Source organism: Galleria mellonella, unplaced genomic scaffold (genome assembly GCF_026898425.1).
Source record: "Galleria mellonella isolate WM207_F2 unplaced genomic scaffold, CSIRO_AGI_GalMel_v1 utg38, whole genome shotgun sequence".
NCBI lineage: Eukaryota > Metazoa > Arthropoda > Insecta > Lepidoptera > Pyralidae > Galleria > Galleria mellonella.
The window spans coordinates 7586860-7690382 of NW_026442090.1; the positions used below are offsets into that span (position 1 = coordinate 7586860).

Consider the following 103523-nt stretch of genomic DNA (forward strand, 5'->3'; position numbering starts at 1 on the left):
TTTCCAAATCAATTTAAAATTGACGGAGTTATTAAGTAACAAACGTAAAAGAAGTAAGAATCTTCTTTTTTAAGTCGGTCGAAACTATTGAAACCTTTTGTTAAATATTGTCTATATTTTATTACTGCGCCAAATTTATTTATTAGCAGTTAAATAAAAATATATATACAAACGTGACTACATTATGATTACAAGTTTCAATATATACAATTACGATTTACTTTTTTTATTTTTAAAGCTTATGTGATTCGATATTAAATTTAAAATTATAGAATAGGCAATGGAAATCTTAGATATAGAATAATAAATACTGAAATAAAAACTATTTAAAAAAAAATATTTTTATATATTTTAGATATTTAAATTTCAGTTTCTATAGTCAGCTATAGACACCACTTCAATAGTCGAGGAAGTTCAAATAATTCTTTGAAGGAATTACTACTGGGTATTTCCTATATTTACAATCACAATTGAATATAAATACATACGAGTACAAAATGCGTAAAGAATTACTACAAGGAATAGTAAAGTTGAGTAAACAATACCACATTGTGTAGTGTTTTTGTTAGACACTGATTACGGTAATTTCCATTGACGGAAAAGGGATGATCAAATAAAATAACATCGTTATGACCAGTAATACCTAGGGTTGCCATCATTGTCTTTTAATGTATTAAATATTTCTTTTTTGACATCTGAGTATTACATCCATAATAAAAAATGTAAATATAGTGCTATATTTAACAGATTAAAAAAAAATGATTTTTTTTTAATCTGTTAAATATAAAATATATTTTCCATGAATATTTACTAATTTTCCTTGTTCAAAGTTAATACTTACAAATATTTATTTTAAAAAAGTTGGTAACCGTACCAGACATTTCAATTCTACATGTATTTATTTTCTATGTGGACTACCGTAGTGTTTGATGTAAGAATAAATCAAATTTAAGGAAATAACATTTATTATAAAACGGAATAAAAAATACAGAAGTATAATTGACAATTGTATAATAATTACAAAATTGAAATTAAAAAATATTATGTCAGTGGACCGCTACAGCGGAATAACGTTTTATAACAAGTTTACCACATTACATTATTATGTTAATATAAATCAACAATCAAATTAAGCATTGATAAAAGAACAAAGAGTATACAAATATAAATTGTACTTAAAAGTAGGAATGCTTCCCGTACATAATGTATTATGCATTTACGAGTATTTTGTCTTCAGTTCACTTGGGTAGCTTACTAACCTCGTACAAATAGGCGGCAAAGAGTTTTATCTGTAACCAATGACATTATTAATAAATAAATTGTAATGTATATGTTTTAAATAGAATATTATTTTCATAAGTAGAATCAAACTTAAGCCCATATCACAAAAAAGACAATGTATCACATTTTCAGCAACAAGCTAGCTAGCTAGTTTCCTAGTAATTTTTCATTTAAAGAACTCTAAAAGTTATCATCTCAACTCATTTAAAATCCTACTACCATGAAATCAATTAGTGAAACGAGATGGAAGACAAAGGAAAAGGAAAAATACGCAAAACACGCGGGGTTTCTGTTGAAATAAAATTTATATATATTCATATTAATTTATGGAGTCACATATTACTAGGATACATTTTATAGTATATTGAATGGCAACTATGTACCATGGACATAACAGAATGTACTGTATCGCCCACGATACCCCTAACTTTTCAAACCGAAATTTTTTTGACCGACTTCAAAAAAGGAGGAGGTTCTATGTTCCATTTATGTTTATATTATCTTTCTGTCAAATGTTAAACAAAAAATATATTATGATTGTTTGGAGTAATCTTTATTATTTTAATAGACAAATTGCTACTATAAGCGATTACGCTATATGGATTCATTGATTTTTATCAGTTTAATTATACTATAACATAATAATAATAATAAATGCCATACAATCACACCAGTCGAATGGTCCTCAATCTAAGATACTTGTATTATTAAGAACAAGGCAACGAACATCTGGAATGCATGAATACGTAGATCTAAGACAATTTCAAAAGTTCGTTTTCTGAATTGGCAAACCGACAATCGAACCCGGAACCTCATTTGCACAAAACAACGTGAGCACTATTGCATCACTGTTTTTTTTTTAATTGGGTGAAAATAGAATGGTAACCCCACTTGCGCTAACGGGATACGCTGGCGGAGCACCAGTGAAAGGTGATCGCTGAGAATGAAAATAGGTTAGTTAGCCCATCATGAATTCATCTGAAATCCCATGATAGTTTCTAGGGGGAACCACGAGGAGGTCGACCTGGTTGGGTATATTGCTAGCAATGAGATTCTTAGTCTTCATTACTAACAATCCCTTTCTCCCAGCATCACTGAGGTTAAATCTAATTTTATATTGTATCTATTACTTTTACTTTATTATTAATGAAATTACCCAATAATTTTGACAGATATTTTTACTATTTATATTTTATTCGAGAATGTCAATTAACAACATCGACTTACCCCTTCAATATAGTTCCGCACGTTGATCTTTTCATTCTGCGAGTGCGCCATGTCGTCACCTGCGCCCATGGGCAACAACAATACATTACGACCACTTGCCTCTTGGAGCGTGATCGTTACCGGAATCGACCCACCTTCACGGGACATGTCAGGATCAGTCTGTAACAATAATAATAATTCAAACAACAATTACTAACAGCCGCGTGGTCCCGGCATAGAATAGGCCACTCCTTTCTTTCGCATGGGTAACGTAGAAGGCGACTGAGGGAATTTAAAGGCCAAAGTCTTTAAACATCTCCAAAGCCTAACTACGGTTGCCAACCCACTTGAAACCCACCTTATGGGGGAGGCCTATGTTCAGCAGTGGACAGTTAATGACTAATATAATTTACTAATAATAAATATTATTAATATTTGTTTAAAAGTGCAGTTCAGTAAGGCTTGAATAGTAATGTCTTAATAAAGAATTTGCGATTAATAAATCTTTGAATAATTACCTGATAAATAAGTTTAGTAGCACGAGCGGCGGCTTGGTAATGGGGATGATCAGGATTCTCGGTCCACGCTCGGCCGCTCTGTGCTGTTATGCGCATTTTGTTAGGCGAACCACGTTCCGCCCACTATAACAGAAACAATCAATAAAATCAAATAAATAAAGTTTTCAATGTGCTTAATTTTAATTTTAAACATTTATATTTATTTTTTATCAGGAATATCAAACATACTCCTATACTATATTATGTAACGGTGGTTTTGTGGATATACATATATCATACAATACAACGAATAACTTACTTTACTTATTACTACATTACTTATTTGAAATTTTAATAGATGCAAATTACAATGACTGATACTATGGTGAAGGTTTGTTAATTGAGAAAAAATGCCATCAAATAAGCAGTATAGGTATATTGCTAGGTCGACCTCTTCTCTCCTTGGAAACCATTGTGCTGGATTAGGTGTATTTATCACGATGGGCAACTTGACCTGCTTTCATTCTCACCTGTCATCCCTCACTGGTGCTCCGTCAACGTATACCGTTAGCACAAGTGGGGTTACCATTCCATTGTCATCCATTAAAAAAACTGGAGTATAATATACATTTCTTTGACTGTCGGTGCAATTGAAATAGAATTACGTGGAATGGAACTACTGCTTCGCTCTTATTAATCAGGTTTGTTAATGGCGTATAATGTCAGTGAAAGTTGTAGGCCCGTATTGAACTTACGACCTTAATGTGAAGTATTAGGAAACTGTTAGGCCTTGACACCTCTACTCATATGGATCAGTAAGAAAAATAATATGGGCTTTGACATGTTTATCGGGACTTATTGCAGTCAGGTTTCAGATAGACTTTTATTTAATAAAAAGTTTGTTACGTAAATATTTACCTTCTTATTAATATATTCAAACACTAACTTTTCTACTTCTTCTGGTTCTTGATTTGGCACAAGACGTATAGAAAATTTACCGATCACTTTTCCCGGTATGACAGTCTTTGCTCCAGGTTGAAAAGCGGCACCTAAAATTTTAAATTACAATACCTTTAATTTCAAAGAACATAATATTCTAATATGGATATATAAATGCACTGAGGTCCTACAGTCTGGGTTTTGTGTAATCCGAGCAGTCAGTCATGCTACTCTTTGATATATTCAGTTAAGAATGTCGCGGCGAATGATAATAGTACGACATCGCATCACTACACACCACCCGTTTTCACAACATGTAGTGGCTTACTTGACCATAAGGGTCGCTAAAGAAGAGCGTTGGACTCCCGCTTATTAGAGGAAAAACTGAGGTTGAAAATACTACGCCTACATACTACTGGGGGAGAAAAGTTTATTAGTTATGCGGACTACCAGCCCCAATGCTCGCGATATATGTCAGGTCAACCTCTACATGGTAGCGGCTGGTAACCATTGTGCTAAATTTCAGATGTATTCATCACAATAGGTTAACGACCTTTTCATTCTCACCTATCATCCATCACTAATGCCCCGCCAGTGTATACCGTTAGCGCAGGCAGGGTTACCATTCCATTATCATCCATTAAATAATACCATGCTACTGGAAACTGCCTATTTGCAATGCTATTTACTAGTATGTTACGGGTGCAAACCCCTTCCAAACCATACTACAACATACCAATACATATTGCACAATAGCTGTTCCCACACACAAATTCCCAGAAAGAATGAAGACATACTTTACAAAGAAATTTGATAAAAGGGAATACGACAAGGCTTCGAGAAGCCAGTATGTTTTAAGTCGCGAACGTACGGTGTATATTTTAGGAATCAATCACGATTCATAGATATAATTAATATTATATAATTACTAATTTTAAATAAAGACTCTGTATTAAATTGTATTAAAAGACATTGTGAACTTAAATAATATTCGTTTTTAAAAAACCTATCACTGACCGTCAGAAAGTAATTAGTATCACTTGTTATGTTTATTTACCTTCAATACCATGCAAGGATAGGCTAGGATACCTCCACCTATGCATCAGCAATTGTTCCTTTACACCATTATGTGCCAACTTCGGGGCCTCAATTGATTTTCTGAAAGTAATATAACAAGGTATGTAAACTTAAAGTAATTAATACTCCCGTGTTTTTTATTACTTATGATTCCGTCTGTGTAGACGTCAAATAAGATGTTAATTAGAGCGAAATTATTTTACAGTTGTAGCAGTTTCTATTATACCGTGTATAAATTCAATTATCTTTTTTGTTTATGAACCGATTAGAGTGATATAAACTCACGTGTTAAGCATAACGCTTGCAATTAATTAAATCGATTGTACTGTTTCAGAGATTACAATGTTGACAAACAAACAGATAAATAAAAATTATAACAATTATATTTTCGACTTCGGTAAATACAATACGTATATTTTTTTTTTTATATTTAATGTACAAATATGACTTGATTACGATTTTATTATATGTATACATATAAATTACTTACCTATATGCCTCGGGGTCAAAATCTATATTTGTGTAAAGAGATTTTTCACTTTCCGTTAACGGTGCTACCGATTTGTAGATGTCCGTAATTAGTATCTTGCCGTCCTTGTCTACTAGTTGACCCATTAAATAAATCAAATCAGACATGGCTGTAATAGAACGAGCGTCATTTAGTTTTTAAGCACCAATTGTCTTACAAATTATTTCCTTATCCATATGACTGGCAGTTTTGTATTGCCCATGTCATGATTAACAAATAATTTAAACAGTGTAGTACACATGAAAATAATATGGATAAAAAAAAACTATCCTTGGGAATCGTAACATATGAGAGGTACTATCCGCGTATTTTGTTTGAAATGATGCCCACAACCACCTTTTATCATCATACCAGTCGCCATCAACAGGGAATTCATCCTCACACGGTTGAACCTAAATCGTTACACACAGTGCAGTTTCAAAGGAACTTTCTCCCACGAACATCTCAGACTGTGAAATGAGCATTAAAAAGCTTATTCCACAGCCTGAGACGTTCGTAAAATGTCTCCATACCGTAAAAACCGTATCCGGCAAACCAAGTTTTTCTTTAGACTACAGCATGGGGTTCTTCAAAAAATGTATATTAAGGTTTCTTCAGGGTCGGCAACGCGCGCGTAATACCTCTAGTGCTGCAGACGTTCATAGGCTACGGTAACCGCTTACCATCAGGTGGGCCGTATGCTTGTTTGCCACCTCAGTGGTATAAAAAAAAAAAATCTTTGTGGTATAAAAAAATAAATAAAAATCACAGTGCATTTAGCGATGTGTATGCTGTGTCTATAAGCGACGGTTACCACTTTACATCAGTGGGTCGGATCATGCCTACTCCAGAATTATCTAGTGCACACCGCAATATGCAAATAAAGTTTCATAAAATCATGTCTGAGTGTATACATACGCCTGTTTTAAAGAGTCACAAGCCAACCTTGAAAAATAATCTTAAATGTGCCAAAGATATAAAAAAAAATCTATTTGTCTAATAAAACAGTACACTTAGTAATAAAAAGATCTTTGTCTATAATTATATCTCTGCTTTACATATGTAGTTAAATAAGAAAAAAATTACTTAATGCTTATCAACATATTTGTTAATGATAAAGTAAAGAACTTGATTTTCATAATTGCTAATATATAATATAAATACCTTCATGTACTGTGCCACCATATACACCACTGTGTAAATCCATTTTTGCACATTCCACTTCCAAGAAATAGTAGCTTATCCCACGAAGTCCATAAGTAATACAAGGCTTTGTTGTTCCCAACCAATAATTGTCAGATATGCATACATAGTCAACATCATTAAAAAATCCAGCCGGTTTCAATTGTTCTATTAGAAGAGCATCAAGTCCTTCGGACCCAGACTCTTCCATACATTCAAAGACAAACTTCAAATTCACAGGCAACTGTAAGTTTGAAACAATATAAATGACATTATTGACATAGATAGATATTAAAAAAAAATAAAGGTATCTAAAATATACGAGAACCCTACACCCATTAATATGAGATCAGTTATGTAATTTCTCTCAAAATCCAACAGGCATTTAACAAGAATTAAAAAGGTTTTTTGGTTCTTTAAGATTAGAAATTTTCCCCTGCCTATTTCATTGTACAAGTTTTATAATATTTTATAATGTTGTATACTTGATTATCATTAAATATCAATAACTCAGTAAATTTGTATATCTAATAGTTATTTAATAACATAGCTATGATTCCACTTACAGCACATGTATGTGAATCATATCAGGACAATGTTGATAACACCGCCCACATATGGGTATGTATTATTAACAAAACTTATTCTATATTATAGGTAGGTTTGTATAGTTGTGAATAGGATACATTAAAATGTTATTCATGTATCTACATGGTTCTTATGTATAATATTTGCTTGTATATATAATGGATGATAATTGTAACTAAACAGGTCCATAACATAGTCTTATCTCCCTATTGTAAATATATCAATGATATTATCTAAAACCTTTAGTTATTATATGATATATTTTATTTTTAGTTAGATACATACAGCTGAATATAGAAAATTCAAAATAAGAATTCATAATAAATATGCATGACAAATGTATATATATAATAAACTCTTTGTTACATAAGACAATTTCTAATATTTTTGTTTTTTAAATGTTTTTGTTTAAATTGTTTTATGAGTTTTCTCATTTGCAATTAATATTATTAAATTTAATAAATTAATATTACAAACAAATTCCAAGCAAAATAAACACTTACCTCTACTCCAACTCCTTTATAGGCATTTATAGCATGAAGCCACCCAAGGACAGGACCTTTGTCATCAGTAGAACCACGGCCATATAGCTTATTGTCTCTTTCAACCAACTCAAATGGTTCTGTGAGCCACCCATCAGATTTCAGGGCTGGTTGCACATCTAAATGACCATATACACATATTGTGTTCTTCTTCTTATCCTTAAAATAAAATAAAAAATGTTTGCTGAGGACTGTAATTTCAGATAAAGCAATTAGATGCATTTGTTAATTTCTGCCTTTGTGGATATGATTGATGATGTTTGTTTATCAAGATTAATAAGGCTAGCAATAAATGTATAAATATCCTTAGTAGCTTAATGTAGAAACACTGTATTATATAGTCTATTACTATAGAACTTATTGAACAGTTAACATAATTTGATTAAAATTATTACAGAAATAACTTCCTAAATAAAAAATAATAAATTAAAGCATTCAATCAATTAATCAATTTTGAACTTGTTGTTCTATTTGGCATCTGTAGACTGTCTTATGTTCTGGTAAATTGTTCATTAGTTTACATTTTTATCAAGTTCTAATAAAACAGACTATAATAGCTTTTTCAATTTATTTTATTTTAGTAGTATGTTTTTTTTATAATATCTTTTAGACATTTATTATTTCCATTAGGTAATAAGTAAAAAAAAACTGTTAATTACAAACAGTTTAAACTTGGAGTCTTAATGTTGATAATGAAGGTAAAAAGCTAAAATGTGAAATAAATGAATCAAAACTTCATTTCTAGGCAAACAAATAAAGACAGTTCTAGACTAATCTAACAAAGGGAAGGGATTGTTTGTAATGCAGACTACCAGTCTCAATATACCCTGTGACATTAACCTCCCTGTGGTCTCCCCAGCAAATCATTGTGCTGAATTCCAGTATTCATCACGATGGGCTAACTGACTATAGCCTTTTCATTCTCACCTATCACCCCTCCTTGGTGACTCGTCAGCGTGTACTATATACTATTAGTGCAGACAAGTAACCATTCCATTAAAAAGCTATTTAAAAAAGCTAACCTACCTAGGCACATACAATTACGTATCAATTTAAAAACTTACATTTCCTAGAGTGCCTATTAATACTGGAGGCAGTTTAACTTCCTTTCCGTCTATAGTCTGGAAACCAACATCTCGTAATTCTGTAGTAGCACCAACTTCCTTTAGTTTGTCTTGCATCCACTTAACCATTCGTACACAGTCATCGCGGTACTTCACATCACATGACACAGATGGAATTGCGACAGCTTCCTTCAGGAGACTCTTGTAGGAATTTATATTCTTGTCTACAAATTGAAATATGTTTGGCAGTATTTTCTCTGAAGCCATTGTTTGGGGTAAATCTACAGCTGTTGAAATATTTTTGTGAAAAATATTATAATAATTAATAGCTAATGACGTTCGAGTAGATGCCGGCAATCTGAAATCATAGCAAAGTCGTATCGCTTTTAATATTACAGACATTTTTTATTTTGTTTATGGTTCATACTTAGTGAGGTACCGAGTCAGGTTGACACGAATATCTAAATACGCGAGTAGTCAATATAGAATTTCAGTTCTCGAAATTTGAATACAGAACTCAAAAACTTGCGGTATTCGAAGTCGAGTGTTAATAGAATGTACATTTTTATGTTTCTACCCCATAGTTTTATTAATTTCTTTCTTAATTACTAAAGAGAAAAATATTAAATAATTAAATATTGACTGTATCCCACGGCTTTACCGTAAGTTAGAGTATAAACTGCCCGTGTACCTAATTTTATTCAAGTCTGTTCAGAAGTTTTTGCATGAAGGAATAATACACATTTATTTATTAATTCACCTTATAAACTTTCGCATTCATTACATTAATAGGATTTACTATAATTCAAAAATAACCTTTAGAAATCAGTTAAAAAATAATCGAGTCTGTCTCCGATTAGTTCTCAAGTGACGTTCACGATATCAATTTCAATTCATGTTCGACTTTTTTATTGTGGACAAAATTATTCGAATAGTTTACAATAACCAATTATCACTATTAATAATTCTACCACAGATAAACTAATAAACTTTCATGTCAAATTTATAACATAGTTATTACTTTATCTGTGATCAAATTGTCACAAAAGAGAGACAAACAGTAAAATAACGGTATATACTGGCGGAGTACCAGTGAGGGATGATAAATTAGGATGGAAAAGTAGGTCAGTTAGCTAACTGACCTAGTACGATGACCACATTTTATGCACATTATTTTTTTTATGAATTCGTTATTATGAGCCAACTAATGTATTTCATGCTGCACCCCGCTAACGTGGGGGAAAGGGATTGTTAGTAATGGGGTCTAATAGCCCCATTACTGGCAATATACCCTCTCAGGTTGACCTCCACGCGGTTCCCTCTGGAAACCATCATGTTTCATTCTTGTCGAATTCATCATGGTGGGCCAACTAACCTGCATTCATTCTCACCTATCATCTTCCACTGGTGCCTCGTCGGTGTATACCAATAGCACGGGCGGGGTTACCAATCCATTTTCACCCATTAAAAAAAAACCCGCTAACGTATATCGATAGCGAAGGTGGGATTATCATTCTATTACGACCTGTTAAAAAAAAGTGTTAACTTCGATGTTTTGAGTGAAAATGGAATGGTAACCCTACGTACACCATTGGTATATACCTAAGAACAAGTACATACCGGCAAAGTACCAATGAGTTATCATACCATAGGTGAAGATGAAAGGAAGTCAATTTTGTCTGAAGACCTTACTTTTAGAATGCGTATTGCCGAACTGTTATAAATGCCTGAGTATAACCATTCAGAACTGTTGTATTTATATTGTGATAAGCGCAACAATCGAATTGCATACAAGCTATTAAAATACTATACACTGTTTTTATTTACAGTAAATTAGAAAGTAATGCAATTATTGTAAATCCCTATGAGTCAATATATGTGTGTGTGTGTGTGCATGTGCGTGTGCGTGCGTGCGTGCGTCCGTGCGTGCGTGTGTGTGTGTACTTATAATGGAAAAAATATCAAAGAAATTCGTAAGGTGACTGTACTAAAAATAGTACGGTTTTAAAGTGTCTTTTCCTTATACATATCTATGTCCTTTTTGGGGATAGTAGGGTATAATATATTTATACCCTACCATTCCTTGAAGTGAGATGGAAACTCACGTCAATTGAATATGTACTAAAATTTTGAAGGTTTTCCAAGACACTACGGCATAGGTTTCTCCAAAAAAGGTATATGGTTTTTTCAGGGTCTGCAACGCGTGCGTAATGCTCCAGATATTGCAGGCGTTAAAACGTTACGGTATTCGCTTATTATTAGGTGGGCCGTATGCTTGTTTATCTTCTCAATGGTATAAAAATATTAATATGGGCCGTAAAATGTAACCAAACGGCACTGGTAATCTATAGAAGAGTTACTTACTCTATGAGAGCGCTTTATAACTATGTACAAGCATGTACTTGGTACATGGCACTTATATGATATTCCCTCAAGATGAACCGAGTTGGCCAAGCAAGCTCCTCTCTCTCTCTCTTGCATTGAGACTACTTAATGATTTTATGAGGCAGTATCCACAACTAGACGTATTTACCTCCAATTTGCTGGAGTTTCGTCGGATGGCCATTGAGTGTTTGTGTTCAGTTACTTGAAATATATTTTTTTATATTATTGTTATACATTTATACAGTATACCGTCATAGTTGTAGAATAGTGACGGATCTTTATATGTAATCTTCATCAGATCCGTCAGTATTCTTCGACTATGTGATGAAATACATGTGTGCAAACTATAATAAATCTGTATATAAAAAACTATTACGCATAATTATTTTATAAGAGTTTCCTCAAATCGTTAGGGCTACTATACTATTGTATAGATTAGTGATTCTCAACCTTTTTTTTTTTTGTTGCGGCACATATTTAACGATTTCAAAATTTGGCGGCACACAAAGAAAAAGATAAAAATTATTTACTTACTACAACACACTGCATAAATAGTTTATGACAAAAATTTTAAATATTTGCAAAATTTGGCGGCACACTTTTAAAATTTGGCGGCACACAAAAGTGCCGCGGCACAGTGGTTGAGAATCACTGGTATAGATAAATAAATAATCATTCTAAGATCGGAATTAATTTATTAAGAGTATAAATAAAAAGTAACAATGAACAATGGGACTATTAATTATTATTAATATAACAAATTATATCGGCATGTAATATTAAAGAAAAATAATGTTAATTGAAATTAGTTTCTGCTAATGTTACAGACACACACATTCCTTCATGTCAACAAGATGTTATCAAACTTATACTAAATATACTAACAGCCTTGAAATAATTTTATATACATAATATAGGATCACTTTTGTTTTTAAATAATACTGTAACATAAGTTCTATAACATAACTAAAAATTTTCAAAATAGAACAAAATTTCTCTTGTTTGATTAAAGGGGACAATTGCCTATCGATATGCGATGCGACAATATTTTTATGTATTCAAGTACATATGCGCTACACTCTACTGCTACGCATTACTCTATGGAAATCCAGACTGCAACTAAGCAGAATGCGGTGTTGTATATACAAATACCTAATTAAAAAAAGTTTTGAAAGAAAACAATTATCATCTTGCAATCTATAGTCATGGAATGGTATATTTTATATTATTTATTACTATTGCCACACGGCGTCATAGAAATGTTTCCGCTTTAACAGTTGACCGTCCTTAGGATGCTGAAATAAAAAAAAAATTGTTACCATAATTATATGCAGTAAAAATACAATAGGTATTATGCCGTCAATATGTCTATAGGATGTAAAAGGAATAAAGAGGGAATAATAAAATAATAATAAAGTCCCTAGATAATAAACTAAAATGTTAATCTTATAATATATTGCATATAAATTCTCTATTAAAACTTCACATTTTCAATGATAGATAATGCTTCATTTTGCTAGTAAAATACTTTTAAAATAATAAAAAAACATTGATAATTGTTCAATTGCTTTTATATTAATTAATTTTATGAATTATGTTGTGACATTTATATGCATGTAATCTGTAGTCAATATTGTGTACGCCTGCTATAGGTATGCACATCAGCATGCTCTATAAAACATGTTGTGTGCCTAATTCGAAATCAATATAAAAGAAAGAAAGAAATAAAATAAATTGACAGATAATTGCTATGTTGCCACACTTCGTAGGTAATGATGTAGGGGTGCGGTACTAACCCGGCGGCGGAGGACGCATCGTGGAGGACTTGTGTGGACGGCGCGGAGAATACGGCGGCGGCGTGGCGGCGCAGCCAGGCGGTGAGCGCGGCCGCCAGCAGCGTGGCCGCCGCGCCGCCCGCCGCCGCCGCACGCGCGCCGCCGCCGCCCGCCGACACGAACACGCGCGCCCACATCGACAGCCACACCGACTCCGTCCACGTAGAGTACGTGCCCGACGTGAAATCGTAATCTGCGGACAGGGTGGAGACAATTGTTAGTAATGAGAGTACAATAACTGCATTGTCAGGAATACACTCCATAAGAAAGGTCGACATCCACACAGTCCCCCACAATGAGCTAACTTCATCTTCATCTTCGCCAGTGTATACTGATAGCGCAGGTGAGAGGTTACCATATTATTATCATGCCATAAAAAAATTGTACACATTCACTCCACTTGTTTATCCTTCCTTGTTGTATGAAAAGAAAATTGGATCACAGCACGATTTCATTGCATTTTATCACCACAATATAATAGAGTAGAACTACGTGATTATATAGACGTTCTTTTATATTTCTGGATGTCAAAATTTAAATCCCTTCATATAATAAATCATATGCATGTCAGAGTTAGTGGATGCAGATGTCTCAGGACCGTTCTTTATAGCAGTCTATGGAGGAAGCCTATGTTCAGCTGTTGACGGATAACGGCTGAGATTATAATAATGATGTCATATTTTATTCATATTAGTTGCCGTTATGATATAAATTTATAATGGCACTTAAGTTTCTTGAACAATTAAGAAACTTAAGTGATAAAGGAATTGTATGTCTTACAATATATGTATACGTTTGAAAAAACTGAAGCTTTACAATCGTGAACAATCTGGCTGCACCTCTCCCCCTCAACCTCCGGCCAGAAGCCTGGGTACACCCATATAAATATTTATATGCTCTGCTTGTTCGTCAAAATAAACATATCGTTCGTAAAATTAATAAAAATTGTATCGTAGTTTTATAATACGTATTAATAAATGTAATGAGAAATTAAACATACCTGGTGTTATAAATGCGGGACTTACAGCTTGACTAAAATTCATAGTTGTTTGGATACAGACACCCGTGTGGTTCCAGCCTTTTAGCCAGTAGTATGAATAGTTCTGAAATAATTAGTTGCATCAATTACAAGCACATCCTTATTATTTCTAATTGTCAAAGATATTACGTACTTTAAAGAAATTTTTTAAGTAACTAGCTGACTTGGGTCCATATTTTTTATCGATATATTAAATATCCTATCTCTCGAATTAAAGTGGTAATAAATGCATGGTTACAAATATTTATAAAAATCGTTAGAGCAGATTTCGAGATTAGCGTGAACGAATGTCGTGAAATAGAATTGTTACATATCTATTAACATTAGTAACAATTTGACCTGATTCTTAATAACAACATTTAACATGTACATGAAAAATACAGGTGAATCGTGGGATTTAAGTTAAATGAATGACAAATAAAAAATGTAATAAAAACAGACAACATACAGGATCGGTGAGCGCATCGCACTTGGTGCGGTTGACGGCGAGGTGATCGCCGGTGAGCAAGGCGAGCAGGTGTCCGGCGAAGACGGGCGCGGTGCCGCTCCACGCCGCCACGCCCACGTACAGCGGCGCCGGCTGCTCGGGCAGCCGCTCGTCGCGACCGCCGGACCCGCTCGATCCGTAGTCCGCCGCCAGTAGCAGCCGGCATGCCTGGCTCCTCAGGAAGCAATACAGCATTTCGTCCACCTATAGTTTTACATATGACAACGTTTTACCCGCAACTTTGCGTAACCGAGATATATTGATTGAGTAGGTTTTTTTTTTGATGGGTGAAAATGGTATTGTAACCCCGCCTGCGCTAACGGGATACGCTGGCGGAGCACCAGTGAAGGGTGATAGATGAGAATGAAAACAGGCCAGTTAGCCCATCATGATAAATTCATCAGGAATTAACCATGATAGTTTCCAGGGGGAACCGCGAGGAGGTCGACCTGGTTGGGTATATTGCTAGCAATGGGATTCTCAGTCTCTATTACTAACAATCCTTTTTTCCCCGATTGACTAGGTTATATCCATCTCCACACCAAATAGTACGTGTATACCAAATTTCATAACAAATAAACAAATTTTCATGTTCATAATTTCAGTAAGAATTCTTTCCATTAATAAGTATTCATTGAGATAATTTATACTAAATAATGAAATTAATCAAGAATGTAAAAGGTTAAGGAGGCATAAGACCGTAGTCCTCAGGAATAGTATTGCATGAGGGTATCATGGGCATCACAGAAAACCCTATCATATCCGTGGTACTGTTAATTTCTTTACTTGACGATTATCACCTTCTATCAAGCTCGTCGGCTTGTTTACCATTACAAGTTGTATCAAAAACTAATGATAGTGAAATACTGTTAGTAGAAATCACGCGAAACGCCAAAGTTGTTAAGATAACCGCGAAGCGAGTTAAGATCTACAGTTAGATTTATATCAGTGTGTATAAACATACCAGATGGGCCGATGCTGTAACACTGCCTGCATATGGGTTCCCGACGACTTCTTTGTAAAGAGTACGCGCCACCGCGGTCGCGAACTGTGCAATCTTCACTTGAATTTCAGTTTTTTTCATGGTACCATTTAATATAAGCTCATCCGTTGGTATAACTGAAATCATATTGAGTCAGATTGGTTTAGGTTTTCTAAATTATAGTTGATTTCTACTATTTACGTGTTGAAACTTCAATTTTAAACATATACACTATACTACAACATAGTAAAATATAAGATACTGGGTCAAAATGCGACATGAAATGATTGATGGGAATGGTTACGTTACGATCACTATAAATCCAAGATACTGAAACCAATTTACTAGGTAACAAATGCATACCAAGTAACATAATAATAATGACGCGGATCTTATATTTCCAAAAGAAGATTCTAGGTTCGTATGATTTTTTTTAACAACTATGTTACGCGATTGCATTGCCAATTCTGAATAGATTTTCAGTTTTTCCGCGATTTCTTTTTGCATTCAATAAGGTTTACTTTCGTATCGGTCTGACTTTAATTTTATGAGGATTTGAGATGTTTTTCTTAGAAAACTTAGCTACTTAAAATTTATATGTAAACACGAATAATATTTACAACGTAGGGATATTTACTGAACCTACCATTGTAGGGTACCTACAAAACTTCTCGTCATTTATTGGTGCATTCACGATTTAGGTGACTTTTTGCAAACAATATTTGCAATAATAAACTCGTTTATTTAACAATGCTAAACGCATTACGCCGCGCAATGTATGGCAATTTATATATTAGCATATTATAAAATATTGAAGTATTTTCTACAAACTTACATTTTCCATCACTGCCTATACTTATGTTGTGATACAGAAATCCGATATTATGATAATCATCTAATGCAGAATTGTAAAACATGTTAGTGAATTTTTCATTAAAATCTGTCAACAGCACTTCAGTCAAAGATCCACTCTCAGTGACATTCTTGAGAATACGTCTAAAAGAATGTAGCGAGGATGGTGGTAGGTTATCTGTGAAGACTGGGCTCAGTGTCATTTTGTGTACACCGAGATTTGAATTTAGTTCTTCTAATATTTGTGTTACCTGGAATATAAACTTTGCTACAATAAGTATAATATTCGGTACATACAGTACAACTCTTTTTCATTCTTAGGTCATTTAAGCCGTTAGATAGGTAAGGTAACTTGGGGAACACATTACAGTATAAAAATACCAGTGTAAAATTTTTTTTAACAAAATTGCCTAGTCTATCTATTGTTGTTACAACAACAATTTTATTTCATCTTAATAACACAGTAAATATACATATCGAAAACCTATATGAGCAAGAAGGTAGTCGGAGATTGATGGCTAAATTGAAGTTTATGAAACTTCTGGTGGTGGTCAATCTTTAAGTGTTGTCAGTCACACACATACTAATGGTAGCTGAATTAAACAAAATAATTATAATCAAATAACCAGTGATATGTACTTTTGCAAGTTAACATTTAGAAAAATAAATCTATGAACATTTTTAAGAATATGTTTATATACGTGTTTGGAAAAATAATACAAGAAAAGTAATAAAAAATAATATTAAAATTTTACTTACCTTACTTATATCATCCGGTGTGTAAGCATAAAATGGCCAAGACTCATTATCTTTGTTTAACATGAGAGAACCTCCAATTTGTCCTAGTTCTATGTGCAATGGTATATCAGACGGTGATAACGGAGCAGAAGGAGGCCATGCACCGCGGCTGATGTCATATGCGACACGTTGAGATCCGATGTAGTCGAACGTCTCGCCATTAAATAAAGTCCATAACACATTGCGATCTGTAAACAAATATATATTCTCTATACACGAAGTACGACTACTGAATACTACTCACTACCATTGTCAATACGTAGCAACGAGTATTTAACCACATTCAAGAACCTAATTAAATCCCACTACCTGTCATTAAAAGTACTTTTTTTTTCTTCCTCTTTCTAATTTTTTTATGATTTCATGCATAACGCTACAGCTATGCTCATACTTATAAAACTGTTTTTCATTCTAAATCGACATCAACCACATATATTAAAAGGATATCATACCATATAAATTGGCATCTTTTAAGGGAATCATTTGTGCAAGACTTGTGGCTGCTGTTATTAATGTCACCATCCCCACTACTGAACTAGCTGCTCCAGGGGAAACACCTGTAAGGTTTAAGTTTTTCACGTATTATTATTATGTTTCCAATATCACATTAGTAATCAATATCCAAAATAATTATTTACCATCAAAAAGTGAAGCAGAATCAATCCTGGCAGTAACTAAAATCACCGGTTTTGTTTTTGATTCCAACCCCTAAAATAATTACTACAATTTTAATAAAGCAAGAAAGAATTTATTCATAGAATTATGTGACTCAGTATCATACTAGTACATACTAGTACAGTATCATAAATAAAGAAAGTAAGTATAACAATATTAATTATAAACCAAAACAAACAATAGAATACAATTTAAGAACCATCTACTATTCCCCGATGTCGATATTCTGCGCGACTATACTATGTATACATATATAAAATAATGCAAACATAAATATAATAACTTTAACAGTTATAATAGTAAATATATAAAAAATAAAAATAATTTTCAAGTACAGCAATACAGTGGTAGTATAAAATGGTAATACTTTACGTTATCCTTTCTTACAATCTAGCTATCCTATTAATATTCAATTATTATCAGAGTAATAATGATTTTTCCAAAGATTATATGAGGTATTATTTAGATTAATAAAGCTATTATAGTATTATATAGATAGCAACATGTTTATTTTACAGATATGATTACAAGCTGGAAATTATAACCGGTCTCTCTTGTTTCTATAAAAATATACACAGTGCTGGAAAACTTTTTACTACTATAAAAAGTATGTATAAATTAATGTAGATATGCTCCTATATATGTATTATAATATAATAAACACCAAAACCTACCTTTCCTCGAGGAAAAAGAGAGTAGTATACATTATTATCACCCAAGGGATCACACACTTTAGTAGGAGTTAAGAGTACTGTTGTTGCAGATCTAAAAATAAAACATAATTTAATTTGAGTGCAAACTAAGCTCCTCAAAAGCACTGTAAAAAACATCTAATATTCATGCTAATATTAGTACAAATATCAATAGATTTTTTTTAGTAATATTACTAACCTCCTTAAACAGACTGCACTGTTAACTGCTGCAAACATGAAAGAATGCAGTTGAATTGAACATAATGGCATATTTTTCTGATTACTTCTGTCAAGATTGTACCTGTAATATCAGATTAGAATAACATTATAATTTACTAATGTCTCACCCTGACTTTGCATGGGTTAAAATATTGCTTTTATTACAAAAATCTGTAAAAATACCTTTCATAGCATCCTTCTATTTTTGTAATCTCCTCATATCTTGACTCTGGTAAGAAAAATATAGGAAACGGAATATTTTTTCTTAACAGATCAGTACCTTTCTCATTCCATACTTTGTTGTCTTTTGATATAGAAGAACATTGGCTTCCAGGACCTGATGAATATTCATTTGGGCATTTTGAATCTTGTGTGAATGAACTGGTACTGAAATACAGAGAATTATAGATTCATTTAAAAATAATATAAAGAGATAAGAAAGATATGTAAAGGTTTCTTTGAGAGCAGCAGAACTAATGTGACACTACTGTATGGTGGATTATTTACTTATTTACTAACTTAATATATAAACAAAATAAATACTATTAATATTAGTTTGTAATATTATGAGTATCGTTCTCATTTATATATTTTTATATAACTGAGAAGTATGTTTTTATGAAATTAACTCAGTTAACCACCAATTACTTAAAACTTTAACTCACCCTAATGTTGCATTATCAAATACTAAGACACCGGCCACATTTTGAGGTTGGTCCAGTAACAAGTCCATAACATCATAGAATAATGAAGTACCAACTACTGCCATATATGGACCAGCTGTTGCATTTTGTGTTAACCATTGGGCATCACTCACATCACGTATTAAGGCCACCACACCAACAGCACCTTTATCTGAAGCTAAAACATAATTATTATTATTTCTAGCTAATAAAAATAGTATAAGTATCTGTTTACACCTTTATTTTCCTATAATTATACTCATTATAGTACCTGTATAGATTAGAATACAAGATGTTTAAAAATAATGTACATGATTTTTAGACATAACACACTTCAGGGATAGTATTTGTATATGGTATGAATGATTTAGAAAAGAATTTCTAAATCATTCATACCAAATAGATCATTTTAATGAAGGATGACTTTTTTTATTTTAATGTTTAAAATTCTTTTTGTTATTCATTAGTAGCATTATAGATAAAGTATTATTACATCACATAAACATATGGGTTATTCTTTCTACACAAAATATGGAGGCTCAATAAATGATAGAAGATTCCATAATAGCTTGCATGTGAATACCACTAACATGCAAATTTTATAGCAGTTCTACATTAGCAATTAAAATACTGTTTGCTGCTACAAAACAAAAATTTTTGAAGGCTTGTAATTGTATTAGGGATAATGGCAAATCACTGTACATACTTATATTATGAATATTGGCATCAGATGACTGTAGCATAACATAAATACTCACAGGAACATCCTACTTGATGTGTTCCATTTAATCTTCTAAAACATGCTGCACCACCTTCTATAGATGAGTATATTTGTTTATGGAGTCTTTCACAGGATACATCTACATAAATAACATTATTTTTATTCATATAACCAACAAGAGTATATTTACGAATGTCTTGATGTGTCTTTCATGAAAAAAATACTAGACAAAATGAAAAAAAAATAATATGTGGCGAGATTATTATACTATCATAACATTTAGGATAATTTTAATACTGGGCACATTTTACATGAGCAAGACTGTGGAATATAGCTAGTAGCCAATATTATAAATTTGAAAGTGAATGTTTGTTGCTGCCTTAACAGCTTAGCCAAACTACATATTTGAGATGGAAAAGAACATAGGTTACTATTTTTTCCTGTCATGTGGTTAAAGTTGCAGGTAAAAGCTAGTAATTTAAAAATATTGAAAATATAAATTACAAAACTTAATAATAACACAAATACTTTACAAGTACATGTAATTTTTTTTATATAAAGTTTCTATTTAATCAACCAATTTCAAAAAGAAAGATGTTTTCAATTTGCTTATATTTTTTTATTTGAAATTTATAAATTGCAAGGTATTAGTTAAATGAATCTCTATTGGCAGAGATTACAAAGGGGAAATTGTAACAACATAAAAACTGTCATAAATTAACCTTCAGCTACTTTTATACTTATAAATGAGGTCCTTCAGTTATAAGAGCTACTCCACACCAAACTCCTTATGAATTTGTCATGATAAAACTAATTTGAAGAATAAAAGTTACTGACGGTAAATTTGTGATGAGTCCATGTTGATTTTCAAAGGACAATGACGTTTGAAACCTATGTGCAAATATCATAAAATCCAAGTATTTTGCCGTGCAATGATAGATCAATTTGAGCAATTCGTCCTATATATACTAGTTATTTATATCCACTAAACCTATATCAATATCTGAACAAGACTAGTAAAATAATAACTTTGTTGTTTTTAACTTTACTATTTCTTTATAACTTTGTATTATAATTTATAAACAATACTTACAACTGAGAATGTCAATAATAAAGAATAGTAGCGAATAGTTAAAATTCATTTTAACATATCAATATTAAAAAACTTATAACTTATTACAAAAGCTGTTTTAATGTATTTTAGTATTTTAAATTATTTATTTATTATATTTACAATACGAAAACACAAATCACGAACACTGGTAGAAATCTCGGTATTTCAACATAGTTTGACGTAGTAATATTTCAAATGAAAGTTATGTCAAATGTCAACAATCAACTTGATAATGACATTTGATGCCATAGACGATCAGAATCATATAATCTTAATATAAAAGTTCCTTCAAAATTTCAGAAGCGAACCAAATGCGAATTTGTTGTAAAAATCACATTATAATTGTTGTATAAAAACGTTAAAAATGTTAAAGTATCGACCTTTTGGGCTTTTATGATAGGATTTATGACGACGATTTATATATTTATGAAATGTTATGCTACATTTACGGGTCAATTTCGATATAATTGAAATCATGAATTGCATCTAAAACTTTGGATTTTCACTTTATAGAAAACCATCTGATTCGTAATTGTATTTTTTTTTAGTTAAATATCATAGAATAATTTTTTAAAAGTTGCCATAAAGCGTTTTATACAAGTAATGTCAACAGAGCCAGTAATCACTGTCGTATGAAAGATGTCAAGCAGCACGAGTTGATAATTTAGGGATTGATAGCTTCGACATTAATATACAACTCGATATCGATATACCTTAGGTACCATCATCCGTTTAATTATAATGACCACAAAATTCGGGAAGAAAAGGAATTATTAGTAATAGAGTCTAAAGACAAAAGCTTTACTTAAAAAAATTTAATAAGTAAATTTTTTTATTTTAGGCAAATAACATTAATTTAATCGATTTTACTTGTGCGGTCTGCAATTTGTTCTTGAAAAATTATGTTCTAAAGATCGATCTTACGAAAACGAATCTCGCTATCATGTGTAAATTAATATTAAAAAACAAGTAAATCAATGTTGAGTGAATGAATAGTTTTCTATACGAAAATACCATGTTAAGGTTAATATATAATATACGGTGCGGAGGGGGGAGCGAGAGGGTATTGTTAGTAATGCAGACTACTAGTTACATTGCTAACAATATACCCCGTTAGGCCTCCACATGCCTCCCCCCTGAAATCATCGTGCTGAATCCCAAGTATTTTTGGGATTCACCACGATGGGCTAACTGATCTAACTTTTCATTCTCATCTATGATCCCTCACTGATGCCCTGCTAGACTATATCGTTAGACGGGCGGGGTAGCCATTCTATGATCATTCCTTAAAAAAATAATGTAGTAATTGTTTGAAATAGGTTAATTTTCATAAAACTATAAACTATTAACCGGTTGTAATTAAAAAAGATATGGTTTTAAACTGAATTGATACACATCTATAACAATCGTTCTTTTCTGTATTTGTTCTTAAATTAAATATTATCGTACTTTTATACTGTGTTTGTCCTGTTCTCTTCTAGTACGAAAACATAAACTGATATTTCAAGCTGAATACCAACAAATTAATATACACGGTGGAAGTAACAGGTTGGCCAAAACGAAAACAGCTGATTCAAATCATTTATCTGAATTAGATTGCGGAATATTTTCCTACCGGAAATGCACCACAGACATATAATTAACAATTCTTAGTTTTGACGCCGCGCAGTGTATTTGAAATTTTACGATCCATACGTCACGAGATAGCTACACCGCGCGCTCGATGGCGCCTCTTCGTAGGTAGTTTTCATACGCTTGTAACGTTGACCCCACACAGCTCATTACGCGCGTCGCGGTAGCATTTTAATACGAATATTACATTGCTGTTTTTTGGTATTTCATAATATATCACTATAAAATATTATAATTTCTTTATATTATGACATAATATCATAGAGTACATGAATTTGAATGAGAAAAATCGGGGAAAAATTAAAAATTTTTTAAATGAAATGATCTGAATTCACTGTTTCAGTTTTTGTGAACCTGTCGATTACACCCTGTATAGCGAAACTTATTGATATTGATCTGTACATTCTTATTTATATATCATACATATCTATTTTCAACCGCCATCAAAAAAGGAATAGGTTCTTAACTCGATCGTGTAATTTTTTTTGTTGCTTCATAACTCCGTCAGTTCTAAACTGATTTAGAACATTCTTTTTTATCTAAAGCTATACTTACAGATTAATAAAATAATTAGTAAAGTAATTAGAAATTTTATCAAAATCGGTTTAGTTTAATTTTTAAAACAAAAGAACTGGTTTTTCCAGGATTGAGGTCAATGTTTTTTTGTGAAATAAATCTTTTATAATAAAAATATAAAAAAGTATCCTAAGGTCGAGGTCCAAAATAATTAAATAATATATTAAAATAAAAAATAAATTTCTAAGTTTAGATCCAAAATATCGACATTCAGTAATATCGAATCGGTATCGGAAACCCTAGACGAAGAATAGAAACCTAGAAACGATAGGTAACGAAAATACGAAATAACGAGACTCACGACGCCATTTGTTTAAGAGACAGCTGGTGGCGTCTTAGCTTTAATTTTTTGTTTTTGTTTCTGCGTATCTTATAAATAGTTGCATTATTGATATACACTATTATTTTAAATATATTTTGCCATTTTTAACAGTGGCGTCATCATGATGGCAGGAAACGCGGAAATCAAGGTCTGTTTTATAAAAGTATTATTTCTTCGTAACTTCCATTTCATTGTTCATTTTGTCGGTTGGTCGATATTATTAGCGATTTACTGAATTAGGCACGAGCTTACCATATTTTAATATTTTTACTATTACATTTTCAATTTGTAAAAAATATAATCATAATTGTTCAACAAAATGATGACATATCTATCCTTGATTTAAATTATGTTATAGACTTGTACCTCCATTTTATTATAGCTATTTGTTTTTTTTTATTTACACTCACTTTGTTAAATACTGATACATTTAATCAGTAATAGTAATTACTGCGGAGCAGAAATAAAATATCGTACCTATTCAGTAATTTTTTTCATATGAATAATATAAATAATGGGCTTGCCTTTTGCCAGGTAGTTTTTTTTGTTTGTTAGGATTGTATTTGGCACGCGTGAAACCTTAATATTTATTTGGGTGTTAAATAATATATATAATAAATTCATGTATCATTTTTAATTTTAGTTTGTTTTATTTTTAATAAAATTAAATCATGAGGGTATATTTTTATTTCAGTTTTTCATTTTAATTTTTTTTAACAAATTGAAAACAACAAATTCACTTGTATTTTTTTGTATGAATATTATTTAGTATGTTTACCAGTTTTAATCTGATTCAGATAATTCTTTGAGTATTTATTTCTGTCATTGTTGGAGTATTAAAAGTCAGTATTATTTTTTGTGGAACCAAATCTAAATTAATTAAAAGTTAAATAAGATTGACAATGCTTGGTATTGGTCCTGGTATAAAATGGGCTACCCAATCCTTTTCCATCTGTGTTATAAGAGGTAACTAGAGGAATTTCATGGTAGAGGGATTGATAGCTGCACCTTTCTTATAACATCACCAAAAACCTAATTGTGGTTGCCGATTTGCCTGCCAAGAGTGGCAACTACTGGCAAAACCCTCCCTTATGGGGGTGCCTATGTTCAATGGACATTTAATGCCTGATATGATGAAGACTCTGAAAGTTGATATTTTATTATACAATAACTGTTTGTATGTTTAGTATTTTATATATTTCAAAAACCAATAAGTATATCTTTTTCTTAAAACAATATTGTTATATGTATGTAATAATGGCAAACAAACTGATGGACCACTTCATGAAGATACATTACTGTGTTGTGTGATTTAAACCATAGTGGCAATAGCAATTTGGCCCTGTTGTATAAGTTTCAAGTTATTTCTTACTTATATAATATTTTTACATATATTTATTTGTTTGTTTGTATAATCATTATTATGCATTAATATTTAAAACAAATGACAATATAAAAAGAAAAAAATAATTAAATGTTGTAAACATGATCCACTAAAAAGTAATATTAATAATCTATTTTTTTTATAAATAGATTTTTGTCACTTATTTATTGTGCTGTATTCATATAAAGGCATATAAGACAAATTAATTCTGTATAAAATTAACATGCCAGTATAATATGTAATTAAGGTAAATTTACATTGGTGCTGAAAATTAACTGGTACTGAAATGTACCTATAATATTATAAACTTGTAATTTCTATATAAAACAGTTATATTAAACTATATTTTTTTTATAAATATTTCACCCATTCACATTATAGTAATTTGCACTAGCAGTATTGTAATGCTGTTCTGTGTGTAAACTGTTCAGCTTGTCATTCCAATATTGAAAATCTTTAAAAATCAGTTTATTCTGAATTAGTTTGTATTTTTGTCTGAATGTTATGAAGTATCTTAATGCCAATTATGAAATTTCATTCTTAACAAGTGTGGGACTATCTTGGTAGTAATCCCCATCAATTACAAAAAATAGTCATCAAAACAGAAATACTTTTCCTCTTTTTTAAATTTGATTGAGAAAAATAAATTAACTGTCTTATATATTAAAATCTTTTTTTTCAGCCTGAGGCTTTGCCAGATTTAGACGATCTATTGCAGTGTCCTGTGTGCTATGAAATTCCTTCCGGTCAGATCTTTCAATGTAACGAAGGACATCATGTTTGTGGACGGTGTAAAGTGCGCTTGGATATGTGTCCGGTTTGCCGAGCCCTTTTTTTTGGTACACGCAATTATGCTATGGAGGAACTCATAGCAAATGTTAGAAAATTGCGAGCTTTTGTAAGTTGAAACTATTAAAATATTTCTAAAATATGTTTGTAGATTCTATTATTTCATAATGAATAAATGTAATGACTTATTACAGAAATTAGGTGGAAAAATAACAACAGGAGCAGAACTTGTGGAGAGTTCGGCGCCTGTTGATGCGCCTGACGTAGAAACCGAGAGTAGTCCTGTTGAAAATGATGAAAACAATTCTGAGGTTTCAAGTGTAAGTTATAAATTTATATATTATGTATCCAATAAAATTTGTTCATTGTACATGTCATAAAACCATTTATAGCCATTAAAAACAGGGTTAAGACTGTTGAAAAAAAAATTAAATACTGAATTATTCCCCATGTTTTTACAATTTCTTATTGTCCATAAATAGTTTTTGTTCTTTAATATATTGTTATGTTTAATAAAATTAAACTATGATTATGATTAAATTATTTCAGCGTTCATCACTTAGAGCTCCCCAGGCATGCAAGGGTTTATTCCGTTGTCTATGCTGCAAGAATGGAAATGGAGAGCGCCTGCCAGCTGCTCGTTTGCTCAATCACCTACGTTATTTCCACTCTCCTGATCTTATTGAGGTAAATGTATTAGTTAAATATTCCTAGTGGATAAGTATCTATTATATTTACTATTTTATATACTTTTTTTAACTATTCAATATACATAGCAATACTATCTAATCAATTAAGATAAGCCAATCAGTAACAATAAAATTAAATGTCTTGGCAGAATTTAATCCAAAAGCAACTTTGTCTGCAGGTATCATAACTAATTCTTAAAAATAATGTGATATTGCGATATTAACAGCCTTTTATTATTGTTATAGTTAGGTACACTATGTCACTGACATCATCACTCTAGTTACAAACATAATTAACTAATTTATAAAGACCTGTACATTTTATGCAACATACACCAGTTCTAAGAGCTTTCAAACTGAAGTATAGTAATGTCTGTTTTGTCAGAATTTTTAAATATGAACAATTTTCCATGTTCCTGAATAAATATTTAAAAAGTTATATCATAGAACATTATACTCATCCATAGAAATCTATAATGGCTCATTTTTTATGATACTTAAATGGCAAACAAACTAATGACCTGATAAAAAGTGATATCTATTGCCTATAGACGTGCACAGCTCTATGGCCATCACAGAATACATACCCACAGTATTCCTAATGTGTTGTCATTTCTAAGGGCTATGGTGTTATGCCTCTTTACTCTGAAATTTTACTGCCATAAGCCTTTCAAACTGAAAAATAGCCATGTAAGCACAGTTACAGAGAAACAGGTGAGACAGATATACACATACTGATAATTTTTATTCGGTATCTTCCTTTAGTGGAATGTAGCCATATCCAATTATTATGAATCTTGTAGTTTTTAAACCCCCTCCAAAATACTCTAATTTCCTCTGGAAATACTAATCACTCCACTTCTCCTTTTATCATTACCAAATAAACAATTTCTGAACAACAATGTATTATGTGCAGGGTCAGTCAGAAGATGGAGAATATGTTCAACTTTGGCAATTTTCCACTGCACCAGGCAGGATTGTGACTGCAGTGAGAGTGTCAGATATGGGCATATTCTTTCTTATTATTGAAATAAGTGGTAAGTATTTATCAAAATTTATTGTTATAAATTTTAAATTCGCAATTATTTGCTTGATATAAATTCATGGGATCTCAGAAATGTATTGGATATAGTTCAGTAACTTGTGTATTGGTCTTAGGTATATAGCATGACTCTATTCACCATATTTAATACAATGTACCTATTTATGTTCTTATACATATTTTTATCTTTATACTGTAGTGTTCTATTCATAGCTAGATTTTACTTTATATATACACAAAATATTATAAAAATACTAGCTGACCTTGCAAACGTTGTTTTGCCATATACATTATTTTTAGAAAATATTTTTTTAGGTTCAATCAAAAATAGCTAACACTATATATAACTGTGTTAGGATGTAATTATAATTGAAAGAGGAATGAAGTGTTGTAGGCAATTAAAATATACTTTGTTAATAATTTTTCAAAACAACAAATACATATTAAATTACAATTCTTGATAGCTATCTATACATCGATGATATATTTTTTTTTTTATATTTTTACTAATAATTAACTGAGAGATTAAACAAAGATTAATCTCTCAGCGCAATGCATTGTACAATATTTTTGGTCAGTCCGTCTTTAGCCAATACAAATAATCTGGATGGTTTCCTCACGCGAGATCATGCCACATGTAGTTGTGGGAAAAGCATAGTGTACCCAAATCTAAGTCACAAACAGACAACGTTTGGCCTTGTGATTTGGCCCGAATGCCAATCTAATTGGGAATTAAATGCGTTTGAATTCAATTGGCACATCTGTAGTAATTATAGGGAGTCGTGGTAGCAATACATTTCCGCTTCTGAATTTCGATAACGTTTTTTATTATCTGCATGTTTTGTTGAATTTATGCAATGAGCCCACTTTGTGATAAACTTGGTCTTTGATTTTGAACGTAGAATTAATTTTTTGGCTGTTTGCAGCAATATTTTGAACTATTTCTGTTACTCCAAAAAAATGCCATTTGGAAACATGAATTGAATGTGAGAATTGACTTTAGGAACAGGATAGAATGGATCCGTACGGATAAGTAAGCCGTGCAATGGTTCTGGTGATGTTTCAATTATCGTTAGTTGCACTTTTCTGATGCTTAACACATCCGAGCTGGCTGATTTTTAAATTTAAATGTATGACAATGCGGCCATGCCTTGTCCAAAGTACCAATGATCACTTAATAGCAGCTTAAAAATAATCATAAATTCACTATGAGAATAAAATTAATATGTAAGTTGCACTAAAAAGTTAAAATGATATGATGACGTATAACAGTCACTGCTATGATCGTGACAGAAGTAAAACATAAAAAAAAAAAAATTGACGTAAACTGTATAGAGTGAGAGAAAGGAGGTCGGTTTCGTTCTCATCCTAACTCCGTAATGTAACTGATCGATTAATGGTTGATCAGTTATCAATCGGTAAAGGTTTACGATTAATTTAAATAGAGAAAAAAGATATAATTAAAGAAAATTATAGACTATACATGAAAATTTCTCGTACTACAATTATTATTTTCGTTTGCCATCTTGCAACCCTTTTTCGGAAGATAAAAATCGCTATTAAAAAACAGGAGTTGATCGTAAAAGGGTAAAAATTTGAAGCTGTGTGTATTTTTCGATGCTTAGTCATAATATAATAAAAATAAAAAAAATTGACAAAAAAATTTAAAAATATATTTAGGGGTGGGTCACCCTTATCATTGAGGGGTATGAAAAATAGATGTTGGCCGATTCTCAGACCTACCCAATATGCACACAAAATTTTATAAAAATCGGTAAAGCCGTTTCGGAGGAGTTTGGTAACAAACACCGTGACACATGAATTTTATATATTAGATATATAAAGGGTGTAAGGCACAGGTTGGGCACAAACTGAAGCACTGAATTCTTTCTGGATGTTTTTTTTTTCCCGTTATTTATATTTAGTCATTTCATCTACGATACCGCGATGCATAGAATCAGCTGTGTAAGGTCGACGTCACAAGCGTACGAAAACTACCTACGAGGAAGCACCATTGGCCACGCGGTGTAAATATCTTTCTTCGTGTGGGTAGTAAAATTTCACATACATCAAAACTAAGAATCGTTAATTATTTGGCTGTGTTGCATTTCCGGTGTGAAAATTATCTGCGATCTGATTCAGACCATTCATCTGTATTAGCAGTTTTCATTTTGGTCAACCTGTTCCTTCCATCTTGATTACTATTTTTATTTATATGTATTTACATTTTTTTAAGTATAACATTATTTACAAGTAAAACAATATTTTTTTAGACGATTCAATTTGTGCGTGGTTGTCAATGGCGGCATCGCCTTGGGTGGCACATGTGTTTTCTTACACCGTTACGATATCAGGAAACGACAGAGAAGCAATTTTTTCTGACTGTGTAAGTATTTTATTTTCTAAGTATATGTGAGTATATATATTGTTGAGTGAAAAGTAATTATTAGATATTGAATGTCTCAGTCCTTATGATTTATTGTTTTATGCCAAATTTCGTCCAAATCAGCGGAAGAATAAGCAGACAGATTTTATTATCCTACTGTATCATTACCTTATAATTGTCATTAGAAATAAAATTTCTACAATGACGACACAATCATCAAATTTCTCTTTGAGTTTCGGAATAGCGTGGATCGCAAGTTTTGTCTTCTCTTTTAATAAACAGAAAGTTATGGGAAAAGTAGTAGTGAACCGCTTAAAAATTTATTTATACAAAACAGTTTTTTTTTTTTTTTGTATGTAGTATACCCGTATTTAACCTTATTTATTTATTCATTAGTGCATGTATGTGTACATGGCAGACTTAATACTAAAGGCATTCTCTCTCAGTTAACCTCAGGAAAGAGACAGAATACTCTATAAAACCGTATATATTTGGTTTTATAGGTCTGGTCTGTTAGATCGTGCGAAGGCTCACTGAAGAAACGTGGTCACTGCCTGATGATGACCGGATTAGATGCTCGCGCTTTGATCGCGCCAGCTGCAATTAGCGGCAAGCTATCTGTCCGTCGTACGCCTACGGACCAACTAGCGCACCAGACCCAGCCGCGGGCCGTTCTTCGGGTGGCCAGTCGAGGCAACGATCGTGACAATGGTCGTGCTCCTGTATCTCATAATCTAGAACCATTCCTGCAGGACTTGCAGAATGACGTGGCTAGGTTATCACGTGCATTCGCTACTCTCGGCCGCGAAGCTAACGCTCTGGTACGTTCAGAAGCAGAAATGAGGTCTAGAATTGAGAACAGCTCTAGAGGCAGCCAAACCACTAATGCTGAACGTACAGCAGTAGCAACAGCTGCTGTGGAGCCGCCACCCACCATCAATAATCAATCCGACGGTCCTGACCGCGCACACTTGTCGCGCAATGCACGTAGACGTATGCGACAGAGACTAAGGGCGGCGCTCAACGCAACCCAACCTCCAGCGGATCGAACTAATGCACTAGCTCATGTACAAAATAGCCAAGTTGCGACGTCGCAAAGACGCAATGGTCCTGTAACAAATACACCTACTGTGCATATGATGGGTTTAGCTATTGTTCAACAACCACCCGCGCCTCCAGTCCCGCCACCATCAGCCAGTGGGCCGTCACATGGCCACTCTCAAAATGGAAATCACGTTCGCACGAACAGGAAACGTCGTCAACGTAGATAAATAATTTCAATTTTATTTAGTGTGTAAGTAGTATTGAGGGGAAAATTAATTTGGCAAATGTTATTGACTGCTCTTTTCAGAGTCTCCATGTATCCTCTGGGGGTTTCAACTGTGTTAATTACATGAGTTGTAAATATTTTCGTCTTTTGACAATCGCAATTTTTACAAGTGCTGTGATAAATGTAATGTATGGCAGAGTCGTGCTATGAATAATACTTAAAGGATTACTTAAAATATCCCCAGAGTGACTAATCATTTTGTGATTTTAGATAGATTGTTATCATTATAACTTTATTTCAGTTGATAAAATGCATTTTAATGTAATATTTTTGATTATGATATTGACATTATATTATTATAATATCAATTTGACTAGTGAATAGAATTAAATGAATGTGCTTGATTTTTATCCTTGTAATCGTGAATTCTGTTGTAGAGATACTACCATGTTTAAATATCTGTTAATGGACTTGAAAAAACACCTAGTTGTACATTATAATTATAAGGAATCTCTAACAGCGATTTTTTTTTTTATTTAAACAAAGTTCCCAGTAAGTGTAGTAGAAATGTCGCTAATTTATTAAAATTAATAGCTAAAATATAAGAATAAATCTGGGTAGAGTGACATTATAGTAGTTTCCTTTCTGAGTACATCAATGCCGATAAAATATATCTCACTTCTTACTTAAATAGGGATGTCACAAATGTATACTCACATATGTATATATAATTGTTTATAATGGATAAACTAGAAAATTAATAAACCGATTTAAAAAATTATTTCACCTAAGGGATAAGCTACATAATTATTCAACTACCTTGGGTTACAATCTAAAGTATTTAAAAATTGCCTATTAAACATAATACGTTTGTCGCGTGTGTGAACCTGTGCGAATTCAGGGCAAATCGCCAGTAAATAAAAAGCAATGCATTACCATATTTAAAAAGTAGAAAAGCGAACTTCTACTTATAAACTTAGTATAACCATAGATAATAAAATACTATACTAGTAGTACGTACTTGTATACTTCACAATCTAAGTTTCTACCATTGCGACGGTTTTCAGCGTACCCGGACATAAATAAGGATTCCAATGGAGTTCTACCACAAACTATATAGAGAAACTAGTTCCTTCGTTCCTACTAGTTCCTAAGTTATCAATAGTCGAACCCCTTTATTCGTAAATATTAAACATACAAACCTATTTGAATTATTACACTGCTTTGTAACTTTCAAATTGGGAATTTGACACAAAAAAGAAAATATAAATAGGTTTATAAGAGGTTTGTCGTTTTGTTAAATAATATATTAGGTTTCTCTGGACATTCTTGGACGGAAAATTAGTTTATCACCCATTTTGGTACCACCTATGTACTCATTGCTTTAGGGTTTTTCATTTCAATACTAATTAATATTATGTATAAATATTAAAGTGAGTTTGTTTGTTACGCTTTCACGCCTAAACAGCTGAAGTTAATGATGTTAATGATAAAAGTTATGATGAATTTTAGTATAAATTTGATCTTGGAGACGGTTATAAGATTTTCTTACGAATAGCTTATAGGGGGTGAGGTAAGATAGGGCTAACTTTTGTATGAAACTTTTTATTGCGTTGTCCGATTTGCTTCAAAATTTTTTCAAAACATTTATCAAACCTTTCATTAAAGGGGGTGGCTTCCTTTTTATAATTATTTTATCTATACCAACAACCAGAATTGTTGAACAAAATATAAGTTCGGGCGAGGCCGCGGGTAAGAGCTACTATTATATATTGGATAACCGATATCTAATATGTCTGTTATTGTCCCAATGACGAGATGCCTGTGGCTCAGCAAAATCGTTTGAACTCTACTCCGTTACTTATTTTTAGCAAGCATCAATGATATCTATATCATGAAATCTATAAATCAATAAAACAAAATAATAATCATGATATTTAATCATCATTAATAACTGCTCAGATAAATCGACACAGTTAATCATCATCAAGCTAATTATTCTCTTTAACATTTTTATTACGTATTTTATTTTTATTGTATATTATCAGTTTACGCTTATAACAAAATTAAGAAATTATAAATGTATATTATTCAACAAATTCCGATAAATGAGCAATAATGAAAAAGCAAAATATTTTATGCAATATAATTTTGATGCATCTCATGTAAATCACAGATTTAGAAATAGGGTATTACACCATAAGGTGTAATACCCTAAATAAATATAAATTTACATCTTAATTTTACATAATTAGCAATATACTCGTAGCATCATTACATATTTCTTATCAATAGCGCGTGTCAAATGACAGAGAAAGTTTACTACGACATTTATTAAAGTGCAGCTTGCAAATTAGATATCAGGATCAAGTTACCTTCCATGTAACAAGTAACCAGAGTCAGCATTATAATACAACATAAATATACTATATTTTCGTTTGTATATATCTTTGTTATTTCCATAAAATTAGAAACGAAGTGAATATTGAGTCGGTGATCTTTGCACTAGAGATTGTGCGATTAATAATAATACAGTAAATATATATCGATCAACGGAATAAATCCAATAAAAGAAAATAATAAACAGTTACTGTTATAATGGGTTTTGAATACAAGAAATCTTCTACGAAGACATTACTACGCCTCTATTTTCCTAGCGACGGTAGGACTGTTAGCAGCTGCAATCACGTGCTTGCATATGAGACGTCTCAAACTTTCTTCATGTAGCAATCGGTGTAACAGTAGTGCAGTGGGGAAGGAATTGTTAGTGATAAGGACAAGTGGTCTCATTGCTAGCAATATACCCTATCAGGTCGACCTTCACGCGGCTCCCCCTGTAAACCATTGTGTTTAATTCTTGTTAAAATCATCATGATGGTCTGACTTGCTTTCATTTACATCTTTATCATCTTTCACTGGTGCCCCACCAGTGTACACTGATAGCTCAGGCGGGGTTACTATTTCATTATTTCACTTTATCTCACGACAACTCAAATAAAAAAAAAACAGTAGTGTTCAGCGCGTAAGTGTTAAAGCAGAGCAAAATGTGTAAGCGTAAAATAATGAGTATACCAAACCATGACATTAGTGGACTGCTCGACATTAGTGACTGTAATATGAGATATAAGAGCGTGCATGATGATGCTATTATCATCTACTTTACTGTTTTTTTTTAATGGATGATAATTATAACCCTGCTTACGCTAACGGTATACACTGGCGGGGCATCAGTGATGGATGATAATTGAGATGAAAAGGCAGATCAGTTCTCCCATTGTGATGAATACACTTGAATTCAGTTCGATGATTTCCAGGGGTATCACGTAGAAGTCGACCTGACAGGGTATATTGCAAGGGAGCTGGTAGTGCGCATTACTAATCCCTTCCCTCCCTCTACTCTACTGTTTAAACTTTGACCTTTGCTGTTACCAATTGGACATCCCGCGTGTCTTTTAACGACACATATATTTGACAGAATTAGGTCGATCGTCATATTCGATGATTCGACGTTTGATGATACGGCAAAGGTTACGTATGTCGAAGTATGTTGATTCACATTACTCTTATGACACAGTGACAGTTTTTTGTTGAAAAATAATCATTACTCCTGTGATTATAAAGACAATTTTGGCAAAACCATAGATAAAAATAAAAATTGTTTTCTGCTTCATATTTCGTTCTTAGACTAAGAATGTTACGTAATGTGATATAGCATGATCATTGCAATAAGCTACATGATTTTATACAACAAAAATGCCCCGTTTGCAATAAAGATCATACGTTTTATAACTGTTACTTGATTGAGATAAATTATTCTGATTGCTGTGCGAAAGATTTAAATTTTAAACAAGATGGTTTTTTTATGGATAATAATGGAATGGTAGCCCCGCCTGCGCTGTTGGTATACGTTGACGGAGCACCAGTGAGGGATGATCTCTCAATCTCACTTGGATTGAAAGGAGGTCAGTTGGCCGATCGTGACGAATTCAACTCACTTGTCACAATTCACTCGTTGATGGTGTCATGAATTTTCTTTATAGCTGCTGCGGACTGCTGTTGTATGCTTGGTTTAGCAGGATCAGCTCATATGAGAGTTTTTTTTTTATGTTTTTGATGGGTGAAAATGGTATGGTTACGATAACTCCACCCGCGCTAACGGGGTACGCTGACGGAACACCAGTGAAGGGTGATAGATGAGAATGAAAACAGGCCAGTTAGCCCATCATGATAAATTCATCAGGAATTAACTATGATAGTTTTCAGGGGAAACCGCGAGGAGGTCGACCTGGTTGGGTATATTGCTAGCAATGGGATTCTCACTCTCCATTACTAACAATCCCTTTCCCCCCGCTCATATGAGAGTTGAAAATTAATTTATTATTGTAGTGTTGATTTACCTAAGAGGTTAACTTGTTTGATAGTTATCTGAGTTTATATTATCGTATTGCTGTTCGTGCCTGCTGAAGATTTTTTCATATTCATTGTCTATTTCCCATTGAAGAGAATCGATTATTATTGGTCTGGACTAAAATTTCAGTATTTTTTTTATATTCCCGTCTTTCAGTAATGCTCTCTAGGTTAATATTGTTAATAGTTCACTGAATCGCTTTAAAACTGCTTTTCTGTTGCCTCAAGATTTCCTCTAGTCAATTGCTGACAAGTTCGGTTTGTGGAATAGAACCTTCAGAACGGACAGGTGAAATTTTCCAGCTGTTACAAACTACTGCTGTTCGTTGCCAAATGGTTGTGCTATAAACTCCCACTTTTGTATTGCGGTGGATAGTTCAATAATTTTTTATTCTAAAAGATCAGTTTGTAAATATTTTCAAATATTCAAAAGAATTTTCTCTCGCGAACGTTCAGGCTATGGACTGAGCTCCCTGTTGAGGATTTTCCTAGAGACTACGGTATAGATATGCGGAAAGATCGGAAAAATAGGGTTCTAGGTGCATTTGATGATAAAAATTTGTGATACAAAAACTATTGGAGTAAGCAGAAAACTGACAAAGACAAGATAATGTTCATTAAATTTTCTACAACACTGACATATAGATTATTTTAATAGGACAAATAAGTTGAGAGGTATCCGAAATGCATGAAAATACTTTTTTTTTTTTACAAAAACATTGCTTCTCCTCTTATTTTACGAAAAATGGTCATTGCTGTAATAAAACATCTAAGTAATTAGTTAGTCCAGATGCATTTACCTATAATATAAGAACTTATTTGTTTTTTAATGACAATCTGTCCATAGTATAAAAGTTTACCACGCAAATGCCGTTGAAAGCTCCAGTACTAATACTCGACACATGGTAAAGTTATGCATGTAATAGCTCCATTATAGAACATCGTAATTAGCACATCTAATTACCCTAAAAAGTATAAGTGCCAAAAAATTTCATCATTTTAGGAGAGTGAATTTGAGATTTTAGTCTATTATTCAGGGTCAGCAACGCACACGTAATATATTCTAGTGTCGTAGGCGTTCACTGGCTATAGTGACCGTTTACCATTCGACAGACAGTATGCTTATTTGCCACCTTCGTGTTATAAAAAAATTTAGGTGCGTATTTCATTGTAAAAATCGGTTGTTTTTTTATAATATTCTCCAGAATAATATTCCTGAGATCGTTCTTTAAATTCGCAAAGCTAGATTATGATTAATTTGAAATCTATATACCCTTACATTATAAAGTATAAGTACGTTATACGAAGTATATGCTTTTGCCAGTAACTTTTAAAGTTCTTAATCGTTTTTATAATATCGTCACCGTCTATTTGAAAATTGATCAGGAACTAATCCGTGGCCCCCATCAATTGATTTGGTTTGCTAAAATACCATTCACCAATTCCATTATGAACAAGATATGATATTCGATAGGAAAGATAAATAAGATTCTGTAGACTCACCAATGATACTGCTAGCTAAATTACGTTAGCGATTTCCAATGCACTTGTAATCTATTTTGTTGCCAGATAAATTTACTCGCGTTACGTTAAGCCCGAGGGACCAAAAGATGTATAGTTTATACACTATGCATGCTGCTGCTGATAAAATATTTTAATTAAAAGATGGCATTAATGTAAAATAATAGATTATAATAAACTACTAATAACTCAAATGTTGATAATGTGTGAGTACACGGGCGCGATACTTGCCTTAATTACGTGCACTGATTGTACTGTAAATGTATACTGACCAAAATGCTGAGATCAGAAAAACACGAGATCTTACAACTGCATTGCGGGACGACATTTTTATACTTATTATGTTTTCGATAGGATTTTATCATTACCTATTTATTAAAATGTGAAAGTGCGCCTAAACTTTTAAATTTATATAAATGTAATTTGGTAATATGACGTATAAGTTTCGGTTTCTTCAGTAATTATCAATTTCTCCAGGTTATTAGGATTTTTCAGTAATGTGGCGGTCGTATTCCAGATTTTTCCAGTCTGACTTTATTAGAGGGAGACTTTGTACAAAAGTCGTTTGCTTGAGTACCTCTGTCCCATTCGTGTTTCAACCGTAATGTTTGTTGTGTTTGCATGGCTGTGTTTCGGTTTGAAGGGTGGGATATGGCGTGAATTTACAGGGTACAGAGGAATAACACATGAGTTCTCAGGAATGGCAACGCATGGGGGGTATCATGACCGAAACAGTATATATAGTCTGTTATGTCTATGGTACTGCTCATGTCTATAGGCGACGGTTACCACTTTCCATCAGGTGGGCCGTCAGCTTGTTTGCCATTCTAGGTTATATAAAAAAAAATAGGACTAATAAAAAAGACACGTTAGTGCGATCTGCTGTTCATGGAATAAGTAATATTTTCTATTAGAATCACATCTTACATGCATCTACGTGTTCTCAGTCGAAAAAATATATAGAATATCATACGTATGAAATTTGATTATGGATTTATCCTCCCTATTATAAATATCAATTTTTTAGATCAACAGACGCAAGTTACATTTGTCGATGGATGCCAATAATTTTTAACTTACTGTCTATCAATTGACTTCAAAGAGAAGGAAGTCCTCAATCCCTTTCTATTTTTTTATGTTTGTTACCTCATAACTATTAATGTTGAATAGCACTAATATAAAGTCTATAAGTGGTTTTTAGAGCTACCATTTGTTATTATCCGGATCTCACATGTGTAAAACTAAATAAACGCGTGTGTCAACATAAACTATTGTGTTTTGTAAATCGTGTAATAATAAGTGTATATCTGTCTGTTCACCCGGTACTCTAGTGTATAATATTTATTTACTTCCATTTTACTTCTCATCATCAGTCTGGTAAGCCACTCTGTTCTCCATTATGAGAGGTGAAATAGTAGTAGATAAATATTATACACTGGAGTACCGAGTGAACTTTAAGTGATGTGTGGTTAGTATTTCCTCTAACGAAAAATCTTTTTTCAACATTAGCAGTACAAGACAAGAATACAATCTAGAATTCCAAGGTGTAACTAGAGTTGTAGACAAGAGAGTTCCACATGGTGGACTCTACAAACTGGACATAAAGACCATCATGCCAAACAAGCGTACATCAGTAGAGATGAATGCTGTAACTCCAATATGCTACACCTATACCACGTACGCTTTGCTTATCAGGACAAGAAGCATATCATTCGCGTGGTTACATGTGAATTAGGCATAAACGTAAGTCCAAACAAAGTAAAGTGTGAAGATTGCATATATGGGCCGTCACATAGGAAATCGTCGTTATGTTCGTCGAATCGAACTAGGGAAAGAGCAACAGCTGTTGGTGAGCTTGTTCTCGTCGACGTCTACGGTCCCTTTACATCCGACAGCATTTCAAAATACAGATACTTTGTATTATTCAAGAACAATTATTCAAGCTATCGGCTAATCTTCTTCATTAGAGAAAAGTCAGAAGTTAAAAAAATATTTTACATATACTGAAAGAAACTATAATAGCTTCTTCGGGGTTCTTCAAAAGGGGGGTATTGCAGGCGTTCATAAGCTACAGTAACCACTTACCATCAGATAAGCCGTATGCTTGATTACTACCTCAGTGATATAAAAAAAAAACTGGGCATAGTATAAAAAGCGGTCTGCCGAATACTATAGAGATATGGTATTCAGCATCGACTAACAATGCCTTACACGCCGGAGCAAAATGGTTGTAGTAGAAGCTGCGGGATCGATAATGTACGCGAGAGTAAAATTACCGCAAGTGCTATGGTTTGAGTTAATAAACACTGTTACGTATGTGCTCAATACGCAGGTCCCATGAGAGTGGCAGGTAAGGTACTTTACGAGCTATTAGATGCTATGCGTATGTTTAAAAACAATATCGCAATAAAATGGATAAGAAGGCCATTAAAGGCATATTTATAGGCTATGAGAATGATGATGTTTATCGTGTATATAATGAGAAACATACAATAAGGTGAAGAAATAACCTTCAAACATGCAAACCCATATGCTCCGGGGAAAGCATATGGGTACTACCGGACTCCTACCAGCTAAAACCACCACGGCATCCCTCGCCGCGTCCGCCCGTTGGGGACCCCCCAACACTATGGTTGGAGACCCGGGTTCCTTTTCGAAGTCCACCGAGCCCCAACGGGATTGGCCCTTACCGGCTTGCGGGCCCCGACTCAAAATATAGAGCGGGCACCTAATGTTAAGCGCCCGTCCACTGTTCAATGGGAAACGCACGGGGATACGCGCGCGACTTCCTAGGGCTTTATTGATTGGGGTGGAACTGCCCCCGCGGTCGTCACGCCGGTCCTTTGGCGAACGGCGGCTAGCCGCTCTGGTCGCCGGAGTGGAATGGACCTTGGTCCGTGTCCATCTCCTCTCTCCCGTGGCTTATAGAGGGGGCCTGAATGGCTGGCCGCTTCGGCTGCTTCTTTTTGGATTGGGTGCAAGTCTTTGCACCCACCCAGTGATTCGCCGGAAAACCCGCCGCGGCGCAGATTACACATCGCGGGATGGCGGCACATTCCGCAGCTTTGTGTCCATTAATACCGCAGCGGAAACATGCACCACTGTGGTCCTCCTTATGAGAGCACTTCACTCTGTGAGCATGTACTCGCTCTCCAGGCACGGGAAGCAACGCAGCTGCCTTTGCCGCAGCAGTCCCGTCCGTGCCGATACCTTTTTTTTTTTGTTTAACGTGTGGAAAATCTTCACCAAGACCGTGCCCTCTGCCGGAGGGAGGGCAGCTGGGGTGTGTGGGATTCGTACCCACTAAAAACCACACGACGTACCTCGAGGCGCTTATGTTGGATCCCGGGTTCCCGTTTGTACGACTACTGAGTATCCAACGCGACGGCCCGCCCTGTAGGTGGTTAGGATGGGGAATGTCCCCCCACCCTACCATCACAAGAGGGCACGGATACGTGCGCACACCTGTTAGGGTCATATGTAGGGTGTGCCTCCCTCAAGGCAACACCCCGACCCTAGAGAGGGGGGGGGGGAGGGGAAGGAAGAGGCGGAGTTGGGCGCGCCCCTTCTCCTTTGTCTGGCTCGGCGGCGGCGCATGACGGAAGTGGTGGGGGCACTCTCCCGCTCCCGCTCGGCCGCCTCCTTCTGCGATATCACCGCGTCACAGAAGGTGAGCATTGCGTTCCATGACCTCTCGCTACTGACCATTCTCCGAACTTCATTCGGCAGCGAGAGGTCATCCCCCACTTCCGCAACCAAGACGCGGCGCTCCGCACTGAACGCTGGGCATTCTTCTAGAACATGTTGCGCCGTGTTTTGGTCGCAACCACACTCATGGCACTCAGTTGTCGGCTCTCTTCTCGCAATCTGACACAGGTACTGACCGAAACAACCGTGACCGGTCAGTATCTGTGTCAGCCGAAAGGTCAGTGGACCTTTGCGCCGCCTGCTCAACTAGTGTTTCAGCACTGGGCAGACAGCCTCGACGGTTCTCAGCCCGGCCCCTTGGTCGGCCAACCTCTCATCCCACTTCTCCAGAAGGATCCGCCGAGCGCAGGACTTCCGTAAACTCATTTCCCTCTCGGTGGAGAACTCGCCCCGGGAACGTCGCTCCGCGCGCCATTTGTAGATCGACGCGCGAGCTTCTGCCTCTAGGTCCCAGGGCGGGGACCCCGCCAGTACACATACCGCCTCGCGGGAGATGGTGCGATATCCCATCAGGACTCGGATGGCCATGGCCCTCTGTAGTCTGTTGAGGCAGGCCACATTCATCCTATATAACGCTCCCGCCCAGATGGGAGGCCCATATAGGGCCATGGACTGCACCACCCCCATGTATAGGCAGCAGCCAGCTGAGTGCACCAGCCGCCGTCATAAGGCGGGGTGCCAGATTTCTGAAATGAGTACGAAAGTTTCACCTGCTGTCGAGCTGCGGTCCAGCCCGAGGTAACGAATGTGAGACTTGACCTCGATTCTGTGTCCACTGACCATCATGTGGACTCCTGGGGGTGGCGCTCGCCGGGGACCATGAAAATAGATCGCCTTTGACTTTTCGAGTGCCACCTTGAGTCCTAACCGACGTATACGACCGACAACTAGTGCCACGCTCGCTGTGGCACGACGGACAACCTGCATGAAGCCCGTCCCCGGGCAGTAGCCAATGTGTCCTCAACATAGCAGAAGACACTTGTGCCCGCGAGCAGTGCGCCCAAGACCACACCCTGTGGAACGCCGCGTTGTACGTCCCTCTGTACTGCCATACCGTTCCGCCCGACACAGAAAATTTCCCGGTCTTCGAGATAGGCCCCGATTATGTCCCGAAGGTAAGGAGGCACTTTATGATATTCGAGTGCCTTCCTGATGACGGCAAAGGGCAGGGTGTTAAAGGCATTCTTGATGTTCAAAGAGACAGCCAACAACACCCCGCCCTGGAAAACCACCTCTTCCAAGAGGGTGCGAACACGTGCCTGCGCGTCTATGGTCGAGCGATCCTCCCGGAAACCATATTGGTTCGGGGACAAATCAGGGCCATCCCGGGTCAAGTGCTGGACGAGTCGGCGCACTATTATCCGCTCAAAGAGCTTACCGACCTCATCCAGCAGCACGATCGGGCGAAATAGCGAGGGCAGAGAGAGGCAGGGCGACCCTCCTTTTGGAGCAGGACAACCCTGCCAAGGACATCCAGAGCCAAGGCCAAGACCCGGCCGGGGACACCATCTGGCCCGGGGGCGGTACCCTTCCCCCGGAGCTTGTCCACGGCCAGTGAGAACTCCACTGAAGTGATCGGCGGAGCCCCAGCGCATTCGGTGTCGCCGCCCTCTTCCTGTCTTTGGTTCCGCGGTATCATAGAAGGAGGCTGATATTCTGGTTGTTCCGGAAACAAACCTGTTAGCACCTCCTCCAGTTGCTGTGGCTGGAGACCCTCCGCCGCAGGTGTCGCCCCGGAGCAGAGCTTGCTCCTGACTCCTATAGGGGCGCTCCCATGGGTCTTCGTTGCGAGTTCTCAGAAGTTCCTCTCTGGCCTTAACCTTGGCCCTGCTGATGGCCAGTTCTAGGGTCTTCTTATTCTCCTTGAAGACCGCGTACAACTGCGCTTCCGTCTCGGCGTCGCGACTCTGCCTTCGACGGTGGTGTCTGAGATACTGGCGTCTGGCGGCATTGCTCTCTGAGCGTAAAGGCGCAATTTCATCGGACCACCAGTACACTTGACGTCGAGGGCCGGCCCGGGGCATCACTGTGTCGCAGATCTGCGACATTGCGTCGCCAAACCGACGTGCCTCCTCCTCGACCTCCACAGGCCCAGATCTAGATCCTGACTCAGATCCAGGCCTGCACGATGGAAGCTTCCACCAGAACGCCTTTATCAAGACGCTTCGATGCTCATCTAGGGAGCGTCGGAGCATTGCTTCTCCCCCGGCGATCCGGGTGCAGAAGCATCAGAGAGGGGAGCAGGTCCAACCTAATATATCTATGGTCGGACAGAGACTCCACCTCATCCATGACTTTCCAGTTCTGCACCCTACGTGCGATGGCCGGACTGGCGAGCGATATGTCCACAATAGACTCGCCCTGCCAGCGCACGCATGTGGCGACTGACCCCCGGTTGAGTATAACAATCGCCCATTCTTTAAGAACCTTGCCGCGAGCGTTGGCAACTACGGCCGTTCATGCAGCGTCTGGAGACCACAACAGTCGCGCCTCTTTTTTGTTTTTTGGGTGGGGCACATTCTTTTGCGCCCACCCAATGGTCCGCCGGGAGCCCTAGGGGGGCGCTGACTGATCCGTGCCGATACCTAACAGATGCGAATGTGCACCGCGGTGGTGACTTTTTTAATGGGCCACGGACCTAGCAGGCCCCCAGACCGAAGAAATTACGGCGGATTTCCTCCACTTGGACGTCCCCCGCAACACAGTCATACCTTTACATGCAAAGACAGTGGCGACTTTTTTGGGCGTGATAGAGTCATCCAAGCCCGTTACGCACATTTCTGCGGTCTTAGTAGGCCTGGTGACCTTCGCCATTTCCTCCAAAATGCGCTCCCGGAGCTTGGATGCTAAAACATTCGCCTTCTAGCCACTGTCGGCTACGGGGATCTCAATGATCCGACCGCCTGTTATCACCGTCCACATCCTCACCCCCTTGATTCTGAGGTTACGAAAATCGATCCTTTTCTTGGCCTCGGTCAGGATGTTGGCATAAGTAACGCCTTCCATCTCAGCCGCTGGGTCGATAGTTATAACTACCGCAGCTGAGTGCGGCAGCCGTAACTTTGACGGTGAGGGCTTTTTGGGCTTCTTCTTGGGTTTAGGCTTTACAGTTTGGCGGCTTGAGGTAGCCCCAATTTGCCCCTCCTGAACATGAACCAGCCTTCCTCGTTACCCCTCACAACCATCGCCCATAAGCCCACGGCCGGTTGAGCCGCCGGGGAAGTCGGTTCGAAGGCTGGCCGGCTATTTTCTGGCCAGGACGCCGCCATTTTGTGACGTCTCCTACCACCTATTTTTTGGGCCTTTAGGACTGAAGCCCGGCCCCGAACAACTTCGTCTTCCGCTCGAGCTTCAGAAGCCGAACTCCGACTCTGGACGCCCGATAGTTCCGCCGGAATCTGGGCGAAAGAACCACCACCCCCCACCGAAATGGCTGGCAAATCCTCTCCTCTGTGACGTCCAATGCCTGAGCTGACAGCGCCGTGGCCACCCACCTGAGGGCGGTCAGGAGGGGCATCACCTCCCTGACCTCCCTCATGAAGAATGTCAACTGCGACCACATGATGCCGCCGACGTTTCTAGTAATTTGTGCCCACCACGCATTCAGCTCACTCCCTACGATGAGCTCCGACGCATTGTCCGAGACTATAGTAGGCGGAGCAGCCATCCAAGCAGCCCGCAACTTAGCCACCTCTTTGCACAGCTCACGCAACTTCTTCTGAAGCTTCGCACGGATTCTGAAGAAACCTTAATACAACGTTTTTGAAAAACTTCATACTGAAGTTTCTAAGGAAAGTCTCGGTAGGAAGCTCATTCCACAGCCTGAGATTTTGCAGGAGAAATTTCTTTTGAAAACTTTTTTCTTTTAAAATCAAAATTTTCTGTGACAGATTTCTAAAATTGTTTTTGCATTATTAATATTTTAGTTCGCTAACAGAGAGCGTTCAATTTTAACTTGACGAAGTGTAGCAACGTCGCAAACATCTGTCAATTTTCAAAAATAATTATTTTATGTGTTTCTAGTTGATGAAAAATATTCTATTAGCGAACTAAAACGTTAAAGATGCAATAATATACTTATTATATTGTTTCTGAAAATTTTGCTTTTGGTAACAAAAAAGTATTTGAAAAGTTTTAAAGCAAAGTATTCTACGATACTCGTATTAACGTTTTAGTTCGTATGTAGAGCACTTTCTAATGATCGATCAGGAACATTGAAAATTATCCAATTGTTTTTGAAAATTGACAAATAATTGCGACGTTGTCAAAGCTTTCGACATAAAACTGTCAATATCAGAATTTTAAAACAATTATAATTTGTTATTATGTCGATAGATGCCAGGACTATACGCAAATAAAAGAAAACTTAATAATTAAACTTCATTTCGCTAGATGACGTTTGGAATATCTACAAATATTAAACCGTGCTGTCAGCTGCATGTTTATTATGAAGAACAGTTGTAATGTGATTAATTCTGTAGTAAGTACCTGTATACCTAAAATAAATACATTTTATTTTTCTATTTTATTATTCTAAATTGAGAATTAAAATTCTTACATCCCTATGATTGGGAAACCGCTATGGTTAATTCTTATCGCTATCGTCAAGACGGGGAGAAAAAGATTTTAGGTGTAAGTCTCTAATATAGAAGAACAAAATCGTCAGTTGGTTTAACTTTTTTTTTTCTGAATGTGCTGTTGGCCGTGGGTGGCCTTAACAGCTTTACCGGACGCGTATGCAGGGGCGAGTGCAGACGGCACTCTAAGCTCGCGAGAGAGGAGCGACAGAGGTGTCGATTCTTACTTATGTACTGCGAGAAATAGGGTTTAACAGCATCATTGCTATTAATATACTTTATTAGATCGACCTTCACGCCCCCCCCTCCCCTCACCCCTTAGAAACCTTCAAGGTTAATTTTTGTGAAATTTGTTACCACGGGCTTACTGAACTGTTTTCATCCTCACCTGTCATGTCTCATTGATGAATCGTGCATTGGATAAAGCTTGAATGTCAACAACAACAACAGGGTCTTCTATTTGCCCGCCAGATGATGTGTAGGCGGGCGAGGTAGGGGCCCCGTGGCGTATCCCATTACCCCGGCTTCTACTCCGGAGGCGACAACCTCCGGGTTGCTGGATTTGCAGCCGGTATACACTATTAGTCTGTCTATGCCAGCGTGGTAGGTTGAATGTTGTAATAAAAGAATTGATTTTATTTGTCGTTAGATGGCAGGCTAAGTATAAAATCAACTAATAGTTCAGTTGATTTCACTAGATGGCAGAAGTGTAGTACATATTATATAACTAAAAAGTCCAGGGAAATATCATTAGATGGCGCTTAAATTAATATTTAAATAAAATTGACAGATAGCCGAAATAGAGTTGTTTTTTTAACTGACTGGCTGCCATTTGCTCTTTTATTATATTTGTGTTAAATAATTATTTCAGTATTTGATTTGATGTAGAAAGTTTAAAATTGTTTGCAACTTTAATGATAAAAATAAATGTTTTTTTTAAATTCAACAAAACTTAGGTCATTGAATCTTGTATTTAGATGTAGTGTTAAAAGTAACCTATTCATTTACCAACTAAAATTGGTGTAATTTTAACCTGTAAGTATTTTAGTTTATTGTGTATGGTATTGTTTACGATAGTATCCGTCTTGCGGTAAATCTCTTCATTAAATTTTGGCGGGAGATTATATTGCATTAAGTGGTGTAGATATACATTTTACTTTTCGTTTAGATTATATATTTACTCAAGTAGGTAACTATATTTATTGTAACGTTATAGCCCTTCGCTTTTGGTTTAAAGTAAGTTAAGTGACATCTTTTTGCCTATAGTTTGGTTGCAACTAAATCCTTGTATTAAGGGGTAACAGGAAAACAAATGGATTTAAAATAATCAATTTCAATCAAAAATTAATTCAGGCCGCCCATAAGAGTACCCACTACCCAGCTTTTTTAATAATAAGTAGATATTTGCAAATGTGATAAGTAGTATCAAGTTTTTTCAATATAATATATTATTTTTAGCTATGGTCAAACCAGAATGGTTATTGCTTAAAGAATTTATAGTTGTATAGTAACACTATAATTAAGCCTTAAATAATTTCTAGATGTAGTTTGTACATAAGTACCCAAAGTAAAAAATTATAATTATATTGTTGTAAATGTGAAAGTGAGTTTGTTTGTGACCACTTAGTGTTTAAAAGGCTTAATTAATTACTATGAACTTTGGTATATAAATAATGTAAGAGATGGAAAGGAAGGCTTCTTTTTGTTCCAGTCAGTTAATATATCTCAATCATGTGGATGAAGCTCTGGGAAAAAGCTAGTATTTAATATTTGATAATAGTGACAACTATTATCAATTAATAAAAAATTGTTTCTGAACAAAAATATAAATTGTAATTTTTTTCTAATGTATGTTTAATATTTACAGAAAAAGTAATAGATACAGATTATAACAATGGATAAAGTAGCAGTTGATCCGAAATTGTTTATTACCTGTCGTTTATGTTTAGAGGATATGGGGCTTTACCAAATAGTTCCAGCGGTTCAAAAACAGATAAAATTTTGCTTTGATATTGAGGTGAGTTTTGAGTTTGTAAGTAGTACTTACATACATTTTTGTCTGCTGTTAGTTTTATTCCTAATTACAACATTTATTAATTAAAATACTTTATGAGCTTGCTTAAACCTTTGGAAAAGAATTCACAGTTTAAAAATAGTAATACAGATAATGGACAGTTCATAATAAAAATATAAAATTATAATTAATTTAAACAGGAAAAATAATAATATAATTAAATGTGTCTACAACAATTAAAGCTATTATTATTGTTAATTGTGGATGAATTAATTATCTGTGATATTTATTAATTTTCTCTACATGAACCACAATAAATACCTACAAGACAAATAATATGTAACTTGATGAGTATCCTATTCAGTAGTAAATTTAAAAAAAACTGTTGACACACAGAACTATAGCTAAATAAGGCCATTGACTTTTTTCTTGCTATAAGAGGCTTAGGTGGAAAGGGGAAAGTTTCAATAAAGTAAAGAGTAATTTGTGATATCTCTTTGAGTGTTGCATTTTGTGTTAAATCACTTCAGGATTAATTGGCATTTTACCATATAATATCAGCTATTAATTGTCCACTGCTGAACATAGGCCTCCCCCTATGAGGGTTTTGCCAGTAGTTGCCTTGCTTGGCAGGCAGGTTGTCAACTGTACTCAGGTTTTGGTGATATTTTTAGAGGGACTCTGCTGCCTTCCTCAACCATTATGTTGGCATATTGTTAGTAGGCATCTTATTAGTATAAAAATAAGGTGATTAATATAATATGCTTTTTATTAATAGTACTATCTATATATAGCTGTTCTAACCACTGAAGTATTTATGCATAACCTTTCAGGACAGAAGAAATATATATATATTAATACTTATTATAAAAACTGAGTTTTTTTTTATACAATTTAGAATGGCAAGCAAACTGACGGCCCACCTGATGGAAAGTGGTAACCGTCGCCTATAGATATGAGCATATGGACATAACAGAGTATACTGTTTGGCCCATGATACCTCTAATGCGTTGCCATTCTTGACGACTTAGGTATTATTCCTCTGTATCCAGTAAATTCACGCCATATACCACCCTTCAAATCGAAACACAACCTTGCAAACACAACTGTTTCACGGTTGAAACACGAATGGGACAGAGGTACCCAAGCAATCGACATTTGTACAAAGTCTCCTTCTGGTAAAAGTAGTAATTATTTATGTATTTATGTGTAGTTTTTTGCAATACTCTGGACATATATTTATCTTAACTATATGTATAGATGGTAAATGTCAAGAGTTCCACCACTATACCCTGGAGTAAATAGGGCTTTCGACAATAATCAAGAATCTTAAAATGTAACATCATACAGGATTATAATTTTTGCTAAGATAAACAAGCTTCAAACATGACGGATTAATTGACGGTAGTTTTTGAGTTTTTATGGGTACATTCTATCTTCATCAACAGACCAACTCATTAGCGTATTATTATTGTATTGCCACCATATTTACATAAGCGCAAGCAAGACCATTAAGTGGAAAAAATTGTTCGTGTTTTATACCATAAAAATACGTACAATTAATTTCTTTTTTAATGTATGACGTAGAATCTTAATGATATATTATAGATATATATTATTTATTTCTTTTTAATTTTATTAATTTTTGGCTATATAAAATACTGTTTCAGGTGGCACCATTTGATGGATTACCGCAATTAATATGCAAAAAATGTGAAGCTATTTTGAGTGAATATTATAAAGTAAAAAATTCCTTTTTAGAAAAACAAAATTGCTTAAAAGTTAAGCTAAGCTTGGAAAATGTAAGTAAAATAAATAAAGCAGTGAGGTTGCGTGTACTTACATATTTTAATCTATAATACTTTTTTATTTATACCGTAACATTTCTTTTAGGAAAATTTGACGTCTTTACAAGAGTCTTGTTCAAAAAGTCAAGAAGAAATGTGTTCATTACGTGCAGGTATTAATTTAAAAACTATAAAGCAAGGAGAAAATAGAGTCCAATCAAAAGCCAAGAAAAGGAAAAGAAGTTCTATAGGTTCTATATCCTCCACTACTACTTCAGTAGCAGATATAGATAGTGATGACTCTCTTACAAAGATTTGTAAAAACCCACGAAAAGAGGGTACAAGCATTATGAACAAAAACTACAAAAAAATATTTATATGTAAATTTTGTTCTCAATTTTTCCCCAATAAATTCTTTTTATTAGAACATTCATTAACACATCATTCAAAAATTAAAAGAAAGTTTTCAGACGTATTTAAGTATTTTTGTGTAGTTAAAATGAACAAGATTGATGACCACAAAGGTTGCTCCTTCAAGAATGAAGTACAATATAGTCAAAGCCAATTTATACAACATGTAAACGATATAAATTATTATATTATATATACAGCTAAAAATAAAAAGACTGTTTCTAATCGCATTGAAAGTTCGGATTCTGATAATGAAGTTCTTATAAAACGTGAAAATAGAAAACCACTTCGATTACTGTCCAGAAGCGAATCAAATGAAACAGTAGTAATACCTAATAAATGTGATAATAATAATTCATCATCTGATTTTGAGGAAGAGAAAAATAAGACTGTTGATTCTAAATCTAAAAATCAAGTATGTATTAATATCGATTCTGAATCATCAGAAAGTAATTCAGAAGCGAGTAACGTTGTTTCCAACACTATAGATGATGCAAAAGATACCAATGATGATCATAAAACAATTCAGAATATTATTGAAATATGTTATAATAAATATACAAAAAGAGTTACAGATTATAGTAAAAAGTCCGACCTAAAATCTCATATACAACACAAATTTTTAAGTATAGGACGAAAAATAATAAATAAACAAGGCTTTAATTGTACTGGATTACTAAGATTTATGGAACATCAAAATCTAGATATTACTTGGCAGCCAAAAGGTTCAACGTCGACTTACGTTAGAATTTTAACAAAAATAAAAGACTGTCAAAAGGAAAATGGTATTGATTTTGTTTGGATAAACGAGACCGGTGTATTTCCTGAACAAGAAACAACACCACATACAATTATCCCAATATCTTCTTCAAACAGTTCAATAAACCATTCTCAAGAACAAATTAGTATTACAATGCCAGTTGGAAACCAAGCTGTGTTATATACAACAAGTGCTGATTTAGAAGCAAATTCAACTAGTAAGTTACTTAATGCTAGTCCAGTTGCTAATCCAAAACAATTGCCGAAAAAAAATACTGTTGCTGAAATTAAACCAAATAATAATGTAACAGACAACAATGTACGAAATGAAGACAATGATGATACTATTTTTATTGAATTAGATGATGAAGTACCTGATGGCAATTTATGTATGCCAGTCATTACTTCTACGACATCATTAGCTTGTCAAGGGGATAATCAAATTAACGATCCTGCAGCAAACAATCCAGTATCTACAAATTTACAATCAAATAAAAATGTTAATGAAGTATCAACACCAACACCTGCACCTAGAATAAAAGTAAAGCCAGTATCAGAATTGATGCCTGTAAATGTAACGCGTAATGTAACTCAACAAAATACAATAGGAAATAAGTCTTGGCATTTGAATCAAAATTTACAAAATTGTGTCAACCAGAATGTTAATGTACCTTATGAAAATATGAATAATGTTTATGTTTTAAATACAGCTGAAATACAAAACTTAAATAAGGCTCCAAATGTTTCGATGTTACAAATAGCAAATGCAAGTACACCGTCGGTAGAAAGTAACATTGATGAAAGACCAAAAATCGTTAATGATTATATTATTTTAGATACAGTTGAAATGCCCAACACAAAAACTTACTCTCCATTTAAGTATTTTAAAACTTTACTTCAAATGCACAATATTTTATTATTAGATTCAAGGAATGAAATAAATCAACATTTTTATTGTTTAATAAAATTTAAAGTAGTTTTTAAACAAGACAATGTTAAACCTGTAATTCTTTGTTTATCGTTACATTGTTTACAAAATATTTTTTATATTGACATAAAAGATGGAGGGCGAATGCATATTGATATGGTTAAAATATCTGCTAATTGGCAATGGGAAATAATTAAGATATATCAAGGAGATGTAGTTAACAAAATTTTATTTAACTCGCAAAAAATTAGTGCTGAAGTGCATGAAATAACTAAAAGATTTTTATGCCTCTTAAAATCTATTAATTATAAAAAAGATGTATCATAAGGCTTTTTATTATTATTTTAGAAACATACAATGACGTATATTTTGTTTTATCTTAAAGCGCTGCTTTCATCTTTGATTAATATCGACCACCGAGATGTGTATTTATGATTGAAATAGGGCGCTGTAATTGTTATTAAAATAAGACAAAAGTGAGATTCTGGAAAAATAATTATATAGCAAATCAGCCTTACTTATAATTTGTAATTATATTTTAATTTTATGAAATATGCATTAAAATGTTACTAGTCACAAGCATTAATAACAGTCTTACCACAAAAAATATTTAAGACACTATTTATCTAAACAGTGTTTATCAAAATTCTATGTAATTAAGTATTCCTTAGTCAGTTAGTAGTTATGTTTATTTGTAATTTTATGTGTCAATATCAATAGATTATTATAATAAAATTTATTACTTTAATTAAGACATAAGATTAGAAGCACTTGTAAGTCATCTAAACCTATTTTGAACATCTGTCTATCACAAGTGTATTTTTTTATTGTAAGACTGTAAGGAGCTCTTACTCAGTCAACTACATAGTGTACTCTGTAATGTGCATAGTACTGTTCATGTCTATAGGCGACGGTTAGTTTGTTTGCCATTCCAAGTTGCACAAAAAAATGTTAAGTGAATTAACAGACGCCGTACAACGCTTAATACATGCAAAGTGCAAGTTTTTACATAAATATCTATGTCGAAATTAGACAACTAGTAGATTTTTGTTCTGCAAAAAAAAAAAAGAACTTTAAAAAGTAGCATAAATCGTGACAAATATAGAATTAATACGAATGCTGCCATCTTTTATCTTTTATTATATCCATTAACACAATCAGTGGGGTGTGTCATCATTCTGATTACACGTAATCCTTCCATTCTCAACTTCTGTAGATTGCAATAAGAATTATCGACATCAGTTGAGAATTGGCGACTTTTCGAAATATAGCTCCATATAAAATACCAATTTTTTTTAAACTGCATTAGAAAGTTGCTTTTCAGATGATGTTAGTTTGAAAGGTACTTTTATAACATCAAGTTGTTTAATAGTGATACATTTAGTTTTCATATAAGTTGAGGTACTGGCGGTGTCTAGTCTGTAGTCTCGACCGTATTTAAAACAATAATGAAAAATAAAATCAGTGATTAGTTAGTTACTTTAACATCGCTTATTTTTAATGATTTTGTCATTGATTAGTATTGGTTTATTAACTAAGCAGGTTGTTGTATCAACTGACTTCAAGAAAGAAGAAGATTCTCAATTCAGTTATATTTTTTTGTTTGTTATTTTAGAACTTTGTCACTTATAAATCGATTTGGAAAATTATTTTATCTAAATGAATATCAGTATATTCTTTTAACAAACATAGTCGCATAGAAATTTTATCAAAATCGGTTCAGTAGTCTAGTTTTTAAATGAAAATACTGTTTTTGCCATGATTAAAGGTTTTGTGGAGCAAAATATTAAATTATAAGTAAGACTGTAAGTTATATTAACAGTAGTTATTGTTTACAGTATAGGATAAAATTATATATTTAAACTGTCTGTTATTGATCAGGATAAAATATCAATAATTATTTGTTGTAAATAAACACTACCCTTTGTCCTATACATAATTTACCTGTGTAATTTTTAAGTTTCGTTTTATTCAGATCTTACAAATTTGTTTTTTTTTTACATGTTAAAATAGTTTATAGTACCAAAATATTTATTATATACTAGTTATAAGTTTTTCTTTTATTCACATAATATAATTATAACAAAATTTGGTAGTTATGCTTTTTATTTATTCTAACACTTAAATTTATTTAATCACAAATTTATGTTATCCAAGTTTCCATATCGTTTCAACATCAGACAATACATCTTCTGGTGGTGAATGCTTATGGAACATGAAGTAGCCTTGTATCTGTGCTGGACTGACGTCTTTCTTCTGTTCAAGGACCCTGTATAATAAATTAGTGATATAAAATAATTATTTTCATGTTTTGTGGATATAAAGATGCTTACACTAAAGAACAATCAAGTATTTTAATAAGACCTTTTAGACTTTATCAGTAACTTCTATTTGAAGAAAGAACCAATTATACTTACATTTTAGCGAAAGTTTTAGCATGTTCTGCAGCTTGTTCTCCTTTGTAAAATCTCAAGAACATAAGTTCCACCTGTTCTTGGTCACAGTATCCTACATATTCCTTCATGTCTACTCTTCCTGGGCGAATTAAGGCAGGGTCTAATCTAAAAGAGAAAAAAATCATTTCACAGATGTTAAAATGGAAAACAAAATTAAATATACTACAAACAGTATTCTAGAAGTGATTTATATCTAAAATGTCTTATTGTTTCCCGAATGTTCATATTCCTATTCCTGTAACTTCAAAAAAAGGTTTCCAATTCAACTATTTTGTATTTCGCGATGCCTTTGCCAATACTTGATTGATTTTGATAATTTTTTTAAATTTTATAACCATTTGTCATGAATTCTTATTCGCAAAATCGTGCTAACACTTTTTTATATTTAGGCTTCCTTTTTTATCTATCACACTAAACACAAAATGCGATACGTTCGGATTTCATACAAGCTCACCCATGTGCATTATTCTGTACAATTATAAAATTGTAAACATGAGACCAACATATTATTAAGATGATCGGTTGCAGGATTAATCTGAAAATACTGCCACTATTTTCTTAGCAACAATATTACTAACAATAATGATAATATTAACAATAATACTACTAGGTATGTATAGAACAGTACTTCTCTCTAAATCCTTTATCTATAAGTAACAAACCTTTCTAAGTAGTTGGTAGTCATAAATACTATTCGCGCTTCAGTGGATGCGACACCATCGAGGCAATTCAATAATCCACTGAATGTGACGCGATTAAGACCTTCGTATGCTGCTTTCTGTTGTGGGGTGTCTTCTCGTGATACGAATGCTGCGTCTATGTCTTCAAGAAGTATGATCGACTGTTGAGGAGCTACACTGCAATAAATTATTTTTTTATTTTTTAACAAACAATCTTTATAGTCTTCACTTTGTGTCTCATATGCAATTTCTGTAGAGTTAGCAGATACTGTAGAATGAGGCTAATCAATTATTAATAAATGTATCACCAGGGATGTTACGTCACTGCATCAAATTACAATTTACTGTGTTTCTCTCGATCATATTGCGCGGAAGATAAGCTTCCGCGCAATATGATCGACATAACGTTTTTACGTCGACATAACGTTGAATTTACATCGACCATTTTTTCTCACTTTTCTTCAGCTGGTGCCATCAAATGGCATAGGCTTGGTTTCCTTAATTTAATTTAATCCATTATTTATTATTATTTTCCTAGGTCGGTAAACCCTCGAAAAATGCTCAGGCAAACAACTCAGGCTTCAGGTCCGTACCTGTACCCCTCGCAGTCAGGGGATAGCAGTGTGTGCGGACGAGGTAACAGACACCGGGCGTTGAGGTTTTGTGGGATATTGTTAATGTAATGATTGTTCTTTGGTGCAATGTGATCGAGGGTATAATTCTCTGTACTTTAATGTTAGCATTATTAATTAGCATTTCGTTGTGTATAATTATGTATCGTATATGAGTCGTCAACTACGCTTATTTGCACAGGATGCAGCATGCATTCGCGTCGTATTATATGAGATGATTAGGTGACGACAAACTATGTTTTTAGTTTTTTAACAGCTATTTCATTTGTGTGACCAAGATATATTGGTTGATTAGGATAAAAAAAAGCAGCTAACGTTCGTTTTCATCATAAATATGGAAACGAACATCGTTACATGGTAGTTACATATTAACATGTTAAGAAAAAAGATAGAAATGAATAATAGAACTATGTTGTGTCTACATAAATGCATATTGCAAATCCACAGTGATAATAATATAATTCGGTATATATGTCGTTTCTCTTGTATTTCACAGGAATGACAATCCACTAAGGATAACATGCATATTACAGTAACATTAAGATGTTAGCACCATTAAGATCACAACATATGTGATCTTAATGGTGCTTTTTATATCTACAAGCAATGATTACCATTTTCTATTAGGTGAACCATCAGCTTGATTGCTAAGTTGCCTAAAAAAATGTCACAGCTATTGAATATATTTGTTTCTTACTTTTTACCTGAGTAGATGGTTCAGTCTATCGTCCGTAAGACCTCTTTCAGATAAGTTTAGAACACAAATGTTGTATTCTAATGCACCGGCTAGCGCCATTATATAAGATGACTTGCCACAGCCTGGAGGTCCATACAATAAGTAACCTGAAAGTTTAATTTCATGATTAGGTGGGCTAGTTAACTATAGGCTTCAAAAATAGAGAATTTAGGGAACAGAATAAAAAAATCTAATAATTTTTACATACATACATACATATCTGTCACGCCAGTCTCCCATTAGGGTAGGCAGAAACAATGGAAATAATTTTTACATACATACATACATATCTGTCACGCCAGTCTCCCATTAGGGTAGGCAGAAACAATGGAAATAATTTTTACACTAATTATTTAAAAACCATGCAAGTATAGACAACAACTTAGGTTTAATAAATTTTCATTAAATTTCCTTCCTACCTCTTCTGTAGGGAATGCCACGATCTGTATACCACTGAGGGTTGTTGATAAAGTCTAAACAATCTGCTAAGATGTGTTCTGCCAGGCCAGAGCGAAGCACGACGCTGTGGAGCGGACGACGCCGCCGTGGGTGTCCAAATGGTCGCCATTCAGAACCCATTGCAGTATACATTACCGTCATACCCTCATGCTGTTTTAAAGCCATAGTACGTGCTGGAATGTTTATTATGAGACAAATTTCATTTATAGATACTATATTAGGATATTCATTATAATCAAGATTGTTAGGTGCTAATTGTAACTGTAATTGAATGAATTTGTTACTTCCAGCATCATACACAAACTGTTACACAAAATTAGATGCAGTTTTCACAGTTGTATTTCTGAAGGTGTAACTAAACTGGTGTATGTTTTATTATGATATGTTATCTGGAAGTATATATTTATATAGTAATATATTATTATATAGTAATATATTTAATTGATTTTAGCAAGCAAAAAACTAGTATTCCTTAGCAAAATTAATTTATATTGCTAGTTCTTCAGTATTGTTTTTAATTTTTTAGTTAGGTTTACTGACTAAATACAAAATGTTACAATTATAGTTAATCTGAATGGTGTTTTAAATATGCATTTAAATTATAGATAGGGACATTATTTATTCATATATTACCTTCTTCAAGTATATCATAGTAAAGTTGTTTATTACGCCCAAAAGCAGTCAAAGTGACTGTTTCCCATGGTATACCCATATGCAAGTCAAGTGTTTGTTGTTCCCGAGTTCTGTCTACTTTGATCCATGTTCCAGCATACCTGAAATGTTAAAGAAGCATATAATATACATTGGGAAGTATTGTTAAAGTTATCTTTATTTTAAAATAAAAAATATTAGTACATGGTCAAAATAATTATTCCTTTTGACCATGCACTGATATTTTTCATTAGGTGTTAAATTGTATTTAAAAATATTTTGGTTTCTCTAAAAATACATCCACAGCCACTTTAAGTAACACTTTTATTTAATGTGAATTTATGTAATATGTAATGTAGGTTTGTATCTTAGAAACTGCTTAACTAATTTAAATTATATGTGTATTATTTGCTGCAACATAAAAGACAGAAAAGTTATATAAAACAATCTTTATTGGCTCAACTACTTTATTATAGAATTGTAATTTGCAAACAATTACTGCATTTGGTAGTATTATATCAAAATTTTCTTGTGTTTATAATATGTATACCAAACTATATAAAGAGATGAACATAATAATAATACATAAACCACCCAATAAATTCTAATATAGGGTTTATATATTTTAAAGAAGTTTAATATGTAGAAATTTTCTTCTATGTACAACAAAATATGAAAGCAACTTTAAGCAGCTGTATTTCTGATCAGATATGACATTAAAACCTTAAAAAATAGTATATTCTTTCTTAAAAGGCTAGCAACATAATTGCAATAAAGATTTACCATCAGGGAAGCGGCACATTCATTTGCCCTTTATGTTATAAAAAAAATTTTCAATACATCCTAACTTACAATCGTAAAGTAGGGCGGCATGGAGGGTCGCTTGTTATATATATAAATTATGTAATTTTATGATAAAAATATTTTACCTATATAGCTTAAAAATAAATCTTGCCTGAAAAAATGTTGTCCAACACTGGGTATAAAGTCATATTTAGTTTTTATTTGTCCAGTATCTTTTTGTAAGAATGAGGTTTCCACGCTCAAATGTTGAGTTTGTCTGGCGCCTTTTTGAGTGATCCACTGCAGTAACCACTGGTACGACTTGTCTCGACACGGTACTTCTAGTGTTATCATACAATGTCGTCGGAATAGAAGCATAGAAGTCTGAAAACCTTTGCGTAATATTGCTGCACTGGCGCCAACTCCAAATAAACCAAATCCGGCACCGAAATAAGGATTTTGGGCCAACGATGACATATATTCGACAATAGTCATATTGATAGTTTTATAAGAAAAGGAAAATAGTAAGAAGTATTTTGGAGTAAATTCTTTAAAATATTTGATTAAAACATGAGAATCCACACTGGTAGACCCTTAATGTAATTTTTGACAATCAGCTGTTTTCAACAGTGTTGCCTTCTATAAAAAAGTTTGTGTGAGTGTTGCTATTTCTGCAGGTATTGTGTCTGTGCCACAAATAGAACAAGTATCGGGGCTAATTTTTTTACTCAGACATAAAGGTATTAAGTGTTCCCTTGCAACAAACGTAAACTGCACGAAATTTGCGATTAAATATTATTTTTTATTTTTTTTATGTCTCAGTACCGTTAGAATATTTACTTACTATCATAGATTAGTTCTGTTTTTTGTCACTTGATTGCAGTGGCGCTGTTTGTTATAGAAAAGTACTATCTACGTGTGGTCTACTACTCTAACTTATAGTTCTTAAGGACTACTATTCTAAATAAATGTTTGCGAAATTATTGGATCTTTTATGTTATTATCGCTAGGAATCTCAATGGTATTTGCGCTTTCGGTATACACTAGTGGAGTATTGGTGAGAGATGAAAGCAGGTCTGTTGGTCCATCGTAATGAATTTAATGATTATTAACCAAGATGGTTTCCAGGGGGAAACACGCGGAAGTCGACTTGATGGGGTATATTGCTTGCAATGACCTTGTGATAATGGGGGAAAGGGATTACTTTAGCTCTACATAGCGCTGCATAGTGGTTGATCTGGTGGTTGGTAGCAGTAGGCCTTATCCCTGTTTCTACAATCTCTTCTCTCAATTCATATCACCTAAATTGGTATGTATATAATGGTATATATAGAGACATTCCCTAGCATTCAGTAGGTAATAAAAAGCTTGATGTGCGGGTCACGCGACCCCTATGTTTTGTCCCGTTCCTGAGTGCTGCCGTCACGCCAGTCTATCCTTGCTTTGTTTAATAATTCTATAGTGTTTGCTATCGATATAAGGGTGATATATCTTGTGTAATCGGGGTCTCGCATTAAATTTTCGATCCAGTCAAAGAAATAACATCAACAGAAATAACACAACTAAATTGATATCAAAAAGAAAATCGTAAACTACACATAAGAAAATTAATTTATCTATGGTTTTGGTTTTTATCACTTCGAATATTATTTCATTAATATTTACTTTCACGTCTTTCATTTAAAAAAATATCTTTTCATTTACAGAGGGTAGTAGTAGAGGTATTAGTAACTAAATAATTAGTAACAAACGTAGGAACAAATTGTTTATCGAAAAGTTCTTATGAAGATTTCAAGCAATTGATTTTTATTAAAACAGTACGGTCATGACAAACAATAGGCAACATGTCGGCGCTAATAAAAATGTTGATGACATTGTTGGTTTTCGTGGTGAAGTCTGAATCGACGATGGCAGTCCATAAGTTCGTGTATCAGAAGGACATGTCGGAGTATTGTCGCCGTCGTGTGGTGCCATCTGTGTTCCTCGGCAGGCATGTTGTCGATGCTTACTCCCAGATACTCCATTTTTCTAAGATGGAGCTACCTTATAGCTGTTCTATAAGCATAAGGTATGATAATAATATTTGTGAAATAAATCTTATCCTATCTTTAATTTTATCTATTTAATACTATAGTAAAAATTTAGAAAATAATAGCAAGTAGGTACAGGCAAAAAGAAGTAGGTATGACATGATGTGTTTGTGTAATGATGATGATGTCAGCTGTTCACTGCTCAACATAAGGTTTCCCGACAAGGGGAGTATTGCTAGTAGTTGCCACACTTGGCAGGCGGGATGGTAAACGCAGCAAGGCCTTTAGTGATTTTAAGAGGCAGGTTGCTGCTCATCCCTTTACTATTAAGTTCTCTTATTTGCCTCTTATGACACTCACGAGAAAGGAAGGGGTGGCCTATTCTATACCGGGACTGCATGACCACATTATCACAATCATCAATTAAATCATCAATCAAGTTTCTTTCCTTTCGCTTATAGATTTTTCACATACTATAAAACAGGAGTATTACACTACATCGAGTACAGTAATTTTCTAATTCCTGGGGATTAAGTTAAGATGTTTTTGTCAGTAATTAAGTTGGTTCATTTTACCCTTCATATCAAGACACGATTACATACGTGTTGTTGTGTGTATGTTTGTGCTTAGGTTAAATCAGATTAACTTGGATTTTTACCCAGAGGAGTCATACAAGATTCAATTTATTACCTATTTATTATTATAGCTAGGGACTAATATAATTATTAAAGGTATATAATAAAAAATGGTGGTACGAAATGAGTATCTCGAATTGCCATTTTTTATTACTCCCCATGCATTGCTATTCCTGAGAAATAAGGTGTTATATCTCTGTACCCTGTAAATTTACTGCCATATCCCACCTTTCAAATCGAAACACAGCTATGAAAACATAACTGCTTTACGGTAGAAACATTAATGGAACAAAGGTACTTTGTACAAACAACTTTTATACAAAGTCTTCCTCTGGTATAAAATATCCATCTGAGCCATCCGAAACATACGACAACAGTTACCTAATTAGATAACTTAAGACAAATAATTTTTGCAGAACAGAATCCGGCAGCAACATAATTTTGGTGGTTCAACTCTTATCCGATGACAGCTTAATAAATTCGTGTGCTGAAAATTCTAATCAATTTTTGGTATATGAAATGGGCGAAACATATAGCGGTTATTGGGGCCCATTACCTGAAACAATTATGAACCCAAAGCCTGCTGGAATTAAGTTATATACTTTAAAAACTACTCAAGCAACAGTTACAGAACCGAGGTATTTTATGAAATGAATTGTAATGTTAATACAATTCAAATTAATATTTGATCTGTACTTTTATAAAATTTGATTTAATTTATATCATAGCACAGAGGAGGATACAACTTCAGAAAAGACTTATGACATGCCATCCAAGGTGCCAAGTGATAACACAAATGATGAGTTGCAATACATCACAGTAGAGATTCCTTTGGTGAATGTTTCTGGTCAATTAGTGCCTGGCGATCCGCCGGTGCAGAAGGTTTCGAATGAAGACGAAGATTTCGATCTCATATTAGACGTGACGCCCCGGTATATTTTATAGTTTCAACTAACATATAAAAAAGATGTTCTCAGTACAGTTGTATTTTTTATGTTTGTTATCTCATAACTCGGTCAATAAACCGATATAGATTTTTTTGTCAGTAAGAGTATAGATTAGAGATTGGTCTTATAGAAATTTTATCAAAATCGGTTCACTATTTAGTATTTAAAACAAAATAACTGATTTTGCTAATTTAATTTAATTTAATAATACTATGTTATTTTATCTTTTATGTTATATCTATAATATTTATAAACTAGCTAATGAGATACCTAAATATATAAATAGGTGTAAACAGGCAATTATATAATATATGATCTATACAAATGGTACAGTGTAGTTACTAAGCACAAAAATAAAAAATAACATAATATAATATTCAATTATATTATATTATTTATATTTCATATATTCTCTCTAACAAGTTTAGGTCAGGCGTTCGATATGAAACAAGCATACTGCCGTTGGTGCAATTTGCGATAAAAAAGCAGAAAAGTGGTCGGCGAGGAGACGTACAAGATTCAGTTCCTCCTTACCAGCTGGAATACGGTGTCTTCACGCCTGACTATAGGTAAATCTATTCTATTAATATTTTGTACTGATAAATAAAATTTTATAGAGTTTTATATATAATAATATGTTGTATTTGCGTAAATACAACAACATATTAACAACAAATACGCATTACTGTTTCATAATGCGTGTATGTTGTGTTTTGGTCTGAAAGGTTAACTGGCAAGAGTAAACTCTGACACTAGAGCAGGAGCATACACTTAGTAGTTAGCCCATAATAAGTGTACCACAGATCGGGACCAGCGTTCTGTTTATATACTTACATAGTAATGTCCTTAGCGTTAATTATAAATAAAACAATATTAACGTATAATTCAGATTTTTATTTGTAATAATAAAATACATGAAAAAAATTCATTTATTATACAGATTGACATATCCCTACTGGAGTGGTAAATCAACAAAAAGAAGATACGCTACAAAATTTAAGTACAATTCAAATAGACGGTTAAAATTTGACAGAAACAAAACACTTTTCACGAAGATAAAAAATAATACAAAGAAAAAGTAATAAACCTTTATTAACATGTGTTATGTAAAATTAAGTAAGTAATATCGTAAGAAAACTCATAATATTTTACAGAAAAAAATTTACTAGTCGAATAACGGACATCACAAGACTATTTACTAAAGTTGTTCCTGTCGTTCAACATTCAGATTTTGTTCATTACTCAACTGAACAATTAGACATTACCATTAATGACAGGATATTGGGTAATCAAAATGTTGAAAATGATATGGAAGCATGGAAGAACATAGTAGATATACTATCTAGTCATAAAAAACACGAAGAAACTACCAAAGAAAATCATGATTCGGAATTTAAAAAATTTATGTCCGAGATATCTAGCAGCAAGTACAATTACAGTGGTCAGTTGTATTAATTTGCGATGAATAAGTATTTAAAATAATTAAGGATAAGCAAGTTAAAGTGGCAATGGGCTGGTCACCTAGTTCGTAGAACAGACAATCGACGGGGAAGAAAGGTTCTTGAGTGGCGATTCCGCACGGGCAAACGCAGTGTAGGATGACCCTCCACTAGATGGAGTGACGACCTAAAATACATTGCAGGGAGTCAGTGAATGCAGGTGGCTCAGGATCGTTCTTTATGGCAGTCCATGGGGAAGGCTTATGTCCAGCAGTGGACGAATAATGGCTGAAATGATGATGAAGTATTTAATAAAAATTATCTATTCCTTATTGGACGAGGAGAATATATTTTAACCAATAGCATACTATTATTTAAGTTATATAGGTACATAATTTGTGTGCTATATCGTTATTAATTTTATAGTTACGAGTACTAGTATTCTGTCAGCTATTTTGTATGCGTGTATTTCAGAAGTAGAAAAACCAATGCAATAGGTCACTTTTAAATAGCGTATCAAAATAAAACTTACATCAGTTTTTAAAAATGACCTTTAGGAATATATCTGTGACAACTACATTCAATTTGGTGTAGTAGTTAATGCTTTATGAACGAAAATTTTAAAAAAATATATATTTAAAAAAAATATAGTTTTTGTATCTTTATAGTTTTTATTGTATCTTTTAGTCTTATTAAAACACCACATAATTATTTCTTAAATAGCTTCCATGATTAAAATAGTCAAATATTAACTTGTTATTTAGTTACAACATTATTATATTAGTCAGATTAGGTAAATAATATAATAAGTGATTGGAAATTCTAAATAAGTCAACAATTTGGTTATTATAAAATTGCATGAGTGAATTTTTTTTATGCAAATTCGAATGCCAAATAAGTCAAGGCCTATCTAATGGAAAGTGGTGACCGTCTCCTAAAAACATGAACAATATCATGGATATAACAGAGTGTTAACAGTTATATTTATTAGCATTAATATTAGTAATTTACAACATATACCTATTTTTGAGTTTTTGTTTCAGTAATTTAATAGAAATTACCTAATATATTATGGCTTATCTAGGCTATAATCAATGGCCAGTAAACATAAAAGAACTAACTATTATATAAATATTCATATAATTAATTATAATATTCATATGTATTTCAGCATACTTATATCCAAAATTAGATTTAAATAAAAAAATTATAGGTTTACCTAAAAATTTAAACATAAATGTAGATCCGTCTACCGTTTACTTTAATGGAAGATATACGAGCACAATAGATAACAGGTTGGTATTATTTTAATTACAAGTTATTACTGCATATAGTGTTTAATATGATTAATGTAATTCATAGTACTCATTATTATTTCAGTAAAAATCTCCAAGTCATTAAAACGAACTTAATCTCGAGCACAGTTCCATTGCCCGTCTTAAAGATGCAAATTGAAAATATAACGACATCAGATACATTAAAAATTACACAACTATCTAGTAAAAACTTGCCTACTAATGTTACAGAAGCTTCTTATACTAATGTTACAGAAGATTCTGTTACTGCTACGGGTAAAAACATAAAATAAGAAAATTTTATTAAAATAAAAACAACTAGACGATTTATTTAAATACAACGATTGTTGCGTTTGTTTACAGCAGAAAATATTTCAAATGTAACAAATATTGAAAACGGAAATGTAATTTCAGAATCAACAAAAGAAGTAAATTATTTTAATACTGTCTCTAAAAATAATACGTAAGTTTGGTTTTATGCAGCACAGTACTTATATTATGTATCTACGAGTATAGTCATATAGTCATTATCTATACGCCTGAAATCGTTGGTCATGATTGACTACCAATACACAGCTAAAATTACTTGGTCTTGAAAGTTGAAATTTGGAACATTGGTTTAATTTATAACTTAAGCATTAACTAAGGAAGGGTTTTTGAAAATTTCTACTTAAAATGGAAACCCAATACCACGCGTGCAACAACTAGTACTACAATCAGTTTTAATGAAAGTTATAGTTTGGCGATGATGAAAGCCAAAATTTTAATTTTAATTCGAGCTGAATAGCAATATGCTGATTTTTATATCCGTTTTTCGACGAATATGCAATTCATAAACTAGTTAACTAGGCATAGACTCCTAATTTTTATATTTTTATAAAATATTTAATACCAGCCTATTAACTGGATCAATGGTGGATCACCAATCATGGGAGAATGTGGTGCAAGCAGCTCCAGTGATGGCCGTCCGTCTCAATCAAACAGTATTAAATGAAACTATTAAAGATGTTGGTATTAAAAGCATAGAAGCTGTAGTGTCTACTACCGAGTAAGTGATCTTAATAAAAATAAATTATTTAAACTTGTAACTTCACTGACTCGGAATCTGTCGTTCTGTTGTCCTGAATTAAAAAAATCTTTTTCATTCAACTGCAAATATTAAATAACTTCTTTTTAAAATAATTCTAATCAATTAACCAGTGATATGGACTTTTATAAAATAACATCTAATTCAATAATATAGTAACTACTTGTTTTTATTAAATCCATTTTAGCAGAAATATAATAATATTTTTTTCAATATCGCTCTGTAGGCAAACTGTTTCTAAGAAGAAACGTATTTTGTCAAGCCCGTTTATGTCATTGAATTTGTCATCTTAGTAACTGGAAGATTGCGAGACAGAAGTGTTTTTAATGATTAGAACTTATAAGTTCCTCCTATGTGGAGGAACTTATAAGTTTCTCCACATAGTTATAGGTATATCATTATCACCATTTCAGCCATCATCCGTCCACTGCTGGATATAGGCCTAAAGAACGGTCCTGAGCCACCTGCATCCACTGACTTCCTGCAATGCATTTAAGATCGTCACTCTATTTAGTGGGGGGGGGGGGTCTTTCTATACTGCATTTGTCCATACTAGGTCGTCACTCAAGAACCTTTCGTCCCCATCGGTTATATATGCTACCGAATATTATACATACATAACTAAGTATATAACTTTTATAACTATTTTTATTGTTCTAATATAATGATAATTAAGATGATATTTTAGTTCGCTGATTTAATTAATAAATTAATCATAAAAACAATATAAAAAAGTAGGTATATATGTGCATGATTTTTGTAACTGATAAAATACAATGGTCTTTTTAGTATCAAACTGCGTAAAAAGAGATATATCGAGGCTATTGCTATAGAGCAGGCGCGTCCTCATAAGCGGGCCACGCAAGCTCATACTCTCTCCACCGCGTCTACTCAGTTTCAACTCTCCGATGCGCAGGAATTCGCCCAACTGGTGGAACTACAGGATGACGAAGTATGTTAGTAGTACCTAGTTGTTTTTATTATGTGAAAGTGTATTACGTATTTTCTTTTCTTATCAAATATTGATAAATAACTTTTAGTACTCATTAAATTATGGTCGTGAGCATTCTTTTTTTTAATTGTTTTTGCTGCTTATTATTCACATTGTAATGTTGTACTTCTACCTGTCTGTACTTGTTTTTTAGTGTTATAATTTAATGCATAATAATTAAATGTTATTTAGGGATCATATATTGTTAATAAATTGTTTGTCCTTGAAGTGTGCTCGTATTTTGTATATTGGACAAAAATATAGTAAGAAATAAAAAAAATATATTAAAGTAAAACATATTTTTTATTAATGTGCTGTAAGCAGAAGAAATTAAAAAAATATCGAAATCCCAGTAGACTATAATTTAGTATTTAATAGTAATTGGTCTCGAAAACGCTCAAGGCCCGGCAGCACACTTGCAATGTTTCTAATGTTGCGGGTAATCATGGGCGGCGGTAGTCACTTACCATAAGGTGAGCCGCATGCTCATTTATCCCACGTGTTATAAAAAAAAAAAAACTTTTTATTTTCTACCAGTGAGTCTAGAAGCATTACATTTTGCACAAGAGTTCTTCATAAGCTATCACTTACAAGTAAAGGATAATCCACATTTTGCGACGCGCTAAAGCGCTATGCGGTCATGTACGGTGTGCATGATATACTCGTACCTTAAATTATAAAGATAGAGCATCGAGTCTCAAAAACGGGTCAACTTTCTGTTAGCTAATTATCAAATTAGTTGATTCGTTTTTTTTACCAGTATTCTGTATACTTACGCATACAATGTATCTTTACGTATTATTTAATAAATAAAATGAGTATTTACGCATTAAAAAGATGTAGAAATTATAGAAGGTATAAAGGGATCGTTCATAACTATTTGTCACTCAAAATTGTATGAAAAAGTTGATCCGCTTTTCTCGAGGTATTTGTATGGAGGCACTCTATCTATATAATCTAAGGCTTGTACGTACAACGTAGTGTAAGGATTGTATGTTTCAGAGTTCATTTATATATGTAAGTTTCTTTATTCCACCATAACTTCTAAATGTCTGAACATGTATGGAGTAACTTTTTTGGACTGACTAACTGGATTCTATACATGATCCCGAGTGACACTGACTATATACTTTTTAAATACTCGTAGTTCGAGTCGCAGTCATGTTTTTTAACTTGCGATGCAAAATATAATTGCTTGAAAATTGATTTCTAAGAAGGCGAAAAAGAAGTTACAATTTTGATTGCAATTTATTAAAGAGTAACCTCATCAAACACAAGTCTAGAAAAAAAAAGTAATGCAAATATTTTACATCCGGCACGTATATAACGTATATAACTTGCGATACAAAGTATTATATAATTGTTAAAAAAATTATTTCTAAGAAGGCGAAAAAGAAGTTGCAATTTTGTCTGCAAGTTATTGATGTAACCTCATCAGATACAAGTCTAGTAAAAAAGATAAATTCATATATACATTTATAATAAGTTTACTATTGTAATCTTTTGGAAGAAACAATAAAGTATCTATCTATAAATTTTTATCCCGCACGTAGATCCACGACCGCGTGGCGCTACGATACATGCGGCACTATGTGGGGCGAATGCTGTTCAACATATGCGACTACCAAGAGCTAAAGGCACGACATGTATACCTCTTCAATTCTTCCAGGATTGTGTTAGCTATCAGGAATTTCACGGTTAGTTCAAATTTAATTTGACTAATATTATTTTAATTGCAACATTAACAAAGAACTATGACGGTTGACTTGATAAGATAAAGTGGCAATACATTAAAGGAACAATTACAGCCTTCTACAAATTTTTAGTAACCTAAGATAATCAATAAACTACGATAATAATGATAACCTTATTATATACTATTTTAAATGCTCTACTTCTATCGAGATGTTAAATCTATGGAGTAAAACTCTTCATGAAGTTCGGATAGAATAGACCCTACATTCTAAATACTTATAATTGTTTCATTGGCTCTGGTACGAGAGGATTGTCTTCTTACAAATCCACTGGCTAAGCTGGGTAATGCTTTTCATGGATATAGGGTTCCTATTCTTTACTTTTTTATGATTAAAATGGGCACTAAAATGGTTACATTGTTTTTAGTTGGAACGCATGACAGTGGTGATGACGCCAGCTTACTCGATGCTGAATGGAGAGTTGAGGTGTTCTGAGGCTCTCCTTGAATGCCAAGTATCTGGTACTCGGGTATGCATCGATTCAATGACTGCCTGTGATGGTGTGCCTAACTGCGGTGCTTATGGTATGTTGTTTGTAGTAGGAAATATAAAAAAAAATATCTTATAACACGGGAGTAATAGTAGTAAAAAGAAAGGCTCTCCTGCAGCGATTCTAACAAATAATCATATTTCGCCAGTTCACATAAAACTATGAATTCCAGTAACAAACTAGTATCTGTAATTGGAATAATTTTTGATAATGACATCTGCTTACGTCTGGTCTAATGACAGTCAGAATCCTGCCCATGGTGTCATCGGAAATTAGTGATAGGCATTTGACCCGTATAGAAGATAGATCCTCGAATCTTATCGGATCGAGTCATTTGTTGCTGACAATATTGTCTCACACGGGATAAGAAGACTGAACCAGATAATTATAATCCCTTTTTTATATATAGTGACCTAGTTCTCTATAGGTCCTTTCTACAGCAGTAGATTATCTAACCTTTTCGCATAATTATTTAGGATGTCATTGCTACTCTTGTCTATTCTGTCGAAGTAAGCAGCTGTTTATGTAAGTAAGCCAGATTATATTAAAATCTTTTATTTAATGCAAGAGATAGACAGAGGTGAGTCCACTCATTTAAGGAAAAATATCCAAACTTAGTCAATATTTTAGATATTTACGACGAAGATCGTCTGATGTGTGGTGCTGCTGTGGGTCTCCAACATACCGTGTTACTCGCGGCCGTCACCTTTCTAGCAGTGATGCTTACTATGCTATATACTGTACATTATTGGCTCAAACGTTGTGTGCCGAAGGTTTCCGATGCTTTCTTCATTTATACTGAAGGGGATGACAATGAGTAAGCTTTTATTATTCTACTGATGTTATAAACGTTTTTGTTTTATTTATAATTGAGTTTATTAAAATTATCTCCTAAAAAATATACTAACACTTTGTGAATAATAAATTATTAATACATTTTTGCCTAGTTCTTCGAGAAACTTCGGAAAACTTTGTGAACAACCTAAATTAATCTAGAAGGCAAAGATACGTCCTTTGTCACATTGGATTTTAATAATGCTTGGTGTAATATGGGCATGCTAGGGAGTGCATTCATTATAACACTAGACTAATATTTCTGTCTATCCCATTATGGATTACAGTGGAGAGAATAATATTATTTATATTTTCTATTTTAGTGTCGTTGGCTTTGTATAGTAACAGTATAATTCTGTTTATAAGTGATGCGATTAGGTACTTATCTCCTATTGGCTGATCCTAGTTAGCTGTTAAAAATAGAAAAGAAGATATTAATTATATAATAATTAATATCTAGTCAAATAAATAATTACCTATTTATATAATTTATTATTAACTTATATAATAAATAATATAATTACAGGCTGCACTTAGATAGCATAATGCGATCACCAAATGATAATGACGACGTAAATAAAATGATATATGGGCATTTATTTGAGGATGACATGATTTACCAAGATGCTATAAATGAAAAGCGAACACTATTCTCATGTAAATGGTTGGAAAAATGTTTGTTTTCTGATTGCTTTAGAAAAAGAACCAAAAAAGAGTATGATGATGTATCAAGTAACCAAAATGTGCATTTAGGTAGAAAAGCATATTCATTTACGGAATTAGAGCTATATAAAATGTCACGTGGTGAAACTGTCGATGTTTCTATACAGACAGGTGATAGTTTAGAAATAGCTCATTTGAAAACTCTTGGAAGAAAAGAAAATAAAAACTTGAAGCATAATAAAGAATTGATAACAGCATCAAATAAAGAAAATTATCAAATAGAAAAATCTAGTGTGATATCAGACACGGTAGAGCTTAATCAAAAACACTTAGAGGAATTAAATATGTTAAAGCTTTTTAAAGAAGCTCGATCAGAATCTGTATCATTAAATAAAAGTAATATTAAATCAAGTCCAGAGTCTGTACTTTTACAAATACCAGCAATTACGGAAGAACGAGAGATTGTAAGCCATCTGTACGATGCTCATAAAGATACAGTTCCTTCTCAAATTTCAACTCATGACATTACTGCAACGGCTGATGTACATGAAGACAAATTAAAATTTAGGAAACAACAAATTAAACGTTTACGATTTGATGAAGAAACAATAACAATTCCTTCGGAAGATTATGAACAAGAAGCGGACGATAATTTCATTAATCAACACACCGTGATAAGTAGTTCAAGAAAAATAGGTCAAGAGTTAGACGTTATTGTAGAAACTTCTGAACAAGCTAGCACTAGTCGAGATTTCAAACGTTTCTGGGGTAACAAAGGAAAGAAATCGAAAAAGAAGTCTCATATGTCATTACGTTGATATCACTCAGTTTATTATTTAGTGAAAACAAAATTAGGTACAAGTATACCACATGACTGAAGACGGCTATGGATGCACGTCCCGCGCCGCTATTTCCTAATTAAGCTCAATTGTACACCGGATAGAACACGTGCCAAAATGTGTTGTCTTTTTAAACACAATTTGTCATGAGCCCGTTTGCAATCTGAATTCTTACTTTAATTAACTCTTATTGTTCGGAAAGTTTTAAATAATTTTGGCTGTTACTACCTACATCGATAATTATTTTACACATAGGCGTAGATGTATTTTTATTTATGTATTTAAATAGGTGAACGTAAGTACGTTCGTAAAAATAAGATTGTTTAATGTGATATTAGGTATATTTGTTACTGTCAAAGCCCGTACATTAGAAAATCTTAAGTTTTACCAGTTTTGGTTTGGTGAAAGATACAAAGATGTGCTTGTTTTTATAAAATCCTTATATTTACCAATACACATTGGTAAATCCTAAGGTTTACTGGTAATACTTAAGATTTACCAATGTATGGGCTTTTATAGTAACATATTCATTGATATATATAACTAACTATTTGTCTTAATTATATCCAATATTATTGAGTTTGTTTTTATGTAAGCTATGCCCCTTTTTAGATAATACGAGTAACATAAAAATAATCTTTATCGACATATATAAAAGAGGATGCTGTATGTTACTGGCCCATATATCAACGCATAACCGAAACTTCTGACTCTAGTACCTAGAAATTTGACAGATTGGTTTTTTATATAGCGCAGGTATAAATAAAGGAATTTTGAGAATTCAGTCTCTAAGGGAGTAAAATGTAAGTTGAAACTTTGTATGGAATTTCATCAGTTTAGAAGTCAGGCACGTGAATTTTTAGAGACTCATGATTCAAAATAAAATAATAATATATTGATTTTGGAACAATTCATCCCTAAAAGGGATAAATAAGGGATGAAAGTATTTTATTATTATTTGTAGGACAATTCTGTTACAATTGGAGGTAGATGTATGAAACAATAATATTAGACTTCTGTTTATAAATAATTAAATACTTTTCAACGTTTTTGGAAATTTTATTCCTAAGGGAGTGAGACAGGCGATGATTTCATTTAGATGAAAATTTTTATGTAAAATTGTTAATTTTAAGTTAGCAAGGCAAAGTATATATATATATATATATATATATATATATAGTCTTTTGCTAAGAAAATATATGAAATGGTGGTTTGTAATATTTTTAGGACAAAAACGGACAAGTGATTCCTGCGAAAAATCGAATACCACATGCGACCGAAACCGCGGGCAAAAGCTAGTTTATACACTATAAGCTTTAGTAGATTCAACGTAGGTTTTTGAGCAGATTTCCATATTTTGAAGAAAATTTAGTTTATCAAGTGAAACTTAGGTACATTAGTAGTCATTCAACGATTCCTTATTAAGAGAACAATCTGATTTATAAAAATAACATATTATGATATTTAAGCAAGAATGATGGATCTCGAGCTCATCTAATTGTAGGCATATAACCTCAACTGGACAGTACGTTGGGTAGTTTTATTGAGAGTGATGAAATTTATCTTAGCGCTTTTATGTCAGCTCCAAAAAAGATAGATGTAAAAGTGTCAGACTAGGAGCGGGAGCCGGTGCGCGAGGTCATTTCAATTGAAGTCAATTAAAGCAATTGAGTCCAATTGAACGAGCGGCAGATTCTGCGTCGAGCTGCCGTCGCTAGAGAGATTTTATGTGAAGCGCCTACGCGGGACGTCACATGACTCATTTTGTAACTACTTATGTACCTAACATTGTAAAGCATGTTTACCTACTGTTCATATAAGTACATAGGTACTAAGTTTGTTATTTATTTGTATGATTGCGAAAGAGCATAAGTTGATATGAATTATTTTTTGATTTCGTTAGATGTGTAAAGTTGCGTTACCTATATCTGTTTTCATTTAAAAATTTGGCCGCATTTTTGTTTTAAGCGATTTAAAAAAAGAACACATTGAAAGTTTTTTGTGTGCATTTTACATGCTGCAAGACCGAATTTGTTATTATGTGCTTTCTATAAAAAACTAGTGAACAAAATGTCTTTCCTTTAGGTAATAGAGACAACAGGAAAATAATTTTATTGTTAGTATTACTCTACATCAAATGTATGTTAGAATAAAATTGCTAATTAATCTTTATGCTAGATTGTAATAGGAAAATTATTTTAGGATTTTAGAATAAAAAAAGTCATACGTCAATTTTGAAACCATTTTGATTAAAACTTCTACAATATATAGTTTACTTTTGGGTTGTAGTCATATTATTTTTGTGGCATTTATTTAATTTTGAATCAACACGTAACTTTATTCCTGCAGAAGTTGATATAAAGAAATTAATGTTGAAATGTATTTTTTGTCAATATTCTACACACATATAAAACAGTATGTACGTTTAGCCACGGCCATTAATATTCTCTAGGTTTTTAGGTCTTTCATATGTCAAGTTACAAGTACCTATATAGGTATAACATAATATTTACTGTTTCCTCTCCCGCGGGTGTCCTAAGAAGCAACTAAGGGAATTTAATGGCCAAGATATAGGCAGCAGCGTCTCTTAAAATATCACCAAAGCTTAACTGCGGTTGCCAACCTGCTTGCCAAGCATGGCATGTACTGGCAAGACCAAGAATAGAGGGAGGCCTATGTTCAGCAGTGGACAATTTACTGCTAATATGATGATGATGGTATGGCATAGTATGGTACTTATTGTTTTGCCTAAAAGTACTTAATGAATCACCACATAACCAGAATTGACATTAATAGTTTATACGTACCTACATATTTTTGCAAGGAGTTTAAAGCTTATGACAAATACATCATTGGAAAACTACTTGGAATTTGTAAAAATATATGTAAAATTATTATGTAATAATAATGCGTATGTAGGAAGAATTTGTCTTCACTATAATTTATTTATACATATATACGGTACATTAATTATATAAGACCATAAGAATAGTACTTATTAATTGTCCCTTCTACATAAGTAATATTTATGAACATCCTAAAAAACCATAAGCAGTATATACAAATAAAGGTCTAGGCATATCATTATCATATCAGCCTTTATTTGTCCATTGCTAAACATAAGTCTCCTCCTTGGGGGGTTTTGCCAGTAGTTGTCACACTTGACAGGCGGATTGGCAAACGCAGTCAGGCTTTAGAGATGTTTTAAGAGGGACGCTGCTGCCCGTTCCTCGACTCTATGTATATAAGGAAAAAAATATGAGACATGCATATACGATATATTTAGCGTTTAGAAAATAATGGAATAATGGCATTTATTAGAAAAAAAAGCATAAAGTATTCTTGGGACCTTTTCAGCAAAAATAATAATTTATATCTATCTGATTAAGATTTACCAACAATATTACAAATAACCGACTTTATTAAAATGACAAAATTAGTATGAGACCGATTCTGGAATAATTTTAATATATAAAATTATATTATATTATATATATTGGAATAATATCATCAAATTCGGTTCCTAAATGAAAACATTATAATTAAGAACTCTGTTCATTTTGAAGTTAACTGAAAATTATATAATATATATAATTTTATGTCCACGGTACTGTTATAGGCGACGGTTATTACTTTCTATTAGGAGAGTCGTCAGCTTATTTACCATTCTATTTTGTATAAAAAAATAAAAATTGATTAGTCATTTAACATAGGTATTTTAACGGATTAAAATGGTATGTTAAACCCGCTTACTCTATTGGTATACAGTAGTGGAATACCAGAGGGATGACATAAAAACAGAATGACAAGATGACAAATGAATTGGCTTAACCTGATAAATTCATCAGGATATTTATTATATAGGAATTAACTACAGTGGTTTGCAGAGAGAATCGAGTGAAGGCCGACCTGTTGTGATATATTGTTAGCAAGGAGGTTTGCTAAATTCTATTATTAACAGTCCTTTTCCTATTATCTAGTAGAATTTAATTACATTGAAAACCTATATAGATTTCTTAAACGAGATATTAATATTTTTGAATTCCCGCTACTTAAAAAACCTTAACTGACTGGCGTATTCACAACATTATAACTTTGATTAACAAAGTTTCTAATGGTGGATTTCTTACTAATATAATAAAACTAGCTTTTTCCCGCGTGCGATATTCGATTTCTCGTTTTACCTTCTAGATTAACTAGTAGGATATCTGTACATGTGAGATATAAAAAAAAAATTGATATGGAGGATTTTAATATAATAAGAGAAATAGATGCCAAAACGTTTGTCTCTATGTCTGTTTCGGCATCACGCAAAAACTACTGCATTAAACTAAATGCAGTTTTCACTGTTGTATTCTTGAAAATCCAGCTTAAAATCTGGTACATGTTTTATTTTGATACGCCATTTAAAAATGATCTTTTTCATTGGTTTTTCTACTTTTAAAATCCACAAGTTGTATAAAGAGAGTAGTATGGAGATATAATATATGACTGAATTACTAGAATCTGGGTTTATAGTAGACAGTTTCTATACAGTTACTTGTTACTGTGTATTAAATTACAACCATTATATTTAGATAATATAGTAGGTGTACTTTAAATTTAATTTGAGATGAAACGAAAGTTCGAAACAAGAATTCCTTGATATCTACTAATTCGTACAATTTAACAATCACTTTAAAATAAAAATAAACATTTGAAAATTTACGAAATTAATTTTAATCAAATCCTTACTAATATTATAAATGTAAGTTTGTTACCTCTTGGAGCCTTAACTGTTTAACCAGTCACTATACAAAATTTGTTATTCGGATACTATATGGGATGAAGGATGTTTTCTTTTATTATAAGATGAAGAAGAACGTATACTATTTTTTGTCCCGGTTAGCAGACATATCCCGAACACCCGGATGAGGTCACGGATAAAAATTTATGACGTAATGTCTTTTCATTTGTAGAATCTAATTCTCATTGGAGTTGAACCGCATATTTTATATGTTACATTACCTATAGTTTGCCAAGATTGAACTGGCTGACTTCTTTTTGTACCAAAAGTGTCGTTTTAAAAAAAATTGTCATTTTAATAAAAGGTCTTGTGTTGTGTTATATTAATTTTGTAAAATATAGCCATTGTTTGTGAAACAAAATATAAAATTAAATACCTAAATACTTTTATTATATTTATATCAACTAGAATCTATATTATATTAGAACACATATATCTAGATTAAGTGTGCCGGTAATAAAGCTCCGACATAGAGCTTTTAAAAAAAGGTATTAATCTTGTAATTGATCAGTTTTATAAACACAGACCATAGTTTGTTTTATTTATTTTTATTAAATCTTTATTTCTATACTTTCGAATTATCATATATAGTAATATGAAAAAAATAATGGATTAGTCAACAGTTTGGCAAAAATGCTGGAAAGTATTTTTGACACACAGCGCTTTATCTAGATGCATATGACTTGGACTAGGACTGGACTGGAATATAACTATTATACACTTAATTATCAACAATAATATTATTATTAATTTATAGTATATTCTAAAATGTAGTGACGTAACGTACAAAATCCGTACCTACATGAAATTATGAGCAAGCTGTACGCGGATGTACTCCTATGTGTCATATCGTTCACAAGACGCGAATGAATGGACGATCACAAAAACATCGTTCGCACGCAGCAACACACCTTGAACGGTTTCCAAGACGGCCACCAGACATGTAATATCACACACATCCTATGCACACACTTTCACTTTAACTTCAGTCAAATTCACGTCAACAACAATATATTTTTTTATCAATAGGAGATTGAACACTTGCACTGCTACGAGATAGATATTTGGCCGTGACCCACTTTTCCGAGTCTCATAAACTGCAAATGCGACGAGAAGTGCATCGACGAGTGCAATTCGTGTTGTCTGAAAGTCACCAATAAGCCCAATGAAGCAGAGATCCCGTTGGCGAGTGCCAGCACCAACCTAAATAGACTCTGATCATCTAAATTGACTTCAATTAAATAACAACCGAAATTGTTGAAATGCGCCATTACTCCCTCGACGTTAATCTAAGTGCCAATAGTCAGGGCGAATGTTTTATTAATAATCCCCAGCAATAACTGTTAATTAATAATTAAGCGATCAGCGTCGATTGTGTGCATCAGTGCGCGTGCGCCGCTGCTAAGGCGCGCGCCGCTCTTCGATACATCCTGACTACGAATTATTGCTGTCCTATTGGGTCCTAGTCCCTAAAAAGGTGATATTTTCAATAATTGTTAACTTTGTATAATTTTTGAAGTTCCTATAAGTAAAACAACTGTTGATTTTCTTGTCCATTCTTCTCAGCTGAAATTGCATTCCGAACTGGGCAGTAGATTCATCAAAAAATGACTATATAAAAATGTTTATAATTAAGTTTTCTTAAATATAATTTTGTTTACTTTATTAGATCTTAAATTTTAGATTATCTAAATTAAACTTTTATTTCAACTCGTTTGCTTTCAATAGATCTTTGTTCAATTAAAGTTTTTGTGGCAGTAATTATAAGTGGTTAGTGTCACTGATAAATGAAAAATCTCAATAAGTCGTTGGAGTATCTACCTATATTTAAAAACTAAAATCTAAGCATTCCCACGGTTATAAATTATAAAATAGACATATGAGTGGTGTTGATATACAATCACAATGGAACACTATGGACATTCAAAATAATGATGTGGGCGTTCGCGCCCTAAAATATTGTCGTAACAAAATATTGGGTGAATTTGTGGGAATCCCGCATGGTCGAGACTGACAGAACGACGTCGGGCGCATCAACCCGCAGCTCGTGCCGCGAGAGCGCGAGGGCGCGAGGGGTGCCTTGCACACTAGGGGGAGTGGCTATGATACAATTCCATTGGTCTCTTTTCAGTCCCACACTACGTCGTAAGCGCCCGCCTCCCGTGAACCAAATACTTTCCTGTGACCGCATGCTACAGACGAAAATAGTAGTTCCGATCGTCCTCTCGGCAGTCTCGGTTGTATTGCTCATTGGCTCGAATCTCTCGTCGGCAGATGTATTATGGTAATATAAATTGACCAACCGTAGAGCAAATTCGGTTAGTTCGTTAAAGTTGATTAAAGCCATTTAACCGGGACGGACACGAGGAAACGAACGGCGCGAGCGTTCGTCGATCCCGAGGGCTCGTCTAAATGAACTTAAATTGTTTAATATCGCATTCGATAAAGAGCTCGTGAAACGGACTGCGAATCTGAGGTGTGCAGCGCAGTGGTAGCGGCAGCGAGTCCGGCGCGACGGAGCCGAGCGAGGTGGGCGCGGAGGTAGCGGGCCCGCACCCGCCGCCAGCCGACGGCTACATGTACGTGTGCGGGGACAGCGCCGCCGGCGCCGGGGCGCGCTATGAGTGCACCTTCGAGCCAGGCGGCGGCATGGAGCAGCCAACCTTCGAGGAACACATGTTCGGAGAGTTTGGGAAGGATCGGCATGTACAGGTTGTGGTCGGCGCGGTCGGTGATCTTCAGTATCGCGATGAGCTTCCAGTGTTCACCGGAAGCAATGAACAGAAGCGGAAAGAGGAGCCGTTACTGCTTCAACCGGTGGACAGTGCACCGGCGCCACACCCACCGCCTCCACCGGCACCGGCTACGAAGAAGAGTGAAAAGAAGAAAAGCGACAATAACGGCATAAAGAAAAAGAAAACGAGGTAAGAACAAATTTATTAAATTGGCTTATACATGAAAAATATAATTATCTATACACGTCATCTTCAAAACGATTAATAGGTAGATACGTTATTTGTAATCAGTGGTTACTTAAAATTTATTTCATGTAACATTAGCCGCTTACGCTACGGCTAACCGTAGCGTATGTTTCGTAGTAAATTGCTACGTCGCTACGTAACTACGTGGACTTTGATAGCAAGCTGTATGCTGCATATTTATACATATAAATTAGTATAAAGAGTACCCTACGTACAAATATAAGATATGATCCATTAGTGTGCTAAATTTTATTCCAATTTGTCAAACCGTTTTAGTATAATAGAGCAATTATAATATCTTCAAAATATTTTACATTTATTAAAGGTTATTAATACAATTTTATTATAATTTATTGGTTACTTATTCCGATGCATAACAAATATTAGTATTTAATAGTTATTTTTATTCAAAATTCTAATTCTGGGATATCTAGGAAGCGTTGTAGCCAGGGAGTGCGCTACGGCCTCTATCGGAGGTACGAGTAATTACAGTATAATACAGCGAATATTAATTTGGTTGGCATTTTTACAAAACTTAATTTTATTTTAATAAATTTTAACTAATATTATAAATATGAAAGCGAATTAGTCTATGTATTACTTTGCATTTTATTTCATGACAATTGAATGCAATTGTCGTGAAAATACAGTATAATATCTACACGTAGTATTAGAGATAAGCAAATTTTTGTCTTGGATTTTTACTTAAGTATGTGGACGAAGTGGCAAGTATAAACTAGTAAGCAATTAACAAATATTAATGTTATTTTAAGGACATAGATATGATCATATCGAAATCAGCTGTTAACTGTCCACTACTGAACATAGACCTCCTCCATTTGGGAGGTTAGATACGATCCTAATACATATTTAACCATATTAAATGATAACTGTGATATTAGAGTTATCATACAGAAGTACCTATTATTTGTTTAACATTTGATGAATTAAAAGTAAAATACAATCAGAATATGGTTTCTATGAGTTTTGTTCAGAAGATAATATATAATAATATAAACACTCGAATCCACTAAGTAAATGTAAATATAGTGTGTGGCGACGGGTCGCTAATATATTTATTTATACAAACCAAAACAATAAAAAATAACTTTTTTGTTGATTATTGTTGATAAGCTAATTAATTGCACTCATGTGAAGGATAAAAAACTTAAACTTTATTTAGACTTTATATATAATAATGTATGGTCGGTCTCGATAAATGCAGAGAATATTTATTTTATACCTGTGGAGTACAGGCCACATATATTATTTATAGCTATATATTATTATTTACCAAATTCGAAATTGACACGCATATCTATTGTTTCCTTTTGGCTTGCCTTCACGGCCCTAGTCTTCTAAGTTCCTTTGACTATTATATACATATTTCCAATTTCCATTCCTGGTTTCCTTTGTCGCCCACATATTTTGGTCCTTCTCGGTTTGTATTCAGCACCAGTTTCCTCATTTATCAAATTTATTATTTTTCTCAAAATTATGATCACAAGATCGAAGGCGGCGATGAGGGAAACCCAGGTCGAAGGTCAACAGTTTCATCTAGGTAGTGTTATAAATAGTGAAAATGTTCGGTCACGACATTCTGCGGAGTCGGTGCGGGAAGCGCTATCAGTTCCGTTACCGCCCGATCCAGATTTTGAGCCGTCGGAATCGTTCTATCATCAGCAAGAGGTTGGCTCATTGAATAATGCAGCGCTTGTATCGCCGTCGAGGGGTAGGCTGTCAGGAGCACAGCAGTTACCTGGCTCGGAGTGCGGTCAAGGATGCTTTTCGAGGAGTCCGGTTAGTGAGCATCGTAACGACGATACGCGTCACGTATTTCCACCGGGACCAACTGTGCAGGTGAGTGAACTAGGTCGTTTGGCAGATGCCATTTTCACCTTAGCTAAGAAATCTGCTAGACCTTCATTTGATGACCTTGCCACCTTCAGTGGTAACGTTCATGAGTGGTTATTGTTCAAAAAGAGTTACGACGATAGCAAATCCTATTTCACACCTCACGAAAATATGTCTAGGCTACGCAATGCATTACGTGGTAATGCTCGAGAGGCAGTCTCGGTGTTATTACTTACCTCTTCATGTCCAGAGGATGTACTGCAAGCTCTTGAACTACGTTTTGCTCGACCTGAGCAAATTATTTTGTCGGAGATATCCGCAGTTCGAGCCCTACCTAAGTTGGGTAGACAGCCTAATGATATTTTCACTTTAGCCACAAAAGTAAAAAGCAGTGTAAATGTAATAAATTTATTAGGTCATAGAGAATACATTTATTCACCTGAATTATTACACAACGTTATTTCTAAATTAACACCTTTATTATATCACAAATGGTGTGACTTCGCTCAGGCACACCATACACCCGGTCAACCACAGCTCGAGTTGCTTGCTGAATTTTTATTGCAGGAGGCCAATAAACAAGCACGTTTTGGGCTGCCATATGAGGCGGTGTATGTCCCATCTCATACAGAGAGGACGAGGGCAGTGGCCACATCTGCGGCGCCGCGCACCGATTGTACGCAGGCTGCATATCGCTTCGCGCCTTCAAGACATACAGTGCATACTGCCAATGCATCTGTGCCACTTCAAATAAAATCGCCTATATCCTGTGCATTTTGTTCTGGTCCACATAGTATAAAGACCTGTTTCAAATTCTTAGCTATTGCAGTTGACGAACGTATCACTTGGGTGAAACAAGAAAAACTTTGTCCGAGGTGTTTAAAGAGAGGTAAGCATAGTTGGAGATTTTGTAAAGCTCGACAATGTGATATTTGTAAACAAAACCATCATAAATTTTTACATTCAGAAAATAGTTCAAATATTTCAAATTTACATAATACAAATATTGACACTGTCACTTGTCAAAACGAAAATATAAATTCTTCTTCTAATAATAAATTAGTTCCGAGTACGAGTACTAGCAATGCAGTTTCTTTTTCAAATAAAGAAGTGCAAAAAGATCGGATACTTTTAAAAATTTTACCTGTTATATTATCTGGTCCAACTGCCGATATCGAAACTTTTGCACTTTTAGACGATGGTTCTTCCGTTTCAATAATTGATGCCGACTTAGCGAAGCAGTTAGGTCTTAGTGGACCTCGACAAAATATGAACATCACAACTGTTGTTGGTACTCGTAGTGTCACTACTAGTTTAGTAGATTTTAATATTAAGGGTAAGCATTGCTCTGAGGTTCATACTATTAAGGGAGCCCGAGCTGTACCTGATTTAACATTAGCGTCTCAATCGGTTTCTGCTAATGAGTTGTTACCTTTAGAACATTTGTGTGATCTTATTGACGTTCTTTCATACTCTAATGCAACTCCAAAGCTTCTTATAGGCTTGAGTGACTGGCATTTATTAATTGCCAAAGAGAATCGCGTAGGTACTCGTTCCCAACCTGTGGCCACTCGTACGGCCCTCGGGTGGGTGTTGTATGGATTAGCTTCAAAGATTACTAAACCGATTCAGTTCATTAATCATTGTGTGTTTTCTGAAACGGAAAATGATCTTGATACGTTGATTCGAGATTATTATAGATTAGACGCAATAGGTTTAAAACTATGTGAACCTTATATCGCTTCTGAGACAAGAGCGATTCAAATTCTAGACAAGACTATACAGCGTCTTCCGAATGGTCGTTTTGAGGTAGGTTTACCATGGCGTTATGATTCACCAATTATGCCGAATAGTTATAATCATGCTTTGTCAAGATTGAATGGTTTAAATAAACGATTCAAGCGGGACCCTAATTATCAGTTATTGTATAAAGAAAACATCGAAGCTTATGTCAAAAAAGGATACGCTGAGGAGTGTAACGATTCTGATGATGCTCTTTTAGGCTGTAAGCGTTGGTATTTGCCTCATTTCGGTGTGACAAATCCCAATAAGCCCGGGAAGCTGAGGATCGTTCACGATGCTTCTGCCAAATCCAACGGTGTCAGTTTGAATTCATTATTATTGCCAGGCCTAGACTTACTTCAATCTTTAGTAGGTATTCTCATTAGATTTAGGGAAGGGCAGGTGGCGTTGTCAGGAGATATTAAAGAAATGTTTCCACAAATTAAAATTCGTGAAGCGGATCGCGACTGTCAACGCTACCTGTGGCAACCCGATGGACCAGATGGCCCAATCCGCGAGTTTAGGATGTCATCTCTTATTTTTGGTGCCGCGTCGTCTCCTTTCACTGCTATTTATGTTAAAAATAAGAATGCTAGGGATTTAGAAAAGCAATTTCCTGAGGCGGCTAAAGCTATTATTGAGGATCACTACATGGATGATTTTATTGGTAGTGTAGATGATATTGAGGTCGCTGCTCGTCTTGCTGGGGATATCGTAGATATTCACAGTAGATGCGGTTTCGAAATGCGTGCCTGGATATCAAACAAACCGGAAGCTTTGCGTTTAGTTCCTAGTGTGTTACGTAAAGATGGTGAAACTAGTGTGAACCTTGACATAAACAAAGCAACTACCCGTGTTTTAGGCTTGTTTTGGAACCCTGTAAATGATTCGATAAGTTTTAATGTCAATGTTCAACAGCCTCATAATCATTACTACACTAAACGCCAAGTTTTAAAGGATTTAATGAGAATTTTTGATCCATTAGGTTTTTTATGTCCATTTATCACACAGGGCAAGATTTTATTCCAACGAACATGGCGATTAGTTACTGGTTGGGATGACCAATTGCCCCAGAGTGAATGTGTCAAGTGGTTAGAGTGGTATCGTGGTTTTGAAATGTTAAAGTCACTATCAATTCCACGGTGTTATTCAAATTTTATCGGCCCAGTTAGTCGTGAGTTGCACGTGTTTTCAGACGCCAGTGATCAAGCTTATGCATGCGTTGCTTACTGGCGACTTACGTATTGTGATGGTTCGGTAAAAGTCGCGTTTGTTATGAGTAAATCGCGAGTCAGTTCTCTTGAACCAACAGCCATAGCTAGGCTGGAACTTCAGGCAGCTTTGCTAGGGGTACGCCTTGCAGACACAATCACTCGGGAGCAGAGACAAAAAATCAATCTCCGTTACTTTTGGTGTGATTCGCGCGTAGCTTTGTCGTGGATTCGTAGTGATGCACGTAACTATAAAGCATTCGTCGCGAATCGGGTCGGAGAGATTTCAGAATCAACCTTACTGCGCGAATGGCGTTGGGTACCGTCCGATCTTAATGTAGCAGATGACGCCACTCGCGTGAGTTCTAAAAGTGTGGTTGAACTTGACAGATGGTTGAACGGACCGTCCTTTTTGATGTCACCTGAAGAGGAATGGCCAGTAGAGCCCGAAGGGCCGGTCCCCGTTATTGGTCAGGACCTCAAGTGTCATCAAACTTCTTTGGCAGATTTTCGGCTTCATTTTAATGTTGTTCCAAATTCTAAAAACTTTAGTAGCTGGCTGCGGCTCTTACGAGCCACGGCCAGAGCTCATCAGTTTTTACGCTTACTTAAGGAAAGTAGATTAAGATCTGTAAATAATAATGATCGTTTTCGTAATAAGGGTGGGCTACGTCCGCTTCTCTGTAAAGACATGAAGTCTGCGGAGCTTCATTTATTGCGACAATGTCAAGCGGAGACATTTTCTGCTGAGATTGCGGCCTTACAACGTAGAGAACCACTACTTAAATCCAGTAAAATTGCAAAACTTTCCATTAAGCAGACTTCAGATGGCCTTCTTCGTCTAGATGGGAGAGTATCTGCTACGCCTGATCTCTGTAGTGATGTCAAGTATCCTCCGATTTTAGATGGTCGTCACCACATCATCCACTTACTTATTCATTACTATCACGTTTGGGCTTGTCACGGATATAACGAGACTGTTGTAAATGAGTTGAGACAAAGGTTTTGGATTTTTCACTTACGTCCTACTGTTCGTTCAATCACTGCTAGATGTCAAGCATGCCGTCTGAGAAAGGCTTCATCTTCCATTCCACCTGAGGGAGATTTGCCGGTTTGCAGATTAGAACACCATCAGCATCCATTTTTAAACACCGGACTTGATTATTTTGGACCAGTTGACGTTACTATTGGAAGGAGACACGAAAAACGCTACATTGCGCTCTTTACCTGTCTTTCCATTAGAGCAGTTCATTTAGAGGTTGTTGGCAATTTGAGTGCGGATGCTGCTATAATGGCACTTAGACGTTTTATGGCACGCCGTGGAGTACCAAAGAAGATTTTTTCTGATAACGCCAAAGCATTTGTCGGTGCCAGTCGTGAAATAAGATCTATGTGGAGAACCATGAATCATACAGAAGTGGCAGAGTATGCCGTATCACGCGGCATAGAATGGAATTTTATCCCACCGCAGTCGCCTTTCATGGGTGGATGTTGGGAGAGGCTGGTTCAGTCGGTCAAGAGAGCGTTGACAGCTACGGTCAAGAGCAAATCATTTAAGGAAGAAATTCTCGTCACTCTTTTGGCCGAGGTAGAACACGTTATAAATTCACGGCCATTAACCCATGTTCCAGTTGCAGCTGATGATGAACCTGCGCTTACTCCAAACCATTTTCTCCTTGGCCGCTCTTCTGGACTGCCTGGTCCCATGTCTTTAAACGATGGAGATTTATTAGGAAGATCGCACTGGCGTAAAGCTCTAAGATTAGTAGATCACTTTTGGTCTAGATGGCTCAAAGAATATGTGCCCAGTTTGATACCACGCAGAAGCCTGAACTCTCGGCTACAATATTCCAATCTGTCAGTAGATGACATAGTCTTGATCGCTGATGCAAGTATGCCACGGGGACTTTGGCCTAAAGGCCGTATAACTAAAGTGTTTCCTGGCCATGATGGAATAGTGCGTGTAGCGGACGTAGCGACAATTGGGGGGGTTCTTAGGCGTCCCTCGCGTAAACTTATCAAGCTGAGCACTGTGTAAATAGTTTTTTGATTTAATATTTTTTGATATTTGTCTGTTATGCGTGTATGCCTGTTCTCCACGAACGTTTGTTAGTACCGAGCCTAACGGGGTGGGCAATATGTGGAGTACAGGCCACATATATTATTTATAGCTATATATTATTATTTACCAAATTCGAAATTGACACGCATATCTATTGTTTCCTTTTGGCTTGCCTTCACGGCCCTAGTCTTCTAAGTTCCTTTGACTATTATATACATATTTCCAATTTCCATTCCTGGTTTCCTTTGTCGCCCACAATACCTACTTCATAATCTCTCAAAACACGATTATCAGGCACACTTCTGTACCTATCTGCTTTAGTCAAAGAGGGTAGGGAGCACAACAGGTGACGCGGGCTGCACCCTCTATCGGAATGGGCTCGTCGATTGCGCACGTGCTCCCCTATTTTATTATTTGCATAACTAATACGATGATTTTGATACTATCATAAACATACAACATATGGCTGATTGCGAAGAGTTTACTTAATTTTTACTCTTCATTTCATTTTTCTATTAATCTATGGTCTGGGTTGTTGTCCAATACGTCTGCAATTAATCATATTGTTGTTATTGTATTAGACCTTAACTGTCCATTGTTGAACATAGCTTTCCTCATAAGGAGGGGGGGGGGGATTACCAGTAGTTGCCACGATTGGTAGGCGGCTTGGTAACCGCAGTTTGGCTTTTGATTGTTTTAAGAGCGACGCTGCTGCCCATCCCTCTACTATAAGCTCCTTTGGTCGCCTCTTACGACACCCACGGGAAAGGAAGGGGTGGTCTATTCTAAGTTAAGACTTACACTTTATTTTTAAATATATAATTTATTAATAAAATAGGTTAATATTATAAGAATAAATATACAAGTAGAACTGATTTGTTTGGCTTAGTCCTTTACAGTCGATTTCTGTTCAGTAATTATTCTTAAAGTTCCAATCTCGTATTTCTCTACTATTGTACCTAGTAGCAATTTTGTTTCGCGGTGTTAATACAACACATAGTTTAACTGATAACTAACTTTCACTCAAAACTATTGAATAACATACATCCAAACATTTCACAAACTTTCACATTTATAATATTAGTAAGGTTTTTGAAGAAACCAGCAATATGTGCGTTAGAGAAAGGAATCAGCACAATCATTGTTTCTGTTACGTTAATTTAGATATGATAGGTTAAGATGATAGACAGTGTAATTTTAATTACAAAAATCACAATAAGGGCACCTCAGGTATGACATCGCCTGATGATTGTGCAACGACAGAGACGGCACAACATATTGTGGTGTTATTCATATATAATATGTAAGATTGTTATTTGTTACGTTAGCTGGTGTCATCTGTTCAGTGTTAGTACGTAGGTATATAAAAACATTTCAACAAGTTACTTTTCGTAAAAAAAATCTCTTAAATACATTTTTATTTTCTTAGCCTGCTTACAATAAACTAATAATAACAAAGCGTCAAATGCATTCGTCTCCATTTCCCGGTACATAATATAAAGGCGGCGCCACACTCGGAGTTTAATTACCCGTATGACTGCGGGGAGTCAATTGCTTTATCGTAACGTATCATCTCGCGCAGCAGCCGAGGGCAGTTATGAATCTACATATCGTGGCACCATCTCTATGTGTCTCTAATGTACTTAGACATTAGATATTTCACTATTGAACAATTAGCCAATTGTAACTGTATCGGAATTTTCGAAATGATGTTGAAAGCATGTTTGGAATATTTGGAATCAGATAGGTAATAAATATCGGTTTATTCTAGTTTTCTAATTTGGATTTTAGATTTAATTGATTAAGTAACTACTTAACTACCATTAATGGGCAAATTAATGACTTAGATTTGACTTACCTGTTGTTCGTTGTGCTAAAATTTTTTGTATCAATATTCTTTATGGAATTCTAGCTATACCAGGGCATCATAAGGTATAACAAATTGACAAACTCACTTTAACATTCATATTAATACTTTATAAGGATAATATATACGAGAGATCAAACAATATCTTTACATTATAATTTCTCATAATATGCCAGTAGTTTGGGTGCTTTAACCATTTAATCGTAATAAGGCAGATAACGTAATGACATTTGGCCTCTTAAGCTTTTATGTAAGTAATATAGGTAAGTAGGTACTTAACATTAGCTGTAATCGACGTTTTCATTCACGTTAATTACCATAAAAACAATCTATGTGTACAAGTTTTCATTTTAGTGGATTGAGCAACAAATAGATATCTAAATATTTATACAAATTTCGATATTTATAATACTAGACGGATTGCCTATTTTTATAAAATGTATCCTTATTATAAATTTTCTATTACTTAGAAATAGGTATGCGAACAGTAAACATACTAGAGTATGTCTAGTCGTAGACGACTAGGTAGATAGTTATTGAATAAAATCAATGGCAATGATAAATGACGATGAAATGATGTGGTGAAACAATTAATAAAATAGCGCTGCTATAAACACTGCAGTCAATTGGCAGGCAATTAGATGTACCTACCAACTCGTGCACAACAGGGGTGAATTTCGTTTCACGCTCAATCAATTTCTGCGCGTGCGCCCGCAGCCATATTGCACGCGTCAGATGGTAGATGTAGCGCTGAATGATAAGAATAAATTATTTGTGAATGTGTAATTGAGAATGTTTTAATACTATTCGAATATTTTATGAGTATTTTCAAGCGTGTTGCCGTATAGTCCTGGTATAGAATAGGCCACTCCGTCCTTTCCCGTGGGTGTGGTAAAAGACGACTAAGGGAGGACGAGGGATGGTCAGCAGCGTCTCTTTCAAAACATCTCTAAAGTCTAACTGCGGTTGCCAATTCGTCTGCCAAGCGTAGTAACTACTGGCAAAATCCCCAAGGGGGAGGCTTATGTAAACATAAGCCAGTGGATAGATTTTCAAGCGACTTAAAAAAACGAGGTTCTCAATTCGATTCCACTTTTTTATAATATTTGTTACCTTCTCACTACGTCATTTGTAAACCGATTTGAAAAATTATTTCTGTATTTGAAAGGATATACTTACAGATTAGTTTTAAATCAAAATAACCGGTTGCCACAATTGAAGTCGGTTTTTTTATGGAACATAATAATTATTTGTTAACAGAACTACGTTCACGGCGTATCAACTTGAGGAACTGGAGCGAGCGTTCGAACGAGCACCTTATCCTGATGTGTTCGCGAGGGAGGAGTTGGCTCTCAAACTTAATTTGTCTGAATCACGAGTACAGGTAAATAATAAATGTATTATATGAATTATAATTCATATGACATATGAATTATAATAAACAATAATAAGTAACAGTAAAGTAACTATATGTTCAGTACATTTAAAAAATGATGTACTCTGAGATCCTGAATATGAATTTATCTGCAATTCCCGTGGGACACGGAACTTACTCACCTTTCTTCCTACGTGTCAGGAGTATGGCCCATCACCATATCTTGGATTAATCTGTTGTTAGAGAAGATTGACACTTTTTAGTATTGACTAGATTTGTACTCAAACAATTAATTTTTAGTTTACGATGCAGTCAAGTATCTATATTATTTCAGTTATAATAAACGTCAATTGTAGAAGATTAAAAAAAAATTATTGTGTATACATTAAAATACCTACAACAATGTCTTTAATTTACGTTTTAGGTATGGTTTCAAAATAGAAGAGCTAAATGGCGGAAACGAGAACCTCCTAGGAAAACAGGATACATAGGCTCCAGTTCACCCAGCTCCACTACACTGGGTGGTGGTTTCTCTGGTATCGGCGGCAACTTGCCTGCGTTCCCGCAAAACGGACTTTCAGCCCCAGCGGATTCTTGGTCTTATCAACATTCGTATGAATTGTCATCACATCATTTATTATCGTCGAGCAGTAGTGGCTACCCTGGATTTAACACGCAGCCAGCTGCGTACTCTTACACCACGGTACTAAACGGTCACGATGGACAGATGTTCGCACCTAGACATTCCTTCGAGTATGGCGAAGGTAGCCCTCCGCCGTTGGGAGTTCGAGATTACCCTATGATGGCAGCGCATTCACCTCAGATGGAGGCGCATGCTCACGATGACAAGTTGGAGTACCGAGGACACGAGCACCAGGAGAAGTATGCAGCGTGCGCTATGCAAGAGGAGCCGCCGCGGTACGCAGCACCGCCCGATGACTACGACAAGTGCGGCATGGTGCCACACGAGAAGCACTATGAGATGGAGCGGCACTCGGATCTTTCGCAACCGGTAGTTGTCAAGATGGAGCCCAGTCCTGGCCAGGCGTATACTACTCTGCCTCCTTTTTTGAATTGAAATACTCTTTTTCGAAATTATCATAGCTGAACAAAGCCAATAGATATGCGTAATTTCGAAAAGGAGTATGCATAGTTGCATAGCATAGGTGACGTATCAATATGTATTTTCATAACTTTATTCTTGCAGCTGGGATTTTATTTACGAGTAAGCAGGTAATCTTATTTTAGATAAGTGATATCACTTATAGTAACGAGTACCAACGCTAATATTACATACCTATAACATGCATTTTCTAGTAAATTGCCTACCTATACATATAACTAGAAAAATGAATTAGGTTTGTGCTTCTTATGAGGCCGTATTCTTTTATATAATGATGTTTGACTCCAATTATAGAGGACCAATTTGCAATAAGAGTGTAAATAGGTATTTAATTATTTTTTTACGTAATAGCATTAAGTAAAATACACATTAGAGTAGTAATATTTGAAATGAGATTCTTAGCTTCACGTGCATTCCTCGTGCCTTATCTATTATAGAAAATGTGCCTATTTGTCAATTTTATTAGATTATAGGTATATACAGCTTTTAATAAGTATTATATATGTATGTAGCATAAGCCTGCGTCGGCATTTAAAAACAAATACTCAACAAAGTTGTAGGTAATTATTTATTATGGTAACTAAAAAGGAAAGAGTTTGTTTTCTAAGGTTAGTAACAGAATAAATTTGCCAAAAAGTAAGTAAATATAATATCTAATTGTCTACATTAGATATTTTTCAACAATTTCTTTTGATGATTTTTGTCACTGGCTAATTAAAACTTAGATGAAAATGAATGTTACACGAAACAAAATATATTATTTTCATTTTTAAGTGTTAAGGAGTTCATTTTCTTCTAAGTTTACAAAATAAACTAGGCAAAAAGCAAGCGAATACAGGTATTCGTCTATATTAATATCTTACAACAATTTTTACTTCGTCGATTTTTGTTACTGGCAAGTTAAATCTTAGATGAAAATAGATATCACACGAAACAAATCAAATTACTATAATTTTTAAGTGTTATAATAGGTATATAAGGAGCTGATTTAGTTTTATCAATAAATACTTAGATAAAATAATAATTATATAATATGTAAGTAGCTATAAATGTAAATAATTCTTTATACGTGAATAATATGTGCCAAATATTAGAAAGATTAGTTAACAATATACTTGTAATACAGTGCCAAGAATGTAAATGTGTGCTCAGTCAAGTTGTACCGCATTTTATATTAAAGATTATCATATTTGAAGCCATATAATTTAAAACTATGTTGATCTCCATAAGTTAACCTATACGAATTTAAGTATAAACGATAAAACCAAAGAATTTAATAAAAAACTGTTTAACATGATTTGTTTTTTCTGCAAAATTATAATTAAAAAAAATATTTTCATTATAAAATATTATTGGTTTATTTTAAATAATATATTATTTGATGATTTGAAATAATAATATTGATAATTGAACGGAATATTTCACTTACTTTGATTCCACTTTATAGTACCTAGATGTAATTAATTAGATAAAACTGTAGATTGATACTTTAAATTGTGTAAGTGTTTTGGAAGCAATAAGCCAAATTGTAATATTTTTTAATAAGGAGGTAAAATAATATTACCAAAGTGCTTATTTTAAGTGTTTTAATTTAACCTTGTAATATAAATAATTATATACAAAACATACAGCAGTGCTACTGCACTTTTACGACAGCAAATATTATAAAGTGAGGGATGTAAGCTAAGGAAATATGATACACTTTTTAAAATAACTAACCATTCTTCTAACATTTACATAACAAAATAAAGTATCTCATACTAATATTTCACATGTGCCAATTAAGTTTCTACAGTCGAAAACGGCGACACAAGTTACATCATTAAATGGCATTTTAATTCGACTGAAATTGATTAAACATTGGATATGCAGTAGTTATTTTTATCAAAAAATATTCGATTATTTCTTATATGCCATTAAATATATTTTCGTTTTTCTAACAACATTATTAAATTCGTTTCCTTAGCAAAATCTTTTCCAAAATTAATTAATGACATTACCTAATTCACAGCCTTGGAGTCTAATTTAATGCCATCTTGATTGGTCCAAACACCATCACCACTGAAGTGGTATTTCTTTTCGATTTCATACAGAACCAGGCTGAGAATATGCTGATCAGAAAGCGCAGAAAATTTCAGGTTGTTGTAGCTAGCGTCTAGATGCGCATCGGGATGAAGGCCATTACGCTTCTCAAGTAATATTTCGACATAATATTTTATTTCGGATCTGGAATAAAATCATTTTGTAAATAAAGATGGCTATTTCCTGACGTAAAATCAGAACTAAATGGAATATTAGACCGTAATGGTAACCAATATTGACGGGGGTCTAATATAGAATTTTACAATGACTTTTCAAAGAGTTTTCATATCAAGCTTAATAGTTAAGATTACTTAAAAAATATTGTTGGTTGTATTAGTTTAAATGCCATGTCTGTGTTTGAGTAAACATTTTACAAATAATTACGAATATCATTACTTATCTTTACTCTTAGCGCCTTAACGACTTCACCAATTCCTATGAGAGTTGGTATACAAGTGTAGTATGGCATGGAGAAAGACTTAGGCTACTTTTTATGCAAGTCAGTGAATATATACTGGTCACGCAGACGAAGTCGCGGGTAAAAGCTAGTGTTAACATAATTTATGTAAGATAGTATTGAAAATGTTTGTGACACACAAATAGAACACTATGATAGTCTCAGAACAGAAAAAAAACAGGTTTTTTTATGAGATGATATCTGACTTGAAAGCTATAAAAACGGAACAACTGATAAATATTATATCAGTGACTATTCTATGGTTTCATTAAAAAATTTACTAATAAAATGATTAATAAATTATTTTTGATACTTACATAGGATATAGTAGTAATTGACAATGCTCGAGTATAGTTTTGTTGTCAAATTTCAACTTTAAATACTGTATGTTCTCGTCAATAACACTTAGTGCTGAATGAAGCCAATATTTGTGTTTTTTGAGTTGATTCAGTGTCGCTTTCAATGATTCGGTGCTATTAGACTTTTTGATAGATGTATTGGACTTGTTATTGTCAACTATTAATGAAGTATTTATTAAAATACTAATGTCTCGTCCGCAAACTCTGTTACCGAAACTTGTGATATAACTGTAACAAGTATTTTAAAATTCGTTAAATTTTGTAGAGAATAATAACTTGGCAAGTTTTAGGTATTTAATGGATGAAAATTGAATGGTAACTCCGCCTGCGCTATCGGTATAAGGTAGCAGGCTGATGCCCTGCTAGCTTATAGCTTAATAGGGTAATAGATGTGGATCAGTTAGACCATCGTAACAAATTCATCTAGATTTAACCACGATGGTTTCCAGAGGGAACCACGTGGACGTGATAGGGGTATATTACTAGAAGTAAGGTCGTTAGTGCCCATTACTAATAATTCTTCCCCCTCCTTCGAGCAACTTCCCAAATCTTACTACAAACACGCACAATTACGCCAGTAGGTACAAACATCAATTGTTTATGTAATAGTGATAAACAGACGCAATTTTTGTTTCATATAAACGAAATATTCATGATGCGTGTTTGTTGTGTTAAATTATCGTTATAGGTAGCATCTTTTTTTTTATTCTGGTGAGAATTTACATCTATAGGCAACTATTACTATTTTCCATCGGATTGGCCGACAATTTGACCTATTTTTGAAATTAATTTGTTTACTATTAATTTGTCCAAGTTCCAACTGTAGACACGAAAATTTACCAGAGTTTATAGCGACTTGAATATCAAAACACAGCCCAAAAGAAATAAAGCTCTAGCAGTACATGTATGAAACGTTAAGAAAGAATATCATTACTTACTTATTAAACACGTTATTGGAAGATACTAAATGGTTAAGACTGTAACATTGTTTCTTTGTGAGTTTAATTTTTGAGAGACGCTTGATCATCTTTCTTTTATGAACGACCATTGATAAAACCTGCATCATAAAAATATACAATTATTAGTATCATTTACTACTAGAAAGTTTTAGTTTCAATGTAAATGTATATTTATTAATACTTACTCTAGGATTGGTTGATAGAATTTGATATTCTTTCATATTTATTAAGTCTTCTAATCGCTCTTTAACTGTTTGAGGTTTCATGCAGTATACTTTGAGGCAACGCCGTTGTGCTTCATCTGATATCCTATATTCCTTTAAAAAAATAATATGGTAATTACTTCATGCACTTTTACTAAAGGAAAATCCCTTTTTATGCGTGATTTCGAAATTTGAAAATTAAACTTTCATTCTATTTATTCGAAAAGCGATGATAAGTCAAGCAAGTAGATTGTAGTAATTACTTATTATTAATTACACTGTTAATGCACAAGTTAGCTAATGGCGCAAAACGAGCAATTAAAAAAGTTAATAATACAGATACCTCTAATAAGTCCCTTATTTGCAGTAAAGCATTATAATTATTTTTCAGTATCGCTGGCTCTGTTCTTATCACCTGACGAATGTCCATACCAGCTAGACTCTTTACATTATCTATGATAAGTTTGGATTTTATTGGATCAGTTGATATTATGAAACCATTTCTTCTGATTTCGTCTTTGCTAAACATAATGTTATCTTCTGCTATGGTTAGTGCTTCCTTAATATCAGACATCGGTTTATGTTTTAGAGGTAAATAATTTCGACAATATCTCTGAAACTCTTCAGATGTCACAGACAATCTCCACTTTAGGTATTTTTCTAACACACTCATCCTGACTATCACTGTGTAAAAATATAGTGTATTTAATTAAATATTGAAAAATAAGTATGAATAAACTATTGGTCATATTACATCAGCAGGATCTAATGTGCATTTTTTTTAGTTTAATTTGTTATAACCTACTTATTATTAAATACTATAAATTATAAGAAATAATCATCATCAATATATAAATTAGAACAAAATTTACAGAAGTTTTTATGTGACATAATTGGAAACACAAGTTATATTCTTACATATTGAGGTTGTGGAATCAGGGAAATTTTCCAAAGATCTACACATGGCTGGCAATTCTGGAAAATAGTCATAAAGAACTTCCTCAAGATTAAGATCAGCTTTAATCAAACCTTCTTTCTTTAGAAAGGCTATGGTACGGGATCTCACCAGGGTATGATATCTGTAACAAAATGTCATGGGTCATACAGTATATTGCATAATATGCGCAGTGTTATTCATATCTATAGACTACAGTTAATTCTATTCTATTAGATGGATTACAGACTACTTATATTCAGTAGTATAAAGATAAATTTATTTAATAATAACTTTTATAACCAACTTTCTCTGAGTGACTGGGATATGTTTACTGACTGGGTCAAAAAGTAGCCTATATCCTTCCCCAACCCATATAGCATGTGTTTACCAAATTTCATAGTGATTGATTGATGATTGATTAAGCCGTTAAAGTAACAAATAAACTCAATTTCACATTTATAATATAAGGTAAGTATTAAACTTTGACAGGTATCATTATTTTCTCAGCCATTATTTGTCCATTGATGAAAATGTTTATTTTTCTTGACAAGAAAAATTCTACTAAAATTTATTACATACAAATTATTACATGGTAATTATGCTGAACACATGTAACTTATAATGTTTTAATTAAAAAAATTAATTATATTAATAATTAGTCAAAATAATATTTATGATCCGTACCCAAACCAAAGGTCCTCATAACACTTACAGTATTTCCACATTGGATTGCCAGTGATATCCTTTGAGTCAAATACAAACCAGAATGGCAGTCATGACCCCTATCTGCAATGTCTTAACCCAAATCCTTTTTAGGAAATTTTTATAGTGTGAGCTTATATAAATAATAGGTTCTATACTTATCATAATTACAAGACATTGGTACAGTATTTAGTTTTTGTTATTTAAATTACTTTTAAATTAATGGTAGTATGTATGTATGTATGCTAGATAAATCTACCTTACTATTAAAATACTCGACCTGTTATTATATTGAATATGGTCGATATTATTATAATATATAGGTATTCTGTTGTTATAACATTTAATTAATATTGAGTATATGTACTCAATCTTAATTACCTAAACATTATTAAATTTGGTGAACTAACCATACAGTTACAGCAAGAAGTACATATGGATCATCTCCACACACAATTTCGAAAATTATAAATGTAAAATTGAGTTGAGTTACCTCAAAGTGCTTTAACAGTTTAACTAATTACTATGAAATTTGGTGTAGACATACTATATGGAATAGAGAAAGATATAGGCTACTTTTAATTTTGGTCAATCAATCAATTTCAGTAAAGTGGATAAAGTGGAGGGAAAACAATATCATATAGATATGAGTAGAATGGACTGGTTGACTCATTATTCTGTTACACACTATATGTTAATAAAGAATCATACAATTTCAAGGAAATTATTACAAATATACAGGTTAATAGTTTTGTTTGTAGGAGTTTTAAGGTATATTAAATTTAGTTAAAGTAACTTACTTTATTATGTGGTTTGGTAGGATATTTACGAATCCACATTCTTTCAATATTTCTCCATAGTTGTCTAATGTAATAGGATTCATTACAAACACATGAGGGTGTTTGCAAGCTTCTAATGTGGTGATGCCAAATTTATTCAATATACCTAATGTAAATTGTAAAGATTCATTGCTCAAAGTATCAATGTTTGGATGTTTTCGTACTAAGATTGAAAGTCTGTCCTTTGATACTATATCACCTGTAAGAATAATTTATTATATCACATGAAAAATATATGTATCTGAAATTATTATGTCTATGTCTGATAATGTAAATAGGAATAAATGCTTCATTCACTCGGTTCTCTGCCTACCATCAGCATATTTAAAGGGGTGGGTTGTGCCCCCTGAATTATTCAGTTCCCACGTCAGATTGCGATTTGTTCGCAACCTGACGTGGGAACTGGCTTTGCAAACATATGCCCAAAGAACATATTCGCCTTTATTAAGAGGCTAGATTTCTCCTTAAAAATAAATATACTATTGCTGTGTACTTTATAATTACTGTAGGGGACCTGGTAAGATGATAGATAAAAAATATACAAATTTGTAGAAGTAACTTGATTTACATTAAAGTTAATCAATTAGGTAACCACACGTTTTGTAAGAATGTTTAAAAATTATTGTTCAAGAGATCTTCCTTGGGAAAAGTTTGTAGACATTTCCGATATTTTCCGTTACAACGTGTTATAATCTTTCTCACCTGTTGCCTTCTCATACAAATCCAAAAATGGAATGGCATGGTAAGTTCTACGATGTTGTTTTGTAAAAATAATGTAATCTCGTTTTATTAGTTTTGCTATCTTGCTGTAAACTCCCATGATAATTTCTGTTGGTGTTATTTACATAAATTCATAATATAAAAATAATATTTATCATTTAAGTTATTAAATTCTCCGTTATTATTATTTTAATTTATTAAAAATAAAAAAATACACTCCATTGTTTATTTTCAAATTACAGATAAAATACATTAAAGTCATTGTCACTGGTCACACAATGACAAATAAAAATGACACTTGTCATTATAAATATACATGTAGAGTAAACACGAACATAAACTTGGCTGGATTTGCAGTCTAAGACAGAAAAACTTATGATAAACATGTGAAATGAAATATATAGATTTTGTAACTTAAGAACAATTTTTGATTGTAACTGTATTTGATATGTACCCCATTTTAAACCTTATCTATAGTTTTTACACATTTCATCACAGACTATCTGTATGAGGCAGATAAAATATAGTCTATGGATAAAATATAAAATATTTTGGCATATAGATTAAAAACTAGGTAGAAGTGACACTCCTGCCAGTTCTATAATAATATCCCGTTTGTCTCACAAGTCGTAGGTAAGAATTGAATTAAGAATCAGCGCGGATATGTGATACTCAGAGATCAAGTTTAATCGTAAGCTATTAAGTGGCGCTTTACTGTATAGTTGACAAAATAAAAAAAAAATATGATTTTATTACTTAGTAATCGCGAAAAATGTGCATTTTCACAGAACTTAATTGAATATTTTTATTGTAATAATACATAAATTAATAAATACATAACAATAAACTTTAGTTACTATTAATTAGATCTATTTTACTATTAAGTACATTATAAATTCTTAATTAATTCTATTAGTAATTACTTGTTTAATACATTGGTGGTAAAAATTTCATTAGATTTCTTACTAACGTCTGGGTGTCCATGGTTATTGCTATTTAAATAAGTTATTATATTGTGGACGTCGTCACTCCTACTGTAAGTGGTCGCCCTAAGCTATACAAGACAGCCATTTATAAATCTTTTTTCACTTTTTCAATATGATAAAACATTTTTTTTATTATTTTGAATATAAATTTGTGACAACTCTATTTGATTGAGGGAAGCGGGTTATGTTTTCTTGGCATCAGTAAACTCATAAAGAAATGTACACGATTGTTACTTCTACCTAGATTGTTTATTCTTAGATGTAGGTCTAGATTAGAATAATGATTCCTACTTTCAAATTAGTGCTTTCTTTATAAAAAGTGAATAAATTTGTTTTTAAATTTGTTTCCATTATCTATTTTTATTTTTTCCATTAATATATTATATATTGTAATTTTTATGATTTTTTTGTTTCTTACAGTGCAAGGTCGTGATTCACTACTTAAATTTGTGCTTATCCAAATATTGAATATTCTCAACACCTTTCCTTTGTGATCTTATTGTTTTTTGCGTGGCTTCAATCATAAAGATAAATGGTAATTATTTAAAATAATAATAAAATGACCCATGGTAGAAAAGACATGAATAGATTATTGCAAAACACTATAACAATTTATCTGAGTTTGTACTCTTCAACAATTTTTTTTTATAATATATTAAAATGTTTGACCATTTAAAAAGCAATGTTTAATTATTTATGTTTGAATTAATTTTTATTTAAGTTTCATTGTTGTAATATAGTGGTAAATGAAATCCGTATATAACTCAATAGTTGTTTATTTTTTGTTTTGGTTTAATATTTCAGATGGACTGGTCTGCAGTTAAAAATCATTTCAAACAGACTTGGCTGACAACAAGTCTCAGTCTGGTTTTATTCTCCGGTGTAACATATTTTTTACTATGGGCAGAGGTAATGAAAACAAACACTATTTTTAAATTTTCAGTTTATTCTAGACAAGTTAGTCAAACTTGCTAAGTACAATTTTGGGAAATATTTTTTGAATAAACATATTTTGTAGTGGAATTTGTCGCTACATGCAAGTAATTTGTTTTGGGTCTAAGGGTATTCACTGCTATAGTTATGCACTGGTGATCCATGAGTGATGATAGGTGAGACTTAAAGTCAGTTCAGTTGGCTCATCATGGCAAATTGTTCAGGAATTAAGTATGATAGATTCTAGGGAAGACAGCATATTATTAGTTTTATTAATGTCATACTGTCTTATTTCTAGAGTCAAACAATCCAAAGTAACTTGATGTTGGAAGAGTTGATATCTGTTGCTGAGAGTATAGATGTCCATACAGGAGATGAGGCTACGAGATATGAGAGCCGTGTTGTACATATTGTAGGTCCATTAAGAATCTTAGAGCCTATATCTGAACCAGATTATAATATACAAGTTCAAGCTGTGAAACTGAGAAAGAGAGTACAAATGTATCAATGGATAGAAGAAACCACGTAGGTATCACTTCTTCCCTCCATGTCTATATAAAAGATATTTAAAAACTAATAAAACATTGAACTGTAACATAAACCAAAAATACAATTTTTTTCTGTATACTGTTAGATATGAAGCTCTTATACTATAATATCATATAAACATAATTCTGAATAGTTAAATGTTCTTCATGTAAATTTAATATTACTACACTCCGCACATTTAATTAAAAAAGGCCACAATCCATGCTTGTCACAACTAAAGAAATAATTAACATCTCTATATGTGACAATATGTGTATGTCTAATTATGATTAGAACAGAAAAATAGAGTTTGGGTACAAATGTGAATTTGAGAGGGTGTAAGGTCTATTATAGTGGGTAGTAAGGAGTGTCTATATAGTATTTAGTACTATTACTTGTACTGTATATTACACTCTATCCCATTTATTTTAAACTGTAGATACTGTATAGATAAGACCTACTGATTATGATTGTGTGAATGTTATGTTATGGAATTATGTTATCAAGAAATGTTAGTGTGAATGTTGAAATTTATATGCAGATTGTTTTAATAAGCTAGGTTAATTAGTCTTTAGACAATATTGTTTTAATTATTTATCATTAATTTTACATTATTATTAAAATTTTCAGTGATCAAGAGAATTTCCTTAGTGAGCCTGCTGAGGAATCACGGAAAACTTACTGGTATCACAAAGATTGGAGGGATTATATTGTAGATTCGTCCCTTTTCTACATCAGGCCAGGCCACCATAATCCTACTTCTATGCCCATATTCAGTGAGACTCATATTGCAGAGAATGTGAAGATTGGGTGGTTATACCTTGGTGAGTATGAAGAGGATATTTGAGTATTCTTAAGATTCAAATAATTGTAATCATTATTTCTAAAACAACAAAAAAAAACTGGAAAGTCACATTTAATAAGACTTGAAAATTTATTATGTTTGATTTAGTACTACAATATTTAATATTGTGATATGATTTGAGTATCACTGTAAGTATATTGGTTTTAATAATTTCATTTCTTAGCATTTACTATCATCTGTATTTGCTATACTTTTGTGCAGTCTTTGCATTGAATAAATTATTATGTTACTATTTTCATACTAAGTATATTTTACATATTACAGGTTTGGATGTAAAACGCAAAGTGAATGATTATTATGAAATTTGGTCAGATTCGAGGCCAGAGAGGAGTGATATTAAATTGCACTCAGGGTTTTATTACCATGGCAATAGCGCTTTGCAACATGAGATAGGTGATCTTCGTATACATTTCTCATATGCTGGAAGGGAGGATGATATAGTAAGTTTAAAAAATTGTGCAAATATTACAATGTGAAAGTTTGAAATAATTTATTTTGTGTGTAGGTTGAAATAGATTGCTAAAATACATTTAGATAGATAGAGCTATAATCAACTTCAAAAAGTTTATAAATTGTAAATGTTTGTTACTCAATCAAACTTAAATAACTGAACAGATTTAAATTGTATTTGGTACCCAAACAGATGGTATCCTAGATTTACACATAAAGTACTTTTAACCTAATTTATGCAAGCAAAGCTGTGTGTTACAACTTGAAAATTGTAACAAAAATAACCATCTACTTTCTTAAATTGATAATTTATTTTCTATTTTAATATATTTCAGTATACAGCAGTGGGTCTTGTTGAAAGTGGCACTCTCCAATCCTATAGCCCTGCGAATTTTCCAGCTGCTGACCCCATCTCCCTACTGCGTAAAGGTTCTTACAGTCTTAAACAACTATACGACTTGGAGAAACGCGATGCTAACATTCACACATGGAAATATAGATTGCTGGGATTTGTACAAGTATTTGCATCAGCCATGACACTTCATCCTGATTGGATTACTTTGTGTTAGTATTGTATAAAATATAGAAATGTATTTTCCATCTCATCTATTTGAAAAATTGTAGTCTAAATCTAAACTATCAAATATTATAAAAAGAAAGTATTGATTTTTTGTTTGTTTGTTTGTAATGGATGAGCTCAAAAATACTAAAACTGTATTAAAATACTTGATTGTACTTAATTAAATTATACTTATTCTCATTTTACATCTAGCTATTTTTTTATAGGCAGTCATGCACTTACTAATGGTAGCAGAATTAAACAAAATATTTCTAATCAAATAACCAGTGATCTAGTTAGTTGTTATAATTTTGATCAATTAACATATTAGATACAGATATCTAATTTCATTCATAACATTTAATTTCAGTTCTTCAGTGCCAGTGGATATCAAGCAATTTAAGAAGATGCACAAGAGTTTGGGTCAATTTTATTCTTTCATTTTCTTATACATTGTTCATCATTGCTATACCTTGGTAAGTTATATACAGTAATCCTACTAATATAATACATCTATAATAATATATAATAAAAACATAAGTGTCAAAACAATTGTTATTAAGTCACGATTTAATGGCTGAATGAATAAAAATAAATTTTAGTACATGGACATATTGCAAATTTTATCCTAGTTTACGAGAGAAACAAAGTTATGGTTAGAAATATTATACTTACGTACTAATTCTTCCCAAGCGTAATTTTATTTATTTATATAAACATTTAGGTTGGTGCACAAACCATCATTTGGCGTTATGGTTTTGGGCGGGGCGATTCTCCCATTGTTGCACTACTCTACTTTACTCACCCGTCGAGAGATGGCACCCGAACCGCCGCCGTACACAAGATGGAATGACAACCTTCGCTGATCGACAGATAAATGGCTTTGAAAAGGTCTCTGAATCCCAAGCTCTAAGTACCCTAACCCCGTCCTTTTGCGTAAACAACGCTGCAAGTAGAGCTAGCTAGCTATCCCTACATGATACGATGACTATAGGGTAAGATAATGGCAGGAGAAATAAGTGGTGTGTCGATCAATCGGAGCAGAGTTCTTATTACGTTTACTATATTTACAATGTAATCTTTATGTTTGTGGTATATTTATCTATAAAATGTATTATAAAATGATTCTTTAAAATTTCATTTATTTACTTAAATTTTGTTAAGCAATATATTGTACAATGAGTGAGCTTAGTGCTATCAACATTATCTATTAAGCAGTCTTTGAGAGTGCAAAGATACTTATAGATGATTTACGTCTTATAGCATTATTATTATTATACAGTCAATCTCAGTATTGCCATAATACACTAATAACCCCTTTATTAAATTTTACACAAAGTTTTAATGTAAGTATATAATAGATTAAAATTAGATATAGATATCAATGTCATCGAGGTTTATACATTTTAAATTATTGCGAATAGTGAATAATACGAATGAAGGAAACCATATCGTAGTTTAGAATTAAGTAAATGAACCAAATAGAATTCCTAAGCGTACTTTACTATTTTTGAAGCAAATATTTGTTTATACATTTATAATGTTGTGATAACACATAGATATAATTTACACCGTATTTTAAGTGCATTATTAATTAGTATAGAACATTAATTCTTGCCAACGCTTATTTTTAGCCTAAGAGTTTATGTAAAACAAAATGTTGCTTGTTTTCTTTATTGTTGATTCGTTTAAATAAACTGTACTTATAAATTTATATATTTATTTACTGCGTAACTACTTACCTACATACATACTTATTATTAATAAAAAAATATATATATGTAGATTCTTTGAATAGTCAAGTTCGTTTTTCAATCAACTTGGAATGTAAAGAAGCTGAATATATGTCGTCGCCTACAGAATGGATACCATGGATATCGCAGAGGACTGTTGTACTGGTATTCATCTTTATTCCAATGTTGGAAGGGATTTAC

At 33.7% G+C, this 103523-nt stretch overlaps 10 protein-coding genes across 11 annotated transcripts; 5 read left to right on the forward strand and 5 right to left on the reverse strand.

The window, feature by feature from the left end:
• Positions 1 to 947: 947 nt before the first annotated feature.
• On the reverse strand, positions 948 to 9290 carry LOC113522953 (cytosolic non-specific dipeptidase). Its single transcript, XM_052897968.1, has 9 exons — positions 8885 to 9290; positions 7782 to 7979; positions 6673 to 6934; positions 5491 to 5638; positions 4981 to 5081; positions 3903 to 4033; positions 3006 to 3128; positions 2509 to 2667; positions 948 to 1289 (listed from the first exon to the last, which is right to left on the reverse strand). Exons 1-9 carry the CDS (start codon positions 9284 to 9286, stop codon positions 1239 to 1241), a joined length of 1575 nt encoding a protein of 524 aa, XP_052753928.1. The 5' UTR covers positions 9287 to 9290; the 3' UTR covers positions 948 to 1238.
• Positions 9291 to 11944: 2654 nt separating this feature from the next.
• Positions 11945 to 21555, reverse strand: LOC113522991 (nicastrin). The gene is made up of 15 exons (XM_052897967.1): positions 21346 to 21555; positions 20290 to 20391; positions 19514 to 19709; positions 19032 to 19235; positions 18829 to 18930; positions 18612 to 18702; positions 17901 to 17970; positions 17715 to 17819; positions 17224 to 17450; positions 16448 to 16715; positions 15595 to 15749; positions 14592 to 14834; positions 14105 to 14207; positions 13066 to 13297; positions 11945 to 12564 (listed from the first exon to the last, which is right to left on the reverse strand). The coding sequence occupies exons 1-15, from the start codon at positions 21392 to 21394 to the stop codon at positions 12540 to 12542; spliced, it is 2172 nt and encodes a 723-aa protein (XP_052753927.1). The 5' UTR covers positions 21395 to 21555; the 3' UTR covers positions 11945 to 12539.
• A 2281-nt stretch (positions 21556 to 23836) lies between these two features.
• On the forward strand, positions 23837 to 31979 carry LOC113522990 (uncharacterized). The gene is made up of 7 exons (XM_052897970.1): positions 23837 to 24044; positions 25963 to 26178; positions 26264 to 26389; positions 26619 to 26756; positions 27675 to 27795; positions 30074 to 30186; positions 30690 to 31979. The coding sequence occupies exons 1-7, from the start codon at positions 24018 to 24020 to the stop codon at positions 31455 to 31457; spliced, it is 1509 nt and encodes a 502-aa protein (XP_052753930.1). The 5' UTR covers positions 23837 to 24017; the 3' UTR covers positions 31458 to 31979.
• Positions 31980 to 41979: 10000 nt separating this feature from the next.
• LOC128201268 (uncharacterized) lies at positions 41980 to 43906 on the reverse strand. The gene is made up of 2 exons (XM_052897732.1): positions 43731 to 43906; positions 41980 to 43213 (listed from the first exon to the last, which is right to left on the reverse strand). Exons 1-2 carry the CDS (start codon positions 43904 to 43906, stop codon positions 41980 to 41982), a joined length of 1410 nt encoding a protein of 469 aa, XP_052753692.1.
• Positions 43907 to 46462: 2556 nt separating this feature from the next.
• Positions 46463 to 53663, forward strand: LOC116413655 (uncharacterized). Its single transcript, XM_052897824.1, has 4 exons — positions 46463 to 46704; positions 47537 to 47686; positions 49354 to 49485; positions 49577 to 53663. The coding sequence occupies exons 2-4, from the start codon at positions 47564 to 47566 to the stop codon at positions 51893 to 51895; spliced, it is 2574 nt and encodes an 857-aa protein (XP_052753784.1). The 5' UTR covers positions 46463 to 46704; positions 47537 to 47563; the 3' UTR covers positions 51896 to 53663.
• LOC113522670 (mitochondrial chaperone BCS1) lies at positions 53657 to 58567 on the reverse strand. Its single transcript, XM_026908434.3, has 7 exons — positions 58138 to 58567; positions 57165 to 57304; positions 56492 to 56704; positions 56041 to 56179; positions 54687 to 54881; positions 53986 to 54129; positions 53657 to 53837 (listed from the first exon to the last, which is right to left on the reverse strand). Exons 1-7 carry the CDS (start codon positions 58458 to 58460, stop codon positions 53717 to 53719), a joined length of 1275 nt encoding a protein of 424 aa, XP_026764235.1. The 5' UTR covers positions 58461 to 58567; the 3' UTR covers positions 53657 to 53716.
• A 1120-nt stretch (positions 58568 to 59687) lies between these two features.
• On the forward strand, positions 59688 to 72018 carry LOC113522983 (uncharacterized). Its single transcript, XM_052897733.1, has 13 exons — positions 59688 to 60033; positions 61047 to 61268; positions 61359 to 61562; positions 62006 to 62146; positions 62518 to 62657; positions 62806 to 63004; positions 64397 to 64587; positions 65185 to 65359; positions 66188 to 66350; positions 67943 to 68086; positions 68511 to 68667; positions 69264 to 69450; positions 69994 to 72018. Exons 1-13 carry the CDS (start codon positions 59810 to 59812, stop codon positions 70946 to 70948), a joined length of 3102 nt encoding a protein of 1033 aa, XP_052753693.1. The 5' UTR covers positions 59688 to 59809; the 3' UTR covers positions 70949 to 72018.
• Positions 72019 to 77109: 5091 nt separating this feature from the next.
• Positions 77110 to 91307, forward strand: LOC113522637 (homeobox protein aristaless-like). 2 transcript variants are annotated; one of them, XM_052897751.1, is made up of 4 exons: positions 77110 to 77232; positions 77887 to 78679; positions 88773 to 88896; positions 89312 to 91307. In XM_052897751.1, exons 2-4 carry the CDS (start codon positions 78333 to 78335, stop codon positions 89963 to 89965), a joined length of 1125 nt encoding a protein of 374 aa, XP_052753711.1. In that variant the 5' UTR covers positions 77110 to 77232; positions 77887 to 78332; the 3' UTR covers positions 89966 to 91307. The 2 variants fall into 2 exon arrangements, with proteins under 2 accessions (XP_052753711.1, XP_026764193.2); XM_026908392.3 differs by lacking the exon at positions 77110 to 77232 and having other exon boundaries at positions 77830 to 78679.
• A 274-nt stretch (positions 91308 to 91581) lies between these two features.
• On the reverse strand, positions 91582 to 97632 carry LOC113522671 (transcription termination factor 5, mitochondrial-like). The gene is made up of 8 exons (XM_026908435.3): positions 97251 to 97632; positions 96510 to 96747; positions 94989 to 95149; positions 94414 to 94754; positions 94053 to 94184; positions 93847 to 93965; positions 92867 to 93136; positions 91582 to 92236 (listed from the first exon to the last, which is right to left on the reverse strand). The coding sequence occupies exons 1-8, from the start codon at positions 97366 to 97368 to the stop codon at positions 92011 to 92013; spliced, it is 1605 nt and encodes a 534-aa protein (XP_026764236.2). The 5' UTR covers positions 97369 to 97632; the 3' UTR covers positions 91582 to 92010.
• Positions 97633 to 98450: 818 nt separating this feature from the next.
• LOC113522599 (transmembrane protein 43 homolog) lies at positions 98451 to 103303 on the forward strand. Its single transcript, XM_026908338.3, has 9 exons — positions 98451 to 98573; positions 98675 to 98789; positions 99059 to 99163; positions 99486 to 99712; positions 100346 to 100539; positions 100845 to 101020; positions 101366 to 101594; positions 101960 to 102065; positions 102314 to 103303. The coding sequence occupies exons 2-9, from the start codon at positions 98787 to 98789 to the stop codon at positions 102453 to 102455; spliced, it is 1182 nt and encodes a 393-aa protein (XP_026764139.2). The 5' UTR covers positions 98451 to 98573; positions 98675 to 98786; the 3' UTR covers positions 102456 to 103303.
• The last annotated feature ends 220 nt before the right edge of the window (positions 103304 to 103523 follow it).

Bases quoted from the DNA above. Each gene is read 5' to 3' on its own strand.
- LOC113522953 (XM_052897968.1), bottom strand. From the start codon at position 9,286: ATGTCTGTAATATTAAAAGCGATACGACTTTGCTATGATTTCAGATTG. The intron at 5,639-6,672 runs GTATTTATATTA...GTTCTATTACAG, and splicing joins TGGTGGCACAGTACATGAAG to CCATGTCTGATTTGATTTAT. The intron at 5,082-5,490 runs GTAAGTAATTTA...TATTACTTTCAG, and splicing joins TTTGACCCCGAGGCATATAG to AAAATCAATTGAGGCCCCGA.
- LOC113522991 (XM_052897967.1), bottom strand. From the start codon at position 21,394: ATGAATTTTAACTATTCGCTACTATTCTTTATTATTGACATTCTCAGT. The intron at 15,750-16,447 runs GTAAGTTTGTAG...ATATGATTTCAG, and splicing joins TATAGGCAGTGATGGAAAAT to TTATACCAACGGATGAGCTT. The intron at 12,565-13,065 runs GTTAGTACCGCA...TTTTTATTTCAG, and splicing joins GATGCGTCCTCCGCCGCCGG to CATCCTAAGGACGGTCAACT.
- LOC113522990 (XM_052897970.1), top strand. From the start codon at position 24,018: ATGATGGCAGGAAACGCGGAAATCAAG. The intron at 24,045-25,962 runs GTCTGTTTTATA...CTTTTTTTTCAG, and splicing joins CAGGAAACGCGGAAATCAAG to CCTGAGGCTTTGCCAGATTT. The intron at 27,796-30,073 runs GTAAGTATTTAT...ATATTTTTTTAG, and splicing joins TCTTATTATTGAAATAAGTG to ACGATTCAATTTGTGCGTGG.
- LOC128201268 (XM_052897732.1), bottom strand. From the start codon at position 43,906: ATGGCGAAGGTCACCAGGCCTACTAAGACCGCAGAAATGTGCGTAACG. The intron at 43,214-43,730 runs GTCCGTGGCCCA...TCCATCGTGCAG, and splicing joins TCGGTCTGGGGGCCTGCTAG to GCCTGGATCTGAGTCAGGAT.
- LOC116413655 (XM_052897824.1), top strand. From the start codon at position 47,564: ATGGATAAAGTAGCAGTTGATCCGAAATTGTTTATTACCTGTCGTTTA. The intron at 47,687-49,353 runs GTGAGTTTTGAG...ATACTGTTTCAG, and splicing joins AATTTTGCTTTGATATTGAG to GTGGCACCATTTGATGGATT. The intron at 49,486-49,576 runs GTAAGTAAAATA...CATTTCTTTTAG, and splicing joins TTAAGCTAAGCTTGGAAAAT to GAAAATTTGACGTCTTTACA.
- LOC113522670 (XM_026908434.3), bottom strand. From the start codon at position 58,460: ATGACTATTGTCGAATATATGTCATCGTTGGCCCAAAATCCTTATTTC. The intron at 57,305-58,137 runs GCAAGATTTATT...TTAACATTTCAG, and splicing joins GTTGGACAACATTTTTTCAG to GTATGCTGGAACATGGATCA. The intron at 53,838-53,985 runs GTAAGTATAATT...TTTATTATACAG, and splicing joins GCTAAAACTTTCGCTAAAAT to GGTCCTTGAACAGAAGAAAG.
- LOC113522983 (XM_052897733.1), top strand. From the start codon at position 59,810: ATGTCGGCGCTAATAAAAATGTTGATGACATTGTTGGTTTTCGTGGTG. The intron at 60,034-61,046 runs GTATGATAATAA...TAATTTTTGCAG, and splicing joins AGCTGTTCTATAAGCATAAG to AACAGAATCCGGCAGCAACA. The intron at 65,360-66,187 runs GTAAGTGATCTT...TGGTCTTTTTAG, and splicing joins GCTGTAGTGTCTACTACCGA to TATCAAACTGCGTAAAAAGA.
- LOC113522637 (XM_052897751.1), top strand. From the start codon at position 78,333: ATGTACGTGTGCGGGGACAGCGCCGCCGGCGCCGGGGCGCGCTATGAG. The intron at 78,680-88,772 runs GTAAGAACAAAT...ATTTGTTAACAG, and splicing joins ATAAAGAAAAAGAAAACGAG to AACTACGTTCACGGCGTATC. The intron at 88,897-89,311 runs GTAAATAATAAA...TTTACGTTTTAG, and splicing joins TGTCTGAATCACGAGTACAG to GTATGGTTTCAAAATAGAAG.
- LOC113522671 (XM_026908435.3), bottom strand. From the start codon at position 97,368: ATGGGAGTTTACAGCAAGATAGCAAAACTAATAAAACGAGATTACATT. The intron at 95,150-96,509 runs GTAAGTTACTTT...ATTTTGTTACAG, and splicing joins CTACCAAACCACATAATAAA to ATATCATACCCTGGTGAGAT. The intron at 94,755-94,988 runs GTAAGAATATAA...ATTTTTACACAG, and splicing joins TGATTCCACAACCTCAATAT to TGATAGTCAGGATGAGTGTG.
- LOC113522599 (XM_026908338.3), top strand. The intron at 99,164-99,485 runs GTAATGAAAACA...TCTTATTTCTAG, and splicing joins ATTTTTTACTATGGGCAGAG to AGTCAAACAATCCAAAGTAA. The intron at 100,540-100,844 runs GTGAGTATGAAG...TACATATTACAG, and splicing joins GATTGGGTGGTTATACCTTG to GTTTGGATGTAAAACGCAAA.